Raw genomic sequence first — 144179 nt, forward strand, 5'->3', positions numbered from 1 at the left:
GAATTTCCAAAGACAGGTACCGTTATATGGATTTGTCTCTCTTGGCATTCCTTGCACAATAATGGAGGTGCTGAACCTTTTGTCTAACTGACACAGGTCAGACAAAACCGTCGATTAAATATGATATCATCAATTTTGCTGTGGAACTGTCCACCGGGGGACTCCCATGTCCAACATTTAGATTCGGCCTTCTGGAACTTCGAGTTACCATGGATGTTCTTGGTTAACATGATAATCACAGACAGTCTCTCACCCTGTTCTTTGCATTCTAGGCCATGGGTCCCAATGTGGAGTTCTTCAGGGGACCTTCTTGGTCTTACTTGGCGTTAAAATCACCGATGACCTAGTAGAAGGTGTGGTTTTCTTTTTAGAACTTCTCTTTGTAGAACTTCTCAATTTCTTCTTTGTCATAGTTGGATGTTGGTGTGTAGACGATGAAGATAGAAACTGCTGGGAAAGAGCCCACATCTATTTAAACGTAAGCGTCCTACTCTGGTTGTTAGGCATTCAAACAAATCAATGCACCTGGCCAAGTTTGTTTTGATGAGGACACCGACACCACCAGTGCCTCTACGCTCGTATGTTTCGAGGAAGAGCTCTTCTCTAGTATCGAAAACTGTGTGATGTGATCGATGCCTTCTCGTCTTGGTCAATACGTTGATGTCATACTTGATCTTCTGTGTTTGCACCATCAGGTCTTTGATGTATACTTTCGATGCCAGCATACATGCATTAAAAGTGCTGATAGTCATTTTACTCCTTCTTCGTTTTGGCAGCCTAAATCATCCCTGAGATTTTAGCAGCCTCTCCTTGTTCGTCCTTCTCGATGCTGCTGTGTTGGGGGCTCTTCCAGGGTCAGGGGAATGAGGGACATTTTTGTTATTGTTTTTCGCATATCGAATAGGTTACAGGTAGGTTTCCAGGCTCTGACAAAGAAATTTGGCAGAAACAGAAACCAAAGAAATTCAAAAGATCATTAGAGACTACTTTGAAAGTCTGTAGGCCACGAAACAAGAGACCTAGAAGAAATGGATAAATTCTTGGATTCCTATAATCTCCCAAGGCTGAATCAAGAAGATATAGACAACCTGAATAGACTTATTAAAATCAAGGAAATTGAAACTGTAATCAAAAGCTTCCCAAAAACAAAAGCCCAGGTCCAAAAGGATTCACTACCAAATTTTTCCAAACATTTCAAGAGGACATATTGCCAGTTCTTCTCAAGCTTTTCCAGGAAATTGAAGAAACAGAAACTCTCCCAAACAGTTTCTATGAATCCCATATCTCTTTAATACCAAAAGGAAACAAAGACAACACAAGAAAAGAAAACTACTGGCCGATATCCCAGATGAACACGAAAACGAAGATTCTCAACAAAATACTAGCAAATAGAATTTAACAACTCATCAAAAAGATCATACATACACCGTGACCAAGTGGGATTCATCCCGGGGATGCAAGGATGGTTTAACATTCAGAAATCAATCAACATGATCCATTGTATCAACAAAAGAAAGATTAAAAACCATATGGTCATATCAATAGATGCAGAGAAAGCATTTGACAAGATCCAACACCTGTTTATGATGAAAACCCTCACCAAAATGGGAATAGACGGGACTTTCCTCAATGTAGTTAAAACCATCTACCACAAACCTATGTCAAGCATCATCCTCAGTGGGGAAAAACTAAGAGCCTTGCCTCTAAGAGCAGGGATGAGACAAGGATGCCCACTCTCACCAATTCTGTTCAATATAGTACTGGAAGTACTTGCAATAGCGGTTAGTCAAGACAAAGATATTAAAGGCATCCAGGTAGGAAAGAAAGAAATCAAACTCTCACTATTTGCAGATGATTTGATACTATGTTTAGAGAATCCTAAAGCCTCTACCAAGAAACTCCTGAAATTATAGACTTGAATAGTAAAGTTGTGGGCTCTAAAATCCATACCCAAAAGCTCATGACTTTCCTATACACAAATAATGAGAAAGAAAAAAGTGACATAAAAAAGCAATCCCGTTCACAATCATGCCTCAGAAAATCAAATACCTCGGAATTAGCTTAATTAAAAGGAGGTAAAGACCCTGTACAAAAAAAACCTTGCAAAACGCTACTTCACGAAATAAAGGAGGACATGAGGAAACGGAAACATATTCCCTGCTCATTGATTGGGAGAATTAACATTGTCAAAATGGCAATACTCCCCCAAACCATTATACAGATTCAATGTTATCCCTATAAGGATACTCACGAAATTCTTCAAAGGATCAAACACTCCTGAAATTCATACGGAACAGCAAACCCCCACAAAGAGCTAAAGCAATTCTTGGGAAAAAGAAGATGAGAGGCATCACCTTTCCCAACCTGAATCTCCACTACAAAGCGGTAATTATTAAAACAGCTTGGTATTGAAACAAAGACAGAACTGGAGACCAGTGGAACAGGGTTGAATATCCTCACACACCCTCAAATACATGATCATCTAATCTTTGATAAAGGATAAAGAAAGAAATGTGAAGTAGATAAAGGAAAGCCTCTTTAACAAATGGTGCTGGCAAAACTGGACAGTGACATGCTAAAAATGGGCTCAGACCTCTACCTAACATCATGTACAAAAGTCAAATCAAACTGGATTAAAGACCTCAACATCAGACCAGAATTCGTAAGGTACATTAAAGAAAAGGTCAGCAAAACCCTCTTCGTCATTGAAGCTAAAGATGACATGCCACTGGCCAAGCAAGTGAAAACTGAAATAAACAAATGGGATGATCTTAAACTAAGAAGCTTCTGCACCTCAAACGAGTGTTCCTTTTTCCCCACATCCATGCCAGCGATGGTTTCTTTTGTTCTTTTGGATGTGGGCCAGTCTGTGTGCCTTTCTGGAAAACAATATGAGCAGACTTTCAAAAACCAGAAATTGAGCTGCCATAAGACCCTGCAATACCACTTCAGGGAATATATCCTGAGGACGCAAAAAAGCACAGTAGAAATGACATATGTACCTATATGTTCATTGGAGCACTGTTCACGATAGCTAAAATCTGGAAACATCCCAAGTGCCCTAGAACAGATGACTGGTTAAAGAAACTTTGGTACATCTACACAACGGAATACTATGCAGCTGTCAGGAGAGATGAAGTCATGAACTTTGCTTATAAATGGATAGATATGGAGAGTACCATGCTAAGTGAAATGAGTGAGAAAGAGAGGGACAGACATAGAAGGACTGCATTCTTTTTTTTTGGTTTTTGGGTCACATCCAGCGATGCTCAGAGGTTACTCCTAGCTTTGCACTCAGGAATCACTCCTGGCAGTGCTCAGGGGACCATATGTGATGATGGGAATCGAACCCAGGTCAGCCACGTGCAAGTCAAATGCCCTACCAGCTGTGCTATTGCTCCAGCCTGAGGACTGCACTCATTTGTGGAGTATCAAACAACATAAATAAGGCTGACAACTAAGGATAGTAGATACACAGGACAGGTAGATTGCTCCATAGCTGGGAGCCTGCCTCATGAGCAGAGGGGAGAAGGCAACTAAAACAGAATAGTGATCACTAAGAAAAAGATGGCTGGAGGAATCAGTCAGGATGGGAGATGTGTGAAGAAAATAAATAAAGGATCAAACATGATAACCTCTCAGAGTCTGTATTACAAACCATAATGCCCAAAAGTAGAGAGATTATGGGGAATCATATCTGCCATGGAGGCAGAGGGAAGGTGGGAAAGATATACCAGATATATTGGTGGTGGGGAATATGCACTGGTGGAGGGATGGGTGTTTGATAATTGTGTGATTGTAACCCAAACATGAAAGCTTATAACTATCTCACGGTGATTTAATAAAACTAATTAAAAATAAATAAATAAATAAGAAAAAAGACAAAAAAGAAGCTCTGCCCCTTAAAGGAAACAGTGACCAGAATACAAAGACAATCTACAGAATGGGAAAGTATATTCACCCAATACCTATCTGACAAGAGATTGATATCAAAGACATACAAGGCACTGGTTGAACTCCACAAGAAGAAAACATCCAGCCCTATCAGAAAATGGAGCGATGAAATGAACAGAAACTTTATCAAAGAAGAAATCCGAATGGGCATAAGGCACATGAAAAAACGCTCTTCATCACTAATCATCAGGGAGATGCAGATCAAAACAACAATGAGATATCATCTCACACCACAGAGAGTGTCCCACATCCAAAAGTACAAAAGCAACCAATGTTGACATGGATGTGGGGAGAAAAGAACTCTCCTTCAGTGCTGGTGCTAATGCCCAATGGTTCAGCCCTTTTGGAAAACAGTATGGACGTTTCTCAAAAAATTAGAAATTGAGCTCCCATTTGACCCAGCAATACCACTTCTGAGAATATAACTCAGAGATGCAAAAAGTATAGTAGAAATGACATCTGCACTTGTATGTTCATTGCTTCACTGTTTACAATAGCCAGAATGAGGAAAAAACCCGAGAGCCCAAGAACAGATGACAGGTTAAAGAAATTTTGGTACATCTCCACAACCAAATACTATGCAGCTGTTAGAAAAGATGAAGTCATGATATTTGCATATAAGTGGATAAACACGAAAGTATGTTAAGTGAAATGAGTCAAAAAGAGAGGGACAGCTTCTTTGCCTCCAAGGTCAGTTAACCTGCCAGTATTCGAACCCGGGACTTAGTTTTCTCCGCGCATGCCCCCCAGATGTGCTCTAGGACCGTGGGACAACCGGCATCCCTGAGTCTCTTCCTGTTCGTCCCCAACACTGTGCCGGTCTTCTTCTCCTCCCAGCAGGTACCGCCCCCAAACACCAGGTATGTGGAGACCTGGTCTCTTCAGAAGTGGGCGTGGCTTCTGTAGAAGTGGAAGTGGCCTAGTTTATTCATACCAAGAAATCGAGGGTAACATCTCAGTTACCATACTTACACACCAACATGAAGAAACAACGCAAATCCCCACCAAGTGGGGAGGACGATGAAAAGTGTCCAGAAGCCTCAGTAGGTGCTACTCATCTAAAGCACCTCTCTGAGAAAGAATTCAGATATGAGGTAATGAAGGTGTTCAATGAACTCAATAAAACATTGAGACAGATATCCAGTAACATGACTGAAACAATTGAGAAATTATGGGAAGAAATGAGAGTAGAAATTGGAAAGCTACTCACAGAAATGTCACAAATAAAAGATTCCGTATAATGAAATAAAATAACAGTCTGTGCCGTCAATAGTAGAAAGAACACAGCTCAAGATAGAATAAGTGAACTGGAAGATCAGGTGCACCAAGCCAGCAGGCAACAACAGAAAATGGCAAGAGACCTCAAAATAGCTCAATCAGAGTCCTAGGAAATGATTCCATGAGGAACAACATTAGAATCATTGGAGTACCAGAAGCTCAAGGAAACAATCCAAATGAAAAAGCCACAGTGAAACAAATCATTGCTGAAAAGTTCCCAGAGCTAGACAATGCAGCTTTACAGATTCAAGGAGCCCGAACGGTGCCAGCTAAAAGAGACCTTCACAAAAACACTCCAAGACATATCATAGTTAGAATGATGGATTCTGCGGATAGAGACACAATACTGAAAAGGGTTAGGTCAAAGAAGGAAATCACATACAAAGGAGCATACCATAATTGAAACCAAAGCACAAAAAATTGTAAATCTACAACTTTAAAAAAAATAAAATAAAATAAAGGGGGAAAAAAAAAAAGGAGCATACCTTAGATTCACAGCGGACCTATCAGAGGAAATCCTCCAAGCCCAAAGGCAATAGTGGGATATAGTGAAAAAAACTCACTGAAATGAAGGCTTCACCAAGAATACTATATCCGGATAAACTCTCACTCAAACTCGAAGGAACGGTACACTATATCCTGGATAAGAAACAACTCAGGAACTTCATAGACTCAAAACCAAACCAATAAGGAGGACTAAAGGGGCTACTATAACACAAGACAAACCCTAGAAGCAGAACAAACCCTTACAGAAAGATGACACAAAACCTCATAACAATAATCTATCTCAACGTCAATGATCTAAATTCACCAATTAAGAGACACAGAGCAGCAAAATGGATTCAGAAACAGAACCCAACATTCTGCTGCCTTACAAGAAACTCATCTGAACAGTCAGAGCAAACACTGACTCAAAGTTAAAGGATGAAAAAAATCCTACTAGAAAACAGCTCCCTCAAAAAAGCTGGGGTATCCATACTAGTATCTGATAATATACACTTTAGGTTGAAAAAGATTAGAAGGGAGAGCGAAAGCCATTTTCTATTCATCAAGGGACATTTGCAACAGGAAAAATCACACTCTTAAATGTATACTCACCTAAAGAGGGAACAGCTAAATATTTAATTTAACTGCTAACATATTTTAACGAAGACATTGCTAGCAACACAATAGTAGCTGAAGACTTCAACATCACCTTATCAACTCTGGATAGATCAACAAGAACAAAACTCAGCAAGGAAACATTGGCTTTGAAGGAAGAAATAGAAGAGAGAAGACTTATAGACCTATACAGAGCTTCACACCCCCAAAAGAAAGAATACACATTCTTCTCCAGTGCACACGGAACATTTTCCAAAATAAACGATTTGCTAGGCCACAAAACATACCTCAATAGAATCAGGAAGATAGAAATACTATCAACAATTTTTTCAGACCACGATGCACTGAAGATAGAAGTGAATCACGCACAGACACAAAGAACCAAATCAAACACCTGGAAATTAAACAACTGAATGTTGAACAACAAGTGGGTCAGGAAGGAAGTCAAGGATGAAATCAAAAGATACCTGTAAACAAATTAGAATGAAGACACGAGTTACCAGAACCTATGGGACACAGTTAAAGCAGTGTTAGGGGGAAAATTTATAGTTCTGCAAGCATTTATCAGGAAGGAAGAAAGGGCCCACATAAACAACTTGACTTCACAGCTCAAGATCTTAGGAAAGGAACAACAAAAGGAGCCCAAACCATGTGGAATAAAAGAGATCATAAAACTTAGAGCAGTAATCAACGACATGGAAACTCCCCCCCCCCCCAAAAAAAAAAAACAATCCGAAAGATCAATGAAACCAGAGCTGGTTCTTCGAGAAAATAAACAAGATAGATAAACCAGTAGCAAGACTGACAAAGAAAGAGAGAGAGAATACTAATAAACGGAATCAGAAATGAAAAGGGTGATAACACAACAGAAACCAAAGCAATTCAAAAGATCATAAGAGACTACTTTGAAAGTCTGTATGCCACGAAACAAGAGAACCTAGAAGAAATGGATAAATTCCTAATTTTTGTGACCTCCAAGGGCTGAATCAGGAAGACCTAGAGTACCTGAATAGACCTATTCACATCAAGGCAATTGAAATTGTAATAAAAAAAGTCCTCCCAAATACAAAAGCCCAGGTCCAGATAGATTCACTAGTGAATTTTTCCAAACATTTTATTTTATTTTTATTCGTGAAACACCATAAGGTACAGTTATATACTTACAAATTTTTGTGCTTGGGCTTCAATTATACAATGATAAAATACCCATCCTTCCACCAGTGCCCATTCTCCACCACCACTGATCCCAGAATCTCTCCCACCCGAACCCCCTTCCCATCCCACCTCTGTGGCAGGGCATTCACTTTTGTTCTCTCTCTCCTTTTCGGTGCTGTGGTTTGCAAAAGAGGAATTGAGTGGCAATCATATTCGGTCTGTAGTCTACTTTCAGCATGCATCTCCCATCCTTGGAGGATCCTCCCAATACCCTTTATTTGATGCTCCCTTATCTATCTGAGCTGCCTTTTTCACTAGCGTGTGCGGCTGGCCTTCAAGCCATGGAGTAAACCTGCTAGTACTTATCTTGGCTATACGTGGGTGTTAGTCTCCTATTTTGTTACTTTATGTTCCCCAGATGAATGCAATCTTTCTATGTCTGTCCCTTTCTTTCTGACTTATTTCGCTTAGTATGATACTTTCCATGTAGTACCACTTGCATGTAAATTTCATGATTTAATCTTTTCTAAAAGCTTTGTTCATTTATTCACCCCATTTTGGATGGGGTTAGATGCTTTCTTCTTGTGGAGTTCAAGCAGTACTTTGTATATCCTTGATATCAACCCATTGTCGAGTGTGTATTGGGCGAATATCCTTTCCCATTCTGTAGACTGTCTTTGTATTTTGGTCACTGTTTCTTTTGAGGTGCAGAAGCTTCTTACTTTAAGATAGTCCCATTTTCTATCTCTTTTTTCACTTACTTGGCCAGTGGTGTGACATATTTGAAGATACCATTAGTTTCAATGTCATGGAGTGTTTTGCAAACTTTGTCTTCAATACCTTATGGATTCCGGTCTGATGTTGAGATCTTTAATCCATTGTGATATTATGGATGCCCACTCTCTCCATTGCTGTTCAGTATAGTACTGGAAGTACTTTCAATAGCGATTAGGTAAGAAAAAGATATTAAGGGCATCCGGGTAGGGAAGGGAGAATTCAAGCTCTCACTATTCGCAGATGATACAATACTATACTTAGAGAACCCTAAAACCTCTACCAAGAAACTTCTAGAAACAATAGATTTGTATAGTAAAGTTGCAGGCTATAAAATCAATACCCAAAAGCCCATGACTTTCCTATACGCAAATAGTGAGAGAGAAGAAGTTGACATGAGAAAAACAATCCCATTCACAATTGTGCCCCAGAAAATCAACTACCTAGGAATTAGCTTAACTAAAAAAGTAAAGGACCTGTACAAAGAAAACTAAAAAACGCTACTTCAGGAAATAAAAGAGGGCACAAGAAAATGGAAAGATATCCCCTGGTTATGGATCGAGAAAATTAACACTGTCAAAATGGCAGTAATTCCCAAAGCATTGTACAAATTCAGTGTGATCCCTATAACGATACCCATGAAATTCTTCAAAGAAATGGACAAACATTCCTGAAATTCATATGGAACAATAAGCCCCCACGAATAATTAAAGCAATTCTTGGGGAAAAGAAAAGGGGAGGAATCAACCTCCCTAACTTCAAACTCTACTACAAAGCAGTAATAATTAAAACATCATGGCACTGGAACAAATGCAGAGCTGCAGACCAATAAAACAGGGTTGAATATACTGGCATCTCCCCCCAAACATATAATCATCTAATCTTTTATAATGGAGCAAGAAATATGAAGTGGAGCAAGGAAAGCCTTTTTAACAAATTATCTGGCAAAACTAAACAGATGCATGCAAAAATATGGGCTCAGATCTCTTCTCAAGATTTTACAGGAGATTGAAGAAACAGAAATTCTGCCAAACTGTTTCTTTGAAGTTCATAGTTCTCTAATACCTAAAGGAAACAAAGACACCAAAAGAAAAATTATACTACCATCTGATATCCCAGATGAACATGGATGCAAAGATTCTCAACAAAATACTAGCAAATAGAATTCAACAACTCATAAAATGATCATACACCATGATCAAGTGGGATTCATCCCGGGGATGCACGTATGGTTTAACATTCGGAAATCAATCAACATGATCCATCATCTCAACAAAAGAAAAGATAAAAACCATATGACCATATCAATCCATGCAGAGAAAGCATTTGACAAGTTCCAGAACCCGTTTATGATGAAAACCATCAGCATAATGGGGACAGAAGGTACTTTCCTCAATATAGTTAAAGCCATCTACCACAAGTCTATGGCAAGTATCATCCTCAATGGGGAAAAACTAAGAGCCTTCCCTCTAAGATCAGGGATGAGGCAAGGATGCCCACTCTCTCCATTCTGTTCAATATAGTACTGAAAGTGCTTGTAATAGTGGTTAGGCAAGAAATATATGTTAAGGACATTCCTGCAGGAAAAGAAGAAATCAATATTCGCAGATGACATGACACTGTACTTAGAGAACCCAAAAAACTCTACCAAGAAACTCCTAGAAACAACAGACTTGTATAGAAAAGTTTAAGGCTATAAAATAAATACCCAAAAGTTCATGGCTTTCCTATATGCAAATAATGAGAGAGAAGAAAGTGACATGAAAAAAAGCAATCCCATTCACAATGTGCCCCAGAAAATCAAGTTCCTAGGAATCAGCTTAACTAAGGACGTAAAAGACCTGTACAGAGAAAACTACAAAAATGATACTTCATGAAATAAAAGAGGACATTAGAAAATGAAAATATATCCCCTGCTCATGGATCCGGAGAATTAACATTGTCAAAATGGCAATACTCCCCAAAGCTTTGTACAAATTCAATGTGATCTCTATAACGATACCCATGACATTCTTCAAAGAAATGGAGCAAACACTCCTGAAATTCATATGGAACAATAAACCCCTACAAACAGCTAAAGCAATTCTTGGGAAAAGGAAAATAGAAGGAATCAACCTCCCCAACTTCAAACTCTACTAGAAAGCAGTAGTAATTAAAACAGCATGATACTGGAACAATGGCAGAGCTGCAGACCAATGGAACAGGGTTAAATATATTGACATCTCCCCCAAACATATGATCATCTAATCTTTGATAAGGGAACAAGAAATGTCAAGTGGAGCAAGGAAAGCCTCTTTAACAAATTGTGCAGGCAAAACTGAACAGCTACATGCTTAAAATGGGCTCAGATCTCTGCCTATTACCATGTACAAAAGTAAGATCAAAATGGATTAAAGATCTCAACATCAGACCGGAATCAATTAGGTACATTGAAGACAAGGTTGGAAACGACATTGATTCTAACGGTATCTTCAAAGATGTCATGCTGCTGGCCGAGCAAGTGAAAACAGAAATAGAAAATGGGACTATCTTAAACTAAGAAGCTTCTGCACCTCAAAAGAAACAGTGACCAAAATACAAAGACAGTCTACAGAATGGGAAGGCATATTCTACCAATACCCATCCAACAAAGGGTAGATATCAAGGATATACAAAGTATTGGTTGAACTCCACAAGATGAAAACATCCAACCTCATCAAAAAAAGGGTGACGAAATGAACGGAAACTTTCTCAAAGAAGAAATCTGAATGGCAAAAAGGCACATGAGAAATTGCTCTACATCACTAATCATCAGGGAGATTCAGATCAAAACAAGAATTACATACCATCTCACACCACAGAGACTGGCCCACATCCAAAAGAACAAAAGCAACCGGTATTGGCATGGAAGTGGCGAGAAAGGGACCCACCTTCACTGATGGTGGGAATGCTGACTGGTTTAGCCCTTTTGGAAAACAATATTGAAGGCCAGCTTCACATGCTAGGGGAGAGGGCAGCTCAGATAGGAACGGAACACCGAGTAACGGGTTTTCGGAGGATCCTCCGAGGATGGGAGATGCATGCTGAAAATAGACCATAGACCGAACATGATTGACACTCAATACCTATTTTGCAAACCTCAGCACCCAAAAGGGGCGAGAGAGAACAAAATATAATGTCCTTCCGCAGAGGTGGGGTGAGTTGGGGGGGTGGTGGCGAGATGGGAGGGATACTGGGGTCATTGGTGGTGGAGAATGGGCACTGGTGGAGGGATGGGTACTCTATCATTGTATAACTGAAACGCAAGCACAAAAATTTGTAAGTCTACAACTGTACCTCATCGTGTTTCACTAATAAAAATTTTTAAAAAATGGAAATTACATTTGAAATCCATTAGATATCTAGTGTTGCAAAACATCTAGGCAAGGTGAATCACATTATAGAAGCATATGTAATATCATTTTTCTTTTTCTAATTGTTTAAATCAAGTTTTATACCAGTGTTTAAAATTAATTGAGTGTTAGCTTGAAGTGGTTAAAATTTGGGAGTTTGTGGTAATGGTTTTCCTGTATAAAAGTGTTTCAAACTCTGCTGAAATGTTGCTGAAAAACATAGTGCTGGTAACAGCTCAACAATCCATTGCTGCTCATTCTTGCCTACTTTTACTCTCCCTCTGAAGGACATTATCATTGAAGGTGGTATGGAAAAGCGTGCAGGAGTGTTCAATTCTTTGTTTCTTCTCCTTTCCTCTCCCACAAGACTCCACTCCCCGTATCCTTCTTCTCTCACTCAACCTCCTTTGTTCAGTATGTGTAAGTTAAAGCTAATTTGTACTACTGACTGGAGCCACAGATACAGAATCTGTATTGTTCTTACTGAAACACAGATTGGGATTAACATTAAACTTAAGTAAAATAAACCTAAATTAAGATGCTTCTGTGGAAAGGTAGGTCTATCTAGATAATCTCTTTGTGGCCATAGAATTGAACATAATAATATAATTGATATTGTCATACTTACAGGTTGTAAACACACTCAAAAGTTAGAGGACTCCTTGTGATCATTCCTAGAAGCATGATTGCAACAATTGTTACACAATTGTTCATTTTTATCTTAACCATCACATTTTTCTGTCCTTTCTTATGTCATCATTTGTGAAAGACATTGTGTGTTAGAACAAGGGGGGCAGAGAAAGAGTACACCGGGTAAAGTGCTTGCTTGGCATGTGGCTGACCCGGGTTTGATCTCTAGTACACCCTGGGCCCTGCCAGAAGTGATCTCTGTAAGCAGAGTCAAGAATAAGAAAGTGATGGCTTGAGGAATTGGTCGGAATGGGATATGTGTACGGAAAGCAGATAATGGACCAAACATGATGACCTCTCAGTACCTGTATTGCAAACCATAATGTCCAAAAGTAGAGAGAGAGTATGGGGAATATCGTCTGCCATGGAGTCAGGGGGAGGGTGGGGAAGGGAGATTGGTAGTGCAGAATGTGCACTGGTGGAGGGATGGGTGTTTGATAGTTGTGTGATTGTAACCCAAACATGAAAGCTTGTAACTATCTTACGGTGACTCAATAAAATAAAAAAATACAAGAAGCCCTGAGCACAGCTGGGTGTAACCCCCAACACACACAAAGAGAAGAAACTATTGAGGTTATGTAATATGCTCAGTGGATGTCGCCAGGGACCTATCTTTTCAAATCAATGAAGGCTGGTTAGTATGCTGAAAACTATCCATTCTCAATCACCACCACTATTCTTTTGATGTATTCGTTCTGCACTTTTGCCTGAATCTTTGTATTTCTCTATACAGGTCTGAAAGTCTGATTAGGATTTAGTTTCTCTTTTAATATTAATTTAGGTGAACTCTTAATCTCCCTTGCCATAATTATGCAGGCCCCCTTTTCTATTGGGAGTTTCCAAAGCACATTGAAACTGCAAGAGATTTCACTTTGCTGTTCTGTCCCATCCCTCTAACCTTCCATACCATCAAATATCCTATGGACAAAGGTAGCAATGTTCAAATTTGAAAGTGAGCCCTCTGTAACTTGCAAAAGTTCTTCTGGATTTCTTTCTTCTTGTAGTCAACCATCGTGGGAAAAAACCCTTCCTCAACTCATACACTATAGCACTGTAGCCCTGCTCTCCCTTTGTTCATTGATTTGCTCAAGCGGACACCAGTAATGACTCCATTGGGATACTTGTTACTGTTTTTGGCATAGCAAATATGCCATGATTAGCTTGCCAGGCTCTGCCGTGTGGGCGGGATACTCTCGGTAGCTTACCGGGCTCTCAGAGAGGAATGGAGGAATTAAACTCTGGTGGGCCGCATGCATGGCAAACACCCTACCTGCTGTGCTATCACTCCAGCCCAGAATCAGCAAATGAGAACAAAATTGTCTTCTGCTCACAGAGAAAAACACCATTCTACAATTTATATGTTTTGCTTTTGGGAGAAGCTTTGAGGCTACTGCTTGCTTGGTGTTCAGAGATTTCTTCCAGGAATGGGGTTCCATGTAGTGCCCAAGATCAACCTAAATCTGTTCATTGCTTTGCAGATGGGGTGTGTGTGTGTATTGGGGGATTTCCAACAGTACTCAAAGGGTCCATAGCTATGCTGAGGAATACACAATCTCGTTGTGCATGTCTGATGCTATAGAGCTCTGATCGAAGAATACAGGTATATTCAATCCCAGTAAATTGGGACTCACTATGATAAATAGTAGGGCTTAGTGGGGGTGTGCAATACCAGAAATCAAACTCACTTTATCCAATCTGGCAATTCCTCCAGCCCTTTGAGCTCTCTCCCCAGTCCCTGCTTATTAATTTGTTAATAAACATTTAAATTGAAGAGAAAAAATATATTATATTGGGGATGGAAAGATAGTATAGCTGTTAGGGTGCTTGCCCTGTATGAAGCTTACCCAGGTTTTATCCCTAGTATCAGATATGGTCCCCTGAGCATCACCAGGATTAATTCCTGAGTGTAGAGCATCTCAAGGTGTTGTCCCAAAATAAAAAATACATGATATTAGACAGTTCCATTAGTCATTCCTTCCTCTCTTCCACTTGGAGATGTAGGGATTGTAGGGTTGATGGACATTGTGGTAAAGCATACAAACAGCTTCATGAAGACATGGAATGTGAGTTAGAGTAAGAGCTATTGTTTCTTCAGCTCTAAAATACAAAGGTGGAGTCTTCTTTCTCCTACTGACGGCTACACCTGGAAGTGTTCATAGGCTAGTTCTCAGTTCAATACTCCTAGTCATGCTTGGGTGACCAAACAATCTGGGGACTGACCCAGAGGCCCCCATACATACAGCATGTGCCCTAGACCTTTGAGCTCTCTCAATGGCTGAGAAATTATTTTATAAAATAAAATTTTACTGTAAAAGTCAGTATTAAAACATAACCACAGTGAATTTTGGAAACTGGTGGTAAGCAGTACAGGAAAATGTAAAATTGCTAATTAATAACAATCACAAGCTGATTTCCTTTTATTTGGTTTCTTGTAGGGTTGGTCTTGTCTTATAGTAGCCCCTTTAGCTCTTTTTTTAGGTTTGGTTTTGAGTCTATGAATTTCCTGAGCTGCTGTTTATCTAGAAAATAGTGTACCATTCCTTCGAGTTTGAGTGAGAGTTTAGCCGGATAGAGTATGAGTATAGGTGAAGCATTCATTTCAGTGACTTTTTTCACTATATCCCACCATTGCCTTCAGGCTTGGAGGGTTTCCTCTGATAGGTCTGCTGTGAATCTAATGGGTGCTCCTTTGTATGTGATTTCCTTCTTTGACCTTGCTGCTTGCAGTATTGTGTCTCTATTGGCAGCATCGATCATTCTAACTATGATATGTCTTGGAGTGTTTCTGTTAGGGTCTTTTAGCTGGCACCCTTCGGGCTCCTTGAATCTGAATGGCTGCACTGTCCAGCTCTGGGAATTTTTCAGCAATGATTTGTTTAACCGTGGCTTTTTCATTGGGATTTTTTCCCTGAGCTTCTGGTACTCCAGTGATTCTAATGTTGTTCCTCTTGGAATCATCTCCTAGGACTCTGATTGGTTCTAGAGCTATTTTGAGATATCTTGCCATTGTTTGTTGTTGTCTGTTGGCTTGGTGCAGCTGATCTTCCAGCTCACTGATTCTGTCCTCACCTGTGGTCATTCTACTGTTGAGGGCACAGACTGAGGTTTTTTTTTTATTTCATCTACAGAGTCTTTTATTCGTGAAATTTCTGCTCTCATTTCTTCCCGTAATTTGACGATTTTTTCTGTCATGTTATTGGATATCTGTCTGACACTTTCATTGAGTTCATTGAACATCTTCATGACTTCATATCTGAATACTATCTCAGAGAGGTCCTTTAGGTGACTAGCACCTATTGGGGCTTCTGGACTCTTTTTATCTTTGTCCCCACGTGATGGGGATTTGCATTCTTTCTTCATGTTGGTCTGTAGGTATGGGAACTGAGATGTTCCACTAGATTTCTTGCTGTGAGTAAACTAACTGCGGCTGTGAGCATTGGCCCGCCTGAAATCAGGCCACGCCCACTTCTGCAGACACCACGCCCATTTCTAAAGAGGTCACGCCCTCACGGGAACCTGGTGGGGAGGTACTAGCTGGGAGTGAAGAAGACCCGCAGGGCGTTAGGGACAAAGAGGAAGAGGGTCAGAGTTGCTTTTGTCCCAGCATCCTAGAGGACACCTGGGGCGCTTGCACAGCGAAAGCCAAGTCCTGGCTTCGAATGCTGGCGGGTTAACTTACCTGGGATGGGAAGAAGACCGGTAGGGCATCGGAATGAAGAGGAAGAGGCTCAGGGCTGCTTTTGTCCCAGCGTCCTAGAGGAAACCTCTTATTTGGTTTCTTAAGGTTCAGGTTTGAGTCTGAATTTGTTATTACCTGTGAGACTTAATGAATTGACGCAATGTTTTTATCCATTAAATTTGGTATCTTATAAATTCACTCACAGGATTTGGTGCAAATAAAGTATAAAAGCATCTATTATTATACTTTAATTTCTATCAGAAAAAAAATGACTACACAAGTTGAAACAAGAAACTTATTCTCAGCTCCCAGTGAGATAGTACAGGGGTTACTGTGCTTAACATGAGGTTAAAGAGGCCAGTAGAATGTTATAGAGATTAAGGTGTCTTGCATACAGCTCACCCCAGTTTGATCCCCAGCGCCATATCTGGTCCCCAAGGACCACCAGGAAAGATCTCTGAGCATAGAGCACCAGGAGTAAGCTCTGATCCTGCAACACACCCCAAAATAAGAAATTTATTCTCAAAGGAATGCAATACATTCTAACATTGACATCAGATAATGTCATAAAAATTAATAAAGTAGGCACTCTCCAGAGTTCTGTCGCATGTGCCCACCCAACCCCCACCTTTACTCTGTCTTCTGCCGAGTCCTGTGGACTAGTTTCAGGACCAGCGGGCTCGTGGCCTCCTAAAAGTAGGCATGGCCTTCTCTGAGGCTGGCGGCCGATCATGTGGCCACAATTATATTTTCCACTTCCAGCACTCTCGACTCACATCCCAACCTCTATCACCTAATTCCTTGGAAAAAGTTCTGGCTACCTCAAACACAATACGACAATAATCCATTGGCCTACTCCAATTCCAACAAAAGGCCAGTATGTAATATGCTGTTCAAGCCCAACATAAAAGAGTACCTCCTTCAACACTTTACTAGATGCCTATCGTAAGCCATAGATTAATGTCTGAGATGAAGTACATATTCTAGAAAGGGAGAAGGTTGGGCACCATTGACCGACCTTATTCAGAATACTTTCCCAGGATAAGAGAGAACACTGCTAGTAAACCTCAAGATTTTACCTCCATACAACCACAACAGCATGAAGACACAGCGTAAATCTCCACTATGAGGAGAGGATGAAGAAAAGAGTTCCAAACCATCAACAGGGGTTACCCACAAATACAATCTCTCCGATAAAGAATTCCGAGATGAAATGCTGAAGATGTTCAAGGAACTACGCAATGAATCAATGGAACAGATCCAGAAAATTAGAGGAAGAAATGAAAGAAACAGTGGAACGGATAGTCGAGAAAATACAGGAAGAAATGAGAGCAGAAATACGAAAGTTACAAAAAGAAGTAACCCAAATAAATGATATGATGGATGAAATTAAAAACTCAGTGGGTGCCCTCGGCAGTAAAATATCTACAGCTGAAGACAGAATTAGTGATCTTGAAGATGAGCAACAGAAATCATACAGGAAACAACAAAAAATGGGAAATGACCTCAAAATAGCTATAAAGCAAATCAGAGAACTAGGGGATGACTGCAAGAGGAAAACCATTAGAATCATAGGAGTACCAGAAGGACAGGGAGACAACCCCAATGAAAAAACACAGTGAAAGAAAAGTTCCCAGAGTTAAAGAATGCATACATCCAGATCCAAGGAGCCAGAAGGGCGCCAGCTAAAAAAGACCTTAATAAAAACACTCCAAGGCATATCATAGTCAAAATGATGGAAGTCGTGGACAGAGACACAATAGTGCAAGCAGCAAGGCGAAAGAAGGAAATCACATACAAAGGAGCACCCTTTGTATGTGATTTACAGAATACCTATCAGAGGAAACAATCCAAGCCCGAGAAAATGGTGGGATATAGTGAAAAAACTCAATGAAATGAAAACCTCGCCAAGAATACTTTATTCGGCTAAACTCTCACTCAAACTCGAAGGAACAGTACACCATTTTGTAGATAAACAACAGCTCAGTAACTTAGAATCAAAACCAAATCTAAAAGAAGGACTAAAGGGGCTCTTGTAAGACAAGAAGAAAAATACATATAAGCACAACAAAACCCTACAGAACAATGGCACAAAACGTCATGACAATAATCTCTCTCAATGTCAATGATCTAAATGCACCAATTAAGAGACACTGAGTGGCAAAATGAAACCAGAAACTGAAACCAACATTCGACTGCCAACAAAAAACTCATCAACTGCGTGGGACGGGCACGGAGGCCCAGCTCTGCGTAACAAAGCTGAACGGCTCCAATTCCAAACAGGTACAGCCCGCTCCCAAGGGCCTGGGACGCTCTCTGGGCATACGCAGCTAGATCCAGCCGCTAGAAAGCCGGTTTTCAACCCCTGATCTGCGCGGGACGGGCACGGAGGCCCAGCTCTGGGCAACAAAGCTGAACGGCTCAACTCCAAACAGGTACAGCCCGCCCCCAAGGGCCTGGGACCCTCTCTGGGCATGCGCAGCTAGATCCAGCCGCTAGAAAGCCGGTTTTCAACCCCTGATCTGCGCGGGACGGGCACGGAGGCCCAACTCTGGGCAACAAAACTGAACGGCTCCAACTCCAAACAGGTACAGCCCGCCCCCAAGGGCCTGGGACCCTCTCTGGGCATGCGCAGCTAGATCCAGCCCCTAGAAAGCCGGTGTCCAACCCCTGATCTGCACGGGACGGGCACGGAGGCCCAGCTCTGGGAAAAAAAGCTGAACGGCTCCAATTCCAAACAGGTACAGCCCGCCCCCAAGGGCCTGGGACCATCTCTGGGCATGCGCAGCTAGATCCAGCTCCTAGAAAGCTGGTTTTCAACCCCTGATCTGCGCGGGACAGGAATGGAGGCCCAGCTCTGGGCAACAAAGCTGAATGGCTCCAATTCCAAACAGGTACAGCCCTCCCCCAAGGGCCTGGGTCCCTCTCTGGGCATGCGCAGCTAGATCAAGCTCCTAGAAAGCCGGTTTTCAACCCCTGATCTGCGCGGGACAGGCATGGAGGCCCAGCTCTGGGCAACAAAGCTGAATGGCTCCAATTCCAAACAGGTACAGCCCTCCCCCAAGGGCCTGGGTCCCTCTCTGGGCATGCGCAGCTAGATCCAGCTCCTAGAAAGCCGGTTTTCAACCCCTGATCTGCGCGGGACGGGCACGGAAGCACAGCTCTGGGCAAAAAAGCTGAACGGCTCCAATTCCAAACAGGAGAGGTTCCCAACTCCTTGCCCAGTGTCAGGGACTCTTTCCGGAGCTGCGACCGCTAATGCGGCCGCGAGATATTTTCCCACTACGTATGCCATAGGAACCATAAGTTACCTTCTTAGATGGAAACTTCTCTATTTTATCTCAGCCACTAGAAACGCTGTAGCCAATAACTCATAAGCCTATCTTAACTCACACTGCATATCAAGCAGAATAGTAACAGTGAACGTGAAGGACTAAACCACACCTCTCACAATGGTAAAGCAACGCAAAAACCAACAAACTTTCATATTGAAGAGTCTAGCCCAGATGACACCAACAGTACTGTAGTGTTAGACAACCTCTCTGACAAAGAATTCAGAAGGGAGCTACTTAGGATGCTTAGGGAATTAAAATAAACAATTGAAAGCAATGCCAATAGAAAACAAGAGGATCTGAAGGCAGAAATGAGGAAAATGCATTCAGAAATGTCAGACCTGAAAAATCTTGTAGGCGAATTGAAAAGCTCAGTGGAAGGCCTCAGCAGCAGAGTAAAAGCTGCTGAGAACAGAATCAGTGAGCTCGAAGATGAAGTTCAGAGACTCTCCAGAAAAGAGCAGAAAACAGAAAAGAGACTCACAATTCGGGAACAGATGGCAAGAGAAGATCGTGATGAAGCCAAGAGGGGTAACATAAGAATTATTGGAGTCCCAGAGGTACAGGAAGAAAACCTTGATGAAGAAGAAACTGTCAAAGACATCATTGCTACAACGTTTCCAGAGCTGAAGAAAACTTGTGACCACATTCAGGAGGCCCGAAGGGTACCAGCTAGAAGAAATCCGAAGACACATTCTGATCAAAATGACCAAAACCTTAGATAGAGACAAAATTCTGAAAGCAGCAAGATCGAAGAAAGAAATCTCTTACAAAGGAGCATCCTTAAAATTCACAGCTGATTTTTCTGATGAAACCCTCATGGCCCGAAAACAGTGGTGGGACATAGTGAAAAAACTCAATGAAATAAATGCCTCCCCAAAAGTACTTTTCCCAGCAAGACTCTCATTCATAATAGAAGGAACAACACACAGTTTCCAAGACAAACAACAGCTCAGGAACTTCATAGACTCAAAACCATGGTTACAAGAACAACTAAATGGGCTACTTTAAGGCAAGAAAGGCCCCTCAAATACACCAAATTTCAACAGAACAATGGGACAAAATCCCATAACAATAATCTCTCTCAATGTCAATGGGCTAAACGCACCAATTAAAAGACATAGAGTGGCAGGATGGATTAGAAAACTGAACCCAACATTCTGCTTCCTGCAAGAAACGCATCTCAATAGTCAAAGCAAACACAGACTCAGAGTAAAAGGCTGGAAAACAATCCTACAGGCAAACAGCTCCCATAAAAAAGCTGGGGTAGCCATCCTTATATCAGACCACATCGATTTCAGAGTGATGAAGGTCATAAGAGACAGTGAAGGCCATTTCTTATTGATCAAAGGATCTGTACAACAGGAAGAACTTACAATAATAAATGTATATGCACCTAATGAGAGACCAGCAAAGTACTTAAAACAACTACTCATAGATTTGGAAAAAGACATCAATAGCAACACAATACTAGTGGGAGACTTCAACACTGCTTTTTTACCTCTTGATAGATCAACCAGACTCAAGCTTAGCAAGGACATACTTCAATTGAGGGAAACAATGGAAGAAAGGGACTTAGTAGATATATACAGGACACTTCATCCACAAAAAGCTGAATACACATTCTTCTCAAGCGTACATGGAACATTCTCCAAGATAGACCACATGCTGAGCCACAAAACATGCCTCTGTAAAATTAAGAAGATAGAGATTGTATCAGCAATCTTCTCAGACCATAATGTGCTGAAATTAGAAGTAAATCACACACAAAAACAGAAAACTAAATCAAACACCTGGAAATTAAACAGTGCACTATTGAACAACGAGTGGATTAGACGGGAAATCAAAGAGGAAATCAAAAGATTCCTAGAAATGAATGAAAATGAGAACACGAGTTACCAAAACTTATGGGACACAGCAAAGGCTGTGTTAAGAGGAAAGTTTATAGCTCAACAAGCATTCCTCAGGAAGGAGGAGCGAGCACACATAAGTAACCTAACCTCACAGCTTAAGAGCTTGGAGAAGGACCAAAAAATGGAGCACTACCCGAACAGGAGAAAGGAAATAATAAAACTCAGAGCAGAGATTAACGAGATGGAAACCCAAAAAACAATCTGAAAGATCAATGAAACCAAAAGCTGGTTCTTTGAGAAAATTAACAAGATCGATAAGCCTCTAGCAAAACTCACAAAGAAAGGGAGAGAGAAAACCCTAATAAACCGAATCAGAAATGAAAAGGGGGTCATTACAACAGAAACCACAGAAATTCAGAGGATCCTCAGGGAGTACTTTAAGAAGCTTTATGCCACGGAACATCAAAACCTCGAGGAAATGGATAAATTCCTAGACTCCTACAGACTCCCAAGGCTGAACCAAGACCTGGAATACCTGAACAGACCTATCACCATCAAGGAAATTGAAATGTTACTAAAAAGTCTCCCCAAGCACAAAAGTCCAGGGCCGGATGGATTCACCAGTGAATTCTTCAAATCTTTAAAGAAGACTTACTCCCAATCCACTTTAAGCTTTTCCATGAAATTGAAATATCAAATATACTTCCGAACAGTTTCTATGAAGCAAATATCACACTGATACCAAAAGCAGACAGAGATACCACGAAGAAAGAGAATTACAGGCCGATATTCCTGATGAACGCAGATGCAAAGATCCTCAACAAACTACTAGCAAATAGAATCCAACTACTCATCAAAAAGATCATACACCATGACCAAGTAGGATTCATCCCAGGGATGCAAGGATGGTTTTACATTCGAAAATCAATCAACATAATCCATCATATCAACAAAAGAAAGGATAAAACGCATATGATTATATCAATAGATGCAGAGAAAGCATTTGACAAGATCCAGTACCCCTTTATGATGAAAACCCTAGCCAAAATGGGTATAGAGGGGACCTTCCTCAACATAATTAAAGCCATCTATCACAAGCCTACAGCAAGCATCATCCTCAATGGGGAAAAACTGAGAGCCTTCCCTCTAAGATCAGGGACGAGACAGGGATGCCCACTCTCTCCACTGCTGTTCAATATAGTACTGGAAGTATTTGCAATAGCGATTAGGCAAGAAAAAGATATTAAGGGCATTCAGGTAGGAAAGGAAGAAATCAAGCTCTCACTATTCGCAGATGATATGATACTCTACTTAGAGAACCCAATATCCTCCACCAAAAACCTCCTAGAAACAATAGACTCATATAGTAAAGTTGCAGGTTATAAAATCAATACCCAAAAGTCCATGGCTTTCCTATACGCAAACAGTGAGAGAGAAGAAAGCAACATGAAAAAAATAATCCCGTTCACAGTTGTGCCCCAGAAAATCAAGTACCTAGGAATCAGCTTAACTAAGGAAGTAAAGGACCTGTACAAAGAAAACTACAAAACGCTACTTCAGGAAATAAAAGAGGACATGAGGAAATGGAAAGATATCCCCTGCTCATGGGTCGGGAGACTTAACATTGTCAAAATGGCAATACTACCGAAAGCATTGTATAAATTCAATGCAATCCCTATAAGGATACCCATGACATTCTTCAAAGAAATGGAGCAAACACTCCTGAAATTTATATGGAACAATAAGCCCCCACGAATAGCTAAAGCAATTCTTGGGAAAAAGAAAATGGGAGGAATCAACCTCCCGAACTTCAAACTGTACTACAAAGCAGTAATAATTAAAATAGCATGGTACTGGAACAAAGGCAGAACTGCAGACCAATGGAACAGGGTTGAATACACTGACATCTCCCCTCAATCATGTGCTCATCTAATCTTTGATAAAGGTGCAAGTAATGTGAAGTGGAGTAAGGAAAGCCTCTTTAATAAATTGTGTTGGCATCACTGGACGGCTACATGCAAAAAAATAGGCTCAGAATTCTGCGAACACCATGTACAAATGTAAGATCAAAATGGATTAAAGACCTCAACATCAGACCAGAAACCATAAGGTACATTGAAGATAAAGTTGGCAAAACCCTCCAAGACATTGAAGCTAATGGTATCTTCAAAGATGCCATGCCACTGGCCGAGCAAGTGAAAACAGAGATAGATAAATGGGACTATCTTAAACTAAGAATCTTCTGCACCTCCAAAGAAACAGTGACCAAAATACAAAGACAGTCTACAGAATGGGAAAGGATATTCACCGAATACACATCTGACAAGGGGTTGATATCCAGGATATACAAAATACTGGTTAAACTCCACAAGAAGAAAACATCCAACCCCATCCAAAAATGGGGCAATGAAATGAACAGAAACTTTCTCAAAGAAGAAATCCGAATGGCAAAAAAGCACATGAGAAAATGCTCTACATCATTAATCATCAGGGAGATGCAGATCAAAACCACAATGAGATACCATCTCACACCTCAGAGACTGGCCCACATTAAAAAAAGAACAAAAGCAAACGATGCTGGTGTGGATGTGGCGAGAAAGGGACACTCCTTCGCTGTTGGTGGGAATGACCACTGGTTCAGCCCTTCTGGAAAACAGTATGGACGATTCTCAAAAAATTAGAAATTGAGCTCCCTTTTGACCCAGCAATACCACTCCTGGGAATATATCCCAGAAAGGCAAAAATGTATAGTCGACGTGACATCTGCACTTGTTTGTTCATTGCAGCACTCTTTACAATAGCCAGAAACTGGAAGAAACCTGAATGCCCAAGAACAGATGACTGGTTAAAGAAACTTTGGTACATCTACACAATGGAGTACTATATAGTTGTTAGAAAAGATGAAGTCATGAAATTTACATACAAGTGGTACAATATGGAAAGTATCATGCTAAGCGAAATGAGTCAGAAAGAGAGGGATAGACATAGAAAGATTGCATTCATCTGGGGGATATAAAGTAACAAAGTATGAGATTAATACCCAAGAATAGCTGAGATCAGCACCAGGAGGATTACTCCATAACTTAGAGGCCAGCCGGGTATCCTAGAGGCAAGGGCAGTTCTGAGAGAGAAGGGAGCACCAAATAAAGGATGTTTGGAGGATCCTCCCAGGAGGGGAGATGCATGTCGAAAGTAGACTATGGACTGAACATGTTTGCCACTCAATGCCTCTTTTGCAGACCACAACACCCAAAAGGAGAGAGATAACACAGGGGATTGCCCTGCCACAGAGACAGGGGGGATGGGGGGATGGGGGTGGGAGGGATATTGTCCATGGTGGTGGAAAATGGGCACTGGTGGAGGGATGGGTATCTGATCATTGTATAATTGAAACCCAAGCACAAAAAATTGTAAATCTACAACTGTAAAAAAAAAATAAAAAATAAAGGGAAAAAATAAATAAATTATGTAGTGAGTAGATAAAAATAATCCTGTAAATGGCTTAAACAGAAAAATGTAGGTTGATGTTGTTGTATTACTGTGACTTAGATTTTAACAAGTAACATCTTTGACTACTTGTTCTGCAAGCAAAAAGAAAATGCTTACTATAGAGTTGGGTTTTTGTTCACCACTAATGTAACCAATTTAATTAAAATATTTTCATCCAAAAAAAATACTCATCAAAATAGTCAAAGCAAACACAGACTCAAAGTTAAAGGTTGGAAAACAATCCTTCAAGCAAACAACTCCCTCAAAAAAGCTGGGGTGGCCATACTAGTATCCAACAGCATAGATTTCAGGTTGAAAAAGATTAGAAGGGACAGTGAAGGCCATTTTCTATTTATCAAAGGGTATGTACAACAGGAAGAAATCACACTCTTATATGTATATGCCTAATGAGGGACCAGCTAAATACTTAAAACAACTGCTAACAGATTTTAAGTAGGACATTGCCAGCAATACAATAGTAGTCAGAGACTTCAACATCGCCTTATCATCTCTGCATAGATCAACAAGAACAAAACTCAGCAAGGAAACACTGGCTTTGAAGGAAGAAATAGAAGAGAAAGGTCTAATACATGACTTTACACCCAAAAAAGAAAGAGTACACATTCTTTTCGAGAGCACATGGAACATTTTCAAAAATAGACCACGTGCTGGGTCACAAAGCATACCTCAAGAGGATCAGGAAGATAGAAATTGTATCAATTATCTTTTCAGACCACGATGTGCTGAAGATAGAAGCAAATCACACACAGACACGGAGAACCAAATCAAAAACCTGGAAATTAAACAACTCAATGTTGAACAATGAGTGGGTCAGGAAGGAAGTCAAGGAAGAAATCAAAAGGTACCTGGAAACAAATGAGAATGAAGACACGAGATACCAGAACCTATAGGATGCAGCTAAAGCCGTGTTAAGATAAAAATTTATAGCCTTTCAAGCATTCCTCAAGAAGGAAGAAAGGGCCTACATAGAGAACTTGACTTCACAGCTCAAGATCTTAGACAAACACCAACAAAAGAAACCCAATCCCAGCCGAAGGAAAGAATTAATAAAACGTAGAGCATAAATTAGCTATATCAAAGCACAAAAAACAATCCGAAAGGTCAATGAAACCATGAGCTGGTTCTTTGAGAAAGGAAACAAGATTGATAAACCACCAGCAAGACTCACAAAGAAAGAGACATTGAAAACCCTAATAAACCGAATCAGAAATGAAAAAGGGGAAATCACAACAGAAACCAACGAAATTCAAAAGATCATCAGAGACTACTTTGAGAGACTGTATGCATAGAAACAAGAGAACCTAGAAGCAATGGATAAATTCCTTGATTCCTCCAATTTCCCAACATTGAGCCAAGATTTGGAATACCTGATAGACCAATTCATATCAAGTAAATCGAAACCATAATTAAAATTCTTCCCAAAAATAAAAGCCCAGGCCCAGATGGATTCACTGGCAAATTCCTCCAAACGTTTAAAGAAGACCTGTTGCCAGTTCTACTCAAGCTTTTCCAGGAAATTGAAAAAACAGGAACTCTCCCAAACAGTTTCTATGAGGTACATATCTTCCTAATAGCAAAAGCAAACAAGGACACCACTAACAAAGAAAATTACAGGCCAATATATCTAATGAACACGATGCGAAGATCCTCAACAAAATGTTAGCAAATACAATCCAACAACTCATCAAAAATATCATACAGCATGACCGAGTGGGATTCATCCTGGTGATGCAAGGATTGCTTAAAATTCGGAAATCAATCAACATAATCCATCATATCAACAAAAGTAAAGATTTTTATGATCATATCAATAGATGACCTTTATGATCATATCAATAGATGTAGAGAAAGCATTTGACAAGATCCAGCACCTGTTTATGATAAAAACCCTCACAAAAATGGGGATATAAGGGACTTTCCTCAATATAGTTAAAGCCATCAACGAAAAGCCTACAGCAAGCATCACCTCAATGGGGAAAAACTGAGAGCCTTCTCTCTAAGATCAGTGATGAGACAAGGATGCCCACTCTCTCCACTTCTATTCAATATAGTACTGGAAGAACTCACAGTAGAGGTTAGGCAAGAAAAAGATATTAAGGGCATCCAGATAGGAAAGGAAAAAATTAAGCTCTAACTATTCACAGATGATATGATACTATTCACAGATGATATGATACTATATCTCGAGAATCCTAAATCCTTTACCAAGAAACCTAGAAACAATAGACTTGTATAGTAAAGTCACAGGCTAGAAAATCAATGCCCATAAATCCATGGCCTTTCTATACGCAAATAATGAAAGAGAGGAAAGAGACATAAAAAAGTAATCCTGTTCAGAATCATGTCCCAGAAAACCTTGGAATCAGCAGAGCAGAGCCCTGGCAGCTTGAAGACTTCCAGTTCCAGCCACAGCCATGCGTAAGACCACTCTCCACACCTTCAGATGAGCCTCATACATGAAGGAACTGGCAGAGGAACCCAGGTGTGCAGGACCCGGGGCATAAATCTCCAAGCCTGCTCGGATTGGGACTGGGTCTCCTCCACCCAGATCCACCATCTTCCAAAAAGTAGGTGTTACACCCACCAACTGCCCCCAGCACTGTGTAATCCCATCAACGGCCAAGACCCAGAAACTATAAAACCCAGCTCCCGGAAGAGAACAGCGCAGAGTCTCCTGCCTCCACGCCTGGCTCTCCTCACCGGAGGCCCCTTGGAAGAGGGCTGGTTGAGATTCCCTCCCCACTCCGAGCAGAGCCCCAGCAACTGAAGGCCTCTGGTTCCAGCCACATCCATGCTTAAGACCACTCTCCACACTTCAGACAAGCCTCACACACGAAGGATCCAGCAGAGGAACCCAGGTGTGCAGGACCCGGGGTGTAGATCTCCAAGCCTGCTCGAATTGGGACTGGGTCTCCTCCACCCAGATCCCCCATCTTCCAGTATGTAGGCGTTACACCCACCAACTGCCCCCGGCGCCATGTAATCCCATTAACGGCCAAGACCCAGAGACTATAAAACCCAGCTCCCGGAAGATATATTATTATCTAGTTCTTACTCTGGAGATCCTGGCAGGTTACCAAAAGTATCCTGCCCACACAGCAGAGTCTGGCAAACTCCCCGTGGCATTTTCAATGTGCAAAAAACCAGTAGCAATGATGGGGCTCGTTCTCCTGACCCTGAAAGAGCCTCGAATGTGGCACTTTCAAAAATCTCAGGGTTAGGACAAAGGAGACTTTACTGGTGCCTGCTCTAGGAAATCGATGAACAGTGATACAGTGATACACTGAAACAGGATGATAGTGATAGAGTGATATAGTAATACAGCCTATCTAAAGAGGTAAAGGACCTCTACAATGAAAACTACAAAATGCTACTCCATGAAATAAAAGAGGACACAAGGAAATGGAAATATATCCCCTGATCATGGACAGGAAGAATCAACATCGTCAAAATGGCAATACTCCCAAAAGCATTACACAGATTAAACGCGATCCCTATAAGTATACTTAGGAAATTCTTCAAAGAAATAGATCAAGCACTCCTGAAATTCATATAGAACAACAAACGTCCACGAATAGCTAAAGCAATTCTTGGGGAAAAGACGTGGGGAGGCATCACCCTCCCCAACCTCAAACTCTACTACAAAGCGGTAAGAATTAAAACAGCATAGTACTGAAACAAAGGCAGAGTAACAGACGAATGGAATATCCATACGCACAACCCCAAATGTATGAACATCTAATCTTTGATATGGGAGCAAGAAATGTGAAGTGGAGCAAGGGAAACCTCTTTTAAAAAAAGGTGCTGGCATAACTGGACAGCCACGTGCAAAAAAAATGGGCTTAGACCTGAACTTAAAACCATGCACAAAAGTCAGATCAAAATGGATTGAAGATCTCAACATCGGGACAAAATCCATAAGGTACAATTAAGACAAGGTAGACAAAACCCTCCACAATATTGAGGTTAACGGTATCTTCAAAGATGACACTCCATTGAACAACCAAGTGGAAACAGAGATAAACAAATGGGATTATCTTATATTAAGAAGATTCTGGGGGCTGGAGTGATAGCACAGCAGGTAGGGCCTTTGCCTTGCACGTGGCCGACCCAGGTTCGATTCCCAGCATCCCATATGGTCCCCTGAGCTACCGCCAGGAGTAATTCCTGAGTGCAGAGCCAGGAGCAACCCCTGTGCATCGCCAGGTGTGACCCAAGAAGCAAAAAAAAAGCGATTGTACCTCAAAAGATGCAGTGAGCAGAATACAAAGACAATCTACAAAATGGGAAAGGATATTTACTCAATACCCATCTGATAATGGGTTGATATGAAGGATATACAAAGCACTGATTGATCTCAACAAGAAGAAAACATCTAACCCCATCAAAAAATGGGGTTACGAAATGAAGAGAAACTTTTCCAAAGAAGAAATCCGAATGGCTAAAAGGCACATGAGAAAATGCTCTACATCAATAATCAACAGGGAGATGAAGATCAAAACAACAATGAGATATCATCTCACACCACAGAGTCTGGACCACATCCAAAAGAACAAAATCAACCACTGTTGGCGTGGATGAGGCGAGAAAGGGAATCTCCTTCACTGCTGGTGGCATTTCCGACTGATTAAGCCCTTTTGGAAAACAGTATGGACGATTCTCAAAAAATTAGAAATTGAGCTCCCATCTGACCCAGCAATACCACTCCTGGGAATATATCCCGGCGAGGCAAAAAAGTACAGTCGAAATGACATTTGTACTTCTATGTTCATTGCTGCACTATTCACAATAGCCAAAATCTGGGAAAAAAACACGAGTGCCCGAGAACAGATGACTTGTTGGAGAAACTTTGGTGCATCTACACAATGGAGTACTAAGTGATACTACATGGAAAGTATCATGCTAAGTGAAATGAGTCAGAAAGAGAGGGACAGACATGGAAAGATTGCATTCATCTGGGAAATATAAAGTAACAAAATAGAAGACTAACTTCCAAGAATAGCCTAGATGAATATCAGGAGGTTAACTTCATGGCTTGGAGGCCAGCCGCATATGCTAGGGGAAAAGTCAGATCAGATAGAGAAGGGAGCTCCAAATAAAGGTTGTTGGGAGGATCCTCCCAGGATGAGAGATACATGCTGAAAGTAGACTATAGACCGAACATGATTGCCGCTCAATGCCTCTTTTGCAAACCACAGACAGCACTCAAAAGGAGAGCGAAACCAAAAGGTAATGCCCTGCCACAGGGGTGGGGTGGGATGGGGGGGGATGGGGTGTGGGAGGGATACTGGGAGCATTGGAGTTGGAAAATGGGCACTGGTGGTGGGATGGGTACTCAATTAATGTATAACTAAAACCCAAGCACAAAAATTTGTACGTCTACAACTGTACCTCATAGTGTTTCATTAATAAATTTTTTTTAAAAAACAGCATGGTACTGGAACAAAGGCAGAATCACAGACCAATGGAACAGGGTGGAATATTTGTACACACAACCACAAATGTATGAACATCTAATCTTTGATCTGAGAGCAAGAAATTGAAGTGGAGCAAGGAAAACCTCTTTTGAAAAAGGTGCTGGCATAACTGGACAACCAAGTGCAAAAAAAATGGACTTAGACCTGAACTTAAAACCGTGCACAAAAGCCAGATCAAAATGGATTAAAGATCTCAACGTCCGGCCAAAATCCATAAGGTACATTGAAGACAAGGTCGGCAAAACCCTCCACAATATTGAGGTTAACGGTATCTTCAAAGACAACACTCCACTGACAAACCAAGTGGAAACAGAGATAAACAAATGGGACTATCTTATAAGTTAAGAAGCTTCTGCACCTCAAAAGATACAGTGACCAGAATACAAAGATAATCTACAGAATGGAGAAGGATATTTACCCAATACTCATCTGATAAGGGGTTGATATCATGGATATACAAAACATCCAACCCCATCAAAAAATGAGGTGACAAAATGAACAGAAACTTTCTCAAAGAAGAAATTTGAATGGTTAAAAGGCACATGAGAAAATGCTCTACATCACTAACCATCAGGGAGATGCAGATCAAAACTACAATGAGATATCATCTCACACCACAGAGACTGGCCCACTTCCAAAAGAACAAAAGCAACCGGTGTTGGTGTGGATGTGGCGAGTAAGAGACTCTCATTCACTGGTGGTGGAAATGCTGACTGGTTCACCCCTTTTGGAAAAAAGTATGCACGATTCTCAAAAAATTAGAAATTGAGCTCCCATTTGACCAAACAATACCACTCCTGGGAACATATCCCGGAGAAGCAAAAGAGTACATTTGAAATGACATCTTCACTTCTATATCCATTGCTGCACTGTTCACAATCGCCAAAATTTGGGAAAAAACTGAGTGTTGAGAACAGATGACTGATTGAAGAAATTTTGGTACATCTTCACAATGGAATACTATGCAGCAGTTAGAAAGGATGAAGTCATGAAATTTACAAACAAGTTGTTCTACATGGAAAGTATCATGCTAAGTGAAATGAGTCAGAAAGAGAGGAACAGACATAGAATGATTGCATTCATCTGGGGAATATAAAGTAACAGAATGGGAGATGAACACCCAAGAATATTTGAGATAACTATGAGGAGGTCTGCTCCACAGCTTGGAAGCCAGCAGCACATGCTAGGGGAAAACGCAGCTCAGATATAGAAGGGAACACCAAGTAAAGGATGTTTGGAAGACTCGCTCGGGATGCGAGACACACGCTAAAAGTAGACTATAGACTGAACACAATGGTCACTCAATACCTCTATTGCAAACCACAACAACCTAAAGGAAAGAGAAAGCAAAATGGAATGCCCTGCCATAGAGGTGTCACGGTGTGGGGGTGGATGGAGGTGGTGGGAGGGCTACTGGGATCATTGGTGGTGGAGTATGGGTACTGCTGTAGAGGTGCGTACTTGATCATTGTATAACTAAAACCCAAGCACAAATATATGTAAGTCTACAACTGTACCTCATGGTGTTTCACTAACAAAAAAAGTAATAGAGTAAATATGTATAGGTCTGTCTGGGAGGTGTGATGTTTCTTTCACTGTCACTGTCATCCTGTTATTCATCGAATACTTGAGCGGGAGCCAAAAGCATCTCCATTTGTCCTAGCTCTTAGATTTTAGCATCATAAACTTTATGCTCTCTCTCTGCGGATGCGGCAGTCCAGCTGTTTGTCCTTGGGCATAATGGTGACACGCTTGGCAGGGAATGCATCTAGGTTCGTGTCCTTGAAGAGCCCCGCCAGGTAGGCCTCGCACGCCTCCTTCAGTGCCATGACGGCCAAGCTCTGGGAGCGCAGGTCTGTCTTGAAGGCCTCTGGAATGGCAGCTGGCGGATCTCCCATAGCACCATGGTGTCGGGCCAGTGGTGTTGGGTCAGTAGCAGTGCGACTTCTTCATGCCACCTGAGGCTGGCACACTCTTGCGGGCCACCTTGGTGGCCCGCTGCTTGTGGGGCTCTTTTCCCGCCCATTGACTTGCACCGTCTGCTTAGTGCGAGCTCTGTCCTTCCCAACTCAGCTGGAGACTCTTTCAGGGGTAGGGAAATGAGACCCATTTTAGCTACTGTTGTTGGCATATTTGGTACATCACGGGTGGCTTGCCAGGCTCTGCCGTGCGGGCTGGATATCCTCGGTAGCTTGCCAGGCTCTCCCGGGGGAAGATGGAGCCTTTTGTTTTTGGCCTTCTGGTCATACCTGGCAATGCACAGTGGTTACTCCCGGCTCATGAACTCAGGAATTACTCCTGGCGGTGCTCAGGGGACCATATGGGATGCTGGGAATTGAATCTGGGTCGCCCGCATGCAAGGGAAATGCCCTACCAGCTATGCTATCACTCCAACCCCCTGAAGATGGATGGAGGCTTTTCGGGCAATCTCTAATCGTCCCTGCAGGTGTTCCCAGTCTACCGAATGTAAGCTCCTGGTGATCTGCCTGCTGTAACAATTTGTACACTGACAACACGTACCTGCCTTCATCTCCGGACAGCACCTGGGGCACCTGCGGTCTCAGTTTGATCTTGTGGTGGATGGAGTGTGCCCTGAGCTGTCGTAGAGCTGGCAGGGCAAGATCCCATCGCATAGGGTCTGTGCCAGGTCGAACACCTGCGCCAAGTCCCAAGTCACTCGGTGGTTGGCAGAGAGTGGCCTGCAGCGGACAAGCACCACACGGGCCACTGTAGCTGCTTCACGCTCGATGGTGCCGTGACTCGGTCCAGCTGGGGAAGGCGGTGATGCTGCGGCCGCTGTGGTCTTTCCTTGCCCCGCCGATGCCACTCTGTCCTGATCCCGCAAAACAGCCGGGGATGTCCAGCAGGAACCATGCACGGAGCTCCAGCAGGGATCACACGCGGAATTCCACGCCCTGTGCGCTGAGCTGAGCATCACCTAGAGTGAGATGGTGAGCTGGGCTCTGGAGAGTGCATGGGGTTCTACCATCTTGCTTCATGAGGTGTGATCTATGCAGAACAAAAAACTATCACAGGGGGCTGGAGCAATAGCACAGCGGGTAGGGCATTTTCCTTGCACACAGCCGACCTAGGTTAGATTCCCAGCATCCCATATGGTCCCCCGAGCACCGCCAGGAGTAATTCCTGAGTGCATGAACCAGGAGTAACTCCTGTGCATTGCCGGCTGTGACCCAAAAAGAAAAAAAAGAATACCAAACAAACTAATCACAGTAGCATCATATACTGAAAACAGGAGGGCTAAATAGAAAAAATGAGTCATGGGTCAGCAAAGTAGTTGAAAGATGCTTTACATAATTCTTACTGGTAATTTTTATAAACTTGAAACTGAAATCAGGAAATTAAAAGGTCAACAACTCCAAAGTTTCATTATAACCAGTAAAAATCATAGGATGTATTTTCTTTTTAACATTTCTCTGTGTCTCTTCACACATAAAGATAGACATATTATTCATAAAATGGATATACACAAATTCATTGTATGGGCTGGAGTGATAGCACAGCGGTAGGGCGTTCGCCTTACAAGCGGCCAACATGGCCGACCCGAGTTCGATTCCTCCGCCCCTCTCGGAGAGCCCGGCAAGCTACCGAGAGTATTCGATATGCCAGACACAGTAACAACAAAGTCTCCAATGGAGACGTTACTGGGCCCGCTCCAGCAAATCGACGATCAACGGGAGGGCCTTTACCTTTACCTTTACATATAAGTGTAGTTTTTGTGTCATGCCTAGCAGTGTTCAGGGCATTCTCTTTGCTTTATGTTCACAGACCACTTTGGGTAATGCTCAGGGAACTGTATAGAGTACCAGGAATCAAACCTGGGTCATCCACATGCAAGGCAAGCACCTTAACTACTGCACTACCACTGGTGCCACATGTTTATAATGTTTACTAATAAAATTGCTTTTTATTGGTATTTTCAGAATTATACTAATTCCCATAACCATGTTGAAATCTGAGGAGAAATAGAATCAACCGACTGTTACAAACACGCTTTGCCTGTTGGAGACCTGGTATTTTTTCACTTGGTATTTTTTCATTTGGTTCCCTTGAGCACTATCAGGAGGAGCCCCTGAGTACTGCCAAATATGGAACAAAAATAAACACACACAAAATAAAAATATTTCAAATCATAATGGTGCACATACTTTTTGTATGTCACTTTACCTCACAGACATGATACAGTCTTAGAATCTCAACATAACTTATTATGGTATATCGTCCCATCATATGCATGTATTAGAAACAGGTTTGCCACATTTGACTGCGTTTTATTGTGCTTCACAGATATTGTGTGCTTTTCTACTTTTTAAAACAAGTTGACAGTTTGTGGCAACTCTGCATCATAAAAGTTTATTGATGCCATTTTCCAGTGGCACATGTTCATTTCATGTCTCTCACATTTTGGTAATTTGTAATATTACAAATTTTTCATTATTATCTGTTATATTTATCTTAACTGCTATCATATCTGTGATTAGAGATCTTTGGTATTACTACTGCAACCTACCACCAGCAAAAAGATCACAACTTGCTCAAGGCTCTGAGGTTAGTACTTTTAGGAATATTTCAAAATTAAAATATATTTTTATCACAATGCTATCAAACATTATGACTGTTATATTGTAAACATAACTTATGAGCACTTGGGGAAAATATCCCTGAATCAGTTTATTGTGATACTCGTTTTAACTGTGGCGGTCTGCAACTAAACCCACCAAATCTCCAAATCTGTACTCAAGCTCCTATAATCGAATATTCAAGTTACTTCCATTTATTATTTCAATTGATACTACTATAGAATATTTCCTGGAAATCCTAAACCTCTGACTTTCCACCATTATTACTCATTCCTGGAAATCCGAAACCTCCAGTTGTCCATTGCTATTACTGATTCTTCAGATAATATGCTAGATAAAATGTGTATTTTAAGTCTTCTGCTTAGATCCTTTGGAGATTCTGCTATCTCATCTTCTCTCACACTAATTTGTGTAGGGATTCTCTATTCATGTATTAATATCACTCTTTATATTATCTAATATATGATATTTTTGATATAATATTATTATTTCAGATTAATCTGATAGTTTGGATAATGAAAGTTTACTTTTCCTTTATTCTACTGATTATTTGACACATTTTATTCTTCCAAATATTTTATGTTTTACTCCTTAGCAAATATGTGTACTATTTTGAATTGAGTACTTAATCTTTTTTTGTAAGATATGACATCTAGAATAATATTTCTCTCATAATGTAATTTCTAGAAAAGTGGAGTTCTTCAATTTTTTATAACGGTAATCTCCTAAACCTAAGTTCTCTGATGTAAATGACATTTAAGTTCTTTTAAAGACTTTCCAACTTTGATGATAGACATTATCCTTGTATTCCTCGATTGCCTCAAGCAGGCCCCAGTAACGTCTCCTTCGTCCTAGCCCTGAGACTTAAAAAAAAAAGTGTCATATTCAAGGCTCTTTCAGAGTTAGGAGAATGAGACCCTTCATTGTTACTGGTATTTGGCATATTGGGTACGCCACGGGGAGTTTGCCAGACTCTGCCATGTGGGCAGGTTACATTTGGTAGCCTGCCAGTTTTTCCAAAGTAGGAATGAGATGATACGATGTCATTCGCGGCATTCACGGCCGCGCGCTTCTGGGAGCTGGGTTTTATAGTCTCTGAGTCTTGGCCGTTGATGTGATTACACGGCGCCAGGGGGCCAGTTGGTGGGTGTGACCCCCGCCACTGAAATTTTGAGGATCTGGGTGGAGGTTGCTCAGCCCCGATCCGAGTAGGCTTGGAGATCTCAGCCCCAGGACCCGCGTGCCTTTGTTCTGCTGCCGGTACCTTCATGTGTACGAAGAGTGGTCTCAGCATTGTGGTGGCTGGTTCTGGAGGTCTTCGGTTGCCGGAGCCCTGGTCGGGGCGGGGAGGAAAACTCAACCCGCTCCCCTCCAAGGCGAGGACAGCCAGGCGCAGGGGCAGGAGACTCTGCGCTGTTCTCTTCTGGGAGCTGGGTTTTATAGTCTCTGAGTCTTGGCCGTTGATGGGATTACACAGCGCCAGGGGACCAGTTGGTGGGTGTGAGCCCCACTTATTGGAATCTGGAGGATCTGGGTGGAGGATTCATCTAGAACATTCAGAAATTCTTTTATGTACAATGTATTCCTGAGTGAAATTTTTATTGTATATACTGCTTGCATTAAATATTGCAAATCTGAAATTTTGTTAGGGTATTTTTGTTTGTTGGTTGGTTGGTTTGGTTTGGTTTTTATACCACATGTGGCAGTGTTCAGGGCTTGTTCCTGGCTCTGTGCTCAGGGATCTCTCCTGCAGAGCAAAGCAAGTGCCTTAGCCATTTTTACACTGTCTTTCTAGCCTTGAAATCTGAGTTTTAAAAAAATCTAATAAAGGCTAAAGATATTATTTCATTAGATTTACGTGGCTACTCATAAATTCACTGATTCTTAGTTTAGCAATACATAATTAATGGACAAAGTTACCCATATCTAAATTTCTTCTTAGATTTCATCTCCTGTATATCTCTGGTGTTGAGTGAGAAATTTTCCCACTGAAGCTCTGCTACAGTTCCTGCATTTGTACGGTTCTCTCCTGTATGAGTTCTGTGATGTATAATGAAAGTTGATTTCTCACTGAAGGCTTTTCCACATTCATTACTTTCATGAGGTTTTTTTCCTGTATGGATTTTTTGATGTTTAATAAGGGTTGACTTTCTACTAAATGCTTTCCCACTGTCACTGCATTCATAAGGACTCTCTCCTGTGTGAATTCTCTGATGTGTTATCAAAGGGGCTTTCTGGATAAAGGTTTTCCCACATTCACAACATTCATAGGGTTTCTTGCCTGTGTGAGTACTCTGGTAAGCAATGAGGGTTGGCTTTTGAACATTTATAGCATTCATAAGGTTCTGAATATTTTCCCTGTGAATATTTCAGTAGTCTTTCCCTTATAGGAGCAAAATCCATGCTTAGAAAATGATTTGTCTAGATGTTCTGAATTCTTGGCCACTTCCATCCTTCATTGTTTCCTTCTCTATGAATGCAGCTAGCCACAGAGATTTATTTTGCCTTTCCTTGTGACTCTTTATCTGGTCATCAACTTGATAGAATATCAGGGAAAAAACAAATTAAGTGAATCACCAAATTCATAATATTCATGCTTTTATATTACTGTATTAAAAATTAATTTATTATTTACTTCTGTGAACTATCAATTAGGAGCTGATGTGGATGAATCTGCCCCATGTGCCACCACTACTGTAAATACTGAGAAATATTGGTTCATATTTAATAAAAATAATTTAATAAGGTCAATATAAAGGTCAGAAAAATTTATTATGTGATAAATGAAGGACATTTACAATGAAGAAAAATAATTTAAAGATAACTGGATTTGTTAGTGGGGGAATAAAATTCTGGTTCATGAGTGTAGAGTCAATTTCCAATCTTAAATGTACAGAGAAGAAATAAGCTAAGCATTTTAATTTGGAAGTAACAAAGGTTATCCTTGATTATATATAAAAAGGAAAAAAGGAACTATGAAAATTTCCCCCAATGGTTAATTAAAGCATTAATAAAGATTAGATAAATACAAAAATTAGAAACCCCACCTTATACTTATAGATGTGCATATATGAATATTTCAAGTGGATATTTAAAGAATAAAATAAAACCCAACAGTCAAAAAATTCACCTGAAATTGTCCGTGCATTTGTAAAACCACTGGGCCCCAGCAGTGGCACTCTCCAATGTCTCTATAACGTAGAGTACTTGAAATTTCCATGGAAACAAGCTCTCGCTGAAAAGGAGTTCATAGAAAAAATAACAATTCTCAAAATGAAATTAACCATAATGAATTGAAAGCTCATGTCCACAGAAAAACCTGCACTTAGATGTTCAAGAAAAGCTTTATTCAAAGTGGTCCCATATTGGAAGCTGCACAGATGCCCTTGTTAATAGATGGATAAGCATTATTAAGTGGATAAACAAATGAGTAAAACTACACCAGAATTATTCAGCAATAAAAAATGAGCTATCAAGCTATGACAAGACATAGAAAAAAATAGCATTTGAAAGCTAGATTGAAAGAGGCACATGAAGCATAATTAAAACTACATATTTTTGAAAATCCAAAAAAATAGAGAGATAATAAAAATATCAGGAATTACCAAAGGGGATTATCAAGTTTTTGTTAAGACAATAAAAATATCAGGAGTTAACAAAAGAGATTGTCAAGTTGTTGTTACTTGACACATAAACTTCTAGGATTGTTATATCTTATTAAAGATTTAATTGTTTTAGAGAGGCAATGCTCAACTCTGGATATATCTGAGAGTTGGGGAGAGAGTCACAGCGAGAAGAGTGAGACAGACGGATAGGGGGAGCAGACAAGAGAGCTCTGGAAATCAAGTGCTTTACAAATAATTCTATTTTGTATACAGAGCACGTAGCAACTCAGAAGATCTTTCCCAATGAACATGTCAGTGTTGACCTTACCAGAATATGAATTTGAAAAGCGGTTTGAAAAGGAAACTATCCAGTGGATGGAGGAAAAATGGAAGAAATCTTTCCTGTTTTCTGTTCTGTATATTGTCTTTATCTTTGGAGGTCAGCAGTTAATGAAAAAACAGGCCAAGTCTGAACTGAGTAGACTACTAGTTCTCTAGTGACTTAGCACACCAGTATATTTGATGCTTTTTGAATTGGTGCTTTTATTGTCTACATTTTGAAAACCAAAAGCCGGAAAGTCAGTTTGTAGTGTGAATTTTTTTTTAAACTAGACCTGTCTGCAAATTCTGGGCATACTGATACCTCTCATGTGTGGGATATAAAGAATAGTAAGGGAATACCAATTGGTTCAAAGCAACAGAATTTGTGAACTTTTCTACAAAACTGATCGTATCTTCATAGGGTTTGGGAGGAGCTTTTGGTGGGGAGTGGAATGAACCTTGAGATAACAGTAGAAGGAAATAGACACTAGTGGAGGATGTGGAGTTGGAACACTATGCATAAAAGTCTATCATTAATAGCATTATAAATCACAGTGACTAAAATAAAATTTAACAAACTTTTAAAAATTTAAATAAAAAATAAATGAACGTCTCTTAAAGAAGTTAGTAGTTGTGATCTCCATGAGAATAGATGCACCGATTATCCTCTCCTAAGAAAACAGATGTGAACAACTTCATTTAAGAGAAAGGTAGGAAAAAGCTAAGAGAAAGCTTCTTTGTTTACTTTCACAGCACAGACTCAAGCACTGAGCCTGCCAAAACCAAGAGGGGCACCCTATTTACAAGACTTCTCCAGGGAGGACGGAAACAATACAGTTTCTAAGGGTCAGTTCCTTCCCAGAATAGAGCTGAGAGCTTCGCTAATTTCTACTCTTATATGAGCAGAAAGGAAGCGATACCCTTGATTAAGTTATCAGACAGAAGGGCAAATACAGAACAAAAAACTAACTACGAACTAATTTGAAAACGGATACTGTATGGGCTCTGAGAAGGTTTAGACCAGAACCCTTCTCAAAGTGGGAAGAAAGGAGCTGAAGATCAGTATGACAGATATATAGGCCCTTTCCTTTGACGTCACACACTAACAAAACTTTCGAATGAAACCCTGTGATATAGCCAAAATGTTCTGTATATTTTTGTGATTTTCAAAATGAAATCTACAGGGTCTCTCCTGATTCCAGATTAACATTGTTTTATCTTCTGTGTTTACTTCCTGAGCAATGTAACAGAATATTTAAAGTGCCCTCTGCTGGGGGAGACATGTTGACGAACACACTTCATGTTGTGTTTGGATGAAACCGTGGAAAATGAACAGCCCCTCTTACAGATGTACCCTTCACATTTTGTTTTTCTTTTTGTTTTGTTTTGTTTTGGGCCACGCTAATGGGTGCTCAGTGGTTATTCCTGGCTCTCCACTTGGAATTATTCCTGTCTATGCTCGGGGACTATATGGAATACTGGCGTGGAACCCGGGCCAACTGTGTGCAAAGGCGAACAAACTCCTTACCCGCTGTATTTTCTCCATTATACCCCCCCCACTCTTCACATTTTGAATGACAGAAAGCCCTCATTGTGTTTTTGACCAAATCAAAAGACACTTATTCTTGCTTCAAAGAGATTTTTTCCTCTGGAACTCAGAAAACCACTTTATCAAGAGCCATATCCTCTAAGGGGAAAAAGCTAGATAATATTTTTAACACATACCTTTTATCTATTCATAGTTGTAGCTTTCATGGGATAAAAATACCTTTAGAAACAAATAATTTTAAGACATTAATTGAGAAAAATACAAAGGCACATAATATCAAGGCTACTGATTGCAAAAGTAATGAAACCCATGGATTAGAAGTAACAAATATTTTTCAGTGACGAATAAGTAGTTGCATATTAGCAGAACAAATTACTGTCCAGCTGTAAAAACGCATGATGGGTATTTACGTGGATAACTAAAGTGATGTGTAGAGCCGAGCTCAGCGGCTTGTGGAGTCAGCGCCGGCAAGGGGCTCCGCACACAGTATCCCAGCTTGGAAGCGCCACGGCTTATCTCCGCACCAAGACTCAGCCTGCCTGACCGCCCGACACACAGCAGATTGGTGACGGATTCAATCTGCTGTGTCTTTTGCATTCCCTACCCTATCCTTGGCCAGCGACTCTGAAAAGGAAAAGACGGGGAGCAAAAGCCTGTTTCAATAGATTTCTCTGCAGATCCAGTACCGCTGAGCCCAGTGAAGCCACACTTAGAAGAAATAATTGGAGATATTAAAACCTAAGTAGCCTGCAACAAGTAGATGGATTCTAAAAGCTCGAGCTACTTCTAGAACAGCATCCTACCCGACTGCAGATTGCAGTCCCACACAATTCAGAATACATTTGATGACATTGAAAATAGGATGATTGCAGATCTAGGATGTGGTTGTAGAGTGCTTAGCATCTGAGCTGCAATGTTAGAAGCGGGTTGGATTTGACATAGATGAGGATATACTGGAAATATTTAGTAGGAATCTGGAAGTGTTTGAGTTAATATGATTCAGTGTGATACATGCTCATTATCTAAAAGAATGTCTAAGTCATCTGATACAGTAATTATGAATCCTCCCTTTGAAACCAAGAATAATAAAAGAACTGATGTGGTTTTTCTGAAGACTGCTTTGAAAATGGCAAAAAAATGCAGTATATTCTTTACACAAATCTTTAACTAACTAGAGAACATATTCAAAATAAAGCTGCAGAGTATAAAATCAAGATAAACATTATTGTAGAGCTTCAATATGACTTACCAGCATCATACACATGACATTTAAATAAAATCAGTGGACATTGAAGTGGACTTAATTCTGTTTTTCTTAAGTCTTCAAAAACAGAAGCTGCCAAGGGGGAGCAGGTGGAGGGACAACACCCTTCCCCCTTTGGGGTGGCCAGGCGACAGTAACTACTGCGGGGTCCCAACGAATTTCTGCCAAAAGCCGCTAGGTTTCAAGATTTGTTTCTGAGTCTCTGGGATCATGGCCGTTAAGCAGCTTGATCAGGAGCCAGAGAGACCATTCGTGGGCAATGACTTGGGGTCTCATTGGGATGGGGGAGACAGGCCCGGCTCCACCCCCATCCTGTGAGGCCCAACAAGCTTTGTCACTGCGGGCCCAAGCCTGACTGTCCAATGGCCTCTTGGAGGATGACTGCCACCTAGTCGCCAGGGGGAAGCAGGCAGAGGGACAGCACCCTTTCCCCCCTGGGGTGACCCAGCGACAGTAACCTACTGTGGGGTCCGCACGCATTTCTGCCAAAAGCCGCTGGGTTTCGAGATTTGTTTCTGAGTCTCTGGGATCAAGGCCGTTAAGCAGCTTTATCAGGAGCAAGAGAGACCATTCGTGGACGATGACTTGGGGTCTCGTTGGGGTGGGGAGGACAGGACCTGCTCCACCACCATCCCGTGAGGTCCTGCGTGTCTTGTCACTGGGGGCCCAAACCTGACTGTCCAGTGGCCTCTGAAGGATGGCGGCCACTGGGCCACCAGGGGGAATAGGCCAAGGCACAAAACCTATTACCACCTGCGTTGGCCCACCTCCGGTAACCTATTACAGGGACCGGACTCATATCTGCCAAAAGCCGCTGGGTTTCGAGATTTGTTTCTGAGTCTCTGGGATCATGGCCGTTAAGCAGTTCAATCAGGAACCAGAGAGGCCATTTCTCTGATTATATAGCTGAACCAGAGGTGGTTTGTGGGTGTGTTTCCCACATACCTAACTTTTGGCTGTTTACTTTCTTGGTAAACTTTGCCCCATGTTTTTGGGGTCTGGCCAAAGGCACAGCAGCAATTTTGGGGTATCTGGAAGTCTGAAGGCGCCATCAGTCTGCTGATGCACTTGCCTCACAGGTACAGGTTGACCTGCTGGCGGCACCATACCCCAGGGCATCTTGTTTTTTTCTTTAGAAATTAAAAAAATAAACTTTTATTGCATTCTTGAATGGGGAGAAAAAAGCTACAGCTTTATCATCTGCATGTTACCTTTTGTTTCCGAAAGCTTTTTTTATTCTAACGTTATTCTTGACTGACAAGGGAATTTTGAGGGTGGTGAAAAAATTCTGTATGATATGTAGTACTGCTTGATTTTTATGTTTCTGTCAAAATCCATAGAACTGTACAACGTGTAATGAAACTTCATGGTAACAATAGACTTTAGTTAAAAATAATGTACACAACTGCATCACACTAACATTTTAACAATATAAGAAATTGAAGGGGAAGTAGTGTAAGGGACATTTTTGATCAACTTTTAATTATTCTTAAGCTTCAAGTGAAAATAAACTATCTTCATAAATAGAATGAAAATACAAATAAAACACTATGTAAAACCATATGTTCAGTATGTGGGCTACAATAACAAGCAGTTTTTTATTTTATTTGTTATAACAAAATTCCAAAATTCTTGAAACCACTACTCTGTCAAATAAACTGAAACACTGACATTTCACCTTTAGTTCCTCAGTATTAATTTTGCATTAATTGAGTCTTAAAATTTCTGTACAGAAATGAAAGGAAAATTTTCTAGTCCACTTTATCCATGTAGTTGCATTTTTGACATAGACATGCCATTATTGCTTGGCTCATACCTTGTTTCCAAATGTTAATTATGAACCCAGTTTATTAAGAACATTAGCCTATTTTACCTAAAAGTATTATTTTATTTTTTTTAGTTTATAAATCTGTGTAGAATATTTTTGTACTGTACTTCTCAAAACCTGGCAGTATTAACAATCTTCTTCTTATTGACATATGTACTTTAGTTTTATAAAACTTTTATATTTATATGTTAAATATTTATTTATATTTCTTTAAATTTATATAAAGAAATATTCATATATTTTATTTATTACACAGTGTAGTGCATAATACTGTAGCTTGTATTAATATAACAATATATTTGAGTATGAAATTTGGAAAGTTGATAAGATTTAAAGTAGAGTTGCAATTGTTTCCCTTGCATTGAGATTTGATTTAAAAGTATTATGTTAACATTTATTCTTCCTTGTACTACAGCACAGAATTTAAATGGGAATGGTTTAGTTTTACAACTGCAATCAAGTGATTTTACCTTTATCCAGTTTTTAATATAAAACTCTTAAATTTTAAAATCCACTGTGTGACTAATAACATGAGGCTCTGCAGTTTTATTAAGAAATTAGTCTAGAGCATTAGAGTCCGGGACTTGGCGTTCACCTTGCAAAGGCCCAGGCGTCCTCTCGGACCCTGGAACAAAAGCAGACCTGAGCCCCGTCCTGCCCGCCCACCCCCAATGCTGCTCCGCCGGTTTCCTCCGCATCCAGGTCAGTCTGCCCGCCAGCATTCGAGTCCCGGACTTGGCTTTCTACCTGCAAGCCCCGCAGGCATTCTCCGGACACTGGGAAACAAAGCAGCAATGAGCCACTCTGCCTCTCCCTTTGCGTTGCCCAAGCTGAGCTGATGTAATCTCCCCACCCAGTCTTTACAACCCAGACACTCACCACGAACCCGTGGGGGCGTGGCCACTTTAGAAGTGGGCTTGGTTTTAAGAAGTGGGCGTGGTTTTAAGGAGTGGGCGTGGCCTAATTTTCAGGGGCCAACCGCTTACACTGCCGCAAGTACTTTACTCATACCAAAAAATCTACTCCCTACACCGACACACCAACATGAAGAAAGAATGCAAATCCCCACCGCAGGGAGAGGACAATGAAACGAGTCCGGAAGCCTCAGTAAGTGCTAGCCACCTAAAGTACCTCTCTGACAAAGAATTCAGATATGAAGTCATCAAGATGTTCAATCAACTCAATGAAACAGTCAGACAGATATCCAGTAAATTGAAAGAGGACATGTAAGAAACAATCGATGGCACAATCGACAAAATACAGGAAGAAATAAGAGCAGAAATTGGAAAGCTACGCACAGAAATGGCACGAATCAAAGATTCCATAGATGAAATAAAAAACTCAGTGCATGCCCTCAAAAATAGAATGACCACAGCAGAGGAAAGAATCAGTGAGCTGGAAGATCAGCTGCAACAAGCCAATAGGCAACAACAAACAGTGGCAAAGGACCTCAAAATAGCTCTACAGAAAATCAGAGTCCTAGGAGACGATTCCAAAAGAAACAACATTAGAATCATTAAACTACCAGAAGCTCAGGGAAAAAGTACCAATAAAAAAACCATGGTTAAACAAATCATCGCCGAGAAATTCCCGGAGCTCCACAATACAGCCATTCAGATTCAAGAAGCCCGAAGGGTGCCAGCTAAAAGAGACCCTAACAAAAACACTCCAAGACATATTATAGTTAGAATAATTGATGCGGCCTATAGAGACAAAATACTGCAAGCAGCAAGGGCAAAGAAGGAAATCACAAACAAAGGAGCACCACTTAGATTCACAGCAGACCTATCAGAGGAAACCCTCCAAGCCTGAAGACAGTGGTGATATATAGTGAAAAAAGTCAATGAAATGAATGCTTCATCTATACTCATACTCTATCCGGCTAAACTCTCACTCAAAATTGAAGTAATGGTACACTATTTTCAAGATAAACAGCAGCTCAGGAACTTCATAGACTCAAAACAAAACCTAAAACAAGAGTTAAAGGGACTACTATAAGACAAGACAAACCCTACAACCAAAACACACCCTTAGAGAAAAATGACACAAAACCCCATAACAACAATCTCTCTCAATGTCAACAGTCAAAATTCACCATTTAAGAGACACAGAATGGCAAAATGTATACAGAGACAGAACCCAACATTCTGCTGCCTACAAGAAACTCAACAGTCAAAGCAAACCCAGACTCAAAGTCAAAGGATGGAAAACAATCCTGCAAGCAAACAGCTCCTTCAAAAAAGCTGCGGGGGCATACTAGTATCCGACAACATTAATTTCAACTTGAAAAAGATTAGAAGGGACAGTGAAGGCTATTTTCTCTTCAACAAGGGATACGTACAACAGGAAGAAATAACACTCATAAATACATATGCACCTAATGAGGGAACAGATAAATATTTAAAACAACTGCTAACAGATTTTAAGGAGGACATTGCTAACAACACAATAGTACTTGGAGACTTCAACATCGCCTTATCATCTCTGGATAGATCAACAAGAACAAAACTCAGCAAGGAATCATTGGCTTTGAAAGAAGAAATAGAAGAGAAAGGACTTATAAACATATACAGGGCTTTACACCCCCAAAAGAAAGAATACACATTCTTCTCCAGTGCGCACGGAACATTTTCCAAAATAGACCATGTGCGAGGACACAAAACATACCTCAAAAAATCAGGAAGATAAAAATAGTATCAACCATCTTTTTAGACCATGATGCACTGAGAATAGAAGTGAATCACACACAGACAAGGAGAACCAAATCAAACACCTGGAAATTAAACAATTCAATACTGAACAACGAGTGGGTCAGGAACGAAGTCAAGGACAAAATCAGAAGATACCTGGAAACAAATGAAAATGAAGACACGGGTTACCAGAACCTCTGGGATGCAGCAAAAGCCATATTAAGGGGGAAATTCATAGCTCTGCAAGATTATCTTAGGTCTGTAGAAAGGATGCACATAAACAACTTGACCTCACAGCTCAAGACCTTAGAAAAGGATCAACAGAAAAAGGCTAAATCAGGCAGAAGAAAAGAGACCATAAAACTTAGAGCAGAAATCAATGACGTGGAAACCAAAGAAACAATCCGAAAGATCAATGAAACCAAGAGCTGGTGCTTCGATAAAATAAACAAGATAGATAAAACACTAGCAACACTCACAAGAAACAGAGAGAGAGAACTAATAAACCAAATCTGAAATGAGAAGGGGGATATCACAAAAGAAACCAAAGAAATCCAAAAGATCATCAGAGACTACTCTGAAAGTCTGTATGCCACGAAACAAGAGAACCAAGAAGAAATGGATAAATACCTGGACTCCTATAATCTCCCAAAGCTGAATCAAGAAGATCTAGAGTATCTGAATAGACCTATTAACATCAACGAAATTGAAACTGTAATCAAAAGTCTTCCCCAAAACAAAAGCCCATGTCCAGATGGATTCACTAGCGAATTTTTCCAAACATTTAAAGAGGAGACCTACTGCCAGTCCTTCTCAAGCTTTTCCAGGAAATTGAAAAAAAGGAAACTCTCCCAAATAATTTCTATGAAGCCCATATCTCTCTAATACCAAAAGTAAACAAAGACACCACGAGAAAAGAAAACTACAGACCGATATCCCTGATGAACACGGATGCGAAGATTCTCAACAAAATACTAGCAGAATTCAACTACTCATCAAAAAGATCATACACCATGACCAAGTAGGATTCATCCCGGGGATGCAACGCTGGTTTAACACTCGGAAATCAATCAACATAATCCATGATATCAACAAAAGAAAAGGTAAAAATCATATGATGATATCAATAGATGCAGAGAAAGCATTTAACAAGATCCAGCACCCGTTCATGATGAAAACCCTAGCCAAAATGGGGATAGAGGGGACTTTCCTCAATATAGTTAAAGCCATCTACCACAAGCCTACAGCAAGCATCATCCTCAATGGGGAAAAACTGAGAGCCTTCCGTCTAAGATCAGGGACGAGAAAAGGATGCCCACTCTCTCCACTGCTGTTCAATATAATACTGGAAGTACTTGCAATAGCGATTAGGCAAGAAAAAGATATTAAGGGCATCCAGGTAGGAAAGGAAGAAATCAAGATCTCACTATTTGCAGATGATATGATACTATACTTAGAGAACCCAATAACCTCCACCAAGAAACTCCTAGAAACAATAGGCTTGTATAGTAAAGTTGCAGGCTATAAAATCAATACCCAAAAGTCCATGGCTTTCCTATACGCAAATAGTGAGCGAGAAGTAAGTGACATGAAGAGAACAATCCCGTTTACAATTGTGCCCCAAAAAATCAAGTACCTAGAAATCAGCTTAACTAAGGAAGTAAAGGACCTGTACAAAGAAAACTACAAGACGCTACTTCAGGAAATAAAAGAGGATACGAGGAAATGGAAAAATATCCCCTGTTCGTGGATCGGGAGAATTAACATTGTCAAAATGGCAATACACCCCAAAGCACTGTATAAATTCAATGTGATCCCTATTAGAACACCCATGAAATTCTTCAAAGAAATGGAGAAAACACTCCTGAAATTTATATGGAACAATAAGCCCCCAAGAATAGCTAAAGCAATTCTTGGGGAAAAGAAAATGGGAGGAATCAACCTCCCTAACTTCAAACTCTACTACAAAGCAGTAATAATTAAAACAGCATGGTACTGGAACAAAGGCAGAGCTGTAGACCAATGGAACAGGGTTGAATACACTGACATCTCCCCCCAAGCATATGAACATCCAATCTTTGATAAGGGGGCAAAAAGTGTGAAGTGGAGAAGGGAAAGCCTCTTTAACAAATTGTGCTGGCAAAACTGGCAGCTATATGCAAAAAAGTGGGCTCAGACCTCTGCCTAACTCCATGTACAAAAGTAAGATCAAAGTGGATTAAAGACCTCAATCTCAGACAGGAATCCATAAGGTACATTGAGGAAAAAGTTAGCAAAACCCTCAATGACATAGAAGTTAATGGTGTCTTCAAAGATGTCACGCTGCTGACCAAGCAAGTGAAAACAGAGATAGACAAATGGGACTAACTTAAATTAAGAAGCTTCTGCACCTCAAAAGAAACAGTGACCAAAATACAAAGACAGTCTACAGAATGGGAAAGGACATTCACCAAATACACATCAGACAAGTGGTTTATATCAAGGATATACAAAGTACTGGTTGAACTCCACAAAAAGAAAACATCCAACTCCATCAAAAAAATGGGGAGATGAAATGAATATAAACTTTCACAAAGAAGAAATCCGAATGGCTAAAATGCATATGAGAAAATGCTCCACATCATTAATCATCAGGTAGATGCAGATCAAAACCACAATGAGATATCACTTAACACCACAGAGACTGGCCCATATCCACAAGAAGAAAAGGAACCGGTGCTGGCGCGGATGTGGTGAGAAAGGGACACTCCTTCACTGTTGGTGGGAATGCCGACTGGTTTAGCCCTTTTGGAAAACAATATGGACAATTCTCAAACAATTAGAAATTGAGCTCCCATTTGACCCAGCAATACCACTCCTGGGAATATATCCCAGAGAGGCAAAACTGTATAGTCGAAGTGACATCTGCAATTGTTCATTGCATCGTTCTTTATAATAGCCAGAATCTGGAAAAATCCTGAATACCCGAGAACAGATGACTGGTTAAAGAATCTTTGTTACATTTACACAAGGGAATACTATGTAGCTGTTAGAAAAGACGATGTCATGAAATTTACATACAAGTGGTACTACATGGAAAGCATCATGTTAAACAAAATGACTCAGAAAGAAAGGGATAGACATAGAAAGATTGCATTCATCTGGGGAATACAAAATAACAAGTTGGGAGACTAACACCCAAGAATAGCCAAGATAAGTACCAGGAGGTTAACTCTATGGCTTGGACGCCAGCCGCACATGCTGAGGGAGAAGGCAGCTCAGATAGAGAGGGGAGCACCAAGCAAAAGGTGTTGGGAAGACCCTCCCAGGAAGAAAATAGACTGTAGACCGAATATGATAGCCACTCACTGACTCTTTTGCAAACCACAGCACCCAAAAAGAGAGAGAGAACAAAAGAGAATGCCCTGCCACAGAGATGGTGTGGGATGGGGGGTGGGGGGTGGGAGGGATGCTGGGAGCATTGGAGGTTGGGAGTGGGCACCAGTGGAGTCATGGATACTCAATCATTGTATAACTGAAACCCAAGCTCAAAGATTTGTTGGTCTACAAATGTACCTCATGGTGTCTCACTAATAAAAATTTTTTTTAAAAAACACAAAAAATAAGTCTTACGATAACACTTCCATTTTCTTAGTAAGCCAAATTAGGATAAATATATATATATATATATATATATATAGGAGTTCAAGATGCCGCTCTAACGTTCATTGATTTAAAGAAGGCCTTTAATTCTGTTGAGACTGAAGCAGTCATCAAGGCCCTAGCCAAACAGTGCGTTCAAAGTCAATACATCAGGATCCTCCATGAGCTGTATTGTGGATTCACTACCAGGATCCACCATTCTACAAAGAAGTGATCATCCATGTCAAGAGAGGGGTTCGGAAGGGTGATACTATTTCACCAATACTCTTCAGTGCCACCCTCGAGAATGTCATGTGATGACTGGAATGGGAAGGAATGGGAGCGAAGTTAGACGGTCGGCAACTACACCTCCTCTGCTTCACTGGTGGCATCGTTCTTATAACACCAAACATCAGTCAAGTGGCACAAATGCTAGCCGACTTTGAGCATGAGTGTGGAAGGGTCAGACTACAGCTGAATCTAACAAAGACAATGTTTATGAGAAATAGTCTTGTTCCTGATGTTCCATTCACTCTCAATAGGACGACCATCTCTGAATGCAACAGTTATGTGTACCTAGGTCGAGAAGTCAACATGACGAATGACCTGGCACCTGAGTTGCGCAGGAACTGCTCAACTGCTCCAAGAGAGCAGCTTAGAACGCCTTCAAGAACGTCGAAGAAATAGCTAAGAGGACAAAGAACCTCCAGCTCCGGGCACATCTCTTCGATTCCACTGTTCTTCCTGCATTAACATACGCCTCAGAGACCTGGGCTCTATGCAAACATGATGAGAACGCTATTAGGGTCTCCCAAAGAAGAATCGAAAGAGCTATGCTTGGAGTATCACGCTTCACTCAAATGAGAGAAAGAATCCGAAGTTTCGATCTTCATCGACAGTCAAGAATCAGGGATGCTGTCTCATTTGCCAAGGCGTCGAAAATCAGATAGGCTTGACAATGTAATGAGATTTGGAGATGACCCCTGGACTAGAGCCATTACCGACTGGATTCCACTGGACGTCAAAAGATCACATGGCCACCCACCTATGAGATGGTCAGATGTCTTCGTCAAGACCCTAAATGATCGATTTGAGGCTCTTCGTGTTCCTAGAATGAGCAGATGCCATTAGGCTCCATTAGCACGCGACAGGGATGAATGGAGACATTACTGGCACCCACTTGAGCGAACCGAAGAATATCAGGACGTCAAGTGATCAAGTGATATATACATATATATGTATGTGTGTGTATATATATATATAAACATAGTTGGGGAAAATATTTAATATTTTGTGTCAATTTGTTCCTGTATTCATGTATGTAAGTTACAAATCTGACTTCATTTTTAATTTCATTGTTACACCATCGTTATTTTCTAGTTTTTTTTACCAGACTTCCCCATCACACAATAGAACACATCAATGAGCCTGAAAAAATACTATATAAAGCATTAACTTCACAAAAATAATTAAAATCATATAAAACACTAACCAAGAAAACCTTGTTCTTAAGCCCATGTTCTCCCTTGAACACATATTGCTATATTTATTTGACTCAAAGTCTCTCTATATTTATATTATCTAAATACTTATATTTATATACTATAATTATGTATCATATATCCATATATTTATAGAAATACTTTATATTCATACATTTGTATGAACAATTTGCATTCATATAAATATTTATATCTTTCCTTGCTTTTTCCACTCTGGAGAAGTCCGTGTTCTCTCTTGAACACATACTTCCTCTCTTTCTCTCCCCTCACATCTTTCTTTTTTTAAAAAATTTTTATTAGTGAAACACCATGAGGTACAGTTGTATACTTACAAATTTTTGTGCTTGGGTTTCAGTTACACAATGATCCAGTACCCATCCCTCCACCAGTGCCCACTCTCCATCATTTACATTTTTAAAAAAAATTTTGTTAGTGAAACACCATGAGGTACAGTTGTAGATTTACAAATTTTTGTGCTTGGGTTTCAATTGTACAATGATCAAACACCAATCCCTCCACCAGTGCCCATTTTCCACCACCACGGGTTCCAGTATCCCTCCCCCTCCCCATCCCCACATCCCACACTGCCTCTGTGGCAGGGTATTCCCTTTTGTTCTCTCTCCTTTTGGGTGTTGTGGTTTTCAAAAGTGGTATTGAGTGGCAATCATGTTTGGTCTATAGTTTACTTTCAGAATGCTTCTCCCATCCTGGAAGGACCCTCCCAACAACCTTTATTTGGTGCTCCTTTCTCTATCTGAGCTCCCTTTTCCCCTAGAATGTGAGCCCTCACATCTTTCTAAGTAAGTTTTATTCAATAAAAACTTCTTGCCTTAAAAATATGCTAACCAATAAAAGCTGTATCACTATGTTAATTTTGGACAACTCAGAAGAAGATTTTCTGGTACAACGTTGGATATTATAAAATGATAAGAGTGAGCAATTCTTTGAAATGGCAGAATAATCCTAAAAGTATATGTACAATGGAAACTAAGACCAATTAAGCTGGTATTCACTAGGAAATATGCCACTTGAGGAAGCTAGGGAATAGGACAGGAAAGGGTCAATGACTGCGCTGGAGGGAAGCATTCGACTGAAAGGAGGAGGTGGCGTTGAAAGGTGGTAAAGTGTTATGTATGAAAACCCTATCAGTAACAATACTGTAAGCCACAATGCAAAAACTTATTTTCTATTTTATTTTATACATATTTTATTTTCATAAAAGTAGTTCATAATAGTTCATTACAGATAATATTCAAACACCAATCCCACTACTGAGCACCTTCCCTCCACAATAAAAGTGAAACGTGTGAAGATTGTTGTATTTCATTCTGGAGCCATTTAAGCCCGTAGATAAGAGAATACAAGCAAGTGTGCTAAAACTGAACAAATGTGTGCTGCTTTTGATAAGTAAGTGAGATAGAGTATAAGAGTATATAGTATATATATAGAGTATAAGCTCCAGGAAATTCTGCATCATTCTCTTCCAGGAGCTTTAGTTTATAGTCTTTGTATCTTGGCCATTGATTACATGGCGCCAGGGGAAGTTTGTGGGTATGATTGCCAAACTACTGGAAAACTGGTGAGCTGGGGAGAAGAGGCCCAGTCCCGATCTGAGTGGGCTTGGAGATCACAGCCACAGGTTCCCACATACCTTGGCTTTTCTGCTGGTCCCCTCTCGGGTGAGGTTTTTCTCCTCTTGGGTGAGGCTCGCCTGAGTGTGTGGAGAGTGGCCTTGAGCATGGTGGTGGTTGGGTTCTGGAGGTTTTCAGCTGCCAGGTTTCTGCTTGGAGCGGGGAGGGAAAATCAACCGAACCCCCCTCCAAAGTGCCCCAGTGAAGATAGTCTGGAGCAGCAAAAACTTATTAAAAATAGCATCTTTCATAGAAGCAAACTGGGATGAGAGGTAAATGGGAATGAAGGGGCACTGGTGGAGGGAAATGGACACCGGTGAAGGGATCAGTGTTGAAACACTGTATATGCCTGAAACCCAATCATGAATAACTTTATAATTTCACAATGATTAAATTTTTAAAATGAATAAATTAAAATGAAAGTATATGTACCAGACCATAGAGAAGACTCAAAGGACTGGTATACAGGCTTTGAATGCAAGAGTCCAAAGTTCGATCCTTAGCGACTCATGGTCTCCTGAGCACTGAGAGAGAGTAGTCCGTAAGCACGGCTGAATGTGACCCAAAACTCAGAGGTGAAAAGGTCTGTATTTAGTAATAACAGCATTTCAAAAGTCATGAGGTTCAAAATAGACAGATTTGGAAAAGAAATAGAGCCACAATTTGAGTTGCATATTTCTTATTTTTCTCAGTAATAGATATATCAAGTATTGATGTCGGTGGGCCCCACGGGTGACTTATGTGAAGCAGGGAGGAGAAAGACAGTCACTTTCTCCCCACCCGCCTCTGCCACTCGGGACCCAGGGTTGCTGGGTTCTTGTCTCGCCTCACAGAAAGGAATTTCAGGAGTAGACAAGCAGTGAAGTAAATAGATTTTATTTGGAGGATTTTTAGGTATGGAGGGAGGGAGAGGGAGTGAGAGAGTAAAGTTAGACACGAAAGCGTGAAAGTACACATCTCAAGAGGAGAGATGCGGGCGACACACGTGCTCGGGAACCACATGTGCTCGGCCACATGGGCACAAGGAGCACATGGACTCAGGCAGCATATGCGTGCCCTTCCTTTGTTCAAGGTGGCCTTTATAGGGTTTCTCCAATCTGCTCCCACGTGGGGCTTCTTCCCAGGTAAATGTCCCATTGCTAAGGAGGTTACCAGGGAGGATGGGAGTGGTGATGGTCTTCTTTGAAATTCCTTTCCTGGCCTTTTGTTCCTAGAGGAGCTTCTTTGGGTCTGTTGCTGGAGCCAGGTGAGGGTCTTATCAAGTCTTAGTTCCTGTTTTGCTATTTTCTGCAGGGCTGGCTTTTGTCATTGCCTCGGGAGGGCGCCCTCCCTGTCTACCTGCCTACATCATATCCCCCCTAGAGATTTCACCACCTTAAATCTTTAAGGGGAAATTCGTCGGTGGTCTATCTTCTGAAGCTGCTTCATGCTGACAAGGGGCACAGACCCTGCCTGTGAAAGGGGGAAATCTCAAACTACCTTAGTTTATAATGGGCCCCAGGCAATTAATTGGTTGGGTTCCTGAAGTTATCTGAAAGAAAAGATCAGATGGATTAGACTGAGGGATATCACTTTGAAATGGTTAGACCCTGAAGGATTAGAAGTTCCTTTCTGACCCAGTGAGGACAATGTTGTTTGCTGTCTTATAAAACAAGAGTTAAAGCAACAGAAACCAAAGCAACATAATGCCATACCCATCTCTATCATTAATACAATGAAAAGGATTAACTCTACAAACAGGTTTGGTTGATTGAAAAATGACTTCCTGTGTCCAGATTTTTCTACTGGACCCAGAAACACCAAGCCATTCTCTGGCTTTCTCAGTACAGATTGGAAAAGCTTCTGCCCATACACTGAAGCTATCAACAAGAACTAACAGATATTTATACCTTGAACATATGAGCATTTGATCATTTGCATGAGGTCAAGCTGCCGATCCACCTATAAGTTCCTTGATGCTGAACAGGTGTTAGGAGAGGAGGATCAAGATTTCCTCTAGGTTCATTAATGGCACAGAAAGCACAGTTCTGAGTTACTTCCACCTTACTTGCTATTCAGTCCCTTCCCATGGAAGATGGTTTTCACTAGTGTTAAAGCATGACCCTTTATGCATTGGTCCAGGAGTTAGCAATCACCTCCGTAGAATTAGAATCTGATTCTTACAAAAAAGAAAGTTACAGAAACATGGTTTTCTCTCCACCTTCATTTTAAAACTTTGCAAGATAGCTTAACAAACCTTGCTTGTTCTTTTGCATAAACACAGTAAGATTAGAGAACTCTCCATTTGGGATACCCCAATTATTTACTGAGAAGTCCTGGGGATCAGCTAAAGACAGGAGACACACCAGTAGTGGCATTAATCTTATCTGGCACATCAGAGCTACCCAGGCCTGGCCAGAAGATGTCCCACGATGAACTGGATTGATGGCCTCAAGCCTTCAGGTTGAGCTGGATGTAGCTTTGGGCCTCATTTTCCACAGAGATGTCCTGGCAGAAAGAAGTCCATCCCATCCCTTCTTCAGGGCTGGGAGAAATCCTGGTTTCCAGGTTTTTCCTTGATGCCGAGAATAGGCCCAGACTGAGATAGTCATTGCAGAGTCCTGGATTCCTCCTTCTCCATAGCAGTGATGATTTCCACATCTTTCCTCAAGCCGGCCTGCCTCTAGGGTCGCCCTGAGGTTTGTAGGGTACTTGAAACAATACCCGTTAAATCCCTGCTCCTGTCATTTAGACAGATCCCCTGACTGTTCCCTGGAAAGGGCTTTGGGGTCCCATAGTTGGTTTTTCCTATCTGCATGAGGGGTAGACCCTATTACAGAGAGGAAAGACTTATCTGGATTTATGCAAACCAACATAGTGCCATGAAATATCAAAAACATACTGAAGGTACAAAAGAAGAGAAAAGCAAGCATTTCACTTTACTAACAGAGATGTAATACACCTGTTTGCTGTGGGTCCTAGTCAGAGAAGCTAAAATCTGTAGAGATAAAGCATACGTTTAACATGTTTTCAATCCCATGTGGAAAACTTTAACTTCTCATTATTAAGAGCACTGTACCAGGAGTCCAGCGTACAGTTTAACATCTCTAATTAATTTAATCCCATGTCAAAAACTCTTGATTTCCTGCAACTTTTGAAAAATTAAAATATCTAAGAGCACTGTAACAGGAGTCCAGCCAATCCATTCATCAACTTTTCCATAGATCTTACCACAAAGGTGCTAGAAGAATTCTGCATGTGATTTAAGGAGTTTCTTATAAACAATTTGACCAGTTCCTTTTCTTTAAAACAACCTCAAACCTTCTGAACATTCCTTAACATTCATTCTGTCCTGTAACTTTCCTTCATCTCGTTTCAAAACCATCTTCACTTTAACAGGATCCCTTTCCATTTTCCCACTGACGATATCTCCATCCATTATCTTTCTAACTTATGACATACATCTATAGTAGTACAATGTACAATGTGATCTCCCAAATTTAGACACAAGTTACCAACCATCTCACTTAACATGACAAAACTGTTCTCTGCAGTGCTATTTCAAAAGCATTAGATCAGTTCTATAGATATTCAAAAGCCTTAAAAATGCTCACAATTAAAGCTCTTATAAGGTAGCAAAAGATCACTTTACATTAGAAATTAACCAAGAGACATCTTAAAATTCTGATTTCTAGGAAAACACAGATACAAAGATTAAAACACTCATAGATTACCATGAAACAGAAAGGATTTCACACTTGAGTACTAAGCTCTCTGAAGGTCAGGACTAAGTTGATACCTGGAGACAAAGCTTTGCAGTTATCATAATAGCATACATTTTCATATACTGGACAGGCTGATTAATAGTAAAAGTTCCCACATTTTCCATGAAATTCTCCATTCATATCTCAAACTTTTACCAAGGCACAATGCTCACATCTGAGATCAATTATAATTTTTGCTAAGTACCTCTAGAAATTTTAGTTACCAAAAGTCTCATAGATCAAATCAAACACTGGTAGGATAAGTTTTGCAACCAACTTTATAACTCTAGAAACTCATATTTTAAAATAAACATGAACCTGTTTTTATGTACCACATTATTTCAACTCACATGATTTTCTAGGTCAAATATTATAATCCAGTGCAGATACAAATATGTACATTGATATAATGGCATAAAACCCTTGAACCACCAATTAATATAAAACATGATAAAACCTTCTTTGGCTTAATTTCAATAGTTCTTGTACCTTATTTAAAATCATGAGCTTTCTACAACAGGTACTTTTAACAATTCCACAAGAATACAAACATGCTTTCAGACGCAGAAAAAGCCCTTTGTTTTTTACCAAACTTTGATATTAGCATAAGAAAATACTGGAATTGCTGTGTAAACACAAAAAGGATGGCAGCAATCTATTTCTCCCACCGCCCGCATTTGGTAGTTTCCCCCACTCCAGGGAGGTGGATGGCGATGGGCAGGAGAAGGAAGGAAACAAGGCCAAACTGGTTGGTCTTAGCAGCAGTTTATTACATGGAAGAGATGTATGTCATGGAGGCCCCAGGATCTCTCAAGCACGTGCTCCTTTGTTCTCTCAGCTTCTGTCCTCAGCCCCCTCTTCCCAAGTTCTCTGACCCACGTGTCCCCGTCCAGCCCCAAGAGTCCTGAAATCTCCCTTATATAGATCATAGTACCTCTAAAGGGTGCAATATAGTGATGCCATCATAAGGAGTTACAGAAAGAACCTTGAGGCAGCAAAACGTACATTGTTTCTTTACATCTGCAGGCCAGTAATTTTGGCCTGGGGAAAGAAGATACAAAACCAAGCTGAAACCTTTCACAAGCACTTTCACAAGCTACAAGCACTTGGGCTTGCATCCCAAAGACCAGTATCTGAGCTTTGCATACCAAAGACTAGCCTGCCTAGAGCTGGGAATCTACAACCCAAAGATCAGGCCTGGCTAGCACCTGAGATCTGCATATCTAAGACCTGCTAGGTTCTGTGAGAAAAGGGAAATTGCCTCTTACAAATTTTTCATAAAAGTTAGCTGAGGCTTGTAAGATAAGTTCTTGCTTTCTCTAAACTCTTATTTCACTTTAGTTTTAGGCTCTAATTCCGCAGCTCTTCCTGGACAGTATAGATTCTTAAGTTCAAAAGAATTACAACTGTTAATAACCATTAATGTTCTTCCAATAAGAAATTTAGATTGAGTATTCTGCTTTCTCTGTAGGTAACTTTCTGATAAGAAATCTTCGTTTAAACCTTGTCTAGCAAGTTCCAGAAACAACTACACTTCTTAAATCCCTAGGTTGCATATCACTCACTGACTTCTCTAGAATTCCTACTTCTGATTTCAACCTGGTTCCAGCACACAGACAGACAGACAGACAGACAGACAATGAACTGACTAAAAACACATACATGTGCACACGTCTGCAGTTGATTGATCGATGTGTTACTTCAAAAAATGGCAGGGAGAAACTGATGGGTTGAGAAAGGAAGGAGCAGTCCCCAGGGCAAACACTGCTCCCCGTTTCCCAGCCTGACCAGCCAGTCTCCTGTTTGTTAAAAATGGGTCAAGAAAGCGCTTTTATTGATATAAGCCGACAAAATAAACTATGACAAAGTTGTTGAAAGCTAAGGTGGTCAGATGTTAGATGTTACCATATTTTGGTCAAAGCTAGTTCTGAGGCGGGGGCTAGTATCATAATCTTGCATTTTCCTGCCTCTTCTGCTTTGATAATCCTATTTCTTTTGTTACCTGCAAAGATCTGACTGCAGAATGATCTGGTAATGCAAACTGCCATTCACTGTATATCCTTCCCAATATTCTAACTTATGCTCAGGCCACGTGGTGTTACAGAGGTCAACAAGACATTTCTTATCTAGACTACCTACTTGGAAGCTCCTCTGGTGTTTTAACGAGCAACCCAAAGGAGAATATTTAGGTGCTGATGTAGAATTTCCCATATTTCCTAATTGCAAGCAATAAGCTATAAAAAAGATGGTTCCTTGGCAAAACTTTTCTTCAGGTCTATCCAGGGGACTCGAACCCCTTTACTCTAGCCTCTCCCGAGGGGACTCTAACCCCCTGCAATTTGGCCTTCACTTTGGCTTCTCCCAAGGGGACTCTAACCCCCTGTATACCCTGGCCTCTGCCGAGGGGACTCAAACCCCTCGTAAATTGGCCTCTTCTCAGAGGCTCATTGGATTTGCACCGTCTCCACCAATGGCCTCTGCTTCCACCGCAGGCGTCCCTGGGCGGACCTGGCATCGGGCAGACCCACAGCTGTGTGCCCGAGCCTCACCTAGTGCTGTGGTCTTAAAACTCTTCTCCTTGAAAAAGTTCTGCCTTCTCTCAGCCTGCTACATCTTCCCTGCTTTTTGCTGACTTGCTGCTTTTCTTAGGCTTCTTACCTGACTTTTAGTTTTTTTTTTCTTTCTGCCTTACATCTGGATTGCCTTCATTAGCATTTGAATTGACCTCTAGCTGAGACTGGGTGGGGAAAAGGATTTTCTGCCTGTAAATTGATCTGCCTTAGTTTCCCAGAATCTTCACACTAGTGGGCTTTCCTCCTGTCCCTCCCATAGTGGACGGTGACCCAAAACAGACAAAGGAGGGGTGCCTCTTTGCAGAGACCATTCAGATGCTTGCCTGACCGGTGGAGAACTTAGCCTTAGTGGTTCAGCATTGTGACTTGCGACTGGCTTCTATGCCAGTGCCACCATTGACCGTATGTTCTCTGTGGAATCTCAGGCAGCCCACTTGAGCTCCATGACTTTAGAGGGACTTTAAGAGTGCCAGGTTGTGGAGCTACAAAATCAAGCCCGACAGGTGGACCTATCAGGGTGCTCATACACACACACATTCACACAGAGGTTATCACATTCCTCCCCCTTCCCCTCTAGAGATTTCCAAGGGAGCATACCTCCACAGCAGATTTTCCACAGATTACCTCCTTCCTCGTGGATTTCTTCACTGCATCAAACCCTTCGTGGTTGCCATCTGATGTCGGTGGGCCCACGGGTGACTTGTGTGAAGCAGGGAGGAGAAAGACAGTCACTTTCTCCCCACCCGCCTCTGCCACTCGGGACCCAGGGTTGCTGGGTTCTTGTCTCGCCTCGCAGAAAGGAATTTCAGGAGTAGACAAGCAGTGAAGTAAATAGATTTTATTTGGAGGATTTTTAGGTATGGAGGGAGGGAGAGGGAGTGAGAGAGTAAAGTTAGACACGAAAGCGTGAAAGTACACATCTCAAGAGGGGAGATGCGGGCGACACACGTGCTCGGGAACCACATGTGCTCGGCCACATGGGCGCAAGGAGCACATGGACTCAGGCAGCATATGCGTGCCCTTCCTTTGTTCAAGGTGGCCTTTATAGGGTTTCTCCAATCTGCTCCCACGTGGGGCTTCTTCCCAGGTAAATGTCCCATTGCTAAGGAGGTTACCAGGGAGGATGGGAGTGGTGATGGTCTTCTTTGAAATTCCTTTCCTGGCCTTTTGTTCCTAGAGGAGCTTCTTTGGGTCTGTTGCTGGAGCCAGGTGAGGGTCTTATCAAGTCTTAGTTCCTGTTTTGCTATTTTCTGCAGGGCTGGCTTTTGTCATTGCCTCGGGAGGGCACCCTCCCTGTCTACCTGCCTACATCACTATGAAGGGCATATGGCAGTCCACAGGTGTAAAGTGGTTGAAAAGTGCTGATATGAAATACCTGAAAAGCCCTATCAATCAGGTTTTACCTAATTGACCTTGATAGACTACTGCATCTAGAAAGAACAGAATACACATCCTTTTCAAGTGCATATGACAACTGAATACTCAAAACCCACCTCCTCCAGCACTTTTCAGCCAACTGGTTAATGAAGTGAAACAGAGGCCCTTTTTGAAAAAGACTCAGATTCATGATAATTTACTTAGAAAGTCTAAAGACTCCACAAAAAAAGCTTCTAGAAACAATAGATTTGTGTAGGAAAGTGGTAGGTTATAAAATAAATATCCAAAAGTCCATGGCTTTCCTATATGCAAATAATAAGAGAAAAGAAATAAATATTTTCATAAATCACGTTCATAATTGTGCCTCAGAAAATCAAGTATCTCAGAACCAGTTTAAGATGTAAAGGACCTATAGAACAAAAACTAAAAAATGTTTTTTTTACTTCAAGAAATAAAATAAAAGAGGACACGAAGAAATGGAAGCACATGCCCTACTCAAGGATTAGAAGGAATTGCATTGTCAAAATGGCAATACTCACCAAAGCATTATACAGATTCAGTGCAGTCACCTATAGGGGTACCCATGACATTTTTCAAAAAAAAAATAGATCAAATACTCCTGAAATTCATATGGAAAAATAAATCCTAACGAATAGCTAAAGCAGTTCTTGAGAAAAAGAAGATGGGCGGTGTTAGGGCGCGGATCGTGATCTCCCTTTAACGACAAAGAAACTCCAGAGACTGCAAACAGCAAGCAAGGTTTATTGTAAGACTGGCTAGCCAGGGCCAAGCCGCCTACACAGACACACAGGTCAGTTAGGTGAGGCAAGACCCCGAACTTCTTCAAAGGGGATCTTATATAGGCCTTCACTGGCCGTTACAGCAAAGCCCGCGCATTTCATAGCCAATAGATTTGTAACAACATATGCTTTCTTAACCAATCCATGTAGAAGTACATCACTCCTTAGCCTATAGATTCAAAGATCAGCATTTACGTACATAGGCATTGTGACTAGTGGGCATCAGGTAACTTGGACATTTGGTTATCACCTTGCTTCCTCTGATTCTCAGCCCTGCATTCCGGAGGTGGATAAGGGAATAGTTCTTAAGGGAGGTAACAGATAAGGAGGGCAGGAAAGGGAGAGTTACTAATTTATAGAGTTTTAACTCTGGAATCTCCCTCAGGGTCCCTAGGGACCTAACATTCCTCCCTTTCTCTACTTCATATTGAGGAATCTTCCTCAGTGGGCTCTTCATACAGAGGAGTAATTTCCTCAGTGGGCAGGGTCCAGTATTGTTACCCAGAATTAGGAGGATTTTCAAGACTCAAACCAATTCTCCCAGGCCTCCCTTTCTCTCCGACGTTGTTCAAGGCCCTCCCCGAGCTTGGCCGTGAAGTCTCAGACTATCCCTGTGTGATCAGTATAGAGTAGCAGCATTTTTCTCCCAACATCACACATAAATCCCCATTCTTCATTGCCTTGGGAGGGGGCCTTCCCTATCTACCTGCCTACATCCTATTGCCCACCCCCCCAGAGATTCCACCACCTTGAACATATGAGCATTTGATCATTTGCATAAAGCCAAGCTGCGATCCTCCTCTAAGTTCCTTGATGCTGAACAGGTGTTAGGAGAGAAGGATCAAGATTTCCACTAGGTTCATTAATGGCACAGAAAGCACAGTTCTGAGTTACTTCTACCTTACTTGCTATTGAGTCCCTTTAATAATATTCCACTGCATTGGTCCAGGAGTTAGCAACTTTCCTTGTTGGTACATCATCCACCAACTTTCTTTTGGAAACCTCCAATGTCCACTATGTCCACTGTTCTTCTTCTGCAGAACATTCTGGCTTAGAGGAAATACTCTCTGGTGTTAATCCCATGATGCAACAAAAATTAAGAGCTGTTAACATCCTTGTTCTCTCCAAACGACTGTTCACAGAAAATGAGATGCAATACAAAAAGTATAGAAAGAAAATTCACAGTATTTTAGAACGAGCTATTAATCCATTCTAACTTAACCAGTTTAGATGCCCTTTCTTGACACTTTTGCCAATTCACAAACTGGGGGAAAGCAATTCTGCACTTTGAGATGAGCTTCACCCTAGTAAAGCTCTGACTTCCAATGCTCTGATCAGACTAGTGACAGCATGTATAACATTGAGTTCCTTTATAGATTAGGCTGTTTTCCTACAGAGAGTAACCAGATTTTATCTAAATTTCCCAAAGAGGGTTACCTTTTAGACCAAGATTAAATACATTTATTCAATCACCTTTGTAGAATTAGAATCTGATTCTTACAAAAAGCAAGTTACAGAAACATGGTTTTCTCTCCACCTTCATTTCAAAACTTTGCAAGATAGTTTAACAAACCTGGCTTGTTCTTTTGCATAAACACAGTAAGCTTAGAGAACTCTCCATTTCGGATACCCCATTATTTACTGAGAAGTCCTGGGGATTGACTAAAGACAGGAGACACACCAATAGTGGCATTAATCTGATTTGGCACATCAGAACTACCCAGGCCTAGCCAGAAGATGTCCCACGATGAACTGGATGGCCTCGAGCCTTCAGGCCTCATATTCCACAGAGATGTCCTGGCAGAAAGGAGTCCATCCCATCCCTTCTTCAGGGGTGGGAGAAATCCTGGTTTCCAGGTTTTTTTCCTTGACACTGAGAGTAGGCCCAGACTGAGTTAGTCATTGCAGAGTCCTAGATTCCTCATTCTCTATAGCAGTGATAATTTCTGGTCTTTTCTTGAGCCGGCCTGCCTCTAGGGTCGCCCTGAGGTTTGTAGGGTACTTGAAACAGTACCTGTTAAGTCCCTACTCCTGTCATTTAGACAGATCCCCTGACTGTTTCCCTGGAAGAGGGATTTGGGGTCCCACAGTTGTTTTTTTTTCCTGTCTGCATGAGGGGTAGACCCTATTACAAGAGAGGAAAGGCTTATCTGGATTTATGCAAACCAACATAGAGCCATGAAACATCAAAAACATACTGAAGGTGCAAAAGAAGAGAAAAGCAAGCATTTTACTTTACTCACAGAGATGTAATACACCTGTTTGCTGTGGGTCCTAGTCAAAAGAAGCTAAAATCTGTAGAGAAAGAGCATACCATTTAACATGTTTTCAATCCCATGTCAAAACCCTTGATTCTCTGCAACTTTTGAAAAATTCAATTATCTAAGAGCACTGTAACAGGAGTCCGGATAATCCACCTATCGTCTTTTCCATAGATCTTACTGAAAAGGTATTAGAACAATTCTGCATGTGATTTAAAGAGTTTCTTATAACAAAACAATTTGATCAGTTCCTTTTCTTAAACCAATCTCAAACCTCATATACACATTTCTTTTACAAACATTCTATAACTGGATTCCTTTTCTTTTTCCCACTGATATCTCCATCAATTATCTTTCTGACTTAAGACACACATCTATATTCCTAATAGTCATCCCACAAGTTTAACCTCTTATTTTACTGAACTTAGTACAACATGATCTTCCAAGTTTAGACACTAGTTACCAATCATCTCATTTAACATTGACAAAAATACTCTGAAGTACCATTTCAAAAGCATTATATCAGTTCTATAGGTATGCAAAAGGCTTTAGAGATGCTCACAACTAAAGTTCTTACAACATACATTCACTGGGCAAAAGTTCACTTCACATTAGAAATTAACCAAGAGACATCTTAGAATTCTGATTTCTAGGAAAACACAAATACAAAAAGATTAAAACACTCATAGATGACCATGAAACAGAAAGAATTTCACACTTAGGTACAAAGTTCTGTGAATGTCAGGACTAGGTTGATACCTGGAGACAAAGCTTGGCATGAAATAAAATTATCAAAATAATAGCATGCACTTTTAAGCAATAGACAGGCTGATTAACAGCATAATTAGTAAAATTTCCCACATTTTCCATGCAATTCTCCATTCTCAGAAACTATTACAGAAGGCTGACATCTGAGGTGAACCCATTTTATAACTCTTAGTAGTTCTAGAAATTTTAGTTAACCAAGAGTCTCAGAGATCACATAGAGCACTGGTAGGACAAACTTTGCAACCAATTTTATAACTCTAGAAACTCATGTTTAAACTAAACCATTATTTTTTGAACCTGTTTTCATGTGTCATTTTAACTCCTTCTATGTCAAATATTCTAATCCAATCCAGATACAAATATGTACATTAACATAACAGCAAAAGACCTATAAACAATCAATTTTTATAGAACATGATAAAACTTTCTTTGACTTAATTTCAATAGTTCTTGTACCTTAATTATTTAAAATCATGAGCTCTCTATACCAGACATTTTTAACAATTCCACAAAAATACAAACATGCTTTCAGACACAGAAAAAGCCCTTTGGATTTTTTTTTTTTAACCAAACTTTGATATCAGTATAAGAAAATATTTGAATTGCTGTGTGAGCACAAAAAGGATGGCAACAATCTATCTTTCCCACCGCCCGCGTTCGGTAGTTTCCCCCACTCCAGGGAGGTAGATGGAGATGGGCAAGAAAAGGAAGGAAATATTATGGCCAGGTTGCTTGATCTTAGTTGCAGTTTATTCCAATCCTCTCTCCATTCACTCCCGTATCTCTCCTGCCTCTCCTAGCCACCCATTCTTACAGTCTCATTATATCCCATAAAAGGAACTCAGGTTCTCTCAAGCATGTTTTCCCCTGTTCTCTCAGACCTAGTAGAGAGCCCCAAAATCTCATGGTACTTCTAAAGGGGCAAAAAGGAGAAAGAACATTGAGGCAGCAAAACATACATTGCTTCTTTACATCTGCAGGCCAGTACCAAAGACTAGCCTGGCTAGAGCTGGGAATCTACATCCCAAAGATCAGGCCTGGCTAGAACCTGAAATCTGCTCTGTGAGATAAGGGAAGCTGCCTCTTGCAGTTTACTGAAATTATTTACTGAAGGCAGTTTGAAAGGGAAAAATGTTTAACCTCATCCAAACTATTCAGGACATTCTTCTAGGACAGATTCTTAGCAGATCGACTCACAATTTACAATACAAGTTCAGTGTCCTGGAAGGGTCTGGTCTTACAAAATAACAGATTCTGACTAGGGTGAAAGCTGATTAACTGGTTGGGGAGGAGAGCATAGAGAAGTGGTTACAGAAAAACAAAGGAATGAAAGTGACTCAGGAGCACTGTGATGGGTGTAACATGATAATCCTTAGCTCCTTGTGTCAAGGGAGAATGGACAGATCCAATTGTTATCCTATAAATTGCCACTGTTTAGGAAAATAAGGAAACTTCATTTTAATGGCTTCTGTACCTCTGTAGTTTGTAAAAGCGGCCTAATTTTTCATTAAAGTTAGCTGAGGCTTATAAGATAAGGTCTTGCTTTCTCTGAACTCTTATTTCACTTAAGTTTCAGGCTCTAGTTCCATAGCTCTTCTAGATAGTACAAGATTCTTAAGTTCAAAAGGATTTCAACTGTTAATCACATAATCATTAACGTTCTTCTAATAAGAAATCAAGATTGAGAATTCTGCTTTCTCTGTAGGCTCAAACTTCTGATAAGAAATCTTCGTTTAAACCTTGTCTAGCAAGTTCCAAAAACAACTGCATTCCTTAAATCACTGAGTTGCATATCACTGACTTCTCTAGAATTTCTACTTCTGATTTCAGCCTGGTCCCAACACTCTAGTGTTTCACGTAGAGAGACAGATAGACAGACACAGACAGACAAACAGACAAACAAGACAATGAACTGACTAAAACACCACACATACATGTGCACATATCTGTAGTTGATCGATCAATCTGACCCTTCAAAAAAATGGCAGGGAGAGACTGATGGACTGAGAAAGGAAGGGACTGTCCCCAGGGCGAAGAAACCTTATCGCTGATTGGGAACTCTGCTCCCCATTTCCCAGCCTGACCATCCAGTCTCCCGCTTGTTAAAAATGGGTCAAGAAAGCGCTTTTGTTGATATAAGCCGGCAAAATAAACTATGACAAAGATGTTACCATATTTTGGCCAAGGCTAAATCTGAGGCAGGGAGCTAGTATCATGATCTTGCATTTTCCTGCCTCCTCTGCTTTGATAATCCTATTTCTTTTGTTACCTACAAAGATCTGACTGCAGAATGATCTGGTAATGCAAACTGCCATTCACTGTATATCCTTCCCAATATTCTAACTTATACTCAGGCCACGTGGTGTTACAGAGGTCAACAAGATATTCCTTATCTAAACTACCTACTTGGAAGCTCTTCCGGTGTTTTAAGAGCAACCCAAAGGAGAATATTTAGGTACTGATGTAGAATTTCCCATATCTCCTAAGTGTCAGCAATAACCTATGAAAGGGAGGGAAAAGAAAAATCTAGGGTAGGATAAGTCCTTAGCAAGCTCTCCTCCTAATAGTTTCTAGTGTTGTGGTTCTAGAGAGAGCACGGACACGACCACAACTGCATGCCAGCCCATCAGAAAAATCTCTCTTTAAAGGATGTCTCCTTTAGAGATTTCTGAGTCACCCCAGGAGTCCCTGGGTCCTGCCTCCCGAGCGTCCACACAACCATGGCTTGCACATGTGGAGCCATACCTAGAGTGCCATGGGTTTCCAAGAAGCCTATTAAGGGGAGAAGAGAAAAGTTCTGCCTTTCTTAGCTTGCCACATATTCCAATGTTCCCTGCTGACGCTTTCTTCCACAAACTTCTTGCCTGTCTTTTTACCTTTTTTTTTTCTCTGCTTCACTTTGCCTAGGGCTAAACCTGCTGACTGCCTCCGTTAGCATTTGAATTGACCTCTAGCTGATTCTGCTGGTTAGAATGCTTGGGGAAAGGGATTTCTACCTAGAAATTGATCTGCCTTAGTTTCCCAGGATATTCTCACTAGTGGGCTTTCCTCCCATTCCTCCCATAGTGGACGGTGACGCGAGACAGACAAAGGAGGGGTGACTCTTTGCAGAGACCATTCAGATGCTTGCCTGCCCGCTGGAGAACTTAGCCTTAGTGGTTCAGCGTTGTGACTTGCGACCGGCAGCTATACCAGTGCCACCATTGACCGTATGTTCTCCGTGGAGTCGCAGGCAGCCCACTCGAGCTCCGTGACTTTAGAGGGACTTTAAGAGTGCCAGGTCGTGGAGCTACAAAATCACGCCCGATAGGAGGACCTATCAGGGTGCTCAGACACACACACATTCACACAGAGGTTATCACATTCCTCCCCCAGTCCCCCTAGAGATTTCCAAGGGAGCATACCTTCACAGCAGATCTTCCACAGATTGCCTCCTTTATCCGAGCCACAAGGTTTGGAGAGAAGGAACCTCCTGGGGGCCAATCCACACCAAAGGAAGGCCATTCTGATGAACAATAATTGTCAAACTTACCTTTCTTGATCATTAAGCCCAGATTCTGAGCTTTCCTGTGGATCTCAGAGAAGTGATCAAGAATTAAAGCTTTGGGGGTCGATTGATTCTGACCCATATTAAACAATCTTAATAAACAGAACTAAGAGAAGGATAATAAGACAAATACACACACTAAGGACACACGCACAGATCACACTCCTGCACTCGCTCGGACCGGTCCACTCTCTCACACAGGTGCGCACCACACTCACCAGTCACCCTGGGACTCCCGAATATGCCCAAAGGGCGTGCACGTGATTTTCACCTCCGGAGGATTTAGCTCTTCCAGGTCTTCTCCCGGCGCCGGATTTTCCAGAACAGATGAGGCCTCCAGAACAGACAGACGAGGACCCGAGGAAACCCTGTGTCCCCCCAAGTCCTCCCAGTCAGGGTTGGCCACTTCCCTGCCGCGGTCCAGAACAGACGAGGCCTCCAGAACAGACAGACGAGGACCCGAGGAAACCCTATGTCCCCTCAAGTCCTCACAGGCTTAGCTACTTCCCTGCCGCGGTCCAGAAGGGGACACCGTCCCCCCACAGAACAGATGGAATATTCCCCAGAAATTTTTTTTTAAGGCCTTTTCAAAACCTGCTCTCTGGGCCCGTTTGCCGTCGGGAGATCTCGCTGGGACCTCCAAATGTTAGGGCGCGGATTGTGATCTCCCTTTAACGACAAAGAAACTCCAGAGACTGCAAACAGCAAGCAAGGTTTATTGTAAGACTGGCTAGCCAGGGTCAAGCCGCCTACACAGACACACAGGTCAGTTAGGTGAGGCAAGACCCCGAACTTCTTCAAAGGGGATCTTATATAGGCCTTCACTGGCCGTTACAGCAAAGCCCGCGCATTTCATAGCCAATAGATTTGTAACAACATATGCTTTCTTAACCAATCCATGTAGAAGTACATCACTCCTTAGCCTATAGATTCAAAGATCAGCATTTACGTACATAGGCATTGTGACTAGTGGGCATCAGGTAACTTGGACATTTGGTTATCACCTTGCTTCCTCTGATTCTCAGCCCTGCATTCCGGAGGTGGATAAGGGAATAGTTCTTAAGGGAGGTAACAGATAAGGAGGGCAGGAAAGGGAGAGTTACTAATTTATAGAGTTTTAACTCTGGAATCTCCCTCAGGGTCCCTAGGGACCTAACAGGCGGTATCACCTTCCCCAGCTTCAAACTGTACTACAAAGTGGTAGTAATTAAAACAGCATGGTACTGGAATAGAGACAGGCCCTCACACCAGTGGAATAGAGTTGAATATCCTGACACAGACCCTCAAATATATGGCCACTAAATCTTTTATAAAGGGGCAAGAAATATGCAGTAGAGCAAGGAAATCCTATTCAACAATTGTTGCTGGGGAAACTCAGCAAGTACATGAAAAACAATAAACTCATATCACTTCCTAAAGCCAGGTACAATAGTCAGATCAAAATGGATGAAAGACCTTAATATCAAATATGAAACCATAAGGTACGTGAAGGAAAACATAGGCAGAACCGACCATGATATAGAAGCTAAAGGCATCTTCAAAGACAAAACACCACTGACCAAGCAAATAGAAGCAAAGATAAGCACAGGGGACTATATGAAACTCAGAAGCTTCTACACCTCAAAAGAAATGGTGACCAACATACATAGACAGCACACAGAATGGGAACTACTATTTACCCAATACCCATCTGATAAGGGGTTAATATTAAAGATATATAAGGCACTGGCAGAATTTTACAAAAATTAAGACATCCAAGTCTATCAAAAGTTGGAGAAAGAAAATTAACAGAAACTTTCTCAAAGAAGAAATTCAAAAGACCAAAGACAATTGAAAGAGTGCTCTACATCACAAATAATCAGGAAATGCAAATCAGCACAACAGTGAGGTGTTGTCTCACACTCCAGAGATTTGCAAACATCAAAAAGAACAAGAACAACCAGTGCTGCTTCGGAGGGGGGGGCGGAGAAAGGAAAACTCATTCATTGTTGGTGCGAATGCCAATTTGTCTAGCCTTTTTGAAAAACAATATGGGTAGTCCTCAAAAAAATTGAAATTGAGATTTCATTTGACCCATAAATACCAATTCTGGGGAGTATGGTGCTGCCAGCAAGTCAACCTGTACCTGTGAGGTGAGTGCATCAGCAGCCTGATGGCGCCTTCAGACTTCCAGATACCCCAAAATTGCTGCTGTGCCTTTGGCCAGACCCCAAAAACTTGGGGCAAAGTTTACCAAGAAAGTAAACGGCCAAAAGTTAGGTATGTGGGAGACACACCCACAAACAACCTCCGGCTCAACTATATAAATGGAGGCATGGACTCTCTGGTTCCTGATTGAAATGCTTAGTGGCCATGTCCCAGAAACTCAGAAACAAATCTCGAAACCCAGCGGCTTTTGTCAGAAATGCCTCCGGTCCCTGTAGTAGGCTACCGGTGCTGGGCCACCCAGGTGGGAATAGGTTTTGTGCCTTGGCCTGTTCCCCCTGGTGGCCCAGTGGCCGTCATCCTCCAGAGGCCACTGGACAGTCAGATTTGGGCCCACAGTGAGGAGACACGTCATGTTGGGCCTCACAGAATGGGGGTGGAGCCGGCCCCTTCCTCCCCACCCCAAAGAGACCCCAAGTCGCCGCCCACGAACGGCCTCTCTGGCTCCTGATTAAGCCACTCAATGGCCATGATCCCAGAGACTGAGAAACAAATGTCAAAATTCAGCAGCTTTTGGCAGAAATGTGTGTGGACCACGCAGTAGGTTACTGTCGCCGGGCCACCCCAGGGGAGAAAGGGTGTTGTCCCTCCACCTGCTCCCCCTAGGTGGCTCAGTGGCAGCCATAATCCAGAGGCCATTGGACAGTGAGATTTGGTCAAGCATTGACGAGACATACGGGGCCTCACGGGATGAGGTGGAGCTGGCCCTTTCCTCCCCATTCCAACGAGACCCAGAGTAGCCACCCACAAACGGCCTCTCTGGCTCCTGACCAAGCTACTTAACAGCTATGATCCCAGAGTCTGAGAAACAAATCTCGAAACCCAACAGCGTTTGGCAGAAATGTGTGTGGGCCACGCAGTAGGTTACCGACTCTGGGCCACCCAAGGAGGGAATAGGTTTTGTGACTTGGCCTGCTTCCCCTTGAAGGCTTGGTGGCTGCCATCCACCAGAGACTACTGGACAGTCAGATTTGGGCCCACAGTGATGAGACATGTGGGGCCTCATGGGATGAGGGTGGAGCCAGCCCTTTCCTCCCCACCCCAACGAGACCGCGAGTTGCCGCCCACGAACGGCCTCTCTGGCTCCTGATCAAGCTGTTTAATGGCCATGATCCCAGTGACTCAGGAAAAGATCTCGGAACCTAGCAGGTTTTGGCAGGAAATCTCTCCAGATTTCATTGTTAAAATTTCGGAATTTCAAAATTGCGCAGCCACTACTGCAACCACGCAACATCATATATTATTCATGACCAGCAATAGAAAACAAATTGTCTACAGTTGCCTTTTCGGCAAATCTGAGTGTTGGGGTAAAATCCCAAATAATAATGGCGAGTGTGGTGTCGAAATGTTGAATGTGATCAAAGTATAGAGAGAGTGATTTGGAAATCATCTGCCCCACTGTTAGGGGGAGGGTGTGGGATGGGTGTATTCTGGGGTTTTTGGTGGTGGAGAATGGGCACTGGTGAAGGTACGGGTGTTTCATTGTATGACTGAGACTTAAAATTGAAAGCTTTGTAATTGGTCTCACGGTGATTCAATAAATAAAACGATAAAAAATGGGGGAAAAAAAGTAAGATGGAGTTCATGCAAAATTCAATCAGCTTAATCAATGGCTGAATAAATAACAGTACTCCTACATAAGAAGAAAAAATACCAATTCTGGGACTATACCCTGGGAGCCTCCATATTCCAGTAGGCAAGTGTCACACCCACCAACTGGCCCCCTGACGCTATGTAATCCCATCAACAGCCAAGACCCAGAGACTATAACACCCAGCTCCCGGAAGAGAACAGGGCAGAGTCTCCTGCCCCCGCGCCTGGCTGTCCTCGCCGGGGCCCCTTGGAGGAGAGCAGGTTGAGTTTCCCTCCCCGCCCCGACCAGGGCTCCGGCAGCTGAAGACCTCCAGAACCAGCCACCACCATGCTGAGACCACTTTCCACACACATGAAGGTACCGGCAGAGGAACAAAGGCATGCAGGTCCCGGGGCTGAGATCTCCAAGCCTGCTCTGATCGGGGCTGAGCATCCTCCACCCATATCCTCCATATTCCAGTAGGCAGTGGTCACACCCACCAACTGGCCCCCTGGCACCGTGTAATCCCATCAACAACCAAGACCCAGAGACTATAACACCCAGCTCCCGGAAGAGAACAGCGCAGAGTCTCCTGCCCCCACTCCTGGCTGTCCTCGCCTGGGCCCCTTGGAGGAGAGCGGGTTGAGTTTCCCTCCCCACCCCGACCAGGGCTCCGGCAGCCGAAGACCTCCAGAACCAGCCACCACCATGCTGAGACCACTCTCCACACGCATGAAGGTACCAGCAGAGGAACAAAGTCATGTGGATCCCGGAGCTGAGATCTCCAAGCCTGCTCGGATCAGGGCTGAGTATCCTCCACCCAGATCCTCCATATTCCAGTAGGCAGGGGTCACACCCACCAACTGGCCCCCTGGCGCCGTGTAATCGCATCAACGGCCAAGACCCAGAGACTATAACACCCAGCTCCCAGAAGCACGCGGCCACATTCCACGCGACATCTTATTACCTCATTCTTACTTTGGACAAACAGGCAGGCTACTGAATGTAACCTGCCCACATGGCAGTGTCTGGCAAACTCCCCATGGCATACCCAATATGCCAAATACCAGTAACAATGATGGGTCTCATTTTCCTAACCCTGAAAGAGCCTTGAATATGACACTTTTTAAAAAATCTCAGGGCTAGGATGAAGGAGATGTTACTGGGACCTGCTCGAGGCAATCGACGAACAACAGTATGGTTGTGATCGTGATCGTGACCCTGGGAGCCCAAAAACATACAACAAGAAAGTCATCTGCAAGTCTATGTTCATTGACTCACTAAACACTATAGCCAGAATCTGGAAAAAACTGAGTGTCCAAGAACAGACAACTGGGTAAAGAAACTATGGTACATCTACACAATGGAATACTACACAGCCAGAAAGGGGTTGGGGGAAGTGAAGTTATGAAATCACTAATAAAAGGATAGACATGAAGAGTTTCATGCTGAGTGAAATGATTTAGAAGGAGAAGGTCAGACATAGAATGACTGCACTCATTTGTGGAATATAAAAAACATTGCATGAGATTAGTATCCAAGGACAGAAAAAAAAGGGCCAGGAGAACTGGTGCATGGTTAGAATCTTGCCACAAGTATGTGGGGGGTATAGACAGTTAGGATTGAGAAGGGATCACTATGACAATAATAGTTGGGAACAATAACTCTGGACAATAACTGAGTGCTGAAACTAGGTAAAGGGTTATGCATGAGAACCTTTAAATATCTGTGTTGCAAGCCATAATGCCAAAAAAGAGAGACATAGATAAAGCAAAGAAAAGTCCCAGCCACAGAAGCAGGAGGTGGGGAAGGTGGAAGGAAACTAGGGGCATTGGTGGTGGGACTGTGGACTGGTGAAGAGACAGGTGTTAGAACATTGTGTGACTGAAACCCAAACAACCTTGTTACTGTGTATCTCACTATGATTCAGTTAAAAGATAAATAAGTTTAAAAATTAAAAAATCAAATTTTCTTCTAAAAAGAAAGAAAAGGTTCATGTTTCTGGAGGGACAATGCTTTCACAGGGAGAGGCAGCAGGAGGCAGCAGAGGTATTAGGGATAACTAAGATTATTTGGACACCTCAGGGCACAATGACTTGTGAGAGGTATAGAGGCTGTGATTTAGGATATAGTCAGGCAGATATAGATGAGATATTCCTCTAGACGCTGAGGACCAGATTTCCACAGCTAAAGCCTAGGAAAGCAGAAAGACTCCAGCAATGATGATGAGCAGCCAGCAAGTAAAGGCCAAAGAGCCTGGAAAAGGTGTTAGAAGCTCTGCTCCCTACTGATGGAGACAACTGAGAATGATGCAGCTGGGTAGGGACTGACAAAATAGTCTGACAACAAAACACACGAAGCAGGTACACGGAGTTGGAGTTTGGGCAAGAGGGTGGTTGTGGGTTGTGGAACTTATTAAGGATTTCATGAGTTCACCTATGTCCTCTTTATTGTCTCGGGTCACCTCTACACCTTGCTTTGGGTATCCATCTAGAGCTCCTGTTCAATCCATACTGAGGTCCATCAATTCTATATGATAGAATTGGGATTGAATTTAGCAGCTGGGACTTTCCTCCAGTTTCTGATCTGGATTCAGAGCCTTCACTTAATCACTTAACTTAAGTGATTCAGGTCTCCCAAAAGGAAGGCAGCTTTTTAAAAATTTTTATTAGTGAAACACCATGAGGTACAGTTGTAGACTTACAAATTTTTGTGCTTGGTTTTCAGTTATACAATGATTGAGTACCCATCCCTCCACCGGTGCCCATTCCAAGCCTCCAATGCTCCCAGCATCCCTCCCACCCCCAACCCCCATCCCAGCCCGCCCCTGTGGCAGGGCATTCGCTTTCGTTCTCTCTCTCCTTTTGGGTGCTGTGGTTTGCAAAAGAGGTATTGAGTGGCTATCATGTTCGGTCTATAGTCTATCGTAAGGACCATACCCTGTGATTCTCAGCCTTGTAGTGCTCCAGGGGTACCAAAGCTACCCCTGGGAGTGTAGGATAACATTGGTTTGCGCTTCTTCCCTAGAGCTTGGGTTTGTTGATTGCTCCCACAATCTGTCAATTACCTTTGCCTCCTGATCAGACTCTGCTGACTTGTAAATATTGTTTTTCTCTTCTCCTTAATGTCCTTTGCATGGTTAGTTACTTCAGAGCAATTACTTTTTGTATGGACACAAGAAGACAGCTAAAAAGACAAGCCTGTAACTTGGGAGTTATTTGACTCCAGATAATATTACCTACTGGACATCTACTCTCTCAACTTAAGCTTCAGTTGCCCTTACTTCTTAGATCCCCAAAAGCAAGGTCCCGACAAGGGACTGGATGGACCAAGGGCAAGCTGTGAGCTACCCTAGCATCAAAATGGCCAAAGTGCCATAATACTTAACTATAAATTAAGAGCATGATAGTGGACAAATTCTGTCATGATCCAAAAAGTAAAAACTAGATTCAGACCCTGCTGGGGTTAGAAATGATTAATCCGGCGTGAACACTGTAGTCTGAGTCTGTGGCAAGATGTCCCCAGGAGAGTCGCCCTACAAGCCTAATTGTGTCTATTACTCTGTCCATACAGAGTGGCAAATATTACGAAGTAGAATTAAGATGCTAATTAAGTTACTGGTCTAAGGAGAGGAGAAACACCCCTTAAGTGCTATTTTGCCTTCGTGGGCTGCAGGTGGTCAGGAAGGCTTGATAAACATGTTGATTGAGCTTGGGGAAGGGAGTGGTTTGTGAGGTGTGGTTAGAGAAGAGGGGGTTGAGGTGGTGGCTGCGGGGAGAAAGGGTGACAGAGTTGTGGGCAGAGTGCTGGAGAGAGTTGGGGACGAGTTAGGAAGAGAGTTGTGAGAGTTGTGAATAGTTTGGGAGAGACCAGAGATATAATGAACGGCAACTGATCACAAGTCAGCTCGGCCCTTGGTCTTTCTTCACATCCGCCCATGACAATGGCTGTGCCAGGTGGGGAAGTGGCTCGAGAACACCGAACGTGGGCAGCGAAAGAGAGGCGCCCAGAGAACCTACAAATATCCATTAATGTGTGATCACTCATAGCGTAACCTAAAATAAAGGTGTATACATGGAAATATTAAGAATCAAATTCAGGGCCTTGTACATATGAAGTAAGTACTCCAAACTATCTTTCCAGACCTGGAGGCTATTTTTTTTATGAAAAAAATTTTTTAATAGTGAGACATCATGAGGTACAGTTGCAGACTTACACATTTTTGTGCTTGGGTTTCAATTATACAATGATCAAATACCCATCCCTCCACTGGTGCCCATTTCCTGCCACCACGGATCCCAGTATCCCTCCCACCCCCCATCCCCCCCATCCCACCCTGCCTCTGTGGCAGGGCATTCCCTTTTATTCTCTCTCTCTTATTGGGTGTTGTGGTTTGCAAAAGAGGCAATGGATGACAATCATGTTTAGTCTATAGTCTACTTTCCGCATGCTTCTCCCATCCTGGGAGGATCCTCCCAACACCTTTATTTGGTGTTCCCTTCTTTATCTGAGCTCCCTTTTCCCCTAGTATGTGTGGTTGGCCTTCAAGCATAGAGTAAAATTCCTGGTACTAATCTCGGCCATTCTTGGGTGTTAGTCTCCTATTTTGTTACTTTATGTTCCCAGATGAATGCAATCTTTCTATGTCTATCCCTTTCTTTCTGAGTCATTTCTCTTAACATGATACTTTCCATGTAGTACCACTTTTACGTATATTTCGTGCCTTCGTTTTTTCTAATAGCTACATAGTACTCCATTGTGTAAATGTACCAAAGTTTCTTTAACCAGTCATCTGTTCTCTGGCACTCAGGTTTTTTCCAGATTCTGGCTAGTGTAAAGAGTGCTACAATAAACAGACAATTGCAGATGTCACTTCAACTATACTTTTTTGCCTCTCTGGGATATATTCCCAGGAGTGGTATTGCTGGATCAAATGGGAGCTAAATTTCTAATTTTTTGAGAATCGTCTATACTGTTTTCCAAAAGGGCTGAACCAGTCGGCATTCCCACCAACAGTGAAGGAGTGTCCCTTTCTCACCACATCCGTGCCAGCACAGGTTGCTTTTCTTCTTGTGGATATGGGCCAGTCTCTGTGGTGTTAAGTGATATCTCATTGTGGTCTTGATCTTCATCTCCCTGATGATTAATGATGTGGAGCATTTTCTCATGTGCATTTTATGGAGGCTATTTTTTATTTAAACGTTTTTGATGACACTTATAGATCTATCTGTGACTTCTACTGAGCCTGTTACTTGACCAATATCCAAACCCGCAGTTACCAAATTGTTCCCTCCTTTTCTGCATCCCCTCTGAAGTAGATTTTTGGCCTGTTGGCTTTGTTTTGTTTTTGTTAACAGTGCTAGGGATCAAACCAAGGGCCTCACACATGTAAGGCAGTTGCTCTACCATTTACCGACATCCCGAGATCTTCTGAAAGAGTTGGGAAGCAGAACATACAGGTCTTCTACTACACCACAGCAGAGATACCTCTGCTTTGATGTAGTTAAAGTGACTAGAAACATATGCATTGCAGAAGCAGCCAAGAATAGTACCATGACTAGGTGCTTGCCTTTTATGTGGCAAACCAGGTTCCATTCCCACACCATATATGGTCCCCCAAGCCTTCCAGAAGTGATCCCTGAGCACAAAGCCAGGAGTATGCCTTGAGAACCACTGGATATAGCCCCCAAACCCAAAAAGGAAGTCCCCAGCTAGTCTTTTTCTCTCCCCCTCCTTATCCTTCTGCCCTCTTCCTCCTACACTCATCTACACCCAGACAAACTGCAGAATCAGGTAAGGCTCAAACACCCAGACAGCACAGGAGTCTCACCGACATGCATGTGTCTTTGGCTAGAGGCTAGGTAAAACTAGAACAACAGGGAACTCTAGGGTATAGTCTAACAAAGCATATAGCAAGGGACAAGATGAAGGATGTCATCACTGTATCACTGTCATCCCGTTGTTCGTCAATTTACTCAAGTGGGTGCCAGTAACGTCTCTATTCGTCCCAGTCCTGAGAATTTAACAGTCTATCCTTACTCGTTTTTCCCAATGATTGGAGGCTCTTTCAGGGTCAGGGGAATGAGACTCATTATAGTTACTGGTTTTGGCATATCAAATACGACATGGGTATCTTGCCAGGCTCTGCCATGGGGGCGAGTTACTCTCAGTAGCTTGCCAGGCTCTCAGAGAGGGACAGAGAAATCGAACCCGGTTCGGCCATGTACAAGGCAAATACCCTACCCGCTGTGCTATCGCTTCAACCCTCTATTCCCGTACCATAGTTCTCTCGAGTTGTCTCTAGCATGACATCCCTGTAGATGTTCTCTGAGCCAAATTCAATTGCTGCCATTCCTCCAAGGTAAACCCCATGAACACATCCCTGAAGGTCAATGGTTCCTGCAACAAGCAGCAAGTTCCTCAGGAGGATATCTAGGGATATCAAGGAGATAACCAGGGGATGAGGATCAACTTAGAGAAGCCACATCCAGATACTCCTCTAAGCTTCTCCAAAATCTTTCACAGATAATAAAGATTTTATTTTTTTAATCTTTGCCATCACCTAAGGTAACTCTGTAATCAGAGGACAATAAGCCACACAGCATCAAGTCACTTGCCCTGCTTCACACCACTAGGTACTAGGGAGTAAAATCCATATGGTCTACTTTCTGTATTTTATTGTTTTTGTTTTGTTTCTGTGTCACAGCCAGCTATCCCTGGGGCTTTATCCTGTCTCTGTACTCAAGCATCACTCCTGTCAGTGCTCTAGGGACCATATGCAGTGCTGGGGATCAATTCTAGACTGGCTACATGCAGGATAAGCTCCTTACATGCTATGTTAGCTTTCTAGCTCCTGTAGCCACATTTTATGTTTTCATTTTTTTGTTGTTTGGGGCCACATCCGGCAGTGCTCAGTGCTTTCTCCTGGCTCTGCTTTCAAGAATCACACCTGTTGGGGCTCAGTGAACAATGCCTGGAAATGGAATTCGGGTGTGCAATATGCAAGGCAAGTGCACTAATATCTCTCTAGCCCCAATTTCTAACATGTAAGAGCTTTAGGCTAATAGAGGGAGAAAAAAACACTTACAAACTTATTTGAAAGGAAAGCTTACTTTATGGTTGAGGGTTATTTTATGGGGGATGAGGAGAGTTAATCTACTTAGATTAACGACCAAGAAGGCTGAAAGGTAGATTAGGTCTAGAACTCAACTCCTCAATCATGAACCTCACCTAACCAATCAGGAGATAGAAATAGGAAGAGAAACTGTGTAGCCTGGTAAGAAAATTAAGGTTAAAAAAGCAGGAATCTTCAGTACTTCACATAAAAGATATATGTAGAGACTAGGAAAACAAAACAAGAATAAACAAATGAAACTACATTATATTGAAAGATTTTACACAGGCCATTTTACAGCACACAGCAGCAAAGAAAATTGGCTGGCAGGCTCCACAACTCCTGGAGAATTCTCCGGGCACCATACTAAGCTGATATCACCGGGAAGTCCCAGATGGCATAGGTGCTGTCTGCCCGCCTTCTCCAGATGGAATCCAGGTGACCATAGCATGGCTCCAGTATGTGGGTACGAGGACTATTTTCCGAATCGCATGGGGACTGCTCCAGTTCCCAGGAAACCTCTGATCCCGGAAGTCATGCCCACAACCCGCCCCCAGCGCCATCTTACAGCACACAGCAGCAAAGAAAACTGGCTGGCAGGCTCCACAACTCCCGGATAATTCTCCGGGCCCCATACTGAGCAAAATATAATACCCAACCAAAATGCATCTGGACTGTGCATTTAACTATGGTGCTATAGGAGGGTAGGGGTGTCTGTCCCTCCGCCTGTCCCCCCTTGCTGCAGTGGCATGATGGCCTGCATCTTTTAGAGCCTAATGAACAGCCAGGTATGAGACTGCATTGACGAGGCACATGGGGCCTCGTGGGATGGGGGGTGGAATCGGCCCTGCTTCCTGCCATGACAATGCTCCGGGTTGTCACCCTCAAATGCCTCCTCTGGCTTCTGAACGACCATGATCCCAGAGGCACACAAACCAATCTTGTAACCCAGGGGCTTTTGGCAGTGATCCCTCTGGTTTTATTACTAAAATATCAGAAATCCAAATTCACGTGGCCTCTGTTGTGGCCACACGACATCATATGCTTTTTATAATTAGCAATAGAAAACAATTATCTAATGATGTCTTTTTGGCAGGTATGAGTCTTTTTGGCAGGTTTTGGGGAAAATTCCAAATAATAATGTTGGGTCTTTTGTAGTAATATTGAATGTGATCAAGAGAGAGAGAGAGAGAGAGAGAGAGAGAGAGAGAGAGAGAGAATAAAGTGGAAATCTGCCGCCACAGAGGTGAGGGGGGGTATACTGGAGTTCTTGGTGGTGGAAAATGTGCACGGGTGAAGGGATGGGTGTTTGATCATGGTATGACTGACCGAGACTTGAACTGAAAGGCTTTGTGACTGTTCTCATGGTGATTCAATAAATAAATAAATGGTTTTACACAGTAAAATAAACTACCGCCAAAACAAAAACGCCACTGAGCAATTGGGAGAAGATATTTGCACATCATACATCTCATACAACAAGCGAATATTCAAAATATATAGGGAACTCAAACAAATCTACAACAAAATAAAACGCAACAAAAAATGAGGAAAAGACACAAATAAACACTTCTCCAAATAAGACATAAAGATGGCTCATAGACTTATAACAAATATTTAGCATAACTTAAACTAGTAAATACAAATCAAAATCACAAGATAACACCTCACATCCATGAGAATTGCCTACACCACAAAGACTGAAAACAAGCGTTGGGGAGTGTGCAGAGAAGAAACTCTGTGACACTCAGTGGAAATACAAATTGGTTAAGCTGCTCTGGGAAAAGGTATGAAGAGTTTACTTAAAAGGTAGAATTGGTGCTGGAGCAATAATACAGCAGGTAGGGCATTTGCTTTCCATGTGTCCGACCCGGGTTCAATCCTCAGCATCCCATATGGTCCTCTGAGCACCGCCAGGAGTAACTCCTGAGTGCAGAGCCAGGAGGAACTCCTGAGCATTGTCAGGTGTAACCCAAAAAAAGCAAAAAAAGTAAGATGGGCAACAGAAGAGAGATAATTCAGTGCATGTTTTGCATGTAGGAAGCTCAAGTTCCAAATTTGGCACCACATGGTCCCCCAAGATCACCAGAATCAACTCGTGAACAAAAAGCTAGGAGTAGGCTCTCTGCTGCTTGGTGAGGCTCAAAAGTTACAAAAAAATAAAATAAAATGGGCATTTCATATGATTCAGCAGTAGTACTCCTAGGTGCTAATCTAAAGGATCAGAAACACTATTCCAAAAGGATACTTGCATGCTCATGTTCATAGCAGCATTATTCGCAGTAGAGAAAATGTGAATCAACCTAAACGCCCACAAACAGATGACAGGATAAAGAAGCTGTGCTGGACTAGAGCCACGGTACAATGGTTAAGGGGTTTGCTTTGCATGCAGCAAATCCGGATTCAATCCTTGGCACTATGTGGTCACCCCTAGCACCCCCAGAACCAACTCCAGTAGAGGCAAAAGTAGCCACTGAGCACTGCTGGATGTGGCAATGCTCACACTTCCTCTCTAGACCCCCTCCCCCAAAAACCTCTCATATGTTTACATAATGAAATACTGCTCTGTCGTTAAAAATGATTAAACCGTGCCTTTTAGAATAGATTGAACTTGATATGATTATGCTAAGTGAAACAAGGAAGTAACAGACTACTAACAAATGGTTTCACTCATAAGTATAATATAAAGAACTGAAACAAATTACCTGAAGAAAAACAACAAAACAAATTCCTATACTTGGTGAAGCTCTCAGTGGCTAGCAGAGGTAAAGGGCAGGAGGGGTAAGAGATCATGAGTCTTTTTGGTGGTGATATGGCATTTATAAATCACCCAAACTCCACAATGTTGTAAACTAATGATAAGTCAGTGGTGGAAAAGTTAAAGCAAAGATGTTTGACCTTGTCACCCACAAACAAGAATTCACTTTTCTAAGTACCTAAGTTATTAAGAGACCAAGAACGAATCTGTCTGTTCTCTGGATTCTTTGCCCATAGCCTTATCTAATCATTTTTTTTGTATTTGTTAGTTTGTGGGTCACAACCTGTGGTGCACAGGGGCTACTTCCAGTTTGGTGCTCAGGGTCACTCCTGGTGGTGTTGGTGTGGGGACAGATCATATGTGGTGCAGGGGTCGAATCCAGGCCTCCAGCATGCAAAGCATTAGCTATCCCTGTGAAGTTATCTCTCTGGCCCCAAACTAAAAGATGGTCACAATTCTAGGAGACATGGTTTTTATCTGGACCACTGTAATTCTAGTAGGTCATATTTGCACCAACTGGCTCTTCTTAGCAGAAGATTGAAGATAGAAAGACAGTGATAGGCATATATTACCAGCAAAAGTTGTTCTCAGAATCATCCATAAGCCCAAACTCCTTCCACCCCACATGTTAAAGTGCCAAGAATTAAAGCATTTGCTTAGAAGCTCAAAGCTGCTATTTATATCAGTATTTCTTGTAATATATGAGTCCCAAATTTCCAGGAGCCTGGCAAATGGCATGCCCAGTTTTAAGAATTACAGCGGTCCAGATAAAAACAATATGGTCTCCTACTAGCTATTTAGTGCTATCATTACAAATGCAGTTTGTTTGCCAACCAGGGATCATTTTAATGATAAATAAAAACACCTGCTACTCCACTACTAATTGGATTGCCAATGACACAAAAATAAAAATGGGATAACTCAGATCATATTCCCTTGCACAGAAACAGATTTATTATCACTATATGCAGTATTTTATTTCAGTGATTACAATGATGAAAGTATTAAAACTACTAATATCCTAAACTTGCAATATTAGACTGTATTTAATAATAAAACTATTCAAGCCATTGGAGAAAAGACGTCAATAGGATAATATGGCTAAGTGGTATAGTGGAGGGAAATAACATGCACACATAAACTGGATTAGTTCTGAGCCAACCCAGATGGGAGTAGGTTTCGTGCCTTGGCCTGTTCCCCCAACGGCCCAGTGGCCACCTTAATCCTCCAGAGGCCACTGGACAATCAGGTTTGGCCCTGCAGTGACAAGACAAGTGGGGCTTCACGAGATGGGGGTGGAGCCAGTCCTTTCCTCCCCACCCCAATGAGACCCCAAGTGACCGCCCACGAACAGCCTCTCTGGCTCCTGATCAAGCTGCTTAACGGCCATGTTCCCAGAGACGCAGAAACAAATCTCGAAACCCAGCGGCTTTTGGCAGAAATGCGTCCAGACCTGCAGTAGTTCACTGTTGCCAGGTCACCCCAGGGGGAGAGGGTGCTGTCCCTCTTCCTGCTCCCCCTAAGCAGCTCGGTGGCTGCCATCCTCCAGAGAGGCCATTGGACATTCAGGTTTGCGCCATCAGTGATGAGACACATGGGGCCTCATAGAATAGGGGTAGAGCCAGCCTTTTCCTCCACACTCCAAGGAGACCCCGAGTCACCACACATGAACAACCTTTCTGGCTCCAGATCAAGTCCAGAGACTCAGGAACAAATCTCAGAACCCAGCATGTTTTGGCAGAAATCCCTACAGATTTAAGTGTTAAAATTTCAGAATTTCAAAATCTCACAGCCACTACTGCAGCCATGAGACATCATATGTTATTCATAACCGGCAAAAAAACCCCAAATTGTCTATTGTTGCATTTTCAGCAGATCTGAGTGTTTGGGTAAAATCTCAAATAATAATGGTGGGTCTGGTGTCAAAATATTGAATGTAATCAAAGTCGAGAGATATTAATATGGAAATCATCTACCCCACAGGTACGGGGAGGGTGTGGGATAGGGGTACACTGGGGTTTTTGGTGGTGGAGAATGGGCACTCGCGAAGGTACGGGTTTTTCATTGTATGACCGAGACTTAGACCCAAAAGCTTTATAACTGCTCTCACGGTGATTCAATAAATAAAATTATAAAAAATGAAAGAAAGTAAGGTGGACTTCATGCCCAATTCAATCAGCTAATCAGTGACTGAATAAATGAAGGTACACCTAATCACTTAATCACTTAACTTCCCGTTAGCCATCGATTTGCTCGAGCGGGCGCCAGTAACATCTCCATTTGTCCCTGTCGCGTGCTAGTGTAGCCCATTGGCATCTGTTCGCTCTGGGAACATGAAGAGCCTCAAACCGATCATTCATGATCTTCACGAACAAGTCTGACCATCAGGTAGGTGGGCGGCCACGTGGTCTTTTGACATCCCGTGGAATCCAGTCAGTAACAGCTCTAGTCCAGCGGTCATCTTTAAATCTCATTAAGTGACCAGCCCATCTGATTTTTGACACCTTGGCAAATGAGACAGCGTCCCTGATTCTTGATCATCGACGGATGTCGGAACTCCGGATTTTTTCTCTCATTTGAGTGAAACGTGATATTCCAAGCATAGCTCTTTCTATTCTTCTTTGGGAGACCTGAATAGCATTCTCATCCTGTTTGCGTAGGGCCCAGGTCTCTGAGGCATATGTTAATGCAGGAAGAACAGTGTAATCAAAGAGATGTGCCCGGAGCCAGAGGTTCTTCGTCCTCTTAGCTATTTCTTTGACGTTCTTGAAGGCGTTCCAAGCCGCTCTCTTCCTCCTGCACAGCTCGGGTGCCAGGTCATTTGTCATGTTGACTTCTCGATCTAGGTACACATAGCTGTTGCATTCAGAGATGGTCGTTCCGTTGAGAGCGAATGGGGCATCAGGAATGAGGCTGTTTCTCATAAACATTGTCTTCGTAAGATTCAGCTGTAGTCCTACCTTTCCACACTCACGGTCAAAGTCGGCCAGCATTTGTGCCGCTTGGCTGATGTTTGGTGTTATTAAAACAATGTCATCAGCAAAGCGGAGGTGGTGTAATTGCCGACCATCTATCTTCACTCCCATTCCTTCCCATTCCAGTCCTCGCATGATGTTCTTGAGGGTGGCACTGAAGAGTTTTGGTGAAATGGTATCACCCTGCCGAACCCCTCTCCTGACATCAACAATCACTTCTTTGTAGAATGGTGAGATCCTGGTAGTGAATCCGCAATACAGCTCACGGAGAATCTTGATGTATTGGGCTTGAATGCCCAATTCAATCAGCTAATCAGTGACTGAATAAATAAAGGTACACCTAATAAAATAAATAAATAAACTGGATTAGTTGTATCTCACTCAGATACAGAGACTATAACACCAAGCTCCCGGAAGAGAACAAAGCAGAGTCTCCTACCCCTGTGCCTGACTGTCCTCACCAGGGCCCTAAAGCTGAAGACTTCCGGGACCCAGGCAAAGCCATGCTGAGACCACTCTCCACACTCTTGAATGAGCCTGATACATGAAGGAACCAGCAGAGGAACCCATGTGTGCAGGACCCGGGGCTGAGATCTCCAAACCTGCTCGGTTCGGGACTGTGCCTTCCAGTAGCTAGACAGTTACATCCACCAACTGCCGTGTAACCCTATCAAGAGCCAGGATCCAGAGACTATAACAACAAGCTTCCATAAGCTTGTGTTATAAGGCCACGTGACTTCTTATTCTCTAGTTCTCACTCTCAGAGAAACCAGCAGGCTACTGAAAGTATCATACCAGCACATATGCCTGAATAGGAACACCTGTAAAGTTTATTTGTGTTTTCAAGCTACAAGTAATATCCCACCCACATGGCAGAACCTGGCAAGCTATCCGTGGTGTAATCTATATGCCAAATCCAGTAAATACAATGGGTCTTATTCCCCTGACCCTGAATACGGCAGCATTGAGAAGGATGTGAAAGGAGAGGCTGATAAAATCTCAAGGCTGAACTAGGCTGCCAAAAGGAAGAAATACAAAAATGACTGTACTTCCAATGCACGTACGCTGGCATCTGATACATCCATCGAGGACTTGATGGTACAAACACGAAAGATCAAGTACAACATCATTGGTCTGACCGAGACGAGAAGGAATCAATCACATCACGCTGTTTTCGACACTGAAGAAATGTTCCTTGGAACATGCGACAAAAGAGGCGTTGGTGGTGTCGGTGTCCTTGTCAACACGAACTTAGCCATGAGCATTGATTCATTTGAATGACTAACAACCCAAATCAGATGATTACACTTGAATAGATGTGGCTCACTGCTGGCAGTTTCTATCTTCATTGTCTACGCACCAACATCCAATTATGGTGAAGGAGAAATTGAGAAGTTCTACGTGGAGCTGGAGAAGTTCTCTAAAGAAGACCTCACCTTCAACAAGGTCATTATTGGTGATTTTAATGCCAAGATAGGACCGAGGAGATCAGCCGAAGAACTCCACATCGGGACACATGGCCTATAATGGAACGAACAGGATGAGAGACTGAGTTCATCATGTCCACCAAGACCATCCTTGGTAACTCACAGGTCCAGAAGGCTGAATCTAAACGTTGGACATGGGAGTCTTCCAGTGCATGGTTCCACAAAGAAATTGACCACATCATATTCAATTGACGGTTTTGCCTGACTGATGTCGCTGTTCTCCCAAAGTTCCAAATGGGATCGGACCACTGTCTCCTTCGTGCAAAATTCTACTTCACAGAGTGGGGAGAAAGGAATGCAAAGTATAAGAAGAGAACTCCCAGAACGACCGCCAACTGGGAGCTCTTTGGCACTATTACAGAAACATGCGAAGATGCTGTCATTGACAACATTGACGTGGAATACGATCGACTGGTACAGCACATCCATGATTGTGTGAGGAACGCCGAGAGAGATAAACACAAAAAAATGCTTGTCTTCGAAATCTCTTGAGCTTATTTGCCAACGTGGCTTGGTGCATGACTCAGGCAATCGCAAGCAAATGTCCAAGCTCGCAAAGCAGTGCAGAGAAGCGATCAAGGAAGACCTCAAAGATAGAAGATCAGCAGTGCGGGTAAATGCGGCAGAAGCCAGGAAAAGCATTAGTAACACCTGCCTGTCCTTCACCAACTACAAGACCAAGATGACTGCCCTCCGACCTCATGATGGATCTATTACATCTTCCAGAAGGGCAATGGAGAAGATTATCCATGACTTCTACTCAGGTCTCTTTAATTGCCACGCCCACTTGCCCACATACCAAATTCCACAGAATGGATATGTCGTTCCCAAAGTTCTCCCTTTCGAAATCCGACACGCTATTTTGTCGGTAAAAAAAGTGAACATCACCTGGCCCAGACAAGGTCAGACCTGAACACCTGAAGAACCTGCCGCCAGTATTCATCAATACACTGGCTCGGCTCTTCACACACGACCTGTTTGAATGCAAGGTTTCGTCTTAATGGAAATCCAGCAGGACTGTACTACTGTACAAGAAGGGAATAACCATGACATTGGCAACTATCGCCTGATCTGACTGTGGTCCATTGTCTACAAGCTTTTCACACGAGTCATCCTGAATAGTATTGGGAGAACACTAGATGTAGGACAAGCATGCTAGCAGGAAGGGTTCCAAAAAGGATTCAGCACCACTGACCATATCCACATGATAAGCAAGCTTATTGAGGTTTCTCATGAGTTCACAATGCCCCTCTGTCTAACGTTCATTGATTTAAAGAAGGCCTATGATTCTGTTGAGATGGAAGGGGTAATCGGAGGCCTAGCCAATCAGGGCATTCAAACTCAATACATCAGGATCCTCCATGAGCTGTATTATGGATTCACTACCAGGATCTCAACATTCTACAAAGAAGTGATCATCGATTTCAAGAGAGGGCTTCTGCAGTGTGATACTATTTTACCGAAACTCTTCAGTGCCACCCTCAATAATGTCAAGCGACGACTGGAATGGGAAGGAATGGGAGTTAAGATAGATGGTTGGCAACTACACCACCTCTGCTTTGCTGATGACATCGTTCTAATAACACCAAACATCAGCCAACTGGCACAAATGTTAACTAAATTCGACCGTTAGTGTGGAAAGGTCGGATTACAGCTGAATCTCACAAAGACAATGTTCCAATGTTCATGAGAAACAGTCTTGTTCCTGACATTCCATTCATTTTCAATGGAACAACCATCTCCGAATGCAACAGTTATTGTGTACCTAGGTCGAGAAATCAACATGACGAATGACCTGGCACCTGAGTTGTGCAGGAGGAAGAGAGCTGCTTGGAACACCTTCAAGAACGTCGAAGAAATAACTAAGAGAACGAAGAACCTCCAGCTCCGAGCACATCTCTTCAATTCCACTGTTCTTCCTGCATTAACAAACGCCTCAGAGACCTGGGCCCTATTAAAACAGAATGAAAACACTATTCAGGTCTCTCAAAGAGGAATAGAAAGAGCAAAGCTTGAGTATCACACTTCACTCAAATGGGATAAAGAACCCGGAGTTCCGATCTCCGTCAATACTCAAGAATCAGGGACACTGTCTCGTTTGCCAAGGCATCGAAAATCAGATGGACTGGACACATAATGAGATTTAGAGACGACCACTGGACTAGAGCCAGTACCGACTAGATTCCACGGGACATCAAAAGATAGCATGGCCACCCACCTACGAGTTGGTCAGACTTCTTCGTCAAGACCCTTAATGATCGGTTTGAGGCACTTCGTGTTCCTAGAATGAACAGATATCATTGGGTTACGCTAGCACGCAACAGGGATGAATGGAGACGTTACTGGCTCCTGTTCGAGCAAATCTATGAGTAACGGGATATCAAGTGATCAAGTTGTATCATTCTTCACTTGATCACTTGACATCCCGTACTCATTGATTTGCTCGAGCAGGCGCCAGTAACGTCTCCATTCATCCCTGTCATGTACTAATGTAGCCCAATGGCACCTTCTCATTCTAGGAAGAGGAAGAGCCTCAAACCGATCATGCAGGGTCTTAACAAAGAAGTCTGACCATCTCGTAGGTGGGCGGCCACATGATCTTTTGACGTCCCGGGGAATCCAATCGGTAATGACTCTAGTCCAGCGGTCATCTCCAAATCTCATTATGTGTCCACCCATCTGATTTTTGCCGCCTTGGTGAACAAGACAGAGTCCGTGATTCTTGACCGTTGACGAAGGTCGGAACTCTGGTTTCATTCTCTCATTTGAGTGAAACATGATAATCCAAGAATAGCTCTTTCAATTCCTCTTTTAGAGACCAGAATAGCGTTCTCATCCTGCTATCTTAGGGCCCAGGTCTCTGAGGCATATATTAATGCAGGAAGAATAGTGGAATCTAAGAAATGTGCCCAGAGCCAGAGGTCCTTTTTCCTTTTAGCTATTTCTTTGACATTCTGAAGGTGTTCCAAGACGCTCTCTTCCTCCTGCACAACTAAGGTGCCAGGTTATTTATCATGTTGACTTCTCGACCTAGGTACACATAACTGTTGCATTGGGAGATGTTCGTCCCTTTGAGAGTGACTGGAATGTCAAGAACAAGACCATTTCTCATAAACATTGTCTCTGTTAGATTCAACTGTAGTCCGACCTTTCCACACTCATGCTCAAAGTCGGCTAGCGTTTGTGCCACTTGGCTGATGTTTGGTGTTTATTAGAACGATGTCATCAGCAAAGTGGAGGTGGTGTAGTTGCCAACCGTCTATCTTCACTCCCATTCCTTCCCATTCCAGCCATTGCATGACATTCTCGGGTGGCACCAAAGAGTTTCGGTGAAATGGTATCACCCTGCCAAACCCTTCTCTTGAGGTCAATGATCACCTCTCTGTAGAATGGTGAGATCTGATAGTGAATCCACAATACAGCTCACGGAGTATCCTGATGTATTGTTTTTGATCGCCCTGTTTGGCTAGGACTTTGATGACCACTTCCGTCTCAATAGAATCAAAGGCCTTCTTTAAATCAATGAACGTTAGACAGAGGGGCGCATCGTGAACTCCTGAGAAACCTCAATGAGCTTAGTTATCATGTGGATATGGTCGATTGTGCTAAATCCTTTTAGAAAACCAGCTTCCTCACATGGTTGTCCTTCATCTAGTGATCTGCCAATATTATTCAGGATGACGTGAGTGAACAGCTTGTAGACGATGGACAACAGGCAGATCGGGAGATAGTTGTCAATGTTGTGGATGTTCCCTTCTTGTACAGTCCTGCTGGATTTCCATTAAGACGAAACCTTGCATTCAAACAGGTAGTGTGTGAAGAACTGAGCCAGTGTATTGATGAGTACTGACGGCAGGTTCTTCAGGTGTTCAGGTTTGACCTTGTCTGGGCCAGGTGCTGTTCACTTTTTTACTGACAAAATGGCGTTTCGGATTTCGAAAGGGAGAACTTTGGGAATGACATATCCATGCTGCGGAATTTGGTATGTGGGCAGGTGGACGTGGTTATCAAAGAGATCCGAGTAGAAGTCATGGATAATCATCTCCATTGCCCTTCTGGAAGATGTGATAGATCCATCAGGCCATCGGAGGGAAGTCATCTGTCTTATAGTTGGCGAAGGACAGGCGGGCATTGCGAATGTTTTTCCCAGCTTCTGCTGCATCTGCCAGCACTACTGTTCTTCTCTCTTTGAGGTCTTCCTTGATCGCTTCTCTGGACTGCTTTGCAAGCTCGGACGTTCGCTTGTGGTTGCCTGAGTCTTGCGCCAAGCCATCTTAGTGAATGAGCTCAAGAGTTTTCGAAGACAGTCGTCTTTTTGTGGCTGTCTCTCTCTCGGCGTTCCTTGCACAATCATGGAGGTGCTGAACCAGTTGATTGTATTCCTCGTTAATGTTGTCAGTGACGGCATCTTCACATGCTTCTGCAATAGTGCCAATGAGCTCCCAGTTGGTAGTTGTTTTGGGAGTTCTCTTCTTAAACTTTGCATTCCCTTCTCTCCCCCTCCCACACAAAAAAGTAGAATTTTCCACGAAGGAGACAGTGGTCCAATCCTTTTGGAATTTTGGGATAACAGCAACATGAGTCAGGCAAAACCATTGATTGAATATGATGTGGTCAATTTCATTGTGGAACCATTCCCCCAGAGACTCCCATGTCCAACATTTAGATTTGGCTTTCTTTAACTCTGAGTTACCATGGATGGTCTTGGTCGATATGATGAACTCAGACAGTTTCTCACCCTGTTTGTTCCATTTTAGGCCAGGGGAACCAATGTGGAATTCTTCGGCTGATCTTCTCGATCCTATTTTGGCATTAAAATCACAAACAATCATCTTGTAGAAGGTGAGATCTTCTTTAGAGAATTTCTCCAGCTCCATGTAGAACTTCTCAATTTCTCCTTCATCATAATTGGATGCTGGTGCGTAGACAACGAAGATAGAAACTGCCGGCAGTAAGCCACATCTATTTAAGTGTAATTGTCTGATTCGGGTTGTTAGGCATTTGAATGAATCAATGTTTATGCCAGCACCTCCACTACCCAGCTGCAGATGCCCTCCAGGACGCTTTCTGGGACTCAGGTCGGGACTCACGCATGAGTGATGCCCCAGAGAGCCAGGGAAGCAGAACTCTGTGACATCGGACTCCAGGGTCAAAGGACCCGGGAGCAGAGATCCTCTGCCTGCTCCTAGCAGCCCAGCAGACCTCCTTTACCTCCATTAGCTCCACTACCCAGCTGTAGAAGCCCTCCAGGACGCTTTCTGGACCATGCGGCCACAACGCGGATGCCCTCCAGGACGCTTTCTGGATCGTGCAGCCGCAACTCACCCGCCCGATATATCATAAAACACTACAAAATTACAGCACCATATTTGAATGCGTTGAAATGTGGTTTGAAGTATGGGAACACCTGTAAGGGTGATTAGAGGCGGTCCTAAACGCCTCTATCCCACTCGGAGAGCCTGGCAAGCTACCAAGAATGTCCCGCCCACATGGCAGAGCCTGGCAAGCTATCCGTGTTGTATTCGATATGCCAAAACCAGTAAATACAATGGGTCCCATTCTCCTGACCCTGAATGAGCCACCAATATGGCAGCGTTAAGAAGGATGAGGAAGGAGAGGCTCATAAAATCTCAGGGCCGACCTAGGCTGCCAAAACGAAGAAGTACAATAATGACTGTCTGTACTTTCAATGCACGTATGCAGGCATCAGATGCATCCATTGAGGTCCTGATGGTGCAAGCGCAAAAGATCAAGTATGACATCATTGGTCTGACTGAGACGAGAAGGCGTCAATCACGTCACGCCGTTTTTGACACTGTGAAAGAACTGTTCCTCGGAACATGCGACAAAAGAGGTGTCAGTGGTGTCAGTGTCCTTGTCAACACGAACATGGCCGTATCATTCTAAACTCCCAAATAAGCTACAGTTGGAATAAAGAGTTAAATTAAAAAAAGATGACCAGAAAATTAAGAGCTAATTTTTTTCTTTTTCATTCATTTTTAAATTCTATTAAAGCACCATGATTTACAAAGTAATTCGTAGTTGAGTTTTAGACATACAATATTGCAGCACCAATCCCAACACCAGCATCAATTTCCCTCCACCAATATTCCCAGGTTCCCTCCATAATCCCTACAGTGCTTGCGCCCCTGCTGTGGTCCCCCTTACATTTCTTCTCATCTGTCTTTTCTTCCCTACCCCTCTACTCTTTGTTTCTTTCTCCTCACTATATTGTTTGTTTTCTTGTAATTGTATCACTGTGAGATGCATAGTTACAAAACTGTTCAGGATCAGGTTCAGTCATACAGTATTCTACCACCCATCCCTCCACTAGTGTATATTTCCCACCACCAACACTGCCAAGTATCTTTCCCGCCACCCCTAACAACGAAACCCCCTGCCAGCTTGTCTCTTTGATAGGCACTTTTCTTCTTTCTATCTCTCTCTACTTCTGGGCATTATGGTTTGCAATTCAGATACCAAGGCCATCATGCTTGGTCCTTTACCCACTTTCAGCATGCATCTCCCATCCAGAGAGATGACTTCCAACCATCTTTGTCATAGAGGTCCTTCTCTATCCTAACTTGACTCCTCCCCAACACTTGAGGCAGGCTTCCATACGTGGACCAATCCTCCTGGCTTTTGTTTCTACTATCACGGTCACGGTCCTCCCATTATTCATCGATTTGCTCGAGTGGGCCCAGTAACGTCTCCATCATGAGACTTGTTGTTACTGTGTTTGGCATACCGAATACATCAAGGGTAGCTTGCCAGACTCTGCTGTGCAGGCGAGATACTCTCGGTAGCTTGCCAGGCTCTCCGAGAGGGGCGGAGGAATCGAACTCGGGTCGGCCATGTTGTCTGTGTGCAAGGCAAACGCCCTACCACTGTGCTATCACTCCAGCCCTTGTTTCTACTGTAGTTGGGTATTAGTCCTATACTATGTATTTTTATATCCTACAAATGAGGGCAATCAATGTCTGTCCCTCACCATCTAACTCATTTCACAAAGCATGATACTCCACATGTCTATCCATTTATAAGCGAATTTTATGATTTCATTTTGCCTAGTGTATCTGTAGTATACCACTGTGTATATGTACCAGTTTCTTTATCCAGTGGTTTGTTCACAGCATTTGGGATTTTTCCAGATTCTGGCAACTATGAACAGTGCTGCAGTGAATATAGAAGTGTAGATGCCTTTTCTGCTAAGCAGTTTTGCACCCCCAGAGTATATTCCTAGAAGTGGTATTGCTAGGTCAGATGGAAGCTCAATTTCTAGGTTTTGAGGAGTGTCCGTATTGTTTTCCCAAAGGGCTGGACCAGTTGTCATTTCCACCAACAATGAATGAGGGCCTCTTTCTTTTTTTTTAGTGTAGGAGTACTGCTATTTATTCAGCCACTGATTACTGATTGAATTGGGCATGAACTCCACCTTACTTTTTTTCATTTTTTATAATTTTATTTATTGAATCACCGTGAGAGCATTTCAAAGTTTTTGGGTTTAAGTCTTGGTCATACAATGAAACACTTGTACCTTCAGGAGTGCCCATTTTCCACCACCAAAAACCCCAGTATACCCCAATCCCGAACTTCCTCCCTACCTGTGGGGCAGATAATTTCCAAATCACTATCTCTCTACTTTGATTACATTCAATATTTTGACACCAGACCCAACATTATTATTTGGGATTTTACCCCAACACTCAGATCTGCTGAAAATTTAACACTAGACAATTTGTTTTCAATTGCTGGTTATGAATAACATATAGTGTTGCATGGCTTCAGTAGTGGCCATGCAATTTTGGAATTCCAAAGTTTTAACAATTAAATCTGGAGGGATTTCTGCCAGAACCTCCTGGGTTCTGAGATTTGTTGCTGAGTCTCTGGGATCATGGCCATTAAGCAGCTTGATCAGGAACCAGAAAGGCCGTTAATGGGTGGCGACTCGGGGTCTCGTTGAGTTGGGGAGGAAAGGGCCGGCTCCACCCCTATCCCGTGAGGCCCCACGTGTTTCGTCACTGAGGGCCCAAACCTGACTGCCCAATGGCCTCTGGAAGATGGTGGCCACTGAGTCGCCTAGAGGGAGCAGGCGGAGGGATAACACCCTTTCCCACCTGGGGCAGCCTAGCGACAGTAACCTACTGCAGGGTCCGGATGCATTTCTGCCAAAAGCTACTGGGTTCCGAGATTTGTCTCTGAGTCTCTGGGATCATGGCAAATTAAGCAGCTTGATCAGGAACCAGAGAGGCTATTTGTGGGTGGCAACTAGGAGTCTAGTTGGGGTGGGGAGGAAAGGGCCAGCTCCACCCCCATCCCATGAGTCTCCACGTGTCTTGTCACTGCGGGCCTAAACCTGACTGTCCAGTGGCCTCTGGAGGATGGTATTCAATGGGCCGCCAGGCGGAACAGGCTAAGGCATGAAACTTGTTCCCCCCTGGGTAAGTCCACACTGGTAACCTGTTGCATGAACAGGACGCATTTCTGCCAAAAGCTGTTGGGTTCAGAGATTTGTTTCTGAGTCTCTGAAATCATGACCATTAAGTGGCTTGATCAGGAGCCAGAGAGGACTTTTGTTGGCGGTGACTTGGGATCTCATTGGAGTTGAGAGGAAAGGGCTCCACCACCATCCCATGAGGCCCCGTGTGTCTCGTCACTGCGGGCGCAAACCTGACTGTCCAATGGCCTCTGGAGGATGGCGGCAACCGACCTGCCTAGGGATATCAGTCGAAGGGACAACACCCTTTCCCCCCTGGGGTGGCCCGGCGACAGTAACCTACTGCGAGGTCCGGACACATTTCTGCCAAAAGCCGCTGGGTTTCAAGATTTCTTTCTGAGTCTCTAGGATCATGGCCATTAAATGGTTTGATCAGGAGCCAGAGAGGTTTATCGTGGGCGGCGACTTGGGGTCTTATTGGAGTGGGGAGGAAAGGGCGGGCTCCACCCCCATCCCATGAGGCGCCACATGTCTCGTCACTTTGGGCCCAAACCTGACTGTCCAGTGGCCTCTGAAAGATGATGGCCACCAGGCTGCCAGGGGGAACAGACCAAAGCACAAAACCTGTTCCCACCTGAGGTGGTCCGGAGCCAGTAACCTATTTCAGGGACCAGACGCATTTCTGCCAAAAGCCGTTCGGTTTTGAGATTTGTTTCTGAGTCTCTGGGATCATGGCCATTAAGCAGTTCAATCAGGAACCAGAGAGGCCATGTCTCCAATTATATAGCTGAGCCAGAAGTGGTTTGTGGGAGTGTCTCCCACAGACCTAACTTTTGGCCGTTTACTTTCTTATGAAACTTTACCCTAAGTTTTTGGGGTCTGGCCAAAGGCACAGCAGCAATTTTGGAGTATCTGAAATCTGAAGTTGCCATCAGGCTGCTAATGCACTCGCCTCACAGGTACAGATTGACCTGCTGGCGGCACCATTCCCCTGAGAGCCTCTTTCTTCGGGGGCCAAGGTTGATCTGAGCTTATCACCTTTAAAACATTGTATTCCCTCTTCAAGTTATTTTATTTTTTTAAATAATTTATTTATTTATTGAATCACTGTGGGAAAAGTTACAAAGCTTTCAGGTTAAGGTCTCAGTCATGCAAATATCAAACACCTTTCCCTTTACCAATACTTATTTTTTACCAAGAAGAACCCCAATAAAACCCCACCCCTCACCCCTGCCAATGCCTGCGAGGCAGATGAATTCTAGTTAACACTCTATCTGCTTTGATTAGATTCATTGTTTCAATAAAAGATGCACCACTATTATTTAGAGTTTACCCCCCCAAATCAGACATGCTGAAAAAGCATTGTGAAGTGATTCACTTTCTACAGCTGGGTTCAAGAATTAAATGTTGGTTTTGGATTTCCGCTATTTTACTAATTAACACTGGAAGTATTTCTACTGAGAGTCAGATAATCAAGAGATTGGTTTCTGTGCTCTGGGGTCGTGGCCATGCTGGAGAGCCGCTCGTGGGGGGCAACTGGTGGCCTCGGTAGGGCGTTAAAGACGAACAGGAACGCCCCCCTTTATGAGGTTTTAGTCGCCCTCACACCCCCGGCTCATACCTGATCTCCACAAGGCACCCATACGGCTGCCATCTTTCTTTGCAGAGAGGAAAGGGCAAATGGGGCAACACGCTTTCCCCTCAGAGCAGACATGATGGCCGGGATAAATGCATAGTCCGTTCACTTTTCTGCTCCAAGCTGCTGGGTTCTGCCTTAAGTCCTTGTGCTTCTGGGACTGTAGCCGTGCCGGAGAGCCGCTTGTGGGGGGCAACTGGTGACCTCGGTAGGGCGTGAAGGATGGACAGGAAAGCCCCCCTTTCCATGATGTTTTAGTCGCCCTCACACCTCCGGGTCATACCTGCTCTCAACAACGCTCCCATGCGGCCGACATCTTTCTTTCCAGAGAGGAGAGGGCAAATGGGGCAACACCCATTCCCCTACAGGGCAGACATGATGGCCTGGATTAAGGCATAGTCCGTTCACTTTTCTGCTCCAAGCTGCTGGGTTCTGCATTAAGTTCTTATGCTTCAAGGGCTGTGGCCGTGATCCAAACTTAACTGATTTTCAGGGAGAAACGTTGGGTGATTTACTTCCCATTGATCACTTTGTATATATAGACAAGTCACGCGGCCGCATAAGCGGCCATGCAATTTGAAGGGAAAGTCCTAGTTCCCGCATACTCGAGCGATGCTTGTAGAAGATACTGGTCACCGGGGTTCCATCTGGGGAAGGCGGGATGCGGCACATACCCCATCTGGGAATTCCCGGCGGTCTCGGCACTTTTTGGAACCTGGTGTCTTCTGCGGAAGTTGTGGAGCCAGCCCTCCATGTGGCCCTTCTTCTCTCTCTGCGGCTGTGTGCTGTAAAGATGGCGCTGGGGGGGCGGGCCGTGGGGGTGACTTCCAGAATCAGAGGTTACCTGGGAGCCGGGAGGGTCCCGGCAGTTTGGAGGAAAAGTCCTAGTTCGTGCATACTCGAGCTATGCTTCTAGAGGCTTCTGGTGACCGAGGTTCCATCTGGGGGAGGCGGGAAGCGACACTGACGCCAATTGGGACTTCCCGGCAGTCTCGGCACATTTTGGAACCTGGTGTCTTCTCCGGAAGCTGTGGAGCCAGCCCTCCATGTGGCCCTTCTTCTCTCTCTGTGGCTGTGTGCTGTAAAGATGGCGCTGGGGGACGGGCCGTGGGCGTGACTTCCGGAATCAGAGGTTACATGGGAGCCGGGAGGGTCCCGGCAATTTGGAGGAAAAGTCCTAGTACCCGCATACTCGAGCTATGCTTCTAGAGGTTTCTGGTCACTGGGGTTCCATCTGGGGGAGGCGGGATGCGGCACCTAATCCATCTGGGAATTCCCGGTGGTCTCGGCTCTTTTTGGAACCTGGTTTCTTCTCTGGGAGCTGTGGAGCCAGCCCTCCATGTGCCCCTTCTTCTCTCTCTGGGCTGTGTGCTGTAAAGATGGCGCTGGGGGGCGGGCCGTGGGCGTGACTTCCGGAATCAGAGGTTAACTGAGAGCCAGGAGAGTCCCAGAAATTTGGAAGAAAAGTCCTAGTTCGCGCATACTCGAGCTATGCTTGTAGAGGCTTCTGGTGACCAAGGTTCCATCTGGGAGAGGCGGGAAGCGGCACCGACGCCAACTGGGACTTCCCGGCGGTCTCGGCACATTTTGGAACCTGATGTCTTCTCTGGAAGCTGCAGAGCCAGAACTCCATGTGGCCCTTCTTCTCTCTCTGCAGCTGTGTGCTGTAAAGATGGCACTGGGGGGTGGGCCGTGGGCATGACTTCCGGAATCAGAGGTTACCTGGGAGCTGGGAGGGGCCCAGCAGTTTGGAGGAAAAGTCCTAGTTCCCGCATACTCGAGCTGTGCTTGTAGAGGCTTCTGGTCACCAGGGTTCCATCAGAGGGAGGCGGGATGCGGCAGCTACCCCATCTGGGAATTCCCGGCGATTTCAGCACTGTTTGGAACCTGGTGACATCTCCGGGAGCTGTGGAGCCAGCCCTCCATGTGGTCCTTCTTCTCTCTCTGCGGCTGTGTGCTGTAAAGATGGTGCTGGGGGGCGGGCCGTGGGCGTGACTTCCGGAATCAGAGGTTACCTGGGAGCCAGGAGGGTCCAGGTAGTTTGGAGGAAAAGTCCGAGTTCCCGCATACTCGAGCTATCCTTGCAGAGGATTCTGGTCACCGTTGGTCAATCTGAGGGAGGCGGGATGCGGCACCTAACCCATCTGGAACTACCCGGCGGTCTCGGCTCTTTTTGGAACCTGGTGTCTTCTCCGGGAGCTGTGGAGCCAGCCCTCCATGTGGCCCTTCTTCTCTCTCTCTCCTTTGTGCTGTAACGATGGCGCTGGAGGGCGGGCCATGGGCGTGACTTCCGGAATCAGAGGTTTCCTGGGAGCCAGGAGGTTCCGGGAGTTTTCCAGGAAAAGTCCTAGTTCCCGCAAACTCGAGCTATGCTTGTAGAGGCTTCTGGTCACCAGGGTTCCATGTGGGGGAGGCAAGATGCGGCACCTACGCCATCTGGGAATTCCCGGCAGTCTCGGCTCTTTTTGGAACCTGGTGTCTTCTCCGGGAGCTGTGGAGCCAGCCCTCCGTGTGACCCTTCTTCTCTATCTGTGGTTGTGAGCTGTAAAGATGGCCCTGGGTGGCAGGCCATGGGCGTGACTTCCGGAATCAAAGTTTACCCGGGTGCCGGGAGTGTCCTGCAAGTTTGGAGGAAAAATCCTAGTTCCCGCATACTCGAGCTATGCTTGTACAGGCTTCTGGTCACCATGGTTCCATCTGGGTGAGGCGGGATGTGGCACCTACCCCATCTGGGAATTCCCGGTGGTCTCGGCACTTTTTGGAACCTGGTGTCTTAACCGGAAGCTCTTGAGCCAGCCCTCCATGTGGACCTTCTCTCTCTGCGGCTGTGTGCTGTAAAGATGGCCCTGGGGGCGGGCCGTGGGAATGACTTCCGGATCAGAGGTTACCTGGAAGCCGGGAGGGGCCCAGCAGTTTGTAGGAAAAGTCCTAGTTCCCGCATACTAGAGCTATGCATGTAGAGGCTTCTGGTCCCCGGGGTTCCATCAGGGGGAGGCGGGATGCGGCAGCTACCCGATCTGGGACTTTCTGGCGGTCTAGGCTCTTTTTGGAACCTGGTGGCTTCTCCGGGAGCTGTGGAGCCAGCCCTCCATGTGGCCCTTCTTCTCTTTCTGCGGCTGTGTGCTGTAAAGATGGCGCTCGGGGGAGGGCCTTGGGCGTGACATCCGGAATCAGAGGTTACCAGGGAGCGGGGAGGGTCCCGGCAGTTTGGAGTAAAGTCCTAGTTCCCACATACTCACGCTATGCTTGTAGAGGCTTCTGGTCACCGGGGTTCCATCTGGGGGAGGCGGGATGCGGCACCTACCCCATCTGGAACTTTCCGGCGATCTTGGCTCTTTTTGGAACCTAGTGTCTTCTCCAGGAGCTGTGCAGCCAGCCCTCCATGTGGCCTTTCTTCTCTACCTGCGGCTATGTGGTGTAAAGATTGTGCTGGGGGGCGGGCCATGGGCGTGACTTCCGGAATCAGAGGTTACCTGGGAGCAGGGAGGGTCCCGGCAGTTTGGAGTAAAGTCCTAGTTCCCGCATACTCACGCTATGCTTGTAGAGGCTTCTGGTCACCGGGGTTCCATCTGGGGGAGGCGGGATGCTGCACCTACCCCATCTGGAACTTTCCAGCGGTCTCGGCACTTTTTGGAACCTGGTGTCTTCTCCGGGAGCTGTGGAGCCAGCCCGCCATGTTGCCCTTCTTCTCTCTCTGCGGCTGTGTGCTGTAAAGATGGCGCTTGGGGGAGGGCCTTGGGTGTGACATACGGAATCAGAGGTTACCTGAGTGCCGGGAGGGTCCCGACAGTTTGGAGGAAAAGTCCTAGTACGCGCATTCTCGAGCTATGCTTGTAGAGGCTTCTGGTCACCGGGCTTCCGTCTGGGGGAGGCGGGATACGGCACCTAATCCATCTGGGAATTCCCGGCGGTCTCGGCTCTTTTTGGAACCTGGTGACTCCTCCGGAAGATGTGGAGCCAGCCCTCCATGTGGCCCTTCTCTCTCTGCGGCTGTGTGCTGTAAAGATGGTGCTGGGGGCGGGCCATGGGCATGACTTCCGGAATCAGAGGTTACCTGGAAGCCGGGAGTGTCCCGGCACTTTGGAGGAAAAGTCCTATTTCCCGCATACTCGAGCTACGCTTGTAGAGGCTTCTGGTCCATGGGGTTCAATCTGGGAGAGGCAGGATGCAGCGCCTACCCCATCTGGGAATTCCCGGCAGTCTCGGCTCTTTTTGGAACCTGGTGTCTTCTCTGGGAGCTGTGGAGCCAGCCCTCCATGTGGTCCTTGTTCTCTCTCTGCGGCTGTGTGCAGTAAAGATGGCGCTGGGGGCGGGCCGTGGGCATGACTTCCGGAATCAGAGGTTACCTGGAAGCCGGGAGGGGCCCAGCAGTTTGTAGGAAAAGTCCTAGTTCCCGCATACTAGAGCTATGCATGTAGAGGCTTCTGGTCCCCGGGGTTCCATCAGGGGGAGGCGGGATGCAGCAGCTACCCCATCTGGGACTTTCCGGCGGTCTCGGCTCTTTTTGGAACCTGGTTTCTTCTCTGGGAGCTGTGGAGCCAGCCCTCCATGTGGTCCTTGTTCTCTCTCTGCGGCTGTGTGCAGTAAAGATGGCGCTGGGGGCGGGCCGTGGGCATGACTTCCGGAATCAGAGGTTACCTGGGAGCTGGGAGGGGCCCAGCAGTTTGGAGGAAAAGTCCTAGTTCCCGCATACTCGAGCTATGCTTGCAGAGGCTTCTGGTGACCAAGGTTCCATCTGGGGGAGGCGGGAAGCGGCACCGACGCCAACTGGGACTTCCCGGCGGTCTCGGCACATTTTGGAACCTGATGTCTTCTCTGGAAGCTGCAGAGCCAGAACTCCATGTGGCCCTTCTTCTCTCTCTGCAGCTGTGTGCTGTAAAGATGGCACTGGGGGGCGGGCCGTGGGCATGACTTCTGGAATCAGAGGTTACCTGGGAGCTGGGAGGGGCCCAGCAGTTTGGAGGAAAAGTCCTAGTTCCCGCATACTCGAGCTATGCTTGTAGAGGCTTCTGGACACCGGGGTTCCATCTGGGGGAGGCGGGATGCAGCACCTACCCCATCTGAGAATTCCCGGCGGTCTCGGCACTGTTTAGAACGTGGTGTCTTCTCTGGAAGCTGTGGAGCCAGCCCTCCATGTGGCCCTTCTTCTCTCTCTGCGGCTGTGTGCTGTAAAGATGGCGCTGGGGGGGAGGGCCGTGGGCATGACTTCCGGAATCAGAGGTTACCTGGGAGCCGGGAGGGTCCTGGCAGTTTGCAGGAAAAGTCGTAGTTCCCGCATACTCAAGCTATGCTTTTAGAGGCTTCTGGTCACCGAGGTTCCATCTGGGGAGGCGGGATGCGGCACCTACTCCATCTGGGAATTCCCGGCGATTTCAGCACTGTTTGGAACCTGGTGACATCTCCGGGAGCTGTGGAGCCAGCCCTCCATGTGGCTCTTCTTCTCTCTCTGCAGCTGTGTGCTGTAAAGATGGCGCTGGGGGGCGGGCCGTGAGTGTGACTTCCAGAATCAGAGGTCACCTGGTAGCCGGGAGTGTCTCGGCAGTTTGGAGGAAAAGTCCTAGTTCCCGCATACTCGAGCTATGCTTGTAGAGGCTTCTGGTCACCGGGGTTCCATCTGGGAGTGGTGGGATGCGGCACCTACCCCATCTGGGACTTCCCGGCGATCTCTGCTCTTTTTGGATCCTGGTGTCTTCTCCAGGAGCTGTGGAGCCAGCCCTCCATTTGGCCCTTCTTCTCTCTCTGCGGCTGTGTCCAAGTTATTTTAAATACCGCATATAAGTGATATCTTTAGGTGTTTTTCCTTTATTCTTTATTCGTCTGTTTTTCCTTTATTCGTCTGGCTTACTTCATTTAACATCATGAAGAGTTAACTTAAAAATTTTTAACAATTTTTGAGCTCCCATTTGACCCAGCAATACCACTCCTGGGAATATATCCCAGAGAGGCAAAAATGTATAGTCGAAGTGACATCTGCACTTGTTTGTTCATTGCAGCACTCTTTACAGTAGCCAGAAACTGGAAGAAACCTGAATGCCCAAGAACAGATGACTGGTTAAAGAAACTTTGGTACATCTACACAATGGAGTACTATGTAGCTGTTAGAAAAGATGAAGTCATGAAATTTACATACAAGTGGTACAACATGGAAAGTATCTTGCTAAGCGAAATGAGTCAGAAAGAGAGGGATAGACATAGAAACATTGCATTCATCTGGGGGACATAAAGTAACAAAATATGAGATTATAACCCAAGAATAGCTGAGATCAGCACCAGGAGGATTACTCCATAGCTTAGTGGCCAGTCGGGCATTCTAGAGGAAAGGGCAGCTCAGATAGAGAAGGGAACACCAAATAAAGGGTGTTTGGAGGATCCTCCCAGGAGGGGAGATGCATGTTGAAAGTAGACTATGGACTGAACATGTTTGCCACTCACTGCCTCTTTTGCAGACCACAACACCCAAAAGGAGAGAGAGAACACAGGGCATTGCCTGCCACAGAGGCAGGGGGAGATGGGGGGATGGGGGTGGGGGGGATATTATCCATGGTGGTGGAAAATGGGCACTGGTGGAGGGATGGGTATCTGATCATGGTATAATCAAACCCAAGCACAAAAAATTGTAAATCTACAACTGTACCTCATGGTGTTTCACTAATAAAAAAAATTTTAAAAAAATTTAACAATTTTATTGTAAAAATGTTTTCTAATTGATTAACAAAGCGGAAGACATACAATGAAAGAGTGATTTATAGTACTAGATATTTCCAAGGAGTAGAATTTTTAAATTTCACAAATATACTAATGTTTTCTTATATATATATATATATCAAATATACCAAAGTGATACCAAACATGTAAAATTAAAAACAATAATTTAATTGCCTTATTACATAAAATATTTAAGAAAATATAACCATATATATGTATAGCTGAAGAAATATAAAATTTGTAATATTATCTTTAACCTTTTATCACATAGATTTCTATTGAGCTGTAACTGGCAAAAAAGCATAAGCTTTAGTTGTATAATATGTTGCTTTTTTATACAGCAATTTTATTACCAACATATTATTACTTATTGTATTCTAGTCATTTGTTCAGATTTAGTATATTAACAATTTGAAGTTTATAATATAATATTGTTGATTGTAATCACTATGCCATGAAATAGCTCTCTGGAACTCTTTTATACCCTTTAGATTCATAGATATTTAAAAAATTTACAATATTTAGATAAGTCCAGTGTATAAAATACACCAGGAATTTATGAACTATTTATTGCCTTCTTCTTAGGTGTATGCGGAAGTCAAATAGTTAATACACATTATAATATACATTGAAAATTCTCTTTAAGATGTTAATTTATATTCAGGTGCATCAAGAGTGCCACCTTCTCTCAGGCCCTGAGACTTCTGAGCCATCTGCAACCCCTTTTGTGTCCCCAGATCAAGGAAGCTCCTCTAAAACTTCTCTCAAATTCAAAACCACACGATGGACCCTACATTCCCACCAAATCCAAGCATTCTTGGGCCTTATATATTTCCTCAAATATGCCTATTTTAACTTTTCTATACAAACAAATATATTAGACAAAAGATTGCATGAGCAATGAAGTAACATCCTAAGGATATTGACATTATTAGACTAAATATATAGAGAGTACTGGTTGCTGAAAATTAACAAATTAGATACCTAAGATACCTGGCATTTTTGGGGGAGATATTATCAAAAATTTATTTTTAGTTCTCAATTCCCGGCACTTTTTTAATTGCTAGCTGCCCCAGCCTCCAAACCCCATATCCCACATGATCTTAATATTTAAGTAAAATCTACTCATATTCTGAATACTTGATGAAAAAAACACACAACTTATATACGTCCATAAAGAATTCAAATAACAGAATTTCCTACTATTCTTACACTATCTCATACAATGTCCCAACTTGACTCACAGACTTAGGTATATAGACTTAGGATTGAGCAGAGATAAACTTTTTTAAAATTAATTAATTTATTTTTAATAGTGAGACATCATGAGGTAGTTGCAGACTTACACATTATTGTGCTTGGGTTTCAATTATACAATGGTCAAATACCCATCCCTCCACCAGTGCCCATTTCCCACCACCACGAATCCCAGTATCTCTCCCACACCCCATCCCCCCCATCCCACCCTGCCTCTGTGGCAGGGCATTCCCTTTTGTTCTCTCTCTCTCTTATTGGGTGTTGTGGTTTGCAAAAGAGGCAATGGGTGACAATCATGTTTAATCTATAGTCTACTTTCCACATGCTTCTCCCATCCTGGGAGGATCCTTCCAACATTTTTATTTGGTGTTCCCTTCTCTATCTGAGCTCCCTTTTCCCCTAGTATGTGTGGTTGGCCTCCAAGCCATGGTGTAAAATTCTTGGTACTAATCTCGGCCATTCTTGGGTGTTAGTCTCCTATTTTGTTACTTTATGTTCCCCAGATGAATGCAATCTTTCTATGTCTATCCCTTTCTTTCTGAGTCATTTCTCTTAACATGATACTTTCCATGTAGTACCACTTGATACCTGTCATTTTAAACTCAAATTGTACCACCCACAAATCTTTAGGAACAATAGTGAAACAAGAGATTTAACCAGTTCTGACAGACAGGAACAGAAGTCCTTGCAAATCACTGAGGTCAAATAAACCTTCAAGCCTCATCAATAATAATGCTCCAAACACTGATCATTGAACTAAAGCAATCATTGGAAGAAAAATTCAAACAACTTAAAGATGAACTGATCCTGGAAATCAAAGATACTATAAAAATGGTACTTAAAGAGTTAAAACAAAATTGCAATAGCAAGTCAAAAAAGCAGAACTCAACATGCAGAGAACCATATCAGTGATACTGAAGACAAAATACCAGCCATCACCAATAACAAAGTGAAAAAAATAAAAGCAATAAAAGAAAAGTGAATAAATGGAAGAGAATTAAGTTTCTTGATGTATAATAACAAGAGAAATGATCTTCGAATCATAGCGATACCAGACAGAAAGGAAAATTGGTAAAGGGGAAGAACTGCAATGTAGCACTGTCCTCCCATTGTTCATCGATTTGCTCGAGCAGGTCCAGTAACGTCTCCATTGTGAGACTTGTTGTAACTTTTTTTTTGGCATATCGAATACTTCACGAGTAGCTTGCCAGGCTTTGCCGTGTGGGTGAGATACACTTGGTACCTTGCCGGGCTCTCCGAGAAGGGCAGAAGAATCGAACTCGGGTATGACTGGTCAACCACGTACAAGGCAAACACCCTACCCACTGTGCTATCGCTCCAGCCAGCTGATCAAAATAATAATAATTGGGAACTTTCCTGATATTTTTTAATGTAGGAGTACCGCTATTTATTCAGCCACTGATTAAGCTGATTGAATTGGAAATGAAGTACACATTACACTTTTAAAAAATTTTAATTGAGAAACAGGGTTGAATATACTGACATCTCCCCCAAAGATCATCTAATCTTTGAAAAGGGAGCAAAAAATGTGAAGTGGAGCAAGGAAAGCCTCTTTAACAAATTGTGCTGGCAAAACTGGACAGCTACAAGCAAAAAAAAATGGGCTCAGATCTCTACCAAACACCATGTACAAAAGTAAGACAAAAATGGATTAAAGACCTCAATATCAGACCAGAATCCATAAGGTACATTGAAGACAAGGTTGGAAAAACCCTCCACGACATTGAAGCTAACAGTTTCTTCAAAAATGACATTCCATTGGCCAAACAAGTGAAAACAGAGATAGACCAATGGGACTATCTTAAACTAATAAGCTTCTGCACCTCCAAAGAAACAGTGACCAAAATACAAAGACAGTCTACAGCATAGGAAAGGATATTCTCCCAATACCCATCTGACAAAGGGTTGATATTAAGGATATACAAAGTACTGGTTGAGCTCCATAAGAAGAAAAGATCCAACCCTCTCAAAAAAAGGGCAACGAAATGAACAGAAACGTTCTCAAAGAAGAAATCTGAATGTCAAAAAGGCACATGAGAAAATGCTCTACATCACTAATCATCAGGGAGATGCAGATCAAAACAACAATGAGATATCATCTCACACCACAGAGACTGTCCCACATCCAAAAGAACAAAAGCAACCGGTGTTGGCATGGATGTGGCGAGAAAGGAAATCTCCTTCACCTCTGGTGGGAATGCCGACTGGTTCAGCCCTTTGGGAAAACAGTATGCACGGTTCTCAAAAAATTAGAAATTGAGCTCCCATTTGACCCAGCAATACTACTCCTGGGAATATATCCCGGAGAAGCAAAGAAGTACAGTCGAAATGACATCTGAACTTCTATGTTCATTGCTACACTATTCACAATAGCTAGAATCTGGAAAAAACCTGAGTGCCCGAGAACAGATGAGTGGTTAAAGAAACTTTGGTACATATACACAATGGAGTACTATGTAGCTGTTAGAAAAGATGAAGTCATGAAATTTATATACAGTTGGTACTACATGGAAATTATCATGCTAAGTGAAATGAGTAAGAAAAAGAGGGACAGACATAGAAAAATTGCATTCATGTGGAGAATATAAAGTAACAAAATAGGAGAATAACACCCAAGATAGCTGAGATGGGTACCAGGAGATTCACTCCATGACTTGGAGGCCAGCCGCACAATGCTAGGGGGAAATGCAGCTCAGATAGAGAAGGGAGCACCATGTAAAGGGTGTTGGGAGGATCCTCCCAGGATGGGAGATGCATGCTGAAAGTAGACTATAGACCAAACATGATTGCCACTGAATGCCTCTTTTGCAAACCACAGCACCCAAAAGGAGAGAGAGAACAAAATGGAATGCCCTGCCACATAGGCGGGGTGGGATGGGGGGATGGGAAGTGGGAGGGCTACTGGGATCAGTGGTGGTGGAGAATGGGCAATGGTGGAGAAATGGGTACTCTATTATTGTATAACTGAAACCCAAGCACAAAAACTTGTAAGTCCACAACTGTACCTCATGGTGTTTCACTAATAAAAATTTAAAGAAAAAAATTTTAATTGGATATCCGTGAGATAGACCATTACAAAGCTGTTCATAATTGAGTTTCAGTCTTACAATGATCCAGCACCCATGCCTTCACCAGTGTACTTTTCCTACTATCAATGTCCCCTGTTTCCCCACCACCATACCTCATCCCCCACCCCCCACTCCCAGTCTTCCTCTATTTGAGGCACTCTATGGGAGGCACTTCTTGCTCGCTCCCTCATTTTCCTTTCATGCATTATGGTTTGCAATACAGATGATAAGAGGTCATGGTGTTTGTTCAGGGCATTTGGTATTTTAGCAGGATGGTAAGACTGGAGTAGCTTTTCAATTTGGTGGAAGCTTTGGGGTGTGGATGTGACTGATGAGGCTTCTGGATATACAGGGAGGTACAAGAAGGTACTTCCAGAAAGCCTGGAAAGTTCAGTCACAAAACCTGCATACCAGAATTTTCAGACCTCTTGGTGAGGTCTGTCCTGAGACAGTGGATTCAGGCCATGAGTAAGGCAACAATTTTAGTGTGGAAGCAAGTGAATGCAGGGGGTTCTACTTGGGCAGGCACAGGCCAACCTACCCCCCTCTGATTTATTCTGATCTGTTCAGTCATGAGCAGGTCCAAGATTAACTGCAGCTTTGATCTTTTTCCTGATTTATTTATGGGTCTCGGAAGCAAGGATGGTAGTAGAGCTTACAGGGTGGCGCTAGAGTTGGTTTGTGGGGGTGTCTGCCAGTGCTTTCATGAGTGCTGAGAAGTGGGGGAAGGTAACCCATCCTAACTCTGAGAAAGCCTGGTGATTTCAGTCACAAAACCCGCATACCGGAATTTTTAGCAGGTTATATCTTGGTGAGGTCTGTCCTGAAATGGTGGAGTCAGTCTGGGGGTATGACGGCAATTTTTGATTGTAGAAGCAAGCGGATGCTGTGGGCTCTGCATGGGCGGCCCAGCAGACCAACCTGCCTTCCTCCAATTTACCCCAGTCTGTTTAGCCATGCGCAGGTCTGAGATTAACACGGCTTTTGATCTCTTTTGAGATTGTCTATGAGTCTCTGAAATAAGGCCAATAAATTAGTTTGTATAGCTGAGCTGGAGGTGATTTGTGGGTTTGGATCTCACATAACTAACTTTTGGCCGTTTAATTTATTGGTAATCTTGGTCCTAAGTTGTTGGGGTCTGGCCAAAGGCACGGTGGAAATTTTGGGGTATCAGGAAGCCTGAATGCACCATCAGGCTGCTGGTGCACTTGCCCCACAGCTACAGGTTGACCTTTTGGTAGCACAATACCCCCCTTTCCTGATATCTTGAGAGGGCTTCCTATAATAATTCAAGAGGCCCAAAAAGTACCAAACAAAATAGACTCAAACAAAAAAAAACGGCAAGGCAAATAGTAATTAAAACAAAATAAAATCAAAAGAAAAAGACAGGCTACTTAAAGCAGCAAGAGAGAAGAAGACCCTCAAATATAAGGGAAACAACGTAGGATCGCAACAGACCTTCCATATGACATCTCACAAGACAGGAAAGAGTGGAATGACATAGTCAAAGTTCTGACTGAAAAAAACCTTCCAGTTTATAGTCCCCTTCAAAGTTATCATTTCAATTTAAGGGAGGGAGAAAGAAAACCTTTTTAAAAAAAAACAAAATCTGGCAGCATTTACGAAAGGTAAACCAATCCTGCAATAATTACTGTGAGGCCACTTAAAAGAAAAATAGAGCTTTGCAAAAGCAACTGAATCACTCACACACACACATATACACACACAAATGAAAACACAGCCCTTTATGTAAATAATTTCTCTGGGTATCAATGAACTAAACTCCCATATAAAAAGGCATAGAGTAGCTGGATGAATCAGTAAAGAAAATTCATCCATTTGCTGCCTACAGGAAACACATCTAAATTATCAGGATAAATACAGCCTTAGAGAAAAAGAATGGAAAACAATCATGCAAGCCAATGGAAGACCAAAAAAAAGCTGAGACAAACATCATTATCTCAGACCAAATTCCATTCAATATAAAGAAAGTAATTAGAGAAATTGATGGACACTACTTATTGGTCAAGGGAACAATAGCTCAAAACATACTGTCATTAACATTTATGCCCCAAATGAAGGCTCAGAAAAGTTCATAAAGCTTCTTCTCAAAAACCTAAAGAAACACATAGATAGAAACACAAAAGTAGTGTGAAACTTCAACACACCCTACTAGACAGAATATCAATTAAAATGAATATCATTAGATATAAGAGCTATAAACAAGGAACTGAAAGAACTTGGATTATTAGTAATATACAGGACATTACATTCCTTAAAAAAGGAATACACATTCTTCTCTAACGCACATAGAACATTCTCCAGAATAAATCACATATTAGTGCACAAGTAAAACACATAAAATTACAAATATAGAAATTTTACAAACTACCTTCTCAGACCATAATGCCATGAAAATAGAAATTAATCACAGAACAGAGATGTGGAAAATTCCTAACACTTGGAAACTGAATAAAACACTGCTAAACATTGAATCAAAGAGGAAATCAAGAAAGGAAGAAACAAAAACATTCCTTGAAACTAATGAGAATGAAGACAAAAGATCCCTGAATCTATGAGATATAGCAAAAGCTCTGCTGAGGAGAAATTCATTGCAACACAAGCAAGAAAGAAGAAAAAACCCAAATCAACAACCTAAATGCACATCTCAAAATTTTGGAGAAGGAAAAACAAATGAATCCAAAAAGTTGCAGGAGGGAAATAATAAAATCTAGAGCAGAAATCAACAACATAGGACCCAAGACAACAATTCAAGGAATCAATGAAACAAGGAATTAGTTCATTGAAAAAAATAAACAAGACAGAAAATTTTTTAGCTAGACAAATGAGGGAAAATGGTGAAAATGTTCAAATAAATCAGATTAGAGATACAAAGGGAAAATTAAAATAAGTCCTCCAGAAATTCAAAATATAATGAGAGGCTATTATAAATAACTTAATGTTCTTAAGCTGGAGAACCTACAAGAAATGGATAGATACTTAGGATCATTATCTCCCAAAACTGAACAAGGAGGATGTAGGAAACCTAAACAGTTCAATTATAGCTAAGAAATTGAAACAGTAATTAAGGCTCTCCCCAGGAACAAAAGTTCTAGACCAGATGGGTTCACTAGTGAGTTCTCTCAAGCCTTCAAAGAAGATTTCTGCCTATACTCCTTAAGCGCTTCCAAAATATCAAAAACAGAGCACTTCTTCCTTAAACCTTCTATGAAGCTAATGTTACAGTAGTACCCAAAGCAGATGGAGACACTTCTGGAAAAGAAAATTTCAGACCAATCTTCCTAGTGAATATCAATATAAAAATTCTTAACAAAATCTTAGCCAAATTAATCAAATATCATATCAAAAACTCTCCACTTCTGTTCAACGTGGTATTAGAAGTCCTGGCTAACTGCAATCATGCAAGAAAAACAAAACAATGTGATCCGAATTGTAAAAGAAGAACTCAATCACTACTTGCAGATGATATGATAATATACATATAAGACCCTAAAGAATCCACACATACCACTTCTGGAAATATATCCTGGAGATGCAAAAAAAGTACAGTAGAAATGACATCTGCACTTGTATGTTTATTGCAGCACTGTTTACAATAGCCAGAATCTGGAAAAAAACCCAAATGCCTGAGAACAGATGACTGTTAAAGAAACTTTGGTATATCTACACAATGGAATACTAGGCAGCTCTTAGAAAAGATGAAACCACTAAATATTCATATAAGTGGCTCAACATGGAGAGTATCATGCTAAGTGAAATGAGTCAGAAAGAGAGGGACAGACATAGAAGGGCTGCACTCATTTGTGGAATATAAAGTAATATATTAGGAGAATAACACCTAAAGATAGTAAAGATAAGGGCCAGGAGATTCACCCTAAGACTTGGAAGCCAATCCCATCTGCTGGGGGAAAAGGCAGGTGGGATGGAGAAGAGACCTTTAAGTAAATGATGGTTAGAAGGATCACTCGGGATCATAGATATGTGCTGAAAGTAGAATATGGACCACATATAATGGCTGCTTAGTACCTATATTACAAACCATAACACCCGAAAGGAGAGTGTGTAAGAGGGAATGTGCCTGCCACAGAGGCACGGGGTGGGAAGGGGTCGAGGTGATGAGAGGGACACCGGAAACATTGGTGGTGGAGAAGGGGCACTGGAAGATAGATGGGTACTCGAACATTGTTTGATTGAAACATAATCACAAAAGCTTGTAAGTCTAAAACTGTATCTCATGGTGATTCATTAAACTATTTTTAAAAGGTAGAAAAAAAGAATCCACACACACAGTACTCCTAGAAACAATAAGCCAATATAGCAAAGAGGACAGATACAAAGTCAATACACAAAAATCAGTCACTTTCTTATAAAGAATGAATTAGAGGAGAAAGTGAGTGACCAAGGGATCTATACCATTTAACATTCTATCCAAAAACATCAAGTATCTAGGAGTCAGCTTAATAAGACATGAGCAATCTATACCACGATAACTTTAAATTGCTTAAGAGATAGAAGACCTCAGGAAATGGAAAAACATCCCATACCCATTGATTATAAGGTAAAGGTAAAGGTAAAGGCCCTCCCGTTGATCGTCGATTTGCTCGAGCGGGCCCAGTAACGTCTCCATCGGAGACTTTTGTTGTTACTGTGTCTGGCATATAGAATACTCTCGGTAGCTTGCCGGGCTCTCCGAGAGGGGCGGAGGAATCGAACTCGGGTCGGCCATGTTGGCCGCATGTAAGGCGAACGCCCTACCCGCTGTGCTATCACGCAGCCGGGTATAAGAATCAATATTATTAAAATGACTATTCTACCTAATGTATTATATAGATTCAATGCAATACCCATCCAAATTCAGACGACATTTTTCCAGGATCTAGAAAAGTCAATGATAAAGTTTGTATAGAATCAGAAAAGATACGAATAGCCAAAACCATACTGAAAAGCAAGAAGTTGGGAGATATTTTCCTAATATTGAATTGCATTATTAAGCTATAGTGATCAAAACTGCATAGTGCTGAAATAAATATAGACCTCCGATCAATGGGTCATAATCTAATACCCTATGACAAAACTCCAGATACACGGACAGTTAATTTTTGGTAAGGGTACCTGAAAACATGAAATGGAATAAAGACAGCCTCTTCAAGAAATAATACTAGGAAAACTGGATAATTACGTGTAAGAAATTAAAGCTGGATCCATATCTCACACAAAATCAATTCAAAGTAGATCAAGGACCTTGAGATCCAACCAGAAACTAAAAAGTATATTGACGAAAATATAGGCAGAAAGTTTCAATAATTGAACCGCAAAGGCGTTTTCAATGATGTGATACCACTGGTAAAGGCAACATAATAAAAAATAAACAGGGTGCTGGAGTGATACTTTAGGGGGCACAGCGGGTAGGGAGTTTTCCTTGCACGCAGTTGACCCGGGTTCGATTCCCAGCGTCCCATATGGTCCCCTGAGCACCACCAGGAGTAATTCCTGAGTATATGAGCCAGGAGTAACCCCTGGATATCACCGGGTGTGACCCAAAAAGCAAATAAATTTAAAAAATTAAATAAACAAATGGGACTCCATGAAATTAAAGATCTTCTGCATGGTGAAAGAAACGCGGCATAAAACTGAAAAACAGCTAATTGAATGGGGAAAATATTTGCATTCATCACATCAAATAATGGTTTGATATACAGGATATATATAAAGTACTAATAAATATCAACAAAATATTCAAAACCCCTATAAAATGTGGAGAGAATATGAGTAGGCCCTTCTCAGAGGAAGACAGGCAGATGACAAATAGGCACATGGAAAAATGCTCAGAGTCACTTATCAGAGAAATCCAAATCAATATGATAATGAGATACCATCTCACATCAGTGAGAGTGGCACATACAAAAACTTTAGGAGCAATCTATGTTGGCAGGGATGTTGTGAAAAAGGAACTCTCATATACTGCTAGTGGGATTGTTATTCGATGCAGCCCCCATGGAAGAGTATGGAGAATTCTCTATAAACTTAGAATTTAACTAACTACCCTAAGACCCAGCAATTCCACTTTTTATGTCCTGGAGCATCTACCCCCAGCCAGAACATAAAAACACTCTCTCAAAAGGATATATGTACACCACTAATTATTGCTTCACTCAGAACAATAGCTAAAGTATGAAATCAATTTAAGTGTCCAATGACAGATGAATGGATTATGAAGATATGGTATATATATATATATATATATATATATATATATAATGGAATACTGTTCCTTGCAGTTGCAAGGAACAATGAAATTATGCAATTTACTTCAACATGGTTGGAGCTTGAAGATAACATATTGAGTGAACTAAGCCAGAAAAAATAAACACAGGGTGTCTCATCTATCTGTTGTATACAGAATACTGGATGAGAAAACATACTGTAGCAAAAAGGGGGTGCCTAGAACATCCTTGACCCCAGTATTTAAAGAGGAGAAAGTCATAGAATGAAATAAATCAAATGATAAAAAGAGAATAGGAAGAAATTGGTGAGTAAGCATCAGGACTTCAGTTATACTGGTGATATGGGTGCGTTGGTATAGCCATATATCCAAAACACAGACTTTACAACACTGAGAACATGAGATCTAAGATACAAATACTGAAATTCTGTAATGTGCCTTTCAAGTTGAAGGTTAGGATGGGATGCAAGTTGAGGTGGGGAGGGAATTTGGGAGCACTGGTGGAGGGAAGCTGACACTGGAAGTGGTTTGATGTTGAAATATTACATGCCTAAAATGCAACTATTGATAACTTTATAAACTACAGTTCTTTAAAGAAAAAATATTAAAATGTAATAATTTAATTTTGGGCTATAAACAGCAGTGCCTCAGGGCTACTCCTGGCTCTCTGCTCAGAGGTCACTCCTGGTGGTGCTCAGGGAGACCATATGCAGTGCTGAAGATCAAACCAGGGTCAGGTGCATGGAAGGGAAATGCCTTGCTCCCTGTACTATCTCTCAGGCAAATACCATTTAATATAGCAATGCCCTTTGTAGTATTTTACCCGAGACTTAATTAGTAAGAAAAAAATCTCATTAGTTCAAAAATGTATATGCCCACCTATATTCACTAGAACATTTAATACAATACCAGGATATGAAAACCACCCAGATATTGAAAAACACATGATGAAGCTGTGACAATATATACATAATAAAATACTTCTCAACTGAAAGAAAAGATAAAACATTGCAATTCCTGCAACCTGGATGGGACTGAAGGGTATCGTGTTAAGTGAAATTAGTCAGAGGGAGAACAAACCCCAGATTATCTCACTCATTTGTGGTACATAGAAACAGAATAAGGGAATTGATAGTATCAAGTGATGACAAACTCTTGTTCTTGGGTTACAAAACAGATTACCAAGCAGTGTGGGAAGTCTGGGGAGGAGAGAAAGATGTGGACTAGCAGTGACATAAGGACAGTGCTGAAGGGTCTTGGGCACGTTGGTGGTGGTGAAGGTACAGTATCTTCATACATCAAAGCCATAAACATTATTTGTGGAATTAACTAATAAAGTTAATGTTTATTAACACTCTTGTTCAGCAGGGGTCAGTCACAGAGAATGAAAATAAGACAAACACATAAGGAGACAAACATACACAGGCTGTCCAAGATTTAGGTCACCTGGGCAGTCATCAGTGATCTCACAAGCTGGCCGATTATTCAGTATAATATTGCTCACCCACCACCCGGCTGACAGTTTTTGACAAGTTGACAGGGACATACAATATGTACTGAGGATAGGTAAGATAGAGAAGGGTCAAGTGTAACAATAATAGCTGGAAATGATCATGCTGGACAAGAACTGAGTGTTAAATGTAGGTAAAGGGATAAACACGACAACCTTTCAACATCTTTATTGCAAACCACAATGCCCAGGAGAGAGAGAGAAAGAAAGAAAGAAAGAAAGAAAGAAAGAAAGAAAGAAAGAAAGAAAGAAAGAAAGAAAGAAAGAAAGAAAGAAAGAAAGAAAGACAAAGACAGAGAGCAAGAGAGAAGTGCCTGCCATATGGGCAGGTTGGGGGTGAAGTGAGAGTGATGGGATGTAAATTGGAGACACGGGTGCTGGTGGAGGGATGGGTGTTGAAACACTGTAAGACTGAAACCTAATCATGAAGAGCTTTGTAAGGGAAAAGACAGACAGACAGAAAAGAAGATGGAAGGAAGGAAGGAAGGAAGGAAGGAAGGAAGGAAGGAGGGAGGGAGGGAGGGAGGGAGGGAGGGAGGGAGGGAGGGAGGGAGGGAGGGAGGGAGGGAGGGAGGAAAAATTTAAAAAGATGTCATTCAACAATGGACAACTATAAAAGAACAAAAACTAAAATTAAATTAAAATTATATATGTAAAAAACCACAATGGCTACATGAAGATCAGAAACTGGGAGTATTTCACATAGCTAATCAGCAGCGACCCTTATAAGTATAGAGTAAAGTATAAAGAGACAATTGCTTATTCTTTTTTTGCCTATGCTGCCCTTAACATCTAAACAGTCTTATTCTATGCTTGCCTTGTGTACATTTGCACATTTGTAGTTGACAGATATTTGTCAACTATTTTATTCTTTCCTGATACTCTCTTCTTTCCTGGGTGCACAGTTCCAAACTCTGCACTCTAAGACCTAAACTATTTTGCCTAAGGGCATATCTTAACTTTAGGGTTTTTTTGTTAGGAAAATTCCCACAATTAACAATATTGTAACCATGTTTCCTAAACTATAATAAAATTAAGATTAAAAACTCAAACTAATGGACACAAGTTTTATAGCAACAGAAATACATGTGGCTAATAAACAGGCAATTATTGTAAATTAAAAGTTCAAAATGTGTTGATTAAACAATAAGATATTGGCTTTTATCTATTAGACTGATAAACACTTAGACAAAGAGGCTCTGTTCGTAAAGAAATTAGAAAAATGGGACTTCTCATAAGTTTAGTAGACAGGCAACTCGATAGCACAGTTAGCCCTTGAACAGCATGAAGTTTAGGCATGCCGGCCACTCAGTTGATGGTTTGCATATAATTTATGAGTTCCCCCAGACCTTACAAATAGCATGTTACAGGGCAAGAGCCTTAACTATAGCACAAAAATTGATTTACACATATTTTGTATTTTGCACACTGAATTCTTAAAATAAGGTAGAGGAAAGGAAATACTCTGAAGAGAATCATAACAAAAATCCACTTATAATATTGTACTTACTGTAAATTTATACCATCTATTTACAAAACTGTCGTTTATATAAGCAGACCTCCACAGTTCAAATTTGTGTTGTTTAAGCGTCAATTGTACCTACTACATTATTTTTCATGCTTTAACCAGAAGGCCTGAATAATTTACAGGACATCATTCAACTGTAATATTTATATGCCCATAAGGATAAGCAAGACAGCACTGAAGTAGAAAATTGTATTAGTTGTATTTACCAAAAACTAGGGCAACATAGCCCTAATTTTGCTCTGTCCTTGATAATTCTATAATGGTTCGTTCCCTGGTAACATTGCTTATGTTGATCCCTGACTGATTAAACATACTGCATCTGAACTGGAAGGATGACAGAGTACCTAAACAAATGTTATGAATAGACTCTAGAATGGCTGTTATAAAAAAAGAAACTGACATGAACTGATGACTGGTATATTTTCACTAAATATACATATTTGGGAGCATCTCCAGGAGACCTTGGACTCCACCAGAAATTCTCAGCCAACCAAGTCAGGGGTTCGATGTGAGAGCCTGAGGATGCAGTGCTGCTCGGATCCTGTGGATCCTGGACCACCCTAGTGATGCTGCAGCCCTCCAGGGCTTCACCAGTGATGCTCAGGGTACCATGTGTAGCTGGGAATGAAATGTGATTATGTGTGTGCTAGATATGTGCCCCAGCCACCATATTATCTCCAGGCCCCTAAATTAAACAACTTTAAGACTGCTACATAATAGAAACCCACTTTTATTAAAATAACCCATGCAAAATTGGGGCATACACACACCTCACAAACATTCACACACATCATATGCATTCACACAGACCTTACATAGACATGCCTCACACAGACACACCTGGTGGGCAAATAGAAGAAAGGTTCAGTGTAGTTTCATTTGCTGGAACACAGTAGAAAAGGGGAAACAAAATGCAAAAGGAGTCCTGAAAACTGGGAAGTAAATATCTTTCCATTTACCACCTCACATTTTCCCTTTCTTTTCCTTCCCTTTCCTTCCAACCTTCCTTCCTTTATTTCCTTTCTTTTCTTGTTTTGGGTGAGGTTGGATCATACCTGGTTACTCCTGGTGGCTTCAGCTCCAGGGATTGAACTCAGGGCTCTCAAAATCAAGCCGTGTGCTCCAGCTTTTAAGCCATCTGCATAATATTTTTCTTATAAATTTCTTGTCTTCTATGGTTGACTCATTTTCTTTCACACTTTTGGGATTTTTTAGTATCATCGGTTTTCATTTTTTATACATAAATCCTTTCTCTGTATTTTTTATTTACTACTGTAAATATACAGTAGTATATTCTCTTGGGCTTGCATGTATATTTTGGTGGTCTTACCAGCTATACTCAGGAGTCCCACGACACAGGCCTGATGGTAAAGTGCTCAAGCCTAACAATGTGGTCAACTCCGTGTTGTGCTGGGAACTAAACCTTGAGTCTCAAGTAGGCAAGACACACGCTCAACCACTTTGAACTAGCTCCCTTGTTCCTCAAGCATGTATTTTTGATTATGTAGATTTCAACATTTTAATGCAGTTCAATCCAGTATTTCTTATAACTTCTGCATTTTTACTGTCCTTAAACATATAGATAGATAGATAGATAGATAGATAGATAGATAGATAGATAGATAGACAGACAGACAGATAGATCTTCAATGTCAGGTATTAGGGTTAAACCCACACTTGCAAACACACACTCTACCACTGCACAACATCCCTAGTCTTAAACACATTTCTTGCACAAAGCAAGGATATAGAATTTCCTCTCAAATTTTCATCTAATAGCTCAAATAAAAATCTGTGTGGGTTTATATATTGCATACATGTATATATAAACATATACACATATGTGTATACACACATATACATTTATTTGATATATGTGTATACACATTTATTTGATTATTCTAGATAAAGCAGGGTGTGGCCCAAAAACATACAACAAGAATCATCCTTTGCTTCTCTCTATGTGAAGACTTAACTGTACCACATCATTCAATAAACACATAGACATTTTATAATCTTTATAAATAGACATTTAAATAAATAAATAGACATTTAAATAACTGTCTATTTATAAATAGACATTTAAATAGACATATAATCTTTATAAATAGACATTTTATAATCTTTATAAAAATTATTAAAGTTTAGGTCACATGTTTACAATATTGTTAACACTTATGACTTTGTTTTAATATCTATATCACAACCATGAGGGAGCCCAATATCCTCCACAAAAGTCTTATGCTACTTCTAATTCACCACTTTATCACCACTCCACCCTCTGTCAGTTTTGTCTGCTTGATATTCTCAGTTTTGTGATCCAGGGTTAAGGTTCTGTTTTGATTTTGTGTTATCAAATCCTTTATTTTGTTTCTCCTTATACCACTGATGGGTTAAATCATTATTGCGTTTGAAGCAATAAAGGTGATACAAAAGATACCAAAGAGTGATAAGTTAGAAAGCATTAGAAAAATGTAGATATCTACTCCCCAAGGTGTATGATAATGCAAGTCAAATCATGGCAAATCATGAAAAATTAGAATATATGACAGAGGTCTAATTTACTTACTAAGGTGGCATAAAGAACTGGTATCTCACAAACTAATTCCACATCCAAGAGAAAATGGGCAAATGACAAGGATAAACATTTGAAAAGAAAAAAGTACAAGTGGCACTAAAAAACATGAAAACATTTAATTCACAAAATGCAAATTCCAATGCCCAACTCTTTTCTCCTGTCACAACTGGCAAAAATCAAAACTTTCGATAATATACTTGATTGCCTGTTTATAGAAAAAAACATTATATTGTTTCTAAGACTCCAAATCAGTACATAATATTTGGAACACAATTTGATAATTCTGAATAAAAATTCAATATGTATGTAGTCATTCGCCTAGAAACCTTATTGTGGTGATTTACTACAATAAAGTCAGTTAGAGGTCTGTAGAGATAGTACAGTGGTCAGGCTCTTGCTTTGAATAAAGTCAACCCAGGTTTGATACCCAACATCACATATGGTCCCCTAAGCCCTTCCTGTAGTGATCCATGAGTGCAGAGCCAAGAGTAAACTCTGAGCACCAATGGGTGTGACCTCCCCACACCAAAACCAAAAAAATCCAATTACATAGACACCTTGACCTTCTTCACTCCAGCAGGGTCATTCACAAAGAATGAAAGAATGAAACAGGTAGTTATTATACAGGTGGCAAGCTAGCCTCTACAACCCCGAACAAGGGGACAGACTGACCATTTATTGAGTATAATTTCTGCTCTCTTGCCCTGGATCCCTGGCTCCATGTAGTGAGCAGTTCCTTTTTTATTGAATCACTGTGAGATACAGTTACAAAGCTTTCATGTTTGAGCTTCAATCATACAATCATCAAACACCCATCCCTCCACCAGTGCACATTCTCCACCACCAATGGCCCCAGTATACTCTGCCTTTCCAACCCTCCCCCTGCCCCCATGGCAGACAATTTTCCACATACTCTCTCTATCCTTTTGGGAATTATGGGTTGCAATACAGAGTTTATTATGTTTGGTCCTTTATCTACTTTCAGCACACATGTCCTATTTCCAACGATTCCTCCAAGAATCATTGTCTTAGTGATCCCTTCTCTATTCCAGCTGCCTTCTCCCCCAGCTCATGAGACAGACTTCTAACTATGGAACAATATTCCTGGCCCTTGTGTCTACTGTCCTTGGGTGTCAGTCTCATATTATGTTATTTTATATTCCACAAATGAGTACAGTTCTTCTATGTCTATTTCTCTTTCTGACTCATTTCACTTAACATGATACTCTACATGACCATCCACTTAAAAGCAAATTTCATGACTTCATCTCTCCTAACAGCTGCATAGTATTTCAGTGTATAAATGCATCAAAGTTTCTTTAACCAGTCATCTGTTCTTGGGCACTCAATTGTTTCCAGATTCTGGCTATTGTGAACAGTGCTGCAATGAACATACAGGTGCAGATGACAGGTGCAGATGACATTTCAACTGTGCTTTTTTGCACCCTAGGGATATATTCCCAGGAGTGGTATTGCGGGGTCATGTGGAAGCTCAATTTCTAGTTTTTGAAGGAATGTCCACATTGTTTTCCAAAAAGGCTGAACCAGTCGACATTCCCACCAACAGTGAAACAGCGTTCCCCACATCCATGCCAACACTGGTTGCTTTTGTTCTTTTGAATGTGTGCCAGTCACTGAGCAGCTCTTTGCAGATACGTTAAGAAAACAGTTATACCCTCCAGAACCTAGCTCACACAAAGCTTCTGTCTCTGTGGAATTTTTGTTAGGGGGATGATTTCCCACGTTTTATTTTTAAAAGTTATTATATAGACTTACTCACATGATTACAACTGTTTTACTATAACTTTGTTTATGATAAAAGATGAGAACAATCTCTTTTTTAAAATTTTATTGAATCACCATGAGAAAGTTACAAGCTATCATGTTTGGGTTACAATCACACAATGACCAAACACCCATCATTCCACCAGTGCACATTCCCCACCATCAATCTCCCCAATCTCCCCTTCCCTACCCTCCCCCAGTCTCCATGGAAGACAATATTCCCCATACTCTCTCTCTACTTTTGGGCATTATGGTTTGAAATACAGACACTGAGAGGTCATCATGTTTGGTCCATTATCTACTTTCGGCATACATCTCCCATCCTGGACAAGGGCCAGAAGGATTGCCCCATAGCTGGATGAGAACTATCTTAAGTCACTTTATGTCACTTTAACTTTATGTAACTAGGAGGTGAAGGTAAGTAAAACTGGTATTTCCATCCAATGGAACTGCAAGTGGTCATTGCTATAAACAAGGTAAGACAAAATTTTTAACACAAGGTGATTTTATGCCCCCAAAGGACATTTCACAATGACTGGAGACATTTGGGTTGTCAAAAGCAGGGTAGTGATGCTCCTGTCATCTAGTGGATAGAGGTCAGAGACACTGTTATATATGCTACAATGCATAGTACAGTTCCCAACAATGAAGAATTACCTGGCCCCAAAATGGCAATAGTACTGCATTTCAGAATCCCTGGGATAGACTAAATACAATGAAATGATCATTAATTGAATGTGCTCTGATTTGCAAAACAAACAAGATGGCAAAAGGAAAAGAGGTTCATGTATTAAGTGTGATATATGCTGTCCAGAAGAGTTAAGAAGAGTCTCCACTGAAGGAAACACTAAGGCACAGGGTAACAGAAAGAGTAATTTTACCTTTGGCATGAACTTTTACCAAATGCATGCATTACGTCTAAAAATGCTTAATTCAGGGACTAAGGAGTGGAGCATATGTCTTGAATGTGCAAGGCCCTAGATTTGATCCCCAGCACTGTAGAACCCCCCACCAGCACCACCAGGTATAATCCTGGTGGCATCAAACACTGCCAGATCCTAGAAGTACTCAATTGCTATCATTGCTGAGTTTAAGTATCTAACAGTGCTTCGAATGGCTCCTGGGTACCCTAGAAACACTGGGGAGCCTCAAAATAAGCTCAATTTATTAATGCTCTATTTAGAATATATTATTCCATATTATTAGGAGAAACTGGTCTATAATTTTCATTTTCTTGTAATATCTGATAGAACGCACAGGAGATCACCATGATTAATGGATCAGATATGAGAGAGAATGGGTAAATATTGAAGAATAAAATGGAAGCAGTGGGCCATAAAGTGCAGTTTACAACCCAAGTGCCCAACTACGGATGAATAGATCAAGAACATGTGTTATATATACATGATGGAATACCACGCAATTGTTAGAAAGAAAAAATCATTTAATTTTCCACTACATTGATAGAACTAAAGGTAATCATACTGAGTCAGAAGAGGGATAGATACTGAATGATCTCTCTCATATGGGGGATTTAAAGATATACAGTAAGGTGAGATTTAAAATATATAGTAAGGTCATGTCAAAGTGTCAAAGGCAGCAAAATTGGAGAGTTGGTCTACAGAAGTGAGTTTGGCAGGGAGAGGGTTGGAAGAGAGGGCTCTTTGAATAGAGGGAAATGGGTATTCTGGTGACAGCTGTGGTGTTAGAATGATGTACACAGGAAATCACCACTTACAGTATTATAAATCACAGTGCCTCCTTAATCACAAATAATTTTAAATCTCCTGTGAGGAATTTTTTTAATGAGTTGCTTATTTATACAGCATATTCATAATCTCTAATAGCTTCCCCAGACAGTTCCGTCTCATCTCTCTCTTCCCTTGTTAGTTAGTTGTCCCTTCTCACTGTTTCTAGGGTCTCACTGCCTCTACATCCTTTATTACCTACTTATGGGTCAAGGTAAATTCAGCTCATATCACCAAAATTAGACTTGTGTGGTCTCTGAGATGGCTGTTCCTAGCCAATCAGCAGATTTTTTAGTTGTCCCATTCACTGTCACTGTCACTGTCCTCCCATTGTTCATTGATTTGCTTGAGCGGGCCCAATAACATTTTGAGACTTGTTACTATATTTGGCGTATGGAATACATCACGGGTAGCTTGCCAGACTTTTCCGTGTGAGCAAGATACTCTAGGTAGCTTTCTGGGCTCTCCGAGAGGGCCAGAGTAATCGAACTAGGGTCAGCCAACCTGGCCGCATGCAAGGCAAACACCCTACCCGCTTGTGCTATCACTCCAGCACATCCCATTCACTATGTGTGAGATTTCTGGAGAGTCGACCTCTGAGTAAATATTCCATTCAATTTTACTCTTTTTTTTTGGTTGTTACTGTTTGGGCTGGAGCGATAGCACAGCGGGTAGGGCGTTCGCCTTACAAGCGGCCAACATGGCCGACCCGAGTTCGATTCCTCCGCCCCTCTCGGAGAGCCCGGCAAGCTACCGAGAGTATTCGATATGCCAGACACAGTAACAACAAAGTCTCCAATGGAGATGTTACTGGGCCCGCTCTAGCAAATCGACGATCAACGGGAGGGCCTTTACCTTTTTTACTGTTTGGGCCGAAGTGATAGCATAGCAGGTAGGGCGTTTGCCTTGCATGCGGCCGACCTGAGTTTGATTCCTCTTCCCCTCTTGGAGAGCCCGGCAAGCTACCGAGAGTTTTCGGCCTGCATAGCAATGCCTGGCAAGCTACCTGTGATGTATTTGATACGCCAAAAACAGTAACAACAAGTCTCACGATGGAGATGTTACTGGTGGGTGCCCACTCGAGCAAATCGATGAACAACAGGAGGACAGTGACAATGACACTTGACAGTGTCCATAGTTGTCCTGGCCCTCCGGTGATGGGTGTATTTTTGAAAGATGTTTGCATGAAACCATCATTAACAGTATTGTAAACAACAGTACTCCAATCAAGATTTAAAAAAAATAATCACAAAAAATAATGTTTACTTTTTTCTTCACAAGCATAGAGGGGCATTAAAGATTGTAGAAGTTTCTCCAACCTATAAGAAAGGATAAAGCAGGTTTATGCACACAGAATCCTTTAGAGATTTGCTATACAGAACAAAGAAATCACTAAGAAACATAAAAAAGAAACTCAGTTTCTTCTAGCAAGGTTTTTTTCAATAGCTGGCATAAAAACAGGGCAGGAGTGCTGCTAAGTAAGCAAAGTGACTTGTAACTGTGAGTACTGATTTTTTGTGTGTTATCTTAAAGAAAGGGTCACAGGATGCTTTGTTCAGTGATTCTGCAAGAGACCTTGGAAATCCATCTAGACAGAGACTTTTTGAGCTATATTCCCAATTGTTTCTGCAAGAGACCTCCCTCCAGAACCTAGCTCATGAAGCCTCTATCTATATAGATTTAACCCCTGAGAAACCAGCCTGGATATACAACCTAATAATATCTTTATCAAGTTTAAAATTAAGGGGCTACACAAAATAAACTGGTGCTTTTTATCTTTAATATCCTAGAAATTTGCAACACAGAAATTATGTAGTCTTTAAAATGTAGTAAAATTAATCATTATTAAGGATTAAGAAAAGCTAATATTTGGAGGGTGGGATGCACTCCCAGCAATGCTCAGGGGCCAGGGTCATTAAGGGCAGTGCTCAGGGGGCCAAGCAGTGTGCATATAATGCTTTGTGTATGTTCTACAACTTGAGTCACATACCCAACCCTGGGAAAGCAAATTAAAAGTTTGAGTGACTTTTAGTCAAATATGCAATTTCCGTAACATTTGTGCTACTGAGAAAATAGATATCTAGAAAGGTCATCATGAGACACTGTTTATAATAGAAAAACACTTAAAAAACTAAGTATTCATGAATAGAGAAATATTTCAATAATAGATCCATACTAGTAAGCAGAAATGAAACAATCCTTTTTGTATTGTTGAGGAATACCACCCAGAATATAAAGAAAGATGGGTATGGGGGTGTGCCAAATCCCACAACACTTATTTCTATTTTTTTAGTTATCAAGTTGATGTACATGTATCTACAACACAATATCGCTAAAGTGTAAAAACTGGACTTCCCCAAGAAAGAATATGGTGTCAGAGAGAAGAGAAACAACAGAGACTTTAGCTACTAGGTTTGCTAGCAGAGTACAACATTGAGTATAGTTCTACTTTGACTGTTTACAACATGATAAAAAACGTAAAAGTAACCAGAAAAGGAAAAAGGAAAGTACTACATAGATAAACAATTTATTTTGAGAAGGAAAAGAGGGCAAGATGAAGTACTATGCTAAAGAGAATTTATTGAAAGTGGTGTCTCCATCTTTCCACTTCCTCTTCTTTCTTTTTTTGTGGAGAAAGGAAAGATTGGAGAAACTTAATGTGGATTATTATAGAACAGTAAACCACCAGAACCGAAAAAATTAAAATAGTTTTGATTTGAGGCCACACCTGGTTCAGGGTTAACTCCTTGCTCCTTGCTCAGGAATCACTTTTTGCAGAGCTCAGAGGACATTATATGAGGTGCTGGGGATCTGGGGATTGAACTTGGATTAGCTGAACGAAAAGCAAATACCCTGCCCACTGTACTATCTTTTTGGTCCCAAACAAAATAACATAAGTTTGTTTAAAAAAATCTATTGGTTAAGTTTCTGTGATTTACAATACTGTTAGAATGATTTTCAGTGCACATAATTCCAACATCAGACCCCTCACATATACATTCATCTCCCTACCCCAAGGGCCCCAACGCCCCTCCCTTTCAATGCCCCCTCCAACAAATTCAGTTGTGTGGAGCAGTTCTACCTTTGGCCCTTGTTGCTGCCTTGCAGTGTATTTTAAAGCCCGATACATGAGAGATCTCATTATGTGTCTAACCCTTCCCTTCTTTTTTAAAAAATGTATTGAATCACTGTGAGATACAAAATTACAAAGCTGTTCGTGATTTCTTCTTCTACTACTTCTTCTCCTCTTTCTGCTTATTGTTCTTCTGCTTCTTAACTGTCTATTTCTGCTTCTTTTTCTTCTTCTTCTCCTGATCCTTCTGTATCTCCTTCTTATGCAGCTCCTGCTTCTTCTCCTTCTACTTCTTTTTCTTTTTCTGCTTCTTTTTCTTCTGCTTCTCCTTCTACTGCTTAATCTGCTGCTCCTTCTCTTCTGCTTCTTATGCTTCTTTTTCTTCTCTCCTTTTAGTTCTCATTCTTCTTTTTCTTTTTCTTTTTCTTCCTCTTCCTCCTCCTCCTCCTTTTGCTTTTACCTATCTCTCTATTTCCATTTTTCCCTTTAGCACTGTGGTTTGCAATACTTTTATTGTCTCTCATGCTATGATGCATTTCACTCAGCATGATACTTTCCATGCCATCCATCTATACGCAAATTTCATGACTTCATTTTTCCTAATAACTGTGTAGTATTCAGTTGTGTAGATGTGTCATAATTTATCCACTCACCTGTTCTTGGGTACTTGGGTTGCTCCAGATTCTGGCTTTTGTGAATAGTGTTGTAATGAACATATGAGTGTAGATGGCTTTTCTGCAGCTTTTTGGCCTAGGGTATATTCGCAGGAGTGGTTTTGCTGTTACCCCTTTTCTTCTGACTGCTTTCATTCAGTACGATATCCTGTAGTTCCATCCATGTTGAGGATTAACATAGAATTGGTGGGGGGTATTTTGGGGGAGGCACACCTGGCAGTGCTCAAGGTTTACTCCTTTGTACTTTGTACTTTTTATTCAGGGATCACACATGGCTGTACTGAGGGTTTCGAGGATTGAAACTTGGTGCTGTGGATTGAATGGGGTGCAGGGTACCTGAGATTAAGTTGAGTGCAAGGGATAGAATCCAGGTAGGCAGCATACAACCTTACCTGTTGTACAATCTTGCCAGCCCCTATTAACGTAATTGTTTTAGATTACAATATAGATACCTCAAAGCTTACTCAGTTTCACTGAGAAAAAAGTAAAGATTAAATAAGGAGCTCATCTATGACATGGGCATCTGTTCTGTCCTGGGCAGATGAATATCTATGAAGAAAGAATTAGGATGGTCAGTACTAGTGCACCCGACCATCATAATCTGCCCAAAATTAACCACTATTGAACCCTGATAATGTTCTAGAAATAGGGCCTGATAGCTCCAGTCTGTTTCCATCAGACTTTACTAAGACAATACAAATTTTACATGTATAATTTTTCTCTTTTCCTAAACATGTTTCTAAACATGTTTAGAAGGTTACAAAAAGTAGTGTAGTGTTACCCAGTTTTGTTAAGCTATACATATGAATTAAAGAGGGGAGATGTAAAAAAGTGTTTGCTGGGGTCATACATAGTATAGCGGATTAGGCACTTGCCTTGCATGCAGCTGACCTGGGATTCATCCCTTGTATATGGTTCCCAGAATGATTTCTGAGCACAGACAGGAGTAAGCCCTGAGCACTGCTGAGCACTGCTGAATGTGGCCCAAACTGCCCTCCCCATCAATTCAAAGGCTGGAGAGATACAACAGATAGGACATTTGCTTTACTTGGGGCCTATCTGGGTTCAATCCCTGAATCCTGATATGGTCTGTGAGCACTTCCAGGATTGATCCCTGAGTGCAGAGCCAGGATTAAGTCCTAAGCATTTGCTGGTTGTGACCCAAAACCAAACCAAAAATATTCATATGATCCAGTTATCCCACTTTTATATATTAACCCCCAGTACAAAACCATTAATTTTACTAGCTATGCCTCCCCATATTAAAAACATCATTATTTATAATAGACAAGAACTAGAAGACACTGAAATGTTCATCAATTGATGAACAGATAAAGATGTTAGGGTATAGGGTTTAGAGATGTAATTCAAGTGCAGAGCACATCTAGCACAGGAAAAAGACCCTGAATTTGATCCCTGAAACTTAATGGCACCTGCAGTACAACAGGGTATGACTAGTATTTTTTAAATATGTAATTTAAAAATGGAATACTACTGAACCATTAAAAAGATGAAACCCTGTCACTTGTAATCACATGGATATACATAGAGTATTCTGCTTAGTGAAATAAACCAAATGGAGAAAGAAAAACACTAAAAGGTTTCACACTCCGATGTCATATGTGTAATAAGACAAACAGATGAACTAAGTAAAAATAAAAACAAAACAAAAATCTTTTGGTTAATGATTACCAGGAGAGAACAGGGAAGGGGTATGTGTAAACTGGGAACAAAGGGGTCAATCATATGCTGAAGGACAGAATTGCACTTTATTTTTAAAGCAGATATTATTTATTGATTACAAATAAGAAAGCATTATATAGTAACATTATACAATCCAAAATTATATCTGGTACCATTATTAAATTTAGATACGTTACATAAGATGTGCCAACAAAAAACAAAACCATAGACTGCTTGGGTGATACCTTGAATGGTGAACTCCAGGTCACAATACAGTAACATTCAGTTTAACTATACCCAGATTTATGAAGAAAATTATTTCTCTGCTCAAATAGGATATAAGTAAATTTAAAAATGAAGCTGGCTTCACTCTACAGAATTCTAACAGTATCCTACTGGGAGGAAATTTACTAAGATAGCTTCAGAGTGCACTAACTTTACACAGCACATTTTAAGATAGACATACTTAAATCAACATTATGATCAGATTATTACATTTAGCAATATAGCACAAGTACAAAAGAGAATCTATACAAATACACTTTGGATTTTTTGTTTTACACTTTGCACAGTTTGTTTTACACTTTGGTTTTTTTGTTTTACACTTTGCACAGAACAGAAGCTAAAATGACCAGTTATATAATTAGCAAAATACTGTTCTGGAATTTTTATCATTCACAATAGTAATGTCTAAAACATGCCTTCTTTGTAGTAACTAAATCTTGCCACCACTGTGTTTGGCTGAGTTCACAGGTCTGTGATAATCTGTAGCTTCCCTTTCATTTCTGTGGCATTTCTCGCCTAAGCCTTCCTGGAAAATAAAACTTTCTGCCACTTCTGTGACCACGATAATGACCTCTGATTTGTGGTTTGACAAAATATTGGCCAATACCGCCATAAGGGCCTAAAAATGGGCCTCCATAGTTTCCTCTCTTCACAGGCCCAAAATGTGAATATGGAGTGCTGTAATTGCCAAAATTACTGTAACTTCCACCACCTAGAAAATTGCTTCTGTCATCACCAAATCCATGATATTCAAACGCACTGTTACCATATCCACCACCACCTATGTTGCCACGAAAGGCACTTTGCCCTATGTTGCCACCGAAAGCACCTTGTCCTGAGCTGCCACCAAAAGCACCTTGCCCACTGATGCCTCCTCCATAAAGAAAGCTGGCATTCCCACCAAAAGCACCTCTATGACCTCCACCAAAGATTCCATAGCCACGTTGGCCCCTTTGGTAACCCTTGGCCATCTCTTGCTTAGACAAGGCTTTTTTTATCTCACAGTTGTGGCCATTCACAACATGGAATTTCTGAATGACACTTTTGTCTGCAGAATCATGGTCATCAAAAGTCACAAAAGCAAAGCCTCTCCTCTTTCCACTGTCTTGATCAGTTATAATTTCAATCATCTCAATGTTCCCAAAGCGCTGAAAATACTCTCTCAGGTGCCGCTCATTGATGTCTTCTTTGATGCCACCAACAAAAATCTTTCTCACAGTAAGATGGGCACCAGGCATTTGAGAATCTTCTCTCGAGATAGCTCTCTTTGGTTCCACATATCTTCCATCCACCTTGTGTGGCCTTGCATTCATGACTGCATCCACTGCACCGATGGTGCTGAATGTGACAAACCCAAAGCCTCGGGAGCGCTTGGTCTTGGGATTTCTCATTACCACACAGTCTGTGAGTGTTCCCCATTTTTCAAAATGGCTTCTCAGACTTGCATCAGTTGTTTCAAAGCTCAGTCCTCCGATGAAGAGTTTCCGCAGCTGTTCCGGCTCTTGGGGAGACACTGGCTTAGACATCATGGGTAAACCTCGTATATGAGAAGATTCTCACTCTGAAACAGCAGTGGTGGTGGTGGAGCTGAGGAGTAACCTAATGTGTCTAGAATTGGGTTTTAGTGGAGATCTTAATATAAAAAAGTTGATTTCCAATGATGCACACCTGAAACATACATAATGTTCTAATGCAAATACAACACAACGTCAATTAAAGATTGTTTTTTAAAAGTTCAATAAAGGGGCTGGAGTGATAGTACAGCGGGTAGGACATTTGCCTTGCACACGGCCAACCCCGGTTTGATTCCCAGCATCCCATATGGTCCCCTGAGCACCGCCAGGAGTAATTACTGAGTGCATGATCCAGGAGTAACCCCTGTGCATCACCCGGTGTGACCCAAAAAGCAAAAAAAAAAAAAAAAGAAAGAAAAGAAAAAGAAAGACAAAAATGAAAAAATGGTTCAATAAAAGTCATTCATGGATAATTCAGAATGTTTTGGGATTTGGGCATGCAATTCAATCCATATTCTTTACATGTATGGGCTTACTCAGCAGTGATCTCATGGATTACTCCTGGCTACATGTTCTGGGATCACTCTTCCAGTGGTTCTGGAGATTGAACTGAGATTGTCTGCATGTAAGTCAAGTGCCGTAACACTTGTACTAACTCTTTAGCCCCTTCATCTATACTCTTTATGTGAAAGTAGTTTAGAACTTTCTTTTCATAGTTTCTTAATTAAATTCAAAGATCTATGGCTTCTTAAAATGAATTGGATTCCTTTTTATGCAAAAATTGAACATAGAATTTATCTGATCTTAAAATTTTATAATAACATAATTAGTCTGAATTTAAGGGGGCACAAATTTAAAGTATGAATATCTGACTTAAAAATCCAGCTTCTGGGGCTGGAGCAATAGCACAGCGAGTAGGGCGTTTGCCTTGCACGCGGCTGACCCGGGTTCAATTCCCAGCATCCCATATGGTCCCCTGAGCACCACCAGGGGTGATTCCTGAGTGCAGAGCCAGGAGTAACCCCTGTGAATCGCCAGGTGTGACCCAAAAAGCCAAAAAAATCCAGCTTCAGAGGCTGGAGTGATAGTACAGTGGGTAGGGCATTTGCCTTGCACATGGCCGATCCGGGTTCGATTACCAACATCCCATATAGTCCCCTGAGCACGGCCAGGAATAATTTCTGAGTGCCGAGTCAGGAGTAATCCCTGTGCATCGCCAGGTTTGACGCAAAAAGAAAAAACAATCCAGTTTCTGGACTTGGCCCTATACTAAGTTCCTCCCTAGTTGGGGAATTTCCTTCCCTTTCACTTATACTTTCCAATAAAGCTTTCTTACTTTCTTACTTTCCTTACTTTCCCCCAAAATCCAGCTTCCAGGGCTGGAAAGACAGCACAATGGATAAGGTGTTAACCATGCATACAGCATGTGGATATCCTAGGTTTGATCCCTGGCACCACATATGGTCCCTTGAGCACCAATAGGAGTGATCCATGAGAACAGTAGCAGAAGTTAGCGCTGAGCACTTCAGTTATGGCCCAAAACAAATAAAAAATATCCAATTTAAGGCGTCATATCTATATATCTCACTGAATAAATTGATACATTGAAAGTCATTCATAGGCCAATATTTCTAATAGAAAAAATTAAATACTATCAATATAGAAATAAACTATATACCATACCATACCTTGAAATAGGAACAGAAAAAAATCTTCATGCATTGACTGGGCACACCACCTAGAATATATTCCAGTGGGAAAAGAAAAAATGGATGTGGGAATATGATAGCATTTGTACAAAATCACACAATAATACAATGTATCTATTTGTAACTATCAAATTGACCTAAATGCACTTTCATTACACAATCACCAAAAGTAACAGTAGGCATCTCTGAGGAACACAATCTCTGAAGTACTGGGGGAGGGGGAAATGAAGACTAGTTTTATTACTATTTTTTCATATTATAATGCTCTTAACATAAATTTACTTTCATTTGAAAAACAATGAATAGCAAAAATACTAATTGAATATAAAGAAATGGAAAAAGCAATATGTATTTAAATAGTCTTCTCTGAGCAGGAGGAGAGAGAAAAGTGCATTTTCCATAGATAGAAGTAGATGAGAAAAATATCCTTTATTTTTCTTGGAATGTGTGTTTCTGTACATTTTTGTGAGTATATGCCTATGTGTGTGTGTGTATGTGTATTTGGTTTATATGTGTCTGTGTACAGAGGAAAGATGGAAATTAATTCACCTGAGGTGAATTAGAGGCTGAACAGAAAACGGAGTATAATAGGTTAACAATTTTTTTCAATATAATAATAGAGATTCCCTCAAACTCACTAAATTTCACTGAAAGCAAAGTAAGAGGTAAGAGGTAAATAAATTAGGAAATCACCTGAGTCTTTGCCGTCCTGTTATACACTGGAAAGAAGACAGACCTACAAAGACAGGGTTAGAAAGGTGAAGATCAGTGCACAATATTATCATTACCAGCTCAGTCATATTTGATTCCTAGGGAGAATAATCTGGAAACATGGTTTGGTAATTTCAGCTTGTTCACTCAGGAAACTGCTGAGATCATAAGGATTCTGAACATGAAATATTTTTTTTCTAGAAAAACATATGACTTTTGTTTAAAAAAACCTATTCACACAGTTAACAACTATTAATATTTGACAACTCCTTAACCTCAACAATTCGATTCCTGTGCTTAAAACTAGCATCATGGGTAAGGTGTTTGCACCCACAATATCCCTCCCTGAGCTATACCTGGAGTGATCCTTGATTGTTGATCTAGGAGTAAGTCCTTTGCATGGCGAGGTGTGACCCAGAAAACAACCCCAAAATTCTATTTCAGGAAATTTATCATAAAGAAGTAATTATAAATTAACACATAGCTACTTACAGTTAACATATCATTTTCAGCATTCAAAAACTTGGAAACAACTAAATGTTAAGTAAAGAGGACTCAGTTGAAAGTACACATAAGGTACACACCAAATGAAAATATCACATGGAATTTTAAAATATTATGAAGGGCGAGAGTCAGAGCTAGCTGGAAAAGAGACCATGCAGGCATCCCAGAGCCTTAAGTTAAATTCCCAAGCACCACATAACCCAAGTCAGAGTACTGCTGAGCATAGCCTCATTGTCCCAGTACTGAACTATCATGTCAAGTGCACTAACATTGGAAAAGACCCCAGGCAACTAAAAAACTGCTTGGGAGACCTCACCCAAATGCTATGAAGATTTTTTCATTAATTGTGTGATTAAGTAGGTTACAAAAATGGTGTAGCAGTCACATACACGCACACACACATAAATGCTCTTCTTGATTCTCTCTCTCAGGAGATACATACTGTATATGTGTATATATATATATACATATATATATCCTGAAAAAGTGAATCAAGAAGAGCATTTATAAAACATTGACAGTGCTTATTCTTTTTATAGACTGATACATTTTATTTTTGTTATTTGTATGTATAACATAAGAAAACACTGATCATTTTAATATAGAAAGTTAGGACTGATTAAATGAAGACTCCTTGATGCATGCTGAAAGTAGACTATAGACCGAACATGACTGCCACTCAATTCCTCTTTTGCAAACCACAGCACCCAAAAGGAGAGAGAGAACAAAAGGGAGTACCCTGCCACAGAGGCAGGGTTGGATGGGGGGTTGGGGGGTGGGACAGATACTGGGATTAGTGGTGGTGGAGAATGGGCACTGGTGAAGGGATCCGTAGTCAATCTTTGTATAACTGAAACCCAAGTACAAAAATTTGTAAGTCTACAGTTGTACCTCATGGTGTTTCACTAATAAAAATTTAAAAAGAAAAAAAATGAAGACTCCTTAATATGTTTAAACTTGTTTTTTTTTAACTTACTGAATCACGGTGAGATAGAGCACTACAAAAATTGCTTGTGATTGTATTTCAGTTATACAATGTGCCAACACCCTCCACCAGTGTAATCTCCCAGCACTAGTGTGACACTCCTTATTCCTGAGAACCAATTTCAATTTTCCTTTCTAGTTGTCTCATCTAAAAGTCCATATCATATATTAGTAAAACAGATTCTTATCCCACTGAGTCCTAGAGGTGACAGAACCTAAGCAGAATTTCAGGATAAGGGGCCTGGAGATATAGCACAGCGGGTAGGGCATTTGCCTTGCACGCGCAAACCTGGATTTTATTCCCAGCATCCCATATTGTCCCCCAAACATCTCCAGGAGTAATTCCTGAGTGCAGAGCCAGTAACCCCTGAACATCCCCGGATGTGACCCAAAAAGAAAAAAAAAATGAATTGCAGGATAAGAACATGTTGTTGCATTTGGAGGAAGAAGGAAATTAAAAGGCCAGGATTTATCAGCTTCCCATGAAACTAGACACCTCTGGGCTTTCTCCCCTCCCCCTTTGGCCCCCTTCCAACCTTTCACCGCTTCACTACTGCTTCCTTGCTAGTTGGCCTGCCTTGATCATGTGTACAGAGTAACAATTGTTGCTGCTGCAGCAAAAGTCTCCATACAACAGGGTTTATTTAGCTCTATAGAGCTTAATAGGTCAGATTCTTAAGCACAGTGTGTATCAAAATAAAGAAGTAGAACTCAGTAATAACATACCCAGAACATTATGAAATTCTAAGTGCTGAAAAAAAAATACAAAACTGGCCTGCCCTTTAGTCCAGGTAGAGGGAGCTCTAAGATTTCTGCTAGAGGAAGGTGAGATAGTCTTAATAAGTGACTAAAGTAAATCCAGAAACTGACCATGGCAAAGACAGAGGAAGGGAGGCAGGGAAAAGTGGTTGGAAAGATAGTAGAGGTGTTTGCCTTACATGCAACTAAACGTGGCTCATTGCCCCATACCACATATGGTTCCCCAAGAACTGCCAGTAGTGATCCCTGAGCAATGAGAAAGGGGTGAGCCCTGAGCACTCTCAGATGTGGCCCAAATTCATCCCACAAGCAAAAAAGGGGAAGGGAACAGTGTGAGCACAAGTGGGTCCGGTGAGGAACTTCTCAGGCCCTTGCACAGAGCACCTCCATCATGGCAGTGTCCCTCAGCCACAACAAATATTCACCTATCTCCTGCAATAGGGGTCTAACTGCCCACCCTCACTAGCCTTTGCTGGTTGCCCTGCCAGCATCTCAACCTTGCTCCCCCTCATCTGGAAAGACGCCATCTCAGACCCAGTTCCTCCAGGCCCTGTTCCCTGGAAACCTCCCTCCTCTGGATACCAGAGTCTGGGCTCCAGCTGAGGCTGCTCTCACTCCCTCACACCAGTTATCTGGTTGCCAAGGGCACGGGAACAAAGGAACCCAGGACAGATATTTGCTACCGAGACCATCATGCAGAGGTCCAGCTCCGCTTGTGTCCAGAACTCACCTCCTGAGGCCTCCGACAGTCTTCTGTAGGCTCAGCACAGAAGTGCAGCGGCAGATGAGCTGGACCACGAGGTTACTCGCAGCTGTCTCCGGGTGCCAGCTACAGTGACCCGACCCTGGGAACACAAAGACCACACAGGACATGCCACTAGAGACCCCTGTGGTGGAGTGACAGTGAGGGAACTCGGAGCGTTCCACTGCACCCCCAGGTCCTGTGCCTCCATCCCGGGAGTTCAGGTTCAGCCAGATATGGAGTTCAATACCGTGTTCCTGCACGGGAATCCAGGCTCTGCAACCAAAGTGACGGTCCACTCGGCGCCTTATGCTCAGAAAACGCGAACGGATCAGTGCCTCGTGTGCGCTTGATCCTGATGCTGCACGTGTTGGAGAGATCCGGGCAGGGGGAGAGAAGAGCAGGTCACAGCCACACAGAACACAGGGAAGACAAACGCGATCAGCACTTTAGGAAGGGGCAGGTGGTAGGCGCGGGGCGGGGGGGGGGGGAGAGGAAGGGACCCCGCCCACCGTCACTCGGGTTCCTTGGCACTGAACCTCTGGACAGGTTTCTGAACTGCTCTCTTCCTGCGCACTCTCTAACATGGAAATAATCGCCGCACCTACCTCCCAGACCTCCAGTAGGGTCGCTAGCACGCAATAGGCTGCTAGCAAGAGCTTGGCGGGCAATTGAGGAGGAAGCCCTGGAAGGAAAATCCACCCCTTACTCCAACCATCAACCCCGCGCGGCGCCCGTCGGCCCCCAACACCTACCAGTCGGCGCTGCCACCCGCGCCCAGAGGAACGCGAACCCAGCTCCCGAGCAGGGCCCCTTCACCCTCCCAGGCAGCCCACCCTTGGCCGCCAGGAGGACGGCGTCGGAGCAGAGGGGACCGGGCAGAGCGCGGCTCTTGTGCAAGCCGGTCAGAGCGCAGCGCACACGCTCTGCCGCGCCCACTCCAGGTGCGCGCCTTTCCTTTCAGGGACCAGCTTTTTGACTTGCTTCCCCCCAGGCCAGCCGGAGCGGCCACAGTGTGCGGCCGTTTGCGGGAAAGTGACGCCAAAGGCTGGGGAGGGGTCTCCAGGCGGGCGCGCTCCACGCCGACTCTGGCAGCACCACTGCTTCCGAGGCCGGGCCCTTCGCCCAGTCTTTTCTACCGTCGGACACTGGGAACTTCGCAGCCCTAGATCCCGCGAAGCTCTGGCTTGCTCCTCTTCCTCCAGGTGCCAGGGAGAGCAGAAATGAACGAAGCCCCACTGCTGGCGCACTAGGCACTGAGAGGGGCGTGATCATCTTGGGAGGCGGGTCCAGGGGGCGGGCTGAGGGCTCAGTGCTAGCGCTCTGCGGGGAAGAGTCCTGCAAGAGCAGGCAGGTCAGCAACTGGCACACAAGGGGGAAGAAACCCTCATCTTTGCGTCTCGGTTAAAGAAGGAGCTCAGGGTTCTCGGTCCCTGGGACGTTCTGGGGGGTTGCCTTTCTGGAAATGTCAAGTAGTTTGGGAGTTGTTCTTTCTGCTAATGCCAGGCCGTGGCAACAGAGCCTGCTACAAACACATATAGTTTCCTTGAGTTAAGTGCTCTGTAATTGGGACTGGAGAGATAGAAACAGAGGGTAGGGCGCTTTCCCGACCCGAATTCGATTCCCATCATCTCCTCTGGTCCCCTGAGAATCGACAGGAGTGATTCCTGCCACGATTTACCCCTGAGCATTGCTGGGTTTGACTCAAAAAAAGTGAAAAGAAAACTTGTGATACTTCTCAGGGCTGGGGGGAATCAACTGTGAGTTTCCTGCTTGTTCCCATCAGGGCACCAAACAGAACTTACTGCATGGGGGGCACAGTTATGTTGCTTTTGAAGGCTCGCCGGGTGGTCTGAGTGATTTGCGAATGAGAGGCGTCGTGGGGTGGAAAGAAGTGGCAGGCTAGAGAAGGAAATCTGCTTTTTCGCTACCCACCCAGCCAAGCGCCTTGGAGATTCATGACTGATGAATGTCTGCGTTGAGCCCTGCACTGCAGGGATGCTCACGTCCTGCCCTCCCCACAGGCAGTCGTCAAGCTGCGCCTGAAGTCCACTTGTTTTGCACAGCGGGGGAGCTGATCGCTGCCACCTGATTTCTCAAGGAGCGTGGACTAGGGCTGGAACAAGGAATTTATCTTTGCAGGAAAGGAAAGTCAGTCCTAAATCTTACTCATACTTTTCTGGTCTGTTGCCTTTCCCTCACGGAAAACAGTTTCAAAAGGAGACAAATTTATTGGGGAAATAAAGGGAGGAAAGGAGAGAGGGAGATTTTGATACGGAATCGAGAGATCCCAATACACATTCCAACCTTAAATTATGAAACCACACATCTCAAAAGGGGAGATGCAGGCGGCATGTGCGCGGGCGGCCTGGGAGCTGGCAGCACATACACAAGCAACAAGGGAGCGGGCAACAAGTGCTCAGGCAGCACGGGCACGCCCTTGCTCTATTCAAGTTAGTTTTCCCAAACTATCCCCACCATCCCGCTGCACAAGTGGCAGCCAAGAGGAGATCTTGCAGCAATTAAAGGTCTTTTGATGTTTTCTGCAAGGCTTTTGTTCTGTCAGTGGTGCCTCTCCTCCCAGGGGATCCAGCCACCTCTCCTCTCTGGAATCCGTCTGTGTTTGAGCCTCGAATTCTGCATCTCAATGATTTTCCGGGCTCCTAGGTATTTAGAGTCTAAATTCCTGGGTATTTAGAGTCAAAGGCTTCCATTTCTGCAAGCTGTTTTACTTTTCTTTTCTTTTCTTTTCTTTTCTTTGTTATTTTGTTTTAGTTTTTGAGTTACACCCGGTGATGCTTGGGGGGAGGGAGGATACTCCCATCTCTGCACTCAGGAATCACTCATGGCAGTGCTCAGGGGACTGTGTGAGATGTTGGGAATTGAGCCCCGGGTCAGCTGAGTACAAGGCAAGCACCCTACCCACTCTACTATCTCTCCTGGACCTGATATAGGTTTCAGGCATTTTTTTCCCTACACACATTACCATGCCCTCCCCCTGTCTTCCTGCCTGCAGCAGTAACATCTCAGCTCAGATACCCTCAGGCTCTCTCTGTTGCTCAGAGCAAAATATGTTGAAGAAGCATTAGATAAAATGCACTGTTCACCAACATGATGATATAGACTGGCCTCCTGGAACTTCTACACAAAATTGGAAAAGTTGTCACATGAGAGAATTATGGATTATAAATTTGGCCTGTGATGTCTCCACAGCTCCTAAGCATTTGTAACAAAACTCTTGTGACTCCTCCAAAGCTCCCAGTGAACTGGTATGGTAGAGAGGGGAGAAGCCTGATGAACAAACAGAAGATTATGTAAGTCAATGGATTTCTTGATTTTTATCTCATGCCACTTACAAATACTCCCCACTGTGAATTATTTGTGCATTTGGAACTGCTGATTAGGCTTAAATATCGTCCCCTGTTTATTTTAAAGTAAAAGATAACCTCATAATCTTCTTTTCAGATATTAAAAAGCAGGGAAAAGGTTAATATAGTTAATGTGATAGTGTTCGGAGTACAGTGGAGAAACTCAGCTGCAAAACGACCTGGTCTCTGCTCTGGCCACATCCTCCTCAAATCCTGGTTTCTATAGTAACACGTGTTTGCCCAGAAAGAGAAAGAACTTTGTGTGTGACTTGGTGATGGACACTGGGTTTTTGCTCATGCAGTAACATTTCCTAGTAGAGAGTCGGCATTTTGGAACCAAGAAATATGCTGAAATGTTTCCCTCGCCCTAATAGTCTGGACTCCTGGTGTTTGACAGACCATAGAAGAGAACACTGTGTCATAGCTGAGTATGCCTGCCTCGCCAGGTGCCATTCAAACAGTAGTTTGAAGTAATATCTCTGTCCCATGGCAGTCAACTGTAAATATTGTCAGTTTACATCATCCTTTTTAACACACTAAAGAACGTGGAAATATCATTGCTGTTGCTTCATGTACTGTGATACCCCTTTACGGCACCCTACATATTGTGTGTGTGTCTACCACCAGATTGACCAGCATCTGCACTTATATCCTGCTGGAAACTTGCTTTTTTAAAACTGTGATTGTTATGCTAGTAAAAATTCATCGAAATTAATTAAAATTCATGGAGCAGGACCTAAAAAGATAGTACATGGGGTAGAGCACTTGCCTTGCACTTGCATGCAACCAACCTGGGTTTGATCCCCAGTATTCCATATGGTCCTTTGAGAACTGCCAGGAGTAATTCCTGAGTGCAGAACCAGGATTAATTCCTTAGTACCACCAGAATTGCCCCCAAAACAAAAACAAATAAATAAAATGTATGCAACAAGTACATGAATAAAATTTATGTACCAAGTTGCTCAAGCTTGGTACATCTCCAGCCTAGAAAAAGCCTGTCTTAAAAGGATTGAACTCAGGAGAATTGGAAGTTCATCTCTAAGTTCCCTATCATATTATGTCTATTAAGAGTACTCTTCTCCAGCCTCCATTACCTGAGGACTAAGTTCCATAGATAACCTAATCAGCTGAAAATTTCAGGTACAAGGTTTTTCTGGCTGAAAAGTCCAGGCCTTCTCAGAGTTAGAATGGGCAACCTCCCCACAACTCCTTGTAATTATGGAAGTCCTGGCAACCACATGCAGGACCCACAGACTCTGCCATGTTAGCTCATCTACTGACCTTTTTCCAGAGACTTATAAATCTAGAAAGAGAACAGCTAGCGGCAAAAATTTCTTTGATACCTGTTCCAAACTGAGAACTCTGTGGTTATATTGGGAGGGAGACAGGCCAGCTCCCGCCATACCAAAACCCCAGCAGCTTCAACCATGCCCCCAAAGTTTCCACCATGCCTGTGGCTGGACTGCCCAATTAAATATTTTGGATTTTCTGAAGTGACATCTCCAAACTCTACAACACTGACAATCTAGGAGCAACACACCGATTGGATGGCAACGTAACATAGAAACCAACCAATCTCAATTAACAAAAAATATTAATGCAGAAGGCTTAATTTACAACAACAGTTTGGTAAACCGTCCATACAAAAGCTTAATGTCCACATTCTAAAAATTTTCTTCTACAAGATGTTTTTGAACATTCCATTACCCATTGAGTGGTAACAAACAATATAAAATAAATTCTTCTATGCCTAATATAGGTGTGTTTTGGGAAAATGGATACAATGGTGGAGGGAAGGTGACAGTTGTAGCTGGATTGGTGTTGGAATTTTGAATGCCTATAACAAATATTCATGAACAATTTTGTAAACGATAGTGTTTAAATAAAGTGGTGGTGGGGGAAATGCTCTTCTAATTAAGATATTGTTCCAGTTTGACCAGATAGCGTATTTTATTGATATGATTTATGGTGAATCTCTGCTTTGTATGCCCCAGTATCAGCTATGCTATACTGTATCAATTTGTCTTCTGGGAGCTCTAAACTGAGTAGCTAGAGTTATGCTGCCTGCTTGCATGATTTACTTCCTAAAAAACCTTAGAGACCAAGACTTGGGTGAGTGTTAATGACACTGTGCAAGGGTGTTGTAACATATTTATGCAAGAATTAAGCATAATCTGTGGGACTGCTGGGAGGAGACAACTGGTATCTTCTGACTGGTTTCTACTGAATTTGGCCTATACACCTTTCCCTTTGCTGATTTTGCTAGATAGTTTCACTCTAATAAAGCATAATCATGTATGTAACAGTTCAGAATGATTCATTGAACTCAGAAAAGCTATTACTCTTTTATGAATCATTACTTCTTCATAATTATCAAGTTTGAGGATGGTCTTGGGGACAAAGTGTCACAGTCTCAGTTAGGTTGGTCCACAGACTACAGTTTATTTTAACCATCCAGTGGATGAACTTCCAGTTTGACTCTGCCCTGTTTGAACCCCAGAACCCAGTCTGACCCCTCACTAGAGATTTGTCACAGAATTGAAGATCTGAGCTCTTACCCTTCAGATTTCCACACATGAGAGGGTATTAAAAATTGAGCAAAGATGATAGATATGAAGGTGGCTTTTCTATTATGCCAGTCATTCTCTTTTGTGTGGTGTTAGTGATTGAACCTGGGGCAAGTCAAGTGCTCTATCACTTAGCCATCCTCAGTCCTTATTTATCATTTTTGCTCTGGTATTTAGTCACCTATGCTGAAGTTGCTATGTTATCTGAATTTAGCAGTTGTCTTTGCCAAAGTTAATTTTTGTTATTACAATGGTTAATGTAATAAAAAATTATATTGCTTACAGGGACTAAGGAGATAGCTTAAAGGACTGGAGCACACATCTTGCATGTGGGAGGCATCGAGATCAATTCCCAGCACTGTGTGGCCCCTGAGCCTCACCAGATATAGCTCTGGTGGATTCTGAGCATGGTTAGTGTAGCCTGATGGCCCTCAACATCGATGTACCTGAACAGTATTACATCACTAGGCCCAAGCATTGAATTGTCTAGCCCAGTTGACTGCTATACATGTATGATAGTGGCCCTCTGGCCCCCTGAGTTTTCCTTGGAAGACAAAAAAGTTGCTTGTAGTAAAATATATTTTTACACTTATACTTACTTCAGTCATTTCTATATTAATTTTCAGTTAGCTAATACATTGAATCACAAAATAAATTTTTCATTATCCCTCCCCAATGTAAATGATCAAAAACTAAACTAAGGATAACCTATGAATTACAAGTTTTATTTTCTATAATAAATTATCTGATGATGAATAAAGTATGATTTATGGTTAATAAATATATGCTCGAATCATATTCTTTTTATTTTATATGAAGTTTTCCTTTCATCCTTTTTTTAGTTTTGGGGCCACATCTGGCAGTGCTCAGGACTTACATCTGCAGTCAGCTATCACTTCTGAAAGGCTCAGGGTACCATATAGGGTGCCAAATATTGAACTCAGGTCAGCTGCATGTGAGGCAAGTGACCTACCTTCTGTACTATTGCTCTGGTTCTATTTCATATGAATTATTTGATGTTGAGTAAAGAGGAAGTCATTTCTCATCTATATTGTTTTCACCAATATGTATTTTCTTGTACTTAGAAACATGTCTAAGCATCCTTTAGCCAGTTCTAAAGGATTCCCAAATCTAGTACATTGTAGGAGACTCCCCTGCTTGTCAGGGGAGAAGTCATGTATGAATATGCTTCATCATTAATATATCTATAACGTTTTACTTCATTACGAAGACTATAATATTTAATAAGACTTGAGGATTGATTCCTGGGAATGTACTCTAAGGACCCAAAAACACAATGCTTAAAAGCTATCTGAACTTCTATATACATTGCCAGAATTTGGAAACCCAAGTGCCAGAAAACAGATGACTGGGTAAAGAAATTATGATACAACTACACCATAGAATACTAAGCAACCACCAGGAAAAATGAAGACATGAAATTTGCTTACATGGAATGTGCTTATGATGGACATGGAGAGTACAATGCTAAGTGAGACGAGTCAGAGGGGGGAGGGTCAGAATAGAATGATTGCACTCAATTGTTGGTATAAGTGATATAAAAACATAGTAGGAGTCTAATAAACAAGGACAATAGAAACAAGGGCCAGGAGGACTGATCCATGGTTGGAGGCTTGCCAAAAGTTGGGAGGGAAAGGGCAGTTACAACAGAGAAGAGACCACTAGGAAAATGATAGTTGGAAATGGTCACTCTGGACAAGAACTGAGTACTGAAAATAGGTAAAGGAATAACCTTTCAGTACCTGTATTTAAAACCACGGTGCCCAAAAGGAAAGAGTATGAGAGAGAGAGAGAGAGAGAGAGAGAGAGAGAGAGAGAGAGAAGAAAACTGCCAGCCATAGAAGCACGCAGTGGCAGGGGGAGGGAAACTAGGGACATTGATGGTGGGAAATGTACACTGGTGAAGGGACAGGTGTTGGAACATTGTATGACTGAAACCCAATCATGAACAATTTTGTAATTGTGTATCTCACAGTGATTCAATTAAAAAATACTTGAGCAGCTCTCACTATTCACAGATGATATGATACTCTACTTAGAGAACCCAATAACTTCCACCAAAAAACTCCTAGAAACAATAGACTCGTATAGTAAAGTTGCAGGTTATAAAATCAATACCCAAAAGTCCATGGCTTTCCTATACGCAAACAGTGAGAGAGAAGAAAGCAACATGAAAAAAACAATCCCATTCACAATTGTGCCCCAGAAAATCAAGTACCTAGGAATCAGCTTAACTAAGGAAGTAAAGGACCTGTACAAAGAAAACTACAAAACTCTACTTCAGGAAATAAAAGAGGACATGAGGAAATGGAAAGATATCCCCTGCTCATGGGTCGGGAGACTTAACATTGTCAAAATGGCAATACTACCGAAAGCATTGTATAAATTCAATGCAATCCCTATAAGGATACCCATGACATTCTTCAAAGAAATGGAGCAAACACTCCTGAAATTTATATGGAACAATAAGCCCCCACGAATAGCTAAAGCAATTCTTGGGAAAAAGAAAATGGGAGGAATCAACCTCCCGAACTTCAAACTGTACTACAAAGCAGTAATAATTAAAACAGCATGGTACTGGAACAAAGGCAGAACTGCAGACCAATGGAACAGGGTTGAATACACTGACATCTCCCCTCAATCATATGCTCATCTAATCTTTGATAAAGGTGCAAGTAATGTGAAGTGGAGTAAGGAAAGCCTCTTTAATAAATTGTGTTGGCATCACTGGACAGCTACATGCAAAAAAAATAGGCTCAGAACTCTGCCTAACACCATGTACAAAAGTAAGATCAAAATGGATTAAAGACCTCAACATCAGACCAGAAACCATAAGGTACATTGAAGATAAAGTTGGCAAAACCCTCCAAGACATTGAAGCTAATGGTATCTTCAAAGATGCCACGCCACTGGCCGAGAAAGTGAAAACAGAAATAGATTAATGGGACTATCTCAAACTAAGAAGCTTCTGCACCTCCAAAGAAACAGTGACCAAAATACAAAGACAGTCTACAGAATGGGAAAGGATATTCACCGAATACACATCTGACAAGGGGTTGATATCCAGGATATACAAAATACTGGTTAAACTCCACAAGAAGAAA

General features: G+C 42.2%; 2 protein-coding genes across 2 annotated transcripts; both read right to left on the reverse strand.

Annotated features, from left to right (window-relative positions):
* Positions 1-37037: 37037 nt before the first annotated feature.
* KRBOX4 (KRAB box domain containing 4) lies at positions 37038-97038 on the reverse strand. The gene is given in 5 exon segments (XM_056107358.1): positions 37038-37183; positions 37186-37308; positions 77910-77957; positions 77960-78029; positions 96937-97038. Coding segments are annotated over 5 exon segments (489 nt in total).
* A 31498-nt stretch (positions 97039-128536) lies between these two features.
* On the reverse strand, positions 128537-129722 carry LOC130016632 (heterogeneous nuclear ribonucleoprotein A1-like). Its single transcript, XM_056107354.1, has one exon. It carries the CDS (start codon positions 129720-129722, stop codon positions 128691-128693), a length of 1032 nt encoding a protein of 343 aa, XP_055963329.1. The 3' UTR covers positions 128537-128690.
* Positions 129723-144179: the final 14457 nt, after the last annotated feature.

The sequence above is a fragment of the Sorex fumeus genome, unplaced genomic scaffold (genome assembly GCF_029834395.1).
Source record: "Sorex fumeus unplaced genomic scaffold, SorFum_2.1 ptg000162l, whole genome shotgun sequence".
Taxonomy (NCBI): Eukaryota; Metazoa; Chordata; class Mammalia; order Eulipotyphla; family Soricidae; genus Sorex; species Sorex fumeus.

What these genes read in the sequence shown, in the direction of transcription:
- LOC130016632 (XM_056107354.1), bottom strand. Translation starts at nt 129,722, where the DNA reads ATGTCTAAGCCAGTGTCTCCCCAAGAGCCGGAACAGCTGCGGAAACTC.